General features: G+C 53.3%; 1 protein-coding gene across 4 annotated transcripts; it reads right to left on the reverse strand.

Annotated features, from left to right (window-relative positions):
* Positions 1–18,752: 18,752 nt before the first annotated feature.
* Positions 18,753–116,694, reverse strand: CARD11 (caspase recruitment domain family member 11). Of its 4 annotated transcripts, XM_032459943.1 has the most exons (26): positions 116,467–116,694; positions 115,529–115,671; positions 57,876–58,009; positions 49,072–49,284; positions 47,337–47,474; positions 45,907–46,232; positions 42,908–43,087; positions 41,861–42,013; positions 41,256–41,381; positions 40,422–40,619; positions 38,499–38,675; positions 37,577–37,628; positions 35,718–35,800; positions 34,596–34,696; positions 33,598–33,650; positions 31,536–31,668; positions 30,877–31,078; positions 30,286–30,412; positions 28,009–28,249; positions 27,283–27,379; positions 26,813–26,908; positions 25,192–25,327; positions 24,223–24,402; positions 23,759–23,883; positions 22,425–22,540; positions 18,753–20,594 (listed from the first exon to the last, which is right to left on the reverse strand). In XM_032459943.1, exons 3-26 carry the CDS (start codon positions 57,880–57,882, stop codon positions 20,390–20,392), a joined length of 3,465 nt encoding a protein of 1,154 aa, XP_032315834.1. In that variant the 5' UTR covers positions 57,883–58,009; positions 115,529–115,671; positions 116,467–116,694; the 3' UTR covers positions 18,753–20,389. The 4 variants fall into 4 exon arrangements, with proteins under 4 accessions (XP_032315834.1, XP_032315836.1, XP_032315833.1 ...); XM_032459945.1 differs by lacking the exon at positions 116,467–116,694 and having other exon boundaries at positions 34,596–34,693; positions 115,529–115,829; XM_032459942.1 differs by lacking the exon at positions 116,467–116,694 and having other exon boundaries at positions 115,529–115,828.
* Positions 116,695–142,066: the final 25,372 nt, after the last annotated feature.

The following is a 142,066-nucleotide window of genomic DNA, read 5'->3' on the forward strand; positions in this document are numbered from 1 at the left end:
TCAGAAGCCGTGTGCCCGGCCCAGTTGCAGTTGGCAACATCTTACGAGTCTTGGGCATTTGCCGTGTGTGAAGTGCGTCACGCACATCGGCTGAACTTCTGCAGACTGTCGCAAGGCCGGCACCGTTATCGCCCTCATTTCGCAGGTGAAGACGGGGAGGCACGGGCTGTGTGGGACCAGCCCAGGCCCACTCGCCTTAGTGGCAGTGGCGCCCCAGGTCCTGGGGCGGGGGCTCCATGCCCCTGCCCTCGGATGCCGACGGCAGTTCTTGAGCGTGTGTGAAACTCAGCCCCAGACGCTGAGGATTCAGGGACAATTCAGAAAGGTGCAGTCTTGCCCTCACGGGGCTTGCAGTCCATCGAGGGGCACAGATTTGGGGGAACTCGTCACAGGTGTAACTGTTTGGTTATAGGTGTCAGTGTCAGAGGCTGTGAGGACAGGTAGGGGACCCCTGTGGACCACGAGGCAGGCCTGATGCCTGTGAAAGGGGGTGGGGGAGGAGGGGGGCTGGGGAGGAAGAGCCTCAGATGCAATCAGCTGTGACGACGTCTCGACCAGGCCAGCGGGGAGCTCTGAGCAGTCCCGGGTGGGACAGGAGGGGTCCCCTCCGTGCCCCAGGTGCTGCTGCAGGCGGTCACCTCGCTGCACTGTCTTGGCAGGTGTCTCTGGGAGGCAGAGCAGAGTGGTGCCCAGCCAGGGCCACCACAGCACCACAGCGTCCCTGTCACAGGGAGAGGGACAGGTTCCCGCATCAGGGTCCTGACCCAGGCCAGGGGTCAGGAAGGCTTCTTCAGGGAAGTGACCAGCAGCCGAGATATTAACCAGGGAAAAGAGCGGTCAGAGGTCAGGGCCAGAACCTCCCCGAGGGACTGGACCAAGGACGGCAACTTGGGAGCAAACTGAGGGCGGAACCATGGTAGGAGGTGGGGCTGTGGAGGTGGCCGGGGCCAGTCTTGTGGAGCCTGGGGGCCACGTTTAGGGTCCTGGTGCCGGCCACTGACTTGCTTCCATTCCCACGGCCGGTCCAGCTCAGACCCAACCTCCCCCGCTGGCTTGGCGCAGGCCTTGGCTCCAGCCCCACGAGGCAGCCTTGAGGATGCTGCCGAGCACCGACACCGAGCCCTCCGCTGGGTGTGGCCGGGCTGACGCCCTGGGGTGAGGCTTAACGACCTTGTCTTCGGTGCGGGGTTTGGAGAAGGTCCAGGCGGGAGCGGGGCAGGCTGGAGCCGGCCCCCCCTTGAACGCCACCCGCCGTGCAGCAGTCAGCGCCCCCCCGGAGAGCTCAGGGCGCATGCGGCACCTCAGGCCCCACCCCAGACCCCAGGCAGGATTCTGGACGCGGGCCCAGGGATCAGCAGTTTTCCAGCTTTGCCGGTGGTTGTTACCGACTCGAGCTTGAGAAACAGCACTGGTCTGGGGCCGCCTGCATCTCACAGCTGTGGGGACTGAGTCCGGAGGCTCGGTCTTGGGCCCCCACCTGGAGGGTAGCTGGGTGGGGCCGGAAAGCACATCGGGCCTCGAGGCTGTGCAGAATGTATCCATCTGGGGGACCCACGTTGTGGCTTGTCAAAAACCACCTGGCTGGTTGTCATCATGAAATAGAGCTCAGAGGCTCATTCTTCTGGAAAAGAAATCCATCCATCTGTCCACAGTCAGGGCAGGGTGTTCAGGCAATGCCAGGCCAGATGCAGTTTGGAATGCCGTGGTGATGGCATGCTTTGGTCAAGACCATCCTGCCCTGTGTACAATCTTGGAAACAAGCTAAATAGTTGCCATGAAAGTTACCCGCACTTCCAGCCCTGCTCCTGCTGTCCCGGGAAGGTGCCCTTGCGTCCCCTCCTCTTCCGTCTGCCAGGCTCCTACTCACCCTTTAACACCCAGCCCAAATGTCCCCTCCCTCTCCCTTGAGCCCGCTGACTTCCTTGCGCCACCCCCAGGCATCTGCAACAGGTGGCCTGTGGTTTGTCTCTGAGCTGACTGTCCTCCACCTCCACCACCTCCCCCTCCGCCTCCTTCTTTTGCTGTTGTCACAAATTACCACAAACCAGGGGACTTTAAACAACAGAAATGTGTTCTCTCACAGTTCTGCGGGCCACAAGTCTGAATCGAGGTGTCTGCAGGGCCGCACTCTCTCTGAAGGGGCCAGGGTAGGATCCTTCCTGCCTCCTCCAGGTCCTGGTGGCCCCGGCGATCCTCTGTGTTCCTTGGCTAGTGGGCGCATCACTCCGGTCTCTGCATCCACCTTCACATGTGGCCGCCTTCCCTGCGAGTGGATGTGTCTCCGTGTCTTTACCTGGCATTCTCCTCTGTGCGCCCCCAAGCCCCTCCGTTGGGTTGGAGCCCTCCCCACCCCAGCAGGGCCGCATATTAACTCGTTACATCTGCAAACGCCCTCTTTCCAAATAAGCTCATGTGCCCGGGTTCTAAGGGTTAGGATGCCCGCCTATCTTCCTGGGGGGACGTAAGTCAACCCACAGCACAGAGGTGCTACAGCTGGGCGCTGCTGGGGCTCAGTCCTCCTGGCCCTCCTTCAGGAGCCTGTGTGGAAGGTGCCTCAGAGCCATCCCCCCAGCGGTGAGGGGACGGGGTGGCCCCCCCCCACCGCCCAGCAGAGCCAGCTCAGCCCCGCCTGGGGGCTCGGTGGACTTCTCTCAGTTTCGCATTCATCAGCCTGTGGTGCTAGCTGGACCTTGGCCACGGGGAGGAGTACTTACAGCACAGACATTGGGGAACCTTACGAATCAGGGTCTTTACTTTTTCCTTCCATTTACCAGCTCATCACTCTGCTCCTGCCCCTCCTTGGCTGGGGGGGCAGCGGTCGCTGTGGGCAAGCTAACTCCGGCCCCTGGCCTGCCCTCGAGTTGGCTGTGCATGCTCCCGGCAGAGCACTGGAGGGGCTGGGTGCAAAGTGCCCACAGGGGGATCTCTGGGCGGGGCCGTGGGGCCAGGTTGGGGGACACCTGGCCTCCCAGGGGAACAGCCAGCCCGGGCCTCCCTCCCCGAGGCCTGATTTGCCCACAGGTGTGAGCACCCCGCTGCTGCTCACAGAGCCCAAGCCATGCTGGCAGGTGTGGCCAAAGGGCAGAGGGCATTATTAGAAAAGAGAGACCATGTGATTGACAGCAGCGGCGGCCAGGGCAGCGGGGCTTGTGGGCAGCAGGAAGATGGAAGTGTGCTGGCAGGATGCTAACAGCATGAGGGATCGGCATTTCATTGAGACAGTGCGCTGGAGTCCACGCTGGCTGGGATGGAATAGCCTGCCCCTGCACGCAGAAAGGCAGAAATAAATCAGGCTTTACTGCACACACGGTGGCAGGGAGTTAATTAGGGATGGGAAAAATACATTTCAACTCACAAAGAAGCCCAGCGAAGAACGTCTCGTCCCCACCAGGAGTTGTCACTCAGGGGAGAGCCTGCAGTCCGCCCCTCCCACTGAAGGACACTCAGGACCCTGAAGGATGTCAGAGCCCTGGTAGGAGAGGGTGGGATTGCCCTGCACCCAGCCTGGCTCGTCCTGGCCATTCCCCTGCCAGAGGGTTCTCGGGGTTCTGAGCCTCCAGGCTGGGGACCAGGTCTCCAGGATTATCTAGCGGAGGAGCCGGTACTGTGAGTCACACTCTGTGCTCAGTGACGTTCATGGAGGGGAGTCTGCCCTGAATCTCCCACGTCCCCCTTGCTGCTCCCCCACCAGCCTGCTGGCCTCTCAGTGTCCCCCCGTGCACCGCCCCCACCCCAGGCCTGTTCTGCACCCTGCCTTTGCTCGTGCAGTATCCCCCACCACACTGGGAATGCCCTCCTCACTGTCTCTAACGCCTGCCCATAGTTCAGAGCCTAGCTCATTTCCAGCTTGTCATTTACCAAACCCCTGCTCTGTGCTGGGCCCCTGCAGGAGGATCTAGAATCCAAGCCCCTGACCTCAGGAAGCTCACAGCTTAGAGCCGTCTGGATCAGGTGGCGCCCATAGGACAGGCTGAGCGTGGAAGGGAGAAAGTTCAGGGGCTGTGGGCACCAGAGGAAGGCATCCAGCCTGCTTTGTGGTGGGGGATGAAGGCATGGGGAGCAGGGAGCCTCTGGGGGCAAAAACACCTGATGGATGTGTGTGATAGTCAGCTTCAGCCACAGCTATGCTGCAGTAACAAACATGCTCAGATCTCTCCTGGTCACACTGGTTGGCCAAGGGTCCACGTGTCTCTCGGGCAGGTGCCTTTCGGGTACTGACTGGGCAGCTGCCATGTCTACCAGCCCCCTGCCCTGTCCCCTCCCCCAGCAGGAGCTGGTCTGCGAAGGGGAAGGGCTGGGGGAGCCCCAGAGGGCTCTGTGCTGGACAGGGATGTGCATACAGAGACCCCTCAGGCTGCAGAGAGGACAGTAGGCCCGGGGGGAGCCAGACTGGGCAGGAGGAGACCCTTGCTGTGTCTCGCAGGAGGTGGTGGTGGACTCGGCTCAGGGTGGGAGCCATGGTGGAGAAAGAGGGGCTGTGCGTGGCACCCCCACCTCGAGCCTTCCTCTCAGCACGCCTGCGCTGTGGGCCCTTGTGGCTGGACCGCCGCCCAGGCTGGCACGGGCTCACCCTGGGTCCCTGACTTGGCTCTGCTTCTCTTCTGAGCCGTGAGTCCCTAGAGGGCAGAGATCCTGTCTGGAAACTGCAGTGCTCAGGAACGCAAAAGAGGCTTTCATAAATACAGGCTTTCAAAACAGAAAGATGTGAAACGGGGAAGGACCCCCGCCCCACCAAGAGGGCCTGCCGTGCTCCAGGGCCTCCCTGAAGCGGTAGGAATCACTGGCCCAGTTCACAGAGGCTGGGGGCAGAAGCGGAAGCCTGGCTGGGACAGCCGGAGCAGGAACGATGACTCGGGACCCATAGCACCTCTGAACAAGGTTGGGAGAGGCTGCCTCAGGGCTGCGCTTTGCATGAGTTCCGCTTCTCGTTTCTCCCTGCCTGGTGCTTCCAGCTCTGCTCCAGCCCCACATCCGTCCCCAGGTCAGCACCCCCTCCCCCAAGGCCAGCCAAGGAGGTCAGAGGACAGGGAGGCTGGCTGGGCACCCGAGTCCTTGTGGGAGGTGCCCATGGGGTCCCAGCAGGGCGGCATGGGGGGGGGCACTAACTCTGAGCCCTCCTCCTATGGACCCACATGAACTTCTGATGCCCAGATGGGGGTGTGGAAACTTCAGGTCCAGCCAGATGTTCTGCAGGTGGGAACGTGGGTCTGGAGAGAAGCTTTGTGGGTTCACCTTCACGGAAGCGTTCTGTGCTCGTCGCAGCACTCAGTCCTGTGCCAGGCGGGAAGTGAGCCATACTCTGCCAATCCCTAAGCCCGGAGGTTAGCCCTGTCGGCTTGTGGAGTCTCCACCCCCGGCCTTCTCCGTGCACGCGCGAGCCTGCACACTCAGATGTGCACCGTACGTGCTTGGCACATGCATTACACACAGTTTTAGTTTGCTGCTTCCACGTGCCAGTATATCTTGGACATCATTGCCCGTCAGGACCCACGGGGCTGCCTTGTTCATTTCATGGGCCTGGATTTCGTGGGTCTCCTCACTTTGCTCTGTGGCCTACTGAATTGTTCTTTTTTCTCTGACTTTGGGCGATTACAAGTCACGCTACAGTGGGCACCCTGGACACGATCAGTGTGCCTCAGGCGAGTATTTTGATGGCGCAGAGGCTGAGTCGGTTGGCTGGGCTGTGGCTCAGCAGTGAGCTCTGCTGTTAGCCATCCCGGGGCTGGGGCCCCAGTCTCCCTGGCAGGTCACGTAACTCTGTGCCTCGGCTTGCTGATCTGAGAAATGGGATTCCAAGCCCTCCTGTACGGGATGAGAGGGGTGAGTGTCCGGCAGGATGTCAGCGCCCACGTGGGTTGGGCTCCCTGATTCTGGGTCTCTGCCTGGGCGTGGGTGGCCCGGGCCAGGGTCCAGGCTCCCGGCCCCAACCCAGGCCTGGCCGGCTGGAGGACAATGCCCAGCTCCGAGAGAGCAGCGGGCCCTTCCCTGGCTGTCAGGGCGTGAGGATTAGATGCAGAATAATGCAGTCCCCGATCAAACCTGCAGCTGTAACTCAGGCCCCAGACGCTGCCAGCGCCATAAATTTGGGCGGAAAGTGCAGCTCTAGCAGTTTGTGAACAAGAGCGGGGGAGGCCGAGTGAATTACAGCCGAGGAGGAAGCGAGGCCCCCTGCCCAGCATTGTTAGCCAGAGCCAGGGATTGATTGCTCACTGGCTTAATGAAATTGAATTTTAATTTATATCCCAGCCCCCGGTGGGGTGTGGAGGGCGTGCCTGCTCAGAAGTGGGCTCAGCCCCAGGATGGGGGCTCCTTTGTGGAGGGGGGGCTGCCCCAAATCCTACAGGAGGCAATGATGGGTGTCCCAGGGTGGGATCTGCTCCCCAAAGTTTCAAAGTCCTGCCAGCAGGGGGCTTTGGACAAGTTGTGGGACCTCCCTGAGCCTCGTCACCTCCCCTAAATCGGGCCATCGTGGAAACCTCCAGCAGTGAACAGAGGGGCCCTATCCCGCCCCCGCGTAGGCACCAGAAGCCCCGCCAGGTGCTGGGACCAGGTTGGGATGAGAAGTTGGAGGAGGGGAGGGTCAGTGATTCCGGGGGCTCTCTGGGAGTCCCCAGCTCACCTGCCAGATGTCCAGAAGTGATGCTTTCAGACCTGCTGCTGCTGATTGCCACACCAATGCGGTGTTTTCGAAGTCCTGCCAAGGGCAGGGGCACTCTCCCCGGGGGATCCGTGTGGCACTGACCCCTCTGCTGTGCACACACGTCACACATGTGCTCTCGGGGCTGCATCGCGGAGCCAGCACTTCAGGTGGGACCGGCCTGGTGGCAGCTCCCAGCAGCAAGCTTCCTGCCCTGGGAAAGCGTCTCCCACCTGAGCCTCAGTTCCCCTCCATCCGCTGGAGGTGGTGAGAGTCCCTTCAGCCCAGGGTGTCTGGGGGTTGGGGAGGTGTGTTTCTAAGCATCTGGCCCACAGCGGAGGCCACGTTTTCAATGGCGAGTCCTCAGACGCTGCTCCTGTCTCACTGGACGCCATGGTGGGTGGTAGGGTCGAGCGCCACCAGCACCCACCCTTGTGGCCAAGGTAGAACGAGGGTCTTTTTGGGGCGTGGTGAGAAGGGACTTCACAGAGCATCATCCCGGGAGACTGGGTCATCCCTGCTGGGGGCAGGGCCAAAGGGCCAGCCCCTTTGCTGAGGCCAGACAGAGGGGCAGAGCTGGGGGAGCTAGGAGGGGCTAGGCCTCACCCTGACCGGCCTGGGAGGCCAGAGCAATGTGCACACCTTTCTCTGCCTCTCCCACTCTGTGCCCCTCCCTCCCTTGTGCCCTGCTGGGGGCCCACTGCGGCACCCACGGGGCCAGTCCTGCTTGCAGCGCCCCCTGCAGGCCTCAGGGCCAGTGGAGGGGCCTGGAGGCAGTGCTGCCTTCCTCAGTGAGCTGGGACGGGCTGGTGAGGCTGCGGCTGATGAGCGAGGCATAAATCACTGGCTTCAGGTAGAAACTGTTTTCTGCTGGCTGGATCTGTCAAGTTTAGATTCATTGGTCCCTTGGTTTAAATGCAGGTGTGCGCACGGCGGGGGCGGTGGGGGGAATCCCCAGACTGTGTTACGGCACCTTTAAAAACCAGTAGAAACCAGATCCTACCTTTGATTTTACAGATGGCGACATACAGGCCCAGAGGGGGACAGGCACTTGCCTGAGGTCACACAGCAAGTGAGTGGGAGAGTTGGGGCCAGCCCGGGCCACCGGGACTGGGCCTGGGTGTGGCACCATCAGGCCTGTGGGTCCCATGGAGTGACAGGGACGGGAGAGAGGCAGGCTGCTCCCACGCCAGCAGGCAGAAAGGCGGCCGGGCGTCCTAAACTTCCTTTCCTCTCCCAGACTTCAAATTCCACCCTCGCAATCTCTGGTGCCTGGATGGATCCTTAGGATGCAGAACAAGACACGCATCCTCTGCGCGGCCACAGCCAGTGGGGAGCAGCCGCACGGAGAGCGTCAGCCCCACTCGGGCCCCGGAAGGGCCCAAAGGGCATGGATCAGCACTGTTGCACCATCCCGAACCCTGGCTGCATCTTTTTTGAAGTTGTTACCTTTTTTTCTCAATATACACAAACTGAGGGTAAAAGGAAACTTTGCATTGCTGTGATTTGTGGGAAACCAGCATTGTTTGCCAAAAAAAGACAGTAACATAAAACAAATGTCTCCAACATATCTTACAGTATTTTTTTTAAATGGAAGTAAAGGGGATGGAACCTAGGACCTTGTGCATGCTAAGCACGTGCTCTACCACTGAGCTATATCCTCCCCCATCTTGTAGGGTTACATTATAATATGTATCACATATACAATATATGTACATGTGTATATTTATTATTTGTATAAGTCACCTATATATGCCATGTATTTTATACTATTAAAAAAAGTCCACATACCTCCTCAAGTCACTTGCCTATTACACGCTGGAAACTCCCTGGTCTGGCCTGTGGCTCGGTTCTCTGGGGTTAAGGTCTTGTCGCGGCCCAGGATGTTGCTAGGACATGCACAGCTCAAATGCAGGCAAATCTGCTCACACAAGGACCAACTGAGCAGCTGGCTCTGCTGGGGTTGGGGCGGGAGGGAGGACACTGAGTTTGGAAGGGGACAGTCTGGCCCAGGTCAGGGCTGGCGGGTGCTGTGGGGTGGGATGCTGGCTGAAGGCGAGGGGGACGGCGGGGGCTGGGCGTGGCACGAGCACCGGGTTCTGGGCTGGGTGCCTTGCCTCCATCCTCCCAGCAGCTCTCGGAGGGGTTTTAATGTCCCCACTTCATTTTAGTATCTTCTCCTGAAATAAATCAAACATACAGAAAGCTGTGTGCCCGCGTTCCAGCTTCCTGGGGTTTGAGGGTTCCCTATGCAGGTGGTTTCCTGGGATCTTATGAAAGAACTAGACTGTGACAGACACGGCTGAGGCTCCCCAGGTACCTGACCCCATCCTTTCCCCTCTCTCCCTCCTGAGAAGGAGTTGCATTCCCCATTGATTATCTACCTCTCAGTTGCACGAAAGTATATTGTTGCTGCAAACGTATGTAGCCATAAATGATAGATGTGGTGTGGCTTTCCAATTTCATACAGACCCATGTCCCTTTTCGGTTGGAAACACGGGGACAGCTGTACAAGTTCAAGTTCACACCAACGTGAGGGGTCAGCCAGGCTCAAATGCTGTTCCTGGGCCTTCAGGAATCACAGGGGGGCCCTGGAGACAAGTTTCTCCTCCACACGGGCCACCGTGGGCCAGCGATGGGGGGCGCTGGATTTGCAGGGGTGACATTTAGGATCTGGGACCTCTGGGGCTGAAGCAGCCACGAAGAGCCTGCCCTTTGGGCTCTGTTTCCCAGAAGAGAGCCCTGCTCCAGGAGCCAGTGCTGGCAGCCTGCAGCCCTGGGGGTGACTGGAGGAGGCCCCTTCTCTGCAGGTCCAGGGAAAGCTTAGAGGTTTACGTCACCAAAGGTTGCGGGGGTCTAGGTTGGGGGAACGGGGTCCAGGTTGGGGGAACGGGGTCCCAATCACCCCTCCTTGTCCCTCTGATGGAAAGGTGGGTCAGCGGGCCTGAGGGAGAGGGTCTGTTGGGGGCAGTGCTGGGCTTGCCAAGTTGGCAGCATCCTGTTTGGGAGAATTTGAAGAAGGTGGGCTGCATTTGGAGCAGATGGCAGTCACAGCCTGGAGAAAATTGAGCCACCAGTGGGGCTGGGGTGATGGAGCTAAGTCGGGGTGGGGTCTCCAAGCACCTGTGTGACCTATGACTGAGGGCCCAGCACCCAAGTGTGCTCCACCACAGACCTGACACCCCACACCCCACACCCCAGCATGAGCAGACACGTGTGTGCACACACCTACATGCATGTGGGCACACCCACCCCAAACACACGTGCACGTGTGTACGCGAGCACAGAAACACACAGGGCTCACATGCGCAACCCAAACACGCAAACACGGACGCATACCCAACACACATGCATTCGCATGCACATAGCATGTGCACACACGCACACCCGCACACGTGCACACGCAGGCACAGCGCACTAGGGGGTGCTAGAGGTCTTCCCACCCTGAAGCTCATTTGCTGAAATTGATGCAGGCTCGCGCTTGTGCGCGCGCGCGCACCCACAATCCAAAAAAAAAAAAAAAAGAGAGAAAGAAAAAAAGAAAAGAAAAAAAAGAAAATCTCTAAAAAAATAGAGCAGTTGACGGTAATTCAAGCGGACGACGGCTGTAAATCCTGGGGGCTGATGATAATGAAGTCAGAACGGAGCTGTGCCAGATTAACGGGGATACTTGGCGCAGCAGGCCGCCCCGGGATCTCTCCCGGAGGGGACCCCGCTCCCCGCCGGCCCCGCCTCCGGGTGTGGGCAGCCGGGCTCCTCCTTCCCTGCCCCCTCCCAGCGTCTCTCGGGACCTCTGAGAGCTGGTGGGAGGGGTGCGCTGGGGGATCGGGAATCGCATTTCCCACCGCAGTGTCCCCTGGGTCGCAGCTGGCGTCCTTCTTCCCACAGGTGACCCGAAACGCAGCAGGAAACTGGACCCGCGGTGTCGCCGCCCGCGAGTCGGGATTCCCGGCTGACGTCCCCGGCCCGGCCCGGCCCAGGGCGATACAGCGCAGGCCGCGCCCAGCCCCTCGTCCTCCTCAGGAAGCGCTCTTACCTGACCCTTGCCTGGTGCAGGGGCCACGGCGAGTGTCCGGGTAGCTGTTTATGTAACGCTGTCAGGGCTCCCAGGTTAGGGGAAGGTGGGCTTTCTGAGATGAGTTGGGCCAGGCCTCCTAGACTTAAAATTTGTCTGAAGTTCTGCCTTTCTTCCAGCTGAGGGGGCCCGGCTGGGAGCCCCCAGCCACACTCAAGGTCAGACACACCCTCTTGTAAGGAGGCTTGTGGGGCCTCTGGCGCGGCACCTTGGAGACCGAGCATCCAGGGTGGGCCCTGGTCCCGGCCTCAGCTCTTCCCCGCACGCCGGACCTTGTCTCTCCTCCCTGGCCCTGTCTCAGCAACACTTCCTGCCTGATCCAAGCTTTGCGAGGTTTGGGGACCCAAGGGTGAACGGGACTCGGGAGGGGCTCTTGCGGGGTGGGGAGCAGCCGAGCCAACCCTGACTGCAAACCCAGCGGGGAGGTGGCCCGAGGGCCAGGTGGTGGTCAGCCCCGAGACCCAGGGACGGAGATGGACATCTCTGAGAACATGTTTAGTGAGCACTGACTGTGTGCAGGCACGTGACTAAGTGACTGAGAAAGCAGGCCCTGCTCTGCTGGACTTCGCTCTCCATGTCTGAGCTTCCTGTGGCCATTGTCACAAATCCCCTCCCACCGCGTGGCTTAAAGACAACAGAAATGTGTTCTCTTATGGTGCTGGGGGCCGGAAGTCTGGATCGAGCTGTCGGCAGGCCACGCTCTCTGCAGAGGCTTTAGGGGAGGAACCTTGCTGCCTCTTCTGGCTCTGGTGGTCCCCAGGTTCCCCCTGCGGCTGCATCACTCCACCCCTGCCTCTGTCTTCACAAGGCCGTCTTCTGTCTGTCTCTGCATCCAAATCTCCCTCTCTTTTTTAAAGACACCAGTCATCGGACTAGAGCCCAACCTAACCCAGCACGACCTCACCTTCCGTTTTTTTATATTCAGGGAAATTCTCAGATGTATAAAAATTGTAGTTATGGGAGTCGGACAACTTGGTGTTTTGATAGATGCTCATGAAAAGATTGCCACGATCAAGTTAAATAACTGATCCATCACCTTGCATGGCCACTGGTGTGTGTGTGTGTGTTGTGGGGACACTTAATTTAAGACCTGTCTTCTTAGTAAACTCACATACACAACACAGCATGGTTAACCCCCATCACTGTGCCCGACGCGAATTCCCAGAACTCATACATCTTGCAAGACTGAAACTTTGTACCTCATCTTAACCCGATTACACCCGCAAAGACCCTATTTCCAAATAAGGTCAGCTTCACCGGTGCTGGGGGTAAGGTCTTCAACCTGTTTGGGGGGGGGTTGTGGGCGGTGCAGCCCCAGCAGAGGGAGCAGCAGCTGTGCAGGCCTCAGACAGGAAGAGTTTGGGGGACCCAGGGGGGCAGGTCCAGCATGGCTGGGTGTGGGGAGCAGGAGGAAGAAGGTGCCGGCAGGGCCGGATGGGGCCAAGGTCAGTCACTGTCATCGGCATCCGCATCTCGCAGTGGGAGGGTCTAAAGGGTGCGAGGGATGTGATCCAGTCGTGTCCCAGGAAGACCCCCCCAGCCCCCTGTCGGGGGTTCTGCACTTGGGTCCGAGCACAGAAGCCCGGGGACCTGTGAGTCTTGACTGGAAGAATGACGTCTTCATTTTCTCCAGCCTCTAACTGAAAGTCAGCGTTGCCTTCTGTGGGCTGTGGGCGCGGCCCTGGGGAGCTGATCACCCGCGGAAGCCCGGCCGTCGCTGTGTCTCCTGCCGCGGTTCCGGGTGACTCGAAATACCAGCACGCTCTTCACAACTCTGGAAGGGTGACAGCGGCTGGCCCCGCCCCGGCTCTCCTGCTGAATTTCATTATTTAGCGCGTTCGCAGCGAAGCATGTAAATGACCAGATTACGGGCTCGCTCTTTAAATATTTTGATAACTGTATTTCAGCAGTTTCCTTTTGCAATCCTGTTATATTTTATGCATTTAAAAATGCTATTTTGAGAAGGAAGGAGTCTCTGGGCTTTCAGAGGCCCAAGGGGTTCATGGCACAAAAATGGATGAGGATCGCTGCTGGCCGGCCCGTCGGGGCCGATCCAGTCAGGGGTGCTGGCCGGGGCGGGGGGCGGAGGCTGGAGAGAGCGGAGGGATTTGGGGTGCTCGCTGGGCTAAGCTGTGAGTTGAGGCTGTCAGGTGTCCGGCTTGAGTGACTGGTGGGGTGATGCCATGTACAGATGGGGGAAGAGGAAGAGCTTTCAGGGGAAAAATGACACACTTGTTTGAACATTTAATTTGGGCAAATCCCACTGGAGAAGCCAAGGGGTCCTGCCCTCACCAGATGTGCAGTTAACAACAGCCACGCTGGAGGTGCCAGTTGCAGGTTTCCCTGCATGAGCTTGTTTGGTCCTCAGCGGCCCCCTGTGGCACGTCGCCCAGGTTTATAGCCTCACTTTGCAGATGACCTTTGGAGGGGGCGGGGCAGTTACAGAAAGTTGCCTTAGAATTCAGATGTCCCCGTCCTGTCCCGGGGATCCCGAACCTCCAGCCCTCAGGTGCCCAACGACCCCTCGCTGTGCAGCCACAGCTGAGCACAGCTGTCACCAAGATGCCTGGTGTCCGACGGCTGCCAGGCCTTGGGCTGGGGTCACAGAAGCGTGCGAGTGGGTGTGGTTCTGGAAGAGCTGGGGGTGGTCTGTCAGTCTTGGTCTCCGTCTCTCTCCGTGTGTCTGTCTCTTTCTCTCCTCTCTGTCTCTCCCCAGCCCCCAACCCCGGGGCAAACGCAAGTGCACAGCCTCACGCCCACACGCAAGTCCAGTCAGAGACACGAGCACCGGGGGAGACACGCAGCATCGATCAAAACAAGGTCAGCAGCGAGCGTGACATGTGATAGGAAAGAAAGAGATTCCTGTAGCAGACTCATTTCCAGTTCCCCCAACAGGTTCGGAAACTTTCAATACAATTTTTAGCTGAGCACCTGGGGTTTCGAAGCGGCTGGTGCCAGGAGGAGTGTGTGAGCCCCCGGCCCCCTCATTCACAAACGGCTAATTTTAGCATCCAAACAAACCAGAAAGCCCAAACCTCCCCTCTTTCTCCTCCACGCCCCCTCCTTGCCCGCCCCTTCCCGGGCAGCTGTGGCTCTGCCCACATCCGAGAGCCCAGACTTCCTGTTGCTGGTGGGGCAGCCTCCCCGTGGCCCCACCAGGGGACCGAGGGACCTAGGGACCCAGGCCCAGGTGCTCTGTTCACACCAGGGCTAGTGCAGGGAGTCGGGGGGGGGGGCGCTGGGTCAGCTCAGATGAGTGGCAGGTGAGAGGACAGGGAGGGACGGAGGCAAGGCCCACCTGCATCTCGGCCCCTGTGGTCTCTCCGCCTCAGCATGGGGTGCCCATCCCTCTCCGTCTCCAACACTCCCTCCTGAGCTCTCCAGTCCTTCTGAGCCCTGCTCCTATATTGCAGTCTGATGAGCTCCAGGTGCGCCCACACCAGGGCCGCCCCTGGCAGCTGTGACAAGCTTCCTGAAGTTTCCCTTTGCAAATCTCAGCTCTGCCCCTTCCTGGCAGTGAGGCCCCTCTGAGACTCAGTTTACCCATCTATTAAATGGGGGTGATATTTGCCACAGGCACAAACGGATGCCAGGTTTGGAAATGACACAGGTGAACATGCCCAGCTTATAGTAGGTTCAATTGTCTGCTGGAGGGGCCTGCACTTTTCAACTAGTTCGGAGGGTCTTTTCTGAGGTCAGAGGTCCAGGGCCCCCAAAGCGGAGGGAGAGGGCGATGGCTGCTTTGCTCACCGGAAGCCATGCTCAGAGGCAGGCACGGGCAAATAACTCGTGGGAGGTGATGGGGAATCCGTGTGTGTGCAGGAAGGCCCGCCGACGTGGGCTGAGGGGCCCCAGACCCGCAGGTGCTGCTACGCATCATCACAGCTCTGCTAGCAAGAGGCCCGGACTGGCCACCCGCATCTGCCGCCCAGGCCTGTGAGGGCAGGACTTTGGCTCCTGGGGAGGGGCCCAGCTGGGCCCACTCCCCAGAGACCCACGGAAGCCCCAGGGGTGAGGGGTGAATGACCCAGACATGCATTCCACCCTTGGGAAGTTCACAGTTAAGAGGTCAAGACAGACAACCAAGAAAGTCATTCCAACATGGGAAGATGAGGGTTGTGACAGAGTGTGGCCCTCAGCCTAGGTCAGGGAAGGCGCACCTCTCCCAGAAGTGACAGTTCAGCTGACACCTGATGGATGAGTAAGAGTTAATCAGGCAGTGAAGGGAACAGTGTTTCAGAGAAGAGGAACAGTGTGTGTGAAGCCCCAGCAGCCAGAGGAAAAGTGAGACAGCTGATGTAGTTGAGGGTGGGATGTGTGGTATGGGAGGATGTCCTAGGCATCCTGTGAGGGACAAGGTCAACCTGGACCAGGGTGGTGGCCGTGGGGTGAGGGAGCAGTGAAGGGATTCAGTAGGGAGTTAAGAGTTTAATCAACAAGACGAGGTGACTGAGGATGTGGTGATGTATGTGTGTGTGTGAGAGAGAGAGAAATGGAGACAGAAAGACAGAGAGATTGGAAGCCAGGTTCCTGGCTGAGTGACTGAGTTGGGGCGGGTGGGCACACAGGTTTGTGGAGTAAATTTGGTTTTAGGCCTGTGTGGATGAGTGTCTCTCAGAGGATGGGAGGAGGGGCTGGTCTGTATCTCATGGATGTGGAGTGGGGTCCCAGCACCAAACTCCCCACCGAGCCCTGGGAAGGACCACAGTTCACAGACCACATGCCCCGCTTTACAGCGAAGAGCAGTGCCACATGTCAGGGTCTTGGAACTGCCAAGTGCAACCGAGGCAGGAGGGTGGCAGTGAGCAGCCCCTCCAGACACCAGTGGCCGCTGCAGGTAGGACAGGCCTGAATGGAAGAGTCCCAGACCAGAGCACCAGGCCCACCCTGTCCACCCGCGGGAGCCCCAGGCCGCGGGAGCCCCAGGCCGTGAGAGCTGGCCCCGCCCTGGTGGACGGCAGTGTGGCCCAGGCCAGGGAGCAGCTTGGGGGAGCGTGTCCTGCAGGGACTCCGGGTAAAGTGACGCAGAGGAACTGCTCTTCCCTGGGAGGAGCCCTGGTGGCCATCGGCACGGGCTGGTCGGGGAAATGATGGGGTCCAGACAGGGGATACTAGACGGCTGTCAGAAGAAGAAAGGAAAGGGCCTGAGACGCACGATTCAGGTCAAAATAGACAAGCAAGCAGAGGACAGTGTGAATAATGTGCTCTCAGTCGTCCAGCGAAGGGGGCCTAGGAGTGCGCACTTCTCTATGCGTGAAAACGGGACAGGAACACAGACCTGAGAAAGGTAGTTTCCTGTGTGTTGGAGGGGGGTCATGGGGATGGAGGGGTGAGAATTTTAAATGCATGGCCTTTTACAGCATGTAGCTTTTGAACTTTGAATGTTTTATCAATTAAAGTTGGATAAAAAATGTTCCAGATTAAAAATGAAGGTGAACCACATCTTGCTCGAAGCCTCTCCCCACCCCGAGGCTCCCAGTTCTGCAGCTGGTCTGGGAGGTGATGGGTGGATGCCCCAGGTCCCTGTGTCGTCCACAGCTGCTTGGGGACAGGCCTGGCAGGTGTTCTGTGCTGCAGACTCCGTCAATTTGGTCACAGACCCATGAGGACAGGGCTGTTCACAGGGTCTCTCTTCTTTTCCTCCCAGTGACCTGCAGCCTGGTGGCCCCGGAGGTCACAGTGGGCCTAGGGGGTGGGGGCTGGGAGCCAGGACGGGGAGGTGGGGGAGAGCGGGGCACTTCCTGTTGCTTTTGGTTTGGGTTCCTGGGCTTTGAAACTGAAACCAAAGGCCAAGGCTGGGAGCCTCGGTTCAGATCTCAGCCGGAGCGGCCCCTCAGCTTCTGGAGATTTCTCTGGTGCCAGGCCCTCAGAGCACAGAGGCAAGGCTTTCTGGATGTTGTTGGAGCCCCTGCAGAACACTTTGGGTAATAAAGGGGGCTGGAGCAGGTGCTGGAGGCCAGGCCTCCCCGTGAAGTAGCCACAGCATCCTGGTGGACCTTGGCGAGACCGCCACAGACAAGCCTCGGAGAGCAAAGCAGGGCTGGGTGAGGGACGCCAACCCAGGTGGACAACTTGTAGGAGAATGAGGCCTTTTGGGAGCAGCATGACGGCATGAGGCCGGAGCTCAAAGACGTTCCCCTCCCGCACCCTCGCCCCTCGCAATCTGATCACTGGGCGACCTGGCCTCAAACCAGACAGTGCCCTGGACCCAGGACACCAACCACGGCCCCAGTCCCTAGAGGAGCAGAGGAGAGGCACAACAGATGCCACCAGGGCCCCAAACAGCTCCTTTGAATTGGAAGATCTAGCCGAGAGCCTGCAGGTAGCAAACCAGCCAGGCCTGGGTGGGGTTCCAGCTCATCGGCTGTGTGGTCTTGGTCAACTTACTTAACCTCTCTGAGCCTCAGTCGTCTCCTGAATGAAGACAAACCTCGGAGGAGACTTGAAGAGTTTTGGGATCAGGAATCAGGGACCAGGAAATAAAAGAACATTTATAAAGGTCTCGGTCCAGAGCAGGGGCTCAAACAATAATTAACATTTGCCTAACCTGGTGAGGGAGGGAAATAGCTCAGTGGTAGAGCGCGTGCTTAGCATGCACAAGGGCCTCCATTTAAAAAAAAAAAGGAAACTGTAGGGAGAGGGCAAGTGACATGGGTCAAAAACACATATTCACGTAAGAAAAGACAGATGTCAGAAAAAGGGTAAATAAAAAGTAAAATATTAAAAGAAATTTACCAACCCAAGAGCAATTTCCTTCATCTTTTGGGGGACAACAGGACCCCTGAGGCACCTGGACTTGCTCCCTGGAACAGTGTAGGTCTGTGCACACAATGTGCTTTCCAGGTCTCTGGGCTGCGTGGCTGGTGTCCCTGGAGGCAGACCGAGTGTCTGTCACTGGTGTTGTCAGCCTGGCCCAGGGGCCTTCCCAGAGCCTGGGGCCTGGGTTTGCTGTGCGGGTGGTGGGCCCCACTGTGCAGCCTCCCTGAGTCCTGGGCTGGCTCCAAAGGAAACCCTCAGCTTGTAGGCCCTGGTGCGATCATTCGAGCTGCAGCCTTTGCAGGCAGCTCTGCACAGCGACCCCGCCGCCCAGCCCCTCGGGCCCCCCTCTCCTGCCCATTGCTGGGCTGTTGGCAGCTGAGGGCCCGGAGCGTGAGCAGATGATGTCGGGGTCCCCTTTGAAATCTTCAAGTGGACCGACTTCCCCGGGGCGCCAAGCCCCAGCCTCCCACCGGCAGCATCCAATTTTCATCCAGGGAGTGACCCAGAACATGGAACTCATGTCTCCCTCCTTCCCCTTCTCCCTCCCCCACCACCCCCAGCCCTGCATCCTGGAGAAAATTACTTGGGAAAAAACCCAAGGCAAATTCACAAATTCTTTTAAGATGTATTTCTCCGAGGGTGGCCTGTTTTTAACCATCCTTGTCCACCACTCACCCTCCAAACTGGGCAAGCTGTGGGTTTGGTTATCCCACACAATGCCTGAGAATTCTGCAGTTAAGTAAGTGGATACAAACAAGTCAGCCAGCCTTTTACGCTGGGGCTCTGGTCCAGTCACGTCTGCCCCCGTGGCTCCAAGTGCATCACGAGGAAGCGATGGTCTCCAAGCCTGGGGAAGGCAGACTGTTCACCTTACAGCTCTAGCAGGGCGGGGGCAGAAGCCCTCCTAGCTCTCCCGTCTCTGCGTGTGGTGGCTTGTCCGGCCCTGAATAGCCACGGCTGGACCCCGGAATCACGGCCTCTCCAGACCCAGTGCATCCAGCTTGTTCTGGAGAAAAGCATCGCTAACTGGTTTTTGGATTTCTTTTTCTTAAAGGTGTCACCCTCACTGACAAACTCAGACCTGGTGGTGTAGAGCTAGACCAGGCGGAGTGGGGAGAGGAGTGGCCCCTGCCCCAGGACCCTCACCTCCCACCCCGTCCCACACTTCCCAGGGTTCCGTGGTGCTGATGTGGCTTCTAAGGGGTGTAACGCTAGACGATGCTATAGGACACACGGCATTGTTTTTTAGGATGAGGTCTTTACTAAGAGTTCTTTTATTCATAATTCACATCTTCAATATGTGGCAAAAACGTACCAGACGGTCAACTCACATCCATGGTATCTGAAACTATAAAGGAAAGTGTTGCTCCTATGTCATTAAGAATTGCTCTAGGCTGCAAGTAACTGAGAACCCAAATAATGGCCATTTAACACAAAATAAAGATTTATTTCAGTTTCATGTGAAAGAAACCTACGCAGCAGTCCTGGGCTCCAAACTGTCATCAGTGACTCTGGCTTCTCCTATCTTTTTGTTCCACCAGCCTCTGCAGGGTTTCTATCTTCAAAGTCACCTCAAGATCCCATATGGCTGCTGGAGCTCCAGCCATCACGTCTGTGTTCTACACGGGAAACTGAAGGAGGGGCTGTTTTGTCTCTACCCCAAACTTGCCTTACAGTTCCTTGATTATTCTGGCTGCAAGGGAGGCTGGGAGCTATAGTCTTTAAGCTGTGCACAGTTTCTCAGGATAAAATCAAGATGCTGTTAATGAGGAAACAAGTGTGGATATTGGATTGTCAACTAGTGGTTGCTCCCACAGCTCCCAGGAACACACAGACCTAGGTCTGAACCCCAGCCGGCCACCCACCAGCTGCTGGATACTTGGCATGGTGCCAGGCGGGAGCTGGCCTGGTCTGGCTGTGCCTGGTGGTCCATACTTGGAAAGTCTGCACTGACGGGGGTCAAGGAGAACAATGGCCCAAGGACCCACAGGGCCCTTGCTGTCTTCCGTGGAGGGAGTGTTTGCTCCTCCTCGCGGGGAGCAAACCCGCCAGAGGGCCTTACCCACGTGCTCCCTCCGGCAGGACAGTGCGAGGCTGCACCACGCAGGAGCAGTACCCGCACAGACACACGGAGGATGCGTGCAGGGAGGGCGCGGGGCCTGGCCTCGGGCTCGAGTCAGGGATGCAGGCGTGTAGACAGGGGGCCCTTCCCAGGGTCATGATATAATTAATCGTCCACATCAGGACACATCTTAGTCAAACCGGAGTAGTTAGTCCCAACCCCCAGGGTTAATCAGGCCTGTCCTGAGAAAACTGGGCCATACGGTCATCCTACCTCCACCCTGCACATGGCACAGGGCCTGAACTGAGCTCGCTGAAGGCCGTTTGAGTTTAGGATGGTGGCAAGAGCTGAAAACCCCTGCAAACTATTACATTAAAAAAAATGGCTGAAAACAAGGAAATAGAGAAATTTTAATGCAAGAAAAATAGTAGCATGGCACATGTCCCCTTCTGCGTGTGAATGTGCATTGCGTCCCGCGGGCGGGCAGACCCCTGGCTTTCAGGGTCCCCGCCCCACGGGCAGCACACCTGTCCCATGCGTTACATTCAATTGCTGCCCCAGGTTCCTGGGGCCGCTGACCTCAGACCTGGCTCTGTGTCCTTCATGGGGTCCTGCCTCCCTCCTCCCGCCGGCCGGGCTGGCCTGCTCAGCAGGTCAGCCCCCGGTGGCGAAGACCACTCCCTGCTCCTTGCCGAGCTGCACGTGCCCCCAGCGCTTCCTGGGTGGGGGCTCCGTCACCAGGGAGGACGGAGCCCCTCGGCCGTCTACGCAGCAGGGTACCCCGGCTCGCCACAGCATCGCCCGGTGGGGTCTGGACACCCCGGCCGAGTCCCGCTCAGACTCAGCGGTGCCCGCCTCACAGCTGGTCCTCGTCCACCCACACGGTCTTGCGCTGCTCCTCGCAGATCTTGTCCTTGAGGACGCGCAGCAGCTCCTCCACGTTGCCCCACATGTCCACCTCCACCGTGGCGTATAGGCATGGCAGGGCCTCCAGCTCCCTCTCCTTCAGCCGGCACAGGCGCAGGAACTCCTCCTCCGTCTCGGGCCGCGTCAGCATCTTCCTGCGGGCGGAGGGCGAGGGACACATCCGGGCGGGCGTCACGGGGGAGGCTGCCCGGCCGAGGCTGGGCTGGGCGGACCTGGTGCTGGGGACTGTTGTCTGCCCCCCTGGGAGAGCCCGGCCACGCCACTGTGCCTACCCCATGACCGCCCCACTGACGCTACCTTCCCGCTTTGTTTTTCCACAGCGTCTACCCCTGCGCATCCCGTGTGCGGTGCCTTTTTACTTTGTTCGTTATGGAAATCCCGAGAGGCGGGATTTAAAAAAAAAAAGTCTTTTTAAATTTTAATTGTGGTTAAGGACGTGACGTATAAACTAACATTTACCATCCTGACGATGTGTAAGGGTATAGTTCAGTCCTGTTAAGTTATTCACACTGTTGTGCCTCTGTCTCCATAACTTTTCACCCTGCAAAACCGAAACTCTACCCACTAAGCAGTAACTCCCCCAGCCCCCGACACCCGCCCTCTGCTTTCTGTCTCTGTGAGTCTGACTCCTCCAGGGATCTTGTATAAGTGGAATCACACAGTATTTGCCCTTTTGTGTCTGGCTCATTTCAGTAGTATAATGCCCTCAAGGTCCATCCATGTTGTAGCAGGTATCAGAATTCCCTTCCTTTTCAAGGCTGTATCATATTCCACTGCATGGACGGACCCATGTTTTGTTTATCCATCATCTGTCAACGGACACTTGAGTTGCTTCCACCCTCTGGCTGCTGTGAGTGGGGGTGTGCAGATCTCTCCAAGACCCTGCTTTCAATTCTCCTGGGTGTAGCCCCAGAAGTGGGGTTGCTGGATCCCATGGTCATTCTATGCTTAATTTTTGAGGAGCCTCTGCACTACTTTCTGTGGCAGCTGCACCCTTCTACATTCCCACCAGCTGGGCACAAGGGCTCCAACTTCTCCCTGTCTGGGCCAACATGTGTTAGCTTCTGTGTTTTGAACACAGCTGCCCTAAGGCATGTGAGGTGGGATCCTGGTCTCATATGCTTGCTCATGGGTCCCCAGGCTGGGCCCTTCATGAGCACTGGGTAAATATTTGGGGAAAGAATGGAGGGGCCTGACGTCTCTTAGCCTCAACTGCAGGTTGTGCGAGCAGACATGGCATTCAGAGACGATGCCACATATCAGGCAGGCTCCCAACCTCAGCATCATCCTGATCTCCTCTATTAAATCCCACAGCTCAGCCTTCAACATATCACACAGGCTTGACCTTGAACCTGAGCCCAGAATCAGACCTTTCCTTGTTACCTGCCAGACAGGATCTGGTTCCAGCATCACAACCCCCTGCTTAGCTATCATGAAGCTGTGTCTCAACACAGAAGCCAGTGGGGGCTTTCCATCCCACGTTAGAGTCAGTCTGTCACTCCTCAAAACCGTCAGTAGCTCCCGTCCCACTTGGAAAGAAGTGTCACCTCCTTCCATGGCCGACATGGCCTGGTGTGGTCTGGACACCCCCTTGGCCACGAAGTCACCTTGCACCACCATGCCCAAGCACCAGCCTCCTCCGGGCCGTCCCCGCCTCGGGGCCTCGGCGCCCGCTGTGCCCTCTGCACCTGCCTGGCCTGGCCTCCCCACGGCACGCCTGTTTCAGCGTCCACTTCCCGGGCCACCTGGGTCCCGTGATGCCCGCCCATCCCTCCCAGCATCTTTCCTCCTGGACATGCTCCACGTGTGTGTGTGTGTTACTGTCTCCATTGCTGGAGGTCAGTGCTGTGTGACCCTGGGTGAGCGGGGGAGGGGACCAACGCAGCAACCGGCTGTTCTTGGTTGGTGGGGTGGGGGGAGCAGGGCCGGACACTGGGGGCCCCTGGGGAGTCTCAGGGCCCCACCTGAACTTCTTGATGTTCTTCTCTGACACCCGGATGAAGAGCACGATGGGGTAGATCTGGGACTTGATCAGGTCTCTGGTGCAGCTGATCCCGGCTTCCAGCAGACAGTGCTTGTTCTGCAAGCACAGTGGCCAGCGGTCAGCAGGGGCCCACCACCTCCTCCCGCCAGGGTGGGTGCCTGGGGAGGGGTCCGGGACCCAGAGTCAGGCTCCCCAGGACGGAGCTGGGGACGAGAGCAGCGAGAGCTTGGAGCATCCCTGGCTGAACCAGAAAACGACCTGGGAGGAACCTGACCTCCGAGAGACAAGGCCCTGCCCGTCTGGACACCCGGCCCCCCTGCCGCGCACAGGGATGGGTGCTGGCAGAGCCCCGGCCCCTGGCCCAGGGTGAATCAGGGAAACTTAGTAAGACTCAGAGTCAGCATGGAGCACACATGCTACTCTCTTTGGCCTATGGAGGCACCAGGGGTGCCAGGTGAGGGGTGGACACCACTTGGAAGGTCCAGAGGCAGAGATAACCGCCCAGCCCCCTGCGCTCTTTCCAGTCGCTGCTCCCATCTCGCCAGCGTGGCTACTTTTGACTCCTAACAGCGCAGATTCTCGGAGGGCATCACCTTCGCAGCTAAAACTATCTCAGCTCCAACCCTGCCCACGCGCCCCCTCCACTCCAGCTGTCAGAACTCTAACCTTCACACCCAATAAACTGTTCAAGGCTGGCTGACAGCTCTGCCCGTGATTTGATCCATGTGACAACTTGGGAGGGCGTGGGAGTGACCGATGGCTGGACAGCAAATTCGGAGTTCCTGGCTGGACACCTGCTCCTGCCGCCCCCAGGTCACCGCCCACCGGGGAGCCAAGGCCCGGGCTCTGGAGGCTGAGAGCCCCCCTTCACCCGGCGCTGGAGCAAGGTTAGAACTCCACACGTAGGACCAGTCAGGGTCGCAAAGCCTGGCTCTAGAAGATTCTGGACTGTGTGCAGACGCCTTTCCTGCATCGCAGCCAAAACCCTCCTGATGCCCCACTTCCCGTTTGGCCTGCTCGCTCGCATCCCTGGCCCTTGTCACAGCCGGGCACACACATCCCTGAACAACGCAAACCAGAGCGCCAGCACCAGGAAGCTCTCAGAAAGAGGAGGAGGTTCTGAAGCACACGTGCACGTCAGAGCCTGGAGAGCAGGGCTTGGAGACGCCCGCTCGCAGCAGAGAGAGAGAGGGAGAAGCAGGCGGTCCACCTGCGAGGAGCGGGGGCGGGTCTGCGTCCCGCCCTGGCCCGTGGCCCAGGCGGCTCGCAGCAAGACCAGGAGGCGTCAGCCCCGCCGGCCCCGGCCTGCCTCACCTTGTCCGCCACGGCCTTGATGTGGGCAGGGACGACGCACTCAAAGGCGTTGGGGTTCTTCTCCCGGGAGAAGATGATGGTCTCTGTCTTCTGCTTTCTGAGGAACTCGTCTTTCGTGACGACATCTGTGGAGAGGGGGCCAGTCCTGAGGGCAGCACAGGTGGTCCTGGGCCAACCGTCCCGTCCAGGGACAGAGCTCCACAGAGCTGCGTGTCCGATCCCTTTCTGGCCACGTTTAAATGAACCTTGACTCCTCCACTAGACCCAGAGGCTTCTCGATGGGGGGCAAGGTTGGGGTCCCATTTTAAGCTCCCCATGGCAGCCCGTAGAAGATCTGGTTAATAAACACTCAGGATGTGGCTTCTCAGCAATCAGTTTCACTGGACAAAGGAAGGGGAGGACAAGGGGGAGGAGGGGGAGGTAGAGGAGGAGGAGGGGGTGGGTACCGCATGCAGGGTGCTCACCTGGCTTGCACATGGTGAACTCCATCGCGCCCCCCGAGTTGAGCAGCTTCTGGACCAGCGCCTTGGCCAGCATGGTGGGCGTGAAGAGGACAGGCCGGCGGCGCTCGCAGTAGAAGGCGCGCACCAGGCTGTAGGGGATCAGGCTGAGGTTCCTGCCGAGCTCGCTCTCCGGGTCCAGCTCTGGGAGGGTGGACAGGGAAGGGGTGGCTGGGGCTAGGGACACCCTGGGTGCCCTGCTGGAAAGCTGCTTGGGGGCTGGAGGACACTGGGGGTGTAGTCCTCAAAAACCACTGCGCAGTGCAACGTGAGCCCATAGCCCGGGCCGCCCTCGGGCCGCCCAAGAGAGTTTGCGGAGTGAGCTGTGGGCTGTGTTCTGGGAGCCGGGGCGACAGCACCAAGCCAGGCAGACAGCCCTGCTCACGTGCCAGGAGGGGCGGTAGTGCGGGTGGGGGAGGATGAGGAGGGGAAAGTGGGGAAGGAGGGGAGGTGGTGGAGGAGGAGGCAGTGGCGGCGGGAGGCCCACAAGAAGCGCGTGACACCCTTGGGACACAATTGAGAAGGTGCTAAGCCGTCCAGGGAGGGGCCTGGCCCTGGGAGGCAGGCTGGGGGGCGGGCCTCCCACGGGGGACCATGCACTGGGTGGCCCCTGGCCCACTTTATGATACACAGTGAGCAGCACTCAGCGGGGAGAGGAGTCGGTAAGTACACGCTCACAGCAAACAGCTGCAGTTAACGTGGGTATCTGAGCCAAGCACAGCGAGCGGCAGCTGGGGACGCGAGTGGCGGGGTGCCGCCCCGGAGGCCGTGAGGGCCTCGCGGCCTGGGCCGGCCGGCTCCTCCCAGGGCAGCAGCCCCCCACGGGAGAGCAGCCGTTCCAGCGCTGCTCTCGGGGACCCTCGTGGCCCACCCACACCCCCCGAGGCCGCCGGACGTGGGGAGTGGGGAGGGGCCGGGCGGCTGGCACCACACCTTCCTGCTTCTCGGTCAGGAGCTTGGAGGTGTCCAGCGAGGACCGGGCCAGGCTCCCCAGCGGGCCCCCCGAGACGATGCGCACGCGCTCGTGGCTGTTCATCCGCTTGTACTTGTTCTCAGACCTGCTGACGAACTGGAGGCAGAGGGGGCTGCGGGAGGCTCCCGACCCTCGCTGGGGCAGACCTCTGTTCAGGTCTCAGCTCTGCCCTGGGGACCTGGGTCAGTCACCTCCCCTCTAACGACAGCGGAACCCTAGCAGGTGGCACAAGTTCTTCAAGTTTGGGATGCTGGTAGCAGGTAAGTAAGTGAATAAACACCCACTCTCTCCTCCCTAGGTGGGCATGACTTGCCATGGCGGCGGGAGGAGGGGGTTGGTCGCAAACAGGCCCTCCAAGGAGCGCCCTCTGCAATCCCACCCATGTCTGGGGGAACTGCTGGCACCATGGGGCCTGGAGCGCCCCAGCTGCAGAAGACCCCTGGCTGGGAGCCTCCACTGGCCGACCGCCGACAAACTGCCCACCTGGTGGGTGGGAGCAGGTGACTTCACCTCTGGCCTCAGCATCCCCGAGTGGTCTAGGGGAGTGCCTGCATCCCTCTATAACTCAGAGTTGAGTCCCGGAGGGTGGAGGGGTGGGCACCATACTGCCTGGGCTACTCTGAGTCTCTCCCTGCCCTCCTTCTGCAGGGAGGAGACTCCAGGGAGCCGGGATGTTGGCCTCACTCTGTTGTTAACTGGCCTTTGGCTTAGTCACCCGGAAGCTCAGGGCTTTGGATTCATGTGTGATGTGTAGACACAACAATGTGTGGTCTCACGTGGTCCTGCCTTCGGGATGGCCTCAGACTTCACAAGGGCTCCCTTCCACCTCCGTGAGTGTCTTCCTGCTGACTGTTCCCCTCTCCCTGGGTTTTAGGGTCACATCATGAACCATGCCTATGGGTTCCCTACGTTCCACCATTAGGATGGAGCAGTGGAATGACACACCAGCTCCACTGGGGCCTAATTAGCACGGTGCCAACACAGGAACATCCTTGAAAGGCTACATCTTAATAGTACTCCCTCAGCTTTTGTTGGCTGGTGATAGAAAGGCTGTACAGAATACTTTTGCGTTTATGTGAAATCACTCCTGAATACATCACCAACTAGGCTATTCAACGTTCCTCACGTAATGATCTATGCCAAAAAGGAAAAAAAAAATCCTTCCTTTTAGGATTAAGTACAAGGAAAAGATTCTTTCTGGTCCCAAACAGCTAAAACATTTCTGTGTCAGATAAGATTTAAATAATCTGTGGGTTTCCCTTTTCCCCTTGGCTGCTGGGATGCTCAGAGAGAAACTGAATGCTCAATCTAAGGGACTAAACTGACCTGGGTCTCTGGAATGCTTGTTTTCCTCTCCTAATTCACTGTTTCTGATTTTTCTACTAATATTTGAACACCTAATGTGTTTAAATTTCTTTTAGCCCTAAGTTTCCTCAAATCTTTCATGAAAGTGAGGTTTGCTTCCAACAGGTGCAGAGACTGTGTAGCGACCAGTCACTGTGAGGATAAAATGGGATGGGAGAGGGCAGGGCCACAGCAAAATGTGATCAAAAAGTCAGTGGTCACGCGGGGGAGCTGTACCTGCAGGAGCTGGCCGAAAAGGAAGCTTGCTCGCGACAGGCGGGGACTGACTCTGGGGTCCGTGGTGGGAAGCGGGTCTTCTGGCTGCAGGGTGTTCTGAAATCAGTTTGTCATCCCATCAGACCTGCTGGGCTTGGTCGGCCACATGAGCACATTAATGCTGCTGAGAACGGGACGTCCCCCAGCCCGCCTCGGTGCTGAAGGCGGAATGCACTCCAGGCAGGAGTTAAGCTCAGCGGGAGGAAGGGCCGCGGGACCTGTTCCAACAGAGACCAGAGAGCAAAGAGGAGGCCGCAGCGCAGTTGGGGGAGGACGCAGAGGGCAGAGTCCCTTCTGGAAGAGTGGCATGTTCCTAAGGAACCCAGTCCCCAGCAACCCACCATCCCGAGATCGATGCCTCCCACTTGGCACCCTCTCCGAAGAAGGCCCCAGGGGGTGGTGCGCCGCCAGCGGGGTGCTGGCTGACCTACCCGGAGGGTCCTCAGGGTGTGGTGGGCCGTGTCTGCCTCCTCCCGGCTGCCCCTGTGCATCAGGCGCTGCAGTTTGACCAGGAGGAGCTGCTGGGCTCTGGGGAGGCGAGGAGGCGGGTTGGAGCCTCGGGCTGGAGCAGACCCCAGGGCTGAGGCCGGGGAAGCTGATGGGGGCCTGGCCTGGGCAGGGTCCCTATTTAGGGTGTGGGCTCTGAACCCCGGGCTACTCCAGAGAGGACTCAACGTTGACTCACTGTGGCACTGGGGCAAAGTCACTTAACTTCCCTGAGCCTCAGTTTCCTCATCTGTAACTCAGGTCTACTGACCTGGCAGGGCTGTCCTGGGCAATGGTGTTAGAGGCTCTGGGAGCCTTATAGCTGCCTGGGGCATCTGGCCAGGCGGGGGGTGGGGGCGGACACTCAGCCCTTGGCAGCGCTGCTGTTTACTCACAGAACGATACTGGGGGCGGGGGGTGGGGGCACTACGGGGGAGATGACTGGCGGACACAAGAGAACGTAAAATCAAGCGCCAAGCTGACCAGTAAGATGGAAATAGGGCACGCCGAGATTTACTGAAGCAACGGGATTTAAGAGAGCAACACCCCAGGCAGGCAGGGAGGGCCTCGTGGAGGAAGAGGGAACGGGGAGAGGCTCGCTCTTCTGCAGGCCACAGCTCCCCGCGAGCCCCTGTGCACGGCCCCCTCGGCCGCGCCGGCTGTGGCCTCACCGGCTGTAGCTGGGGATGGTGCCCACGTCCAGGTCGTGGTCGGAGAAGGGGTCGACCCGCGCGCACAGCCACTCGGGCCGGTCCTGGTACATGGTGTCACGGACGTGCACGACGTCATCACACTTCAGGGACATGGAGCAGGCGTCCAGCTGGCTGGAGATGTTCAGGTTCAGCCGGATGTAGAAGGAGTCCCCCGACGTGATCAGGCCCTCCTCCATGTCCTTCAGCAGCTTCTGGTACCCTGCAGGCAGGCAGGAGGTCAGAGCAGCACCAGCTAGCTGTCAGGGAAGGGCCTCCCGCCACTGGACCACTCTGATGATGCCACTCCTCCCTGGGTCAGTGGTTAGGGAAACAGCTATCCTCCAGTGAATAAGGAGCTGGGCCCCTGATGGGTTCCCCTCTTCATCCTAGCTGCCAGGAAGCTCAGAGCGAAATTTTGTGCCAAGTTGCAGCAAGTCTAGGATCTCCGCTACGATCCCCATGTCCTTCCCCACTTAAACGGTGCTTGTGTTTTCTCATTTTTTTCCTTTACTCAATGCATAACTTACGCATAGTAAACCCCATTATCCTTAAGTATCCAGAGCTACGAATTTTCCTAAATGTGTACACCTGGGTAATTACCACTCAGAACCCTCTCTCCTGCCCCCTCGGCCAGGACCCCTCACGGGGAACCGCCAGGCTGACTGCTGGCAGCACAGGTAAGCTCGCCTCACTTCACGAAAACGAAAGCAGATGGTACGTGCTCTCTGTGCCTGGCTTCTCCTGCTCAGCCTCACGCCTGTGAGGTCGCCCGAGATGCTGCAACGTAGCATCGTGCGCCCTTCCTCATCACGTGCAGTCCTGCACGAGGTGTGGACTCACCCCTTCCAGGGGTGCACACCTGTGCCGCCCCCAGCTCTGGCTATTGTGGGTAACTCTGCCGTGAACATTCTTACCCCCACCTTTGTGCACGTGTGTACCCACTTCTCCTGGGGACACGCACAGAATTACTAGGTCACTGATTATGTGCACGAGTAGCTTTGCAGACGCTGTCAAACAGGTTTCCCGAAGTGCTGGGAGCACGGCACACACGTTTCAACCTTAGTTAACACAATTGTCCTTCAGTGTACATTTTTATAACCCCCTTCAGAAGGAAGCAGGGCATAAAACCACGAATGCAATAAATGCCGTGAACTTTCTGCAGACGTCCGTGACGTAAAGCCGTAAGTAAATTCCGAAATCAGCCCCACGTGTGGAGAGCTACATAACACAGTGGAAGCTGAAACAGTCCCAACAGCCGGCCCATGAATAGCTTGTCAAGTGGCCACACCACACGTGCCAGGGAGACTGCAGCCCGTAGGCTCTGATCCCTTCCACGGAGAGACCAGGTAGGCCCAGCCAGGCCCCTCCACCCACCTGGCTGGAGGCAACGCCCATCACCACCACCCGGGACCCTGCCAGAGGGACCCCCTCCTTCGTCTCATTCCAGACGCAGGGCTCTGCTGCTGCACAGACCCAGGGGGCGCCGCCCACACCGCATTCTACAACTCCGTGGGTGCGCAGGGCGGGGCCCCGAGACTGACTGCGGGGGGGGGGGCCCGGGACGCCAGGCCTGGCAGCGGGGAGGAGCGCGTCCGCGGGAGGCGGTGGCCGCGTCCTGTGTTTGGGTCGGGGCCTCCTGATTATCTTCCGCACCGACCAGGCGCTGCCGGGAAGGAGTGCGGGCAAGCAGACGGCAGCGGGGGGACGGCGAGGGAGAGAGTGGCTATTTATGCTCTGCTGAAACATTCATGAGCCCGGGTGGTTAAAAATAAGACCCAGCTGCAGACATAATCGTGCAGGAAAAAACCCAGAGGTGAGAAAGAGAGCTCAGGCTTTGGAAGAGGAAAGACACTGCCCAGGAGTCTCGGCCGAGAAAGAGGAGGCTCCGTGAAAAAGCTGCCAGAGGCCAGAAGAGAAGGAGGTGCGGCCTGGCTGTCCTGGTGCCGGGGCCCTGGAACCAACCGCCTGGCTGCCTTGTGGCCCAGTGGACCCGCTGGCGTCGGAGGGGCCACCCCGGAGCTGCCCAAGAGAGGAAGCCAACCTCAGCCCGGCAGGGACGCGGCCCCGGGCTGGTAGCCTGCTTGTGTGGCGCGCGGGGCAGGTGTGTTCACGCCGTCTGCCTGTCCCTGCCTGCTGTCCCACACCTGCCCCCCAGCCCTCCTGGCAGGGCCAAGACTGCCGCTTCTCCCCAAGTAGGTGTGCAGTGGAGGGCGCCAATGCAAGGTCCCACCCCGTCTGGTGTCCTGCCGGCCTCACCTTCCTGGTTGACCTTGTAGTGCAGGGTGACGGGGCCACTGCATCTCTGGATGGTCCAGTGCGCCTCCTCCTTCGTGCACGTATCCAAGGGGATGCTCTGCCTCTCGCCTCTGATGCAGCCTTCTAGCTAGATACCAGAGACACGCTGTTCTGCTGGGCTCTGCGGCCAGCGGAGCTGCGGGGTGAGACGTTCCCCCCGGGAGTAAAAGCGCCTGCCCCCAGTGAGGACCAGCGCAGCACCCCGCGGGATGAGAGCACCCCTCCAAGCGGGGTCCACATGCCTCCTGTCCGCCGCCTGGAGCACGCGTGTGCAGGGCATGTGTGTGTGTGTGCTGGGCGTGTACGCGTGTGCTGCACGTGTGCGGATGCACAGGCTCTAGAAACATGAACGAGGAGTTTCGGAGAAGGAACTGGAGAGGCACAGCTGACCACCTGCCCCTTGCGGCTCCCGCCTCCTGCCCAGGATCCGCAGCTTACTGCGAGGCCTGCGGTGGGGGTCCACGCGCTGTCAGCAGCCAACTTGCAGGGGGGATGGAGGGGAAGCCCCGGGCACTCTGGCTGTGCTGCCAACCCCCTGCCCCAGCCCCTTACCAGCAGCAGCTGGTGGCCCTCGTGGAGGCCGGCCTTCTCGGCCAGGGAGCCCGGCTTGACAGAGTGGACGAAGGTGCCGCTCGCGTTGCCCCCGAGCAGGGTGAGCTGGGAGATGAGGCTGTCACCGCTCAGCGTGGTGTGCTGCACCGAGGGCCCCGGGCCCCGCACGTGCCCCACGGATGTGACCGACGGCCGGAAGGGTCTGGGTCGGGAGAGAAGACGGCTGTTAGGCAGCCGTCGTCGGGACCCCTGCCAGGACACCAGAGGGCGGGGCGCGGGGTGCAGCTTCCTTGGGAGAGAGCTGGCAACAGGCTCCCACTGTGACGCCAGACAGGAAGCAGGGGCCATGGGCGATGCTGCTGTGAGCCTGAGGTCACGCTCGCTGGACCGCTCGGGCCAGGTGCAGTGGAGGCCTGTCCCTTCTTGCACACCACGAGCGCTGCATGGCACAGCCCACACCAACGGGGCCGGGGGCTGGTCAGATGTCGGACTCCAGCCCCTTCCTCTCTGGGCCTGCTCAGGGCTCAGGGGAAGTGATTGCTGACTCTGGGGCTGTGATTACCGGACTCTGATTCTTGGGCGATGGGACGATCTCCTTCGCAGGGGATACCCCCTCCCTGCCGCCCACCCCAGCCTGCCCTTTGCCACGACCCTGGTACCTTTCCAGAGAGAACTTTCTAAACATGAGGTTGACCTGCTCCAGGTCATAGGCGTCCAGGCTCTCGGACTGGTGAGAGGAGGAGGAGGAGTGGATGGAGGGGGGTCCGAAGGAGCACCGCTCATGACTGTCATCTGCAAGAGAGTGATGGGCCCATCAGGAACAGGGGGTGGCTGGCGGAGCAGGGAGGGCAGCCCACGGACTTGCGGGGACGTCCGAGGGAGGTCAGCCTGGGCCCACCAGCCCCTGCTCCTCCCTGCCTGCCTCCCGGGAAATGTTGCCCGACCCCCCAGACGAGGGAGCCTGGGGAAGGGCAGCCTCGGTTAGCCTGTCCCCGGTCCCTGAGACCCTGGGGGCAGGGGCTTCAGTCCTTGCATCTTCTCCAACAGAGCCATTCTCCTGCCTCCAAACAAGAGTCCCCTCTCGGTAGAATGCCTCGCCAGCCATCTGTTTTTTAAGACTTTTTCTTTTTGTATCTGGAAAAGGGGTCTCCACCAGCAGGCGCTCATTCTGCTTTTAAACTGGTGTCCGTGTTTTCATCTCGGAACCTTAGGTCTCACGACCACCTACCGGCTTCTTTGAGATGGGGGTGTGGCTAGAAGAACGGGGTCTGGACCGAGTGCAGAAGCCCCTCTCCTTCCAACGCAGTGAAACCCTGAGGACCCCGGGGGAGAGACGCCAGGCCCACACAGCGAAGGCTGCTGGGATGGCAGATCAGCAAGCCCTGCTCCGGGCTGATAACAAAGGCTTCTCTGCAAAGGGAATTTGTCCCCACACTGCAAAACACTTTGGACCGCTGCCCAGAATTCTCTTCCCAGCCCTCCCTCCCCACACTCCTTTAGTTCCTCCCACGGCCCAGCATCTATGAGGTGCCGACCTCTCTTTAACACTTGATAGCTTCTGATGGTCCCCAATTAAGGAGGGCCGCTCACCTCCCGCTTTATCTGCTGGCAGCCTGAGCTGGCGAGGGGTGGAGGCCAGGTGTGGGGAGCCAAGGGGGCTGGCAGGCCACGCCCGGAGGATTCTGAGCCAGTCTCCATGCTGCCAGCTCCGGAGAGGCCCGGGGACGCTGCCACACCCCAAGGCGCCAGGCCAACTCCGGAGAGGCCTGAACACGCCCTGCTCCTGCCTCGGTCAGAAGCTCAGCTTTGCAAACCTGCGCTGGCCTCCTCCACTGGCTCACAGCTCCACCACCACAGTCTGCAGCGAGGACCTGGGGGCACGAGTCTCTGTGTCCCATGCACCTGGAAGGCCTGGAGAGGCGCTGGGGCTCACCGTGCCCTGGGCTGAACCGGACCTCCCGGCTGTAAGGGGTGGTGGCTATGTGCGTACTCCCTGCACACAGAGCCCTGGTTCCCTGCCCTGCGTGGCATGTTCTGGGACAAGGGACTGTCTTCCCTCCTCATACCAGCTCTGCCCTTGGGGCTGGCTTGGGGCTACCACGCACCCCCAGCCTCCCCAGTGCTTGCCTGCCCCACACCTCCAGTTCTGGGGGATGAGCACCAGCCTTGATCACCCCATCTCCATGCCTGGGTCCCCGCCCCCTTCCCACCACTTGTCTTGTTGAGATTGGTTAATACCTTAATTAACATCCGGATTCTTAAGAGGGCTCCCTGCTCCGAGGCCACCCCTACCACACTGCTCCCGTCTCCCTAGGAGCCTGCTTCCTCGTCTGACAGTGGGGCCAGTAAGGGGCTTCTGCGGACAGTTGTCGAGAGTCCATGAACCTGAGGGGCCCAGGGTGAGCACTGCCACGCTGCTCGGCGACAATCACAAGAGCCACTCTTTCTTAGACACTCAGACCTAACTCGGACTCCGGGTTCAGCATCAGGGCGGGCCCCACCCCTGTGAAACAAAGGACAGACTCCCCGGGCGCTTCCCGGCCCAGGACGGAGGCCTGACCCCACGTGCACAGACGGCTCTCCCGGAGTCCGTCCCACACGCGTGTCCCAGGGCCCTGCTGTGTGCAAGTCTTTGCCCCCGGCGGACCCCGCTGGAGGCTCGGGACGTGGTCGATGTGGCTGCCACACCGGCAATGCCTCTCAGGTCTGCTGGGCACCTACCGTCAAGGTCTAAGGCGTCGAACCCACCGCTGTCGTTGTCTTCTTCAACTGTGCTGCAAGATGCAAGGGGACAAGGAGTTCTCCTAACTGTGTGCAGGAAGCTTCTGGAATGTTCCGGCTGCCCGAGAAGCTTTGGTTCCGAGAGGGTGGGACAGGTGGGCGAGGAAGGTGGGTGGAGGGCTGTGGGCCAAGGAAGGGCTGCCCGAGGCTGGATGCTCTGCGGGGAGGGCACGGCAGCCCCGGCAGCCCGCAGAGGCCACACTAGCCGGGGTGAGGAGTCCCTGCCGGCCTGCCCGCTATCTCCCACTCACTCCTCTTCTTTGACACAGAGAACACAGTATCATTTGTGCTCAGACGGGCTGCATCATGCGATGGCCCTGAAACAGCTGGGCCCGCCTCACACAGGGCTGGGAGGGAGTGAGGCATGAGCGTGTCCCCTGAGCTTTGAGCTGTTTCCGTGTGGTTCCTGCGGTGGAGTGAAGAGGCCCGGACCAGGCTGCTGGCAGGGCCAGAGGTGTCGATCTGGCCCCACCGGCCACTCCTCGTGCTCGGCCCTTCCAGAGACACCAGCAAGCTCTGACTTTGAATGTGGCATGCTCAACACCCAGCTGACTGGGAGCACCTGGCTGCCCAGGTGTATCTCTAGTGTGTCCTCGTTGGGGACACAGATGGCTTCCAAAAGGCAGGAGGGAGTAGGAACATGGGGGACATTCAAAGGGTCTCTCTTTGGCAGAAAAAGCCAAGCCTGGAACCACGGGATGGAGAAACCTGCTTTCCGGGTGGCATGGGGCAGAGTGACGCAGGTTTCATCGTTGGCTAGCTGGCAGGTGACCCTGGGAAAGCCACATCCCTTCTCTGAGCCCCAGCCTCCCCAACTCTACAACGGACACCATCTTGCCCCCCGTGTTTCCAGGTCCCTGAGGATGGCTCAGTTAGTGTCGAGTGGCATGGCAGGCACCGGGAAGGTATCCTGCCTCCTCCCTCCACCTGTCACCCACCTCCGATGCGGCGCATCTTCCTTATAGCGTCTGACGATGGAGTCGTTCCCTGGGGGCTCGGCGGTGATTGACATGATACTGGAACGGCTCCTGTGCGGCTGCTTTAGACACACACGGTGTGTTACGGGGGCCGGGTGTCTACGCGCTGCGCCTCCGCAGGCATCAGTGTTACACACGCTGGGGCTACATTTAATGTAGATGTGTCCCTGCCTCCTACATAGGCAGTGCGGGCCGGCCCTCTGGTCCCGAGCGGTGACCTTGGCCAGAGAAGGCTCGCGCTCAGCCTGGGGCGGCCGCAGCCGACGAGCCTGGTGCACATCTGCTCGAACAACTGCTCGTCTTGGGAGCGGGCAGGGGAAGGCGGATGGAAACCCTCAAGGTGGTGCCTTGTCTGTGCCCAGCACAGGCTGAGCTCCCTGTCCCCAGGGCCGCCCGGCCTCGGGCACCTGCAGGCTGGTGGGGGTGGGGGTGGGGGCAACGGATGCCCACGCAGAGAACTCAGCTGCTGGAGGGCCACCATTTGAAACCAGGCCCGCTGGCTCCTGGCAAGGGCTGCCTTAAATAAGAACCTTGGATGTTACCTCCCAGAGCCGCACTCAGTCAGGAGTCATTCCTTATCAAATCTCTGCCTCCCCCAGGGCCTGATTTTCTGAGCTGAGCTGACAGGCTTCCCAGGGCTTCCCCTCAGGGTTAGAATTTCTAATCCCACGCCTTCTGCTGCCTCCCTGGAGGGGTCGTGGGGACCATGCCTGGTCCTGCCCAGGTGGGCCTGACTGAGGCAGGCCTTGCTCTGGTATGTGCATGTGTGTGTGTCTCCAGCTGCTCGGGCCCTGCCAGCCACCCGCGTCTCCGGCTGCTGGAGTTGCCCGGGGCTGGGGAACTGTGGCAGGCATTTCAGCCGTCTGTGCCATTCGCGGCAGCCCCACCAGGGCCCATCTCTTCCTCCCACCAAGTGTTAAATTGGGAAAGGAGGTGGCAAGAAGGTGTAAATACATCGGGAGGCCCTGGAAACATCTTTAAATAAACATAAGGAGGGCCTGGGCTGCAGCCCTGGGAGAGGAAAGCAAAGGGGCCAGGCCTGTGGCAGGAGGGACACGAAGCCAGGGAGTGGACCCCACTCACCATCTTGGAGAAGGAGTTGGTGACAGGCAGGGACCTGGAGGAACCGGGGCTGACGTCCATGCCGTCCTCTTCATGTCCCCTCCCTGTCCTCAGTGAGACGGGCAGGAGGTACGGGGGGAGGCGGGGTTGAGAGAGAAAAGAGAGGGGGTAGAGAGGGGAGGGAAAGGTCACTGGGAGCCCCTGGAGCACTATGCCTGTGGGGACGTCCTGTCTGGGGTCGCGTCCTCCTAGGGAGGGTGGGAGGCAGCCTCCTCTCCTGTCTCCTTGGAGGAAGAGCTCTCGAAACCTTCTCCTCTCACCTGCCCGCCCAGCTGTAGGCTCCTGGAGGGCAGCCTGGTCTTTCCCCAAACACGTCCCGCCCCCAGCCAGGCCCACGGGGCTCCGTCAGGGCTGCACGATGCCCTGTGTCTGGAGGACTGAGGCGGGCGTCCCCAGTCGGCCCTCTGTGGAACAGGGGGACTGGGAGGATGTGTCTCTTGTGGGGCAGGGACATCCCTGCCCAGCTACCCCAACGTCGGATGGGACCCCACCAGCCCCATAAACAGGCTGACTGGGGTCGGCCGTGGGAACAGGGTGTGGCGCCCCTCCCACTCCTGCGGCGCTGCCCGGGGGGCCCCTACGTACTCTCTTGGCCCTCTTCCTGCTGCAGGAGAGCGGTCAGCTTTCCCAGGCCCTACGCTTTGCAGCACGTGCACATGTGTCAGGCCCACACAAGCGCCCCAGGCTGTGCCCCCCCCCCAGAGCGGGTGAACCACGTTCCCTCCCTGGCCCAGCACCCATGTCAGGCAGCCAGTAAGGCTCCGGCCCTACCGCACCCCTTCCTCCCTTCTGGGCACAAATGCCCTCTCTACTTCTATAGGCCCCAGGACCCTCGCACCACCTGATCTGGTCACTAAGGAAGTGGCCAAGCCCCCAGCTCAGGGCGCCCTTTCCCCGGTGCCCCTCCTCTGCTCACACCAGGTCAAGCCCAAACTGGAACCCTGGTGCCCCTGTCTCCTCACAGCCCCTTGGAGGGGTGAAGTCCATGAACTTGGGCCTGGCCATCACCCTCCACAGGCTTGTTTCCAGTGCTGTCAGGCTCCAAGCCCCAGAAGGCACCACACTTCTCTGCACCGTGCGCTTTGCAGGCTCCTCGTCCCCGCCTCTGCTTCCTGCTCCATCCTGGTGGGCCCTTCCAGCAGCCCGGCCCAGCGGCCTCAATTCTCCCTTTTCCGGGCACAGGCTACACGTCCCCCTCTTGGCAGATCCTTCTCCAATCTTCCTCCGACTGCTCCCGACTGCTCTCTTGGGTTCCAGAGCCACTTTCTACCTCCTCACCAGTGGCCCTGCCCGAGTGCGGGGGCTGTGCGAGTGTCTACGTGGACCTGCCAGCACCTGGAAGCCAGCAGGTGCTCGGTCACCTGGGCAACCCTTGCTAGCTAATCGTCACTCCAGCGTCGCGCTGAGGAGGAGCGAGAGGACTTCAGAAGACAGCGTCTCTTGGAGAACCAGGGGCTCACCGCTGAACCGGCGGCCTCAACGCGCCGGGGGCGGCCCAGCCGTAAGGCTGGGAGGGAGACCAAGTGGTCCTCCGGCCAACAGCCCAGGAGCAGAAATGCAAGTTCAGCTGAAGCATCAGGCGGCTCTGGACAGACCCACGGCGAGGAGACCATAAACATGACATTTCCGTGGTCGGGGGCCCTGCCCTCTCCCGTGACAGCGAATGTCAATGACCATCTGGACGGCCCGCCGCACTGGAGCCCCAGGGCCCCCGAGACCCATCCTGGCTTAACCTCACAGGACTGATGCTGTGACAGGAGAAACAGATGGACTGAGCGTCAGAGAGAGAGACTGGGGAGGGATCCGGGTGGCTCACTAACCTTGAAAATCTGATGCTCGCTTCAGGCTGATGGGGGATTTGGCTCTCTGCAGCTGGAAGAGGGGGGCGGGGAAGGAAAGAGACAGAGGACACAAATCAAACAAGGCCTGAGACACATGTCACTGGAGCTAAGGAGAGAAATAAACTGAGGCAAGCCCACAGCCCGCGGCCACCGGAATCACGGGGTGCATGCTGCCCATCCCTGTGGCCCGGCGGCCCCTGACAGGCAGCGGCTGGTGAGGGCAGGCTCGGCCTGAGGGCGGCAGCGGCACGGGGCTTGGAGGGTACAAGAGCCCAGAGGGGCAGAGGCGGCGGGAGCATGAAGCCGGGCAGAACCAGGATGCGACATGGGGTGACTTTGGGGGAAGGACAGGGGCTGGTGGGTCCCGGGCTGGCCTCCCCGCTCCATGTGTGTGAGTGTGGGGAGGTCAGAGGCGATGTAGGGGCCCTTGTGGGAGACTGTCTCATTCATTCATTCCTCAGCAGATGGGCTGCACGAGACACCGAGCATGGACGACAGATGAGAACTGTCACCCAGCTCCTCGCAGGCCGTTCACACTAACGAACACGGGATAGGCACTCAGGACCCATTTGTTGAACAAATGAACAAAACTGAGAATAATGCTTATTTCATTCTCTCTTCCTCTCTCTCTCAACTTCCACTACATTCACGAGATAAGAGAATTGGTTAAAAAAAAACAAACAGGAAAAAAGCATGACCTGGCATGATTTCCGTTCATAGGGCCGAAACATGTCCAGTCGCATCTGGGGTCTGAGTCCCGCCCCAGAACCACGAGCCACGTCCTCACCGGCCTGCAGGGCCCCCGGCTCCCCGCCCGACCCCGCGGCAGCATGCCCCCCTCCGCCGCCCTGCCTCACCGCAGCGGGCTCCCACCCCCACCCCCACTCAAGCGAGCAGGCACCTGGATGCCTTTCAGGTTCATTCTGCGCTTGGGGGGGTGGTAGGGCAGGAAGTATCGGCTGTCCTCCGGTGACTCCTCTGAGGTTGAAGAATCGTCAGCCTCCTGACCGTTGGTCCTGGGGCTGCTGTCCCCAAAGTTCTGAGAGATGATGGTCACTGGTAGGTTCCTGGGCAGACTCTGGCGGCAAGGAGAAGCCGCGTCAGTGATGGGGAGTGAGGAGCAGCCTCCGGACGGGCAAACGGCTCTGCTGCCGGTGCTGCTGATCCCTGGGGCACCCACGCCTGAAACTCAGGACGGCCTGTTCTTCTCTCCTGACCCCTGCGTCCACCAGGACGCCAACATCGTTCTAAATTATGATCGATTCATCAATGAAAATAAATGAACTACTACATGGTAAGATCTTACAAACATAACATTGAGCAAAAGAAGCCAGGCTCAAGAGACCACCTACTGCAGGATCCCACTTATAAAAAACTCTGAAAGAGGCAATAAAACTGACCTACATCATAACCAGGATAACGGCTATATTTGAGGTGAGGGAGTAGTAACGCGTAGGAGGCACAGGGGTTGCTTCTAGAGTTCTAGTAATGTTCTATGTCTTGATCTGGGTGGAGGTTACATTAGTGTGTTCACAATGAAAATGTATTGAGTTGTTCATGACAACATATGCTCTTTTTTATATACATGTTATTCTCAATAAACCAGTAAAAATACCTTAAAGAAAAAAGAACTTATCATCCGAGCTCCAGTGTCCTCCTCACAAGCCTTCCAACCCCATCTCCCTTCCACCAGGGGCCTGGAATAGGCCCTGTGTCCTTTGTAATAGTAAAGAGATTGCCTCCTGGCTGGACTTGGCCCCTTAACTGGTACGCCACCATCAGATCGCCAATTTCTAGCCTTGTGCCTAAGCTACAAATATAAAAGATATTACCCGGGGATAGGGGGATAGCTCAGTGCCAGAGCGCATGCTTAGCACACACAAGGCCATGGGTTCAATCCCCAGCACCTCCACTACGTTGTTGTTTAAAAAAACAAAACCCAAGAAACTTTACTTTGGGGTGGGGAGGGTATAGCTCAGTGCTTAGCATGCGTGAGGTCCTGGGTTCAATCCTCAGCACCTCCATTTAAAAATAAAAACCAAAACCTAATTATCTCCCTTGTCCAAAAAAAAAATATTGCTGAATGACTGAACAACCATGAAAACAGTGCCAGGTACCGTCCTGAGTGATTCACCCTGTTGTCTGAAGCTGAGGCTCAGGCCCGTTATGTAAATTCTCGATGACCCCCGCAAAGCCACATAGCACCCTCATGCCACACTCGCTCTAGGCTCCAAGCTTTGGGCCTCACTCTGCCGCACAAAATCCTTCATGGTCCGAGAATAACTGACAACCAAACTCCTCAGCCTGCAGGCCCACCCTGCCCCTGCTGCTGCCCGTGCCAGCCACACCTCCCGCCTGTCCCTGCCTGCCACGACACACGACAGAGCTGCCTACCATGGCCTGTTGACCGTACACCCAGACCCACAGCTGTGAAGGGGATACCATCTGCCTTGACGGCAGCGTCTTTCACGTCTGAGGGCCTGGGGCCTCGCCGTGACATGTTCTCTGAACCTCCTATCGCCCGGACACGGCTGTGTCCTCCTAGGCACCAGTGACTTTAACGGGAGCGGGCATCTTAAAGCCCGTGACCATCCAGGTGGGTCTCAGGAAACCCAGTGGGGGGCTGACGGCCGTCAGGGGTCAGCTGTGAGGGAGCTGAGATGGCCTAGCCAGCAGGCGGCCAAGCCAGGGACCTGCCCCGCACCTTCCAGCTTCAAATGAGCGGCTGGTACTCATCACTACCCAGACGCGCGGCCCAGGGCGGACTGCGCAGGCGCGGCGGGGAGGCGGGGCCCCGCCCAGCCCCCGCCCAGCCCCCGCCCACCTGGTCCAGGCTGCCGCTGTCCCTGGAGAGGCGCCGCAGCTTGCTTTCCAGGTTCACGATGCAGGCCTCCCGCCGGACCATCTCAATCCTCATCTCGTCGTTCTTCTCCTCCAGCTCGCGGATCTGCTTCCTGTACTTGTCCTTCTCGATCAGGCACTGCGAGTACTGGGTCTGGGCTTCGTCCCGGGAATGGAAGGCCTGTGGGAGACGGGGAGGGAACAAGGCAGCCGCTTGGCTTGCTCGCCGGACACACCCACATCGGCTCAGGACGCGCGCTCCCCAGCCACGTGCCGGCCACGCTGTCCGCGGCCCTTCTCTTGACCCTGACTCTCGGGCATTTCAATCTCTGCCTTCCTCAGTAACACGTGTCACAACCCCCGTCTGTCCAGCCCTGGCTGTGGGCCAGGCTCCGTGCCAAGGGCAGAGCCCACTCTTCTGCCCTACAAAGTCGTGCTGTTAGTACTATTCCCACGGCACAGATGAGGACAGTGAGGCTTCCGGGGAGTAGAAGCCTGTCTGCCGTCACACATCTGAAGAGTGACAGGGCCTGGACCTGGTCATCTTACTCTAAAGACCAGGCGTGTGAGGACCATTCTCTGTCCTATGAGCTGCTGGAGCCGAGCGCAGGCCCCCAAGCTACTCAAGTGCCTGTGAATTCCAAAAGCCTTTTGGGATACGATTCATTTTTGGAAGAGAAGCAGGAAAGATGGATTCATGAGTAGTCCCCGCAGAGTTAATGCCACTCCACTGGACAGAACACCCTGACGGACCCCAGTGGCTTGAGCCCACGGCCCCGTGTGCAGCAGCAGCAGCAGCAGCCAGGCAGGCCTGTACCTGGTCGCGCTCCCGCTCCACCTCCTCCAGTTGCAGCATGACCGTGTTCATGCGGTGCTTGTACATCTCGCAGTCCTTCCCGAGGGTCGAGCACTTCAGCTCCAGGTCCTCCTTCTCCTCCAGGTACTGCGAGCAACAGTGGGAAATCTATACTCGCCTCAAGCAGTCAGCAAGTCAGGGCTGACAGCTGTTTTCCACTTGTGTCTTTCTGCTGCCTGGCCAGAGCTGGACTGTCCCTCCCTACAATGCCTGACCTTCTCAGAGTCAGCTATCTGATCAGAAGGGACCACGGCAGTAGGCTAGTCAATCAACTGAGATTTGCTGCAGACCTACTATGTGCCAGGGTGTACAGCAAGGAACAGGGCATGCACTGCGCAGGCCCTCCTGTGGCCATCGGTCAGGAGGGGAGACAGGGCCGCACTGACACTGACAATAATTCCCAAGTAACTGCCAGGTTCTGTGCTGATGCACAGGGAATTCACACCAGGGGTCAGACCTAGTCCCTGGAAGAGAGCGTGGGTCTGGAGGTCCCACCAACACACATCAGTGCACAGGGGCCCTCAGCCCAGGGCGCCGGCTGGGCGGATGCCACCCGAGTGATCCACCTTATCTCGCAGCTCCTCTGCCTGGCGGGCCTCCTCCTGCAGGTTGTAGATCTTGTTGACCAGCTCCTGTCGGTCCTCCAGGGCCTCCTTGCGGTCATGCTCCAGGATGTCCAGGATGGCCTTGTCAGAGTCCGGCAGGCTGCGCTTCCCAGCCTGGACGGGCGGGTGGGGACGTTTAATGATGCTGGGGTGGAGGTGGGGCAGGGAGCAAGGTGGCAGACGGAGGGGCCCGTAACACACACTGAGAGAGCAGAAGGTTTTGTGCCAGGGACGCAGGGTCCTTAAGCAGCTTATTACTTATGACTTTTATCACCTGGAAAGAAGCATCAAACCCACTTCCGCTCAGAAACGTCCCAATGCCTGTTGTGCTGCCCCTGTTCTTGTCAGAGCCGAGAGCAGCAGTAGCTGCTCCTCCAGACACTTTGCAGGTGACAACCAAGAATGGTTCATCTGCTTTCCAGATGCTTCCCCTGAAATAGCAATGCGTCTGCTCTGATCAAACCGGGACCCAACCCCTGCTCTGAACCAGACCCTGGCACACCAGGAGCCAATCCTGGCGGGCGGGGGTCGTTCTGGGGGAAGGGCGGGGCGCCTTTTCTCCCTGCTGCAGATAAATTCTGGGATGTTCTCCCTCCACACCCACAGATGACTCGCTGATAACAAAGGTGAGGAGGTGCTTGAAGTTTTAACATGTCACATGGGGCTGAGAGGTGAGTTTCTTGGAATCTGTAAGGGCAAGAATGTCTCCTAGATGTACTTTGCCCACAGCACCTGGGGCACTGATTTGGTGTGAATGGTGATTTTTCACCGAGTGCTTCAAGGAAGGGAACAGTGTCACAAGTGTTACGTCACAGAAGGCAGTCTGAGAAGTGTGGGGGGGGGGGGTCACCCCGGTGACAGAGAAGTAAAGTAAGACCCCTAAGGATGACATGAATTATCTGTTGTCCTGCAGTCAGCACGGGTCTGTGCCGCGCACACGCAGGCAGGCTGTTGGTCCCCGCCCCGCCCCCTCCTCCAAGCCCCGCCCCCGCCCCGCCCCTCCCTCACCTGGATGATGGACTGAAGCTCCTGGATTTTGGTCTTCAGCATCTCGTTCTCCCGCTCCAGTTCCAGAACCTGCTCCTTCTTGGGCCGATTCTCGATGTCATTCTTCAGTTTCAGCGACTGATTCCTCTCAAGCTTGCATTCCTCCTCCATCTTATTCAACCGATGCTTGAGCTGGTCGATCTGGAACACCCCCCAGGGTGCCAAGGGGAGAATGCAGCAGGCAGGAGACACTCAGAAAAGGCATTGCCTCCCCAGATCCCGCTCAACTTCCCAGCATGACCTCTGTCAGGTCCCCCTCTCCCCTTCCTCTAGTCGGTGACCGAGAAGGGCTCAAAGAAACCTTTTGCAGTGAAACAAACCACCATCTCCTTGCCGAGGAAGAGAATAGTTCTAAAGCAGTCATGTCCCTTAAAAAGCCCCCTCAGGCAATTTCTGTGTGTGTGTGGGGGAACAGGTTACAGATTAGGATAAAAGATACCCAAGCTGGGTATGAGTTTCAAACTCTGATCCTCAAAGTTAAGGTTTCCCAGTAGAACCCTGGTGTCATCAAAGTGAGTAAATAGATGGGGGAAGGGCGTCTGGGCCCCACCCTGACTTCACGTCCCAGAGAAGCTCTGCCTGCACGTGTTTTGGCCTCTTGGGTTTCACACAAAATTTTATTTGAACCAATGGCACTGCTGCTAAAAGAACAGCCTGGGATCTACTGGACTGTAGGTCGACAGGATCTCTGGCTTAAAGGACCTGCCCAGACTTAGTGCTGAAGGAGTGGCTTCCTGGAGGAGGCAGTTACTATCCCTGGAAATGGGACAACTGGAGATGTGCTGAGTGTCACCCTCAAGAGGTATCAGAATTGGGACCAGAAGAAGACCTCTTAAACTTCCATGACTAATCATGTCTGCTTCCCCAAACTGATCAGTCTTGGCAAAACACTCAAAACAAGAAGATTGTTTTCAAGGGCTGCAAGCAAAGGGGCACCAAAGTGGTGAGTGTCCTATTTCAAGTCTAGGCTTATGGGGAGAATATCTCAAGAAATCTGGCAGGTAGAGGGTGGTGGCTTTAGCAAGGAAGGGACTGTGGCTGTGCCTCCGTGGCCTGAGGGAGGGAAGAAAGAAAGAGGAAGGCAGGGAAGTAGCCTGGAGCTGAGGACTGATCCAGGACTCAGCTGGCCAGATGTTCTTTCAAGTTCTAGACATGTTTTCTCACTACTGACATACGTCCAGGAAAACAAAAAACAGGCGAAAGTCCTAGGAGGGAAAGTTCTAAGTCTCTGCCACAGGTTAATTTCCCCAAATCCTAGATAAAACAGCACAGAAACCTTTCCTCCTAATCATGCAAAAACGAACAAAGCAAAACCACAAACAAACAAAAAAACCCTCTTCAGCATCTTGGAAGATGAACCCAAGTGCCTTGTTCTGGGTCCAGATCCCCAGTCCCATCCAAGTGGACATGAAGCAGGTGCTTCCTGGGTCAGCTGTTTTGCCAAAGACTTCTATTTCAGTATCTCAGCAATCCTAAGGCACAGGAATTATTCCCATTTTCACATCATTGCCATTTACAAAGAAGGGAACTGAGGCCAAGAACCAACTAAGCGCTAAAGCCAGAAGCCAGATTTGAACTCAAATCCAAAGAATTTAAAAGCCAATGTTCTTTATAGAAACACTCTGACTCAATTCACCTGAATTCCACTGGATTGTTCACTAATCTGTCTGCTTCAACTAAATTGAAAGTGACCTGAGCAGAAATCAGGTTATTTATCCCCGTGTCCCCCACAGTGCTTAGCACTGTGCCTTACACATGGCAGGTGCTTCATAAATATTCTGAGAGTCTGTTTTCCACCCAGCAGCCAGAGTGGTCCTTCCAGACATAAATCAGTTGTCACTCGCAGCTCTCAGTCCTTCAGTGGCTTCCATCACAACTGGAATGAATTCCAAATTCTTACCATGCCCCCATGATCTGGACCCTGGCCAGCTCTCCATGCGGCTTGCTCATTTGGCTCCAGCCCCACTGGTTCTCTTGCCGTTTCTCAAAAACACCGAGCATGACCCCTACCTGGGGCCCTTGCATTTGCTCTCTGTGCTTCCCCTGAGACTTGCTTGGCTGGCTCCTTCCCTTTCTGCAGATCTCCGCTCTTGTGTCCCCTTCTCGGGAACCTTTCCCGACCATCCGATTTAAAACAGCATTCCTCATGCACCATCCGCACTCTTCTCTCTCTTCCTCATAGCACTTATGACTACCAGGTATTGATGTATTTGTTTTCTGATTAGAATGTGAGCTCCATGTCAGCAGGGCTTTGGTCTTGAGTTATGCACCCCTGGGAAAGTGCCTGGTGCAAGGCGGTGCACAACAAATAAAAGGAATGAACGAGTTAAGCCAATTCCCTTCTCTCCCTTTTGGAGGTAAACTCGTTAATGATGTCCATCATTTGGCTACTGGACTATTCAGTGATAACTGTATTGACGATTCCATTGTGTCATGCTGGGCTTTGTGGATACAGCTGTGAAGGGCCCAGTCCTGGCCTCAAGGACCTCGTGACTCCACGGGACAGGTGCTGCACCCATCTCCTCGGTGATTTTCCTGACAACCACCACTGTCTGCGACCCTGGGTCCTCCGTCTCCCCTCTCAACCGGCGCGGTGCAAGGCCCGTGTGCCGCGTGTCTGGTGGATACAGGTTCCGGAGCAAGAGGGAAACCCCACTGGGTCCAGGTGCGCATGTCTGCACATGCGCACGTGGCTCCACGGGCTCCCCCAGTGGGAAGTCCAGCCCACCGGGACCGTGTGCGCACGTGCAGACATGCACACGGGGGAATCGGGGAGCCCTGCTGGGTCGGCGCGCGCACGCGCAGAGCGGATCGCGGGCCCCAGCCCCCCCGCGCCCTCCAGTCTCCTCCACCCGGCCAGGTGTGACGCTCTCGCTTGCCCGCCTGCTGGTCTTGGCCCCAGCGGCCGCCGCCAACCCCCGCGCGCTCTGGCCCGGCAGGCCCGGCCGCGTGCCCCTCACCTCGAGCTGGAGGTCCCGGCTCCGCATGACCGCCATGTTTTTCTCCTCGCTGAGCTGGGCGTAGCGCATGGCCAGGTTGTAGTTGTCGTCCTTCACCTTGACCAGCTCGTCGTTGTAGCTGTCCCGCTCCTCCTTCATCTTGTAGTACCGCTCCTGGAAGGTCAGCAGCTCCACCCGCATCAGCGTCAGCTGCTTCTTCTCGTCCTCCAGCTGCCGCGACTTGGCCAGCAGCTCGCACCGCTGCATGTCCTTGGCCTTCATCTGCTGCTGCAGCTTGATGACCTCGTTCATCAGGAAGTGCGTGAGGCCCTCGTGGCCCTCCTCCACTGCGGAGAGGGGGCGCCCAGTCAGGCCCGGGGACTGGGAGGGGGAGAAGGGGGTTCCAGACGTGGGGCGGGGGTATTCGTTCACTCATCACTCACCAGCCTTTTACTGAGCTTTTACTACCCATTAGGCACTGGGGATTCAGCGCGAGTAAGACAGTCTTGCTCCCCAGAGAGCTTACGGTCCGGTAAGGGAGACAGACATTAAAAAAGCAGACGATCACACACAAGCCCAAGTACAGATGGAGAGGATTTCACCAAGTAAAGGTAGGGGGGCCATGAGCCTGTGTGACAGGGGAACCGGATCCAGCCCAGTGGACAGAGGCACTAGAGGACTCCCGATGGTTGAGCTGAAGCGCTGAGGAGAGAAAACGCATTCTAAGAAGGCGGAACAACGTTGCCAAGGCCTTATGGGGAGGAAGGAGGAACCTGGCACATTTCAGAGACGGAAGGAGCCTAGAGAGAGGGAGAGGTAGAAAGGTGAGGCTGGGAGTGTCCTCAGGAGCTTGGCCATGTGGGGTCCTGGTGGGCTGCACCTGGGTCTTTGGATGGAAACAAGGGGAAGCCACTGAAAGGTTTTAAGTAGTGGGGCGGGTAACACGAGGCGCTGAGAAATCCCTGGTGCTGAGCAGGAATGGATGTAGAGGGTTGAGGAGGTTGTAGGGTCTCCGCCAGGGGAGTGGTGTAGATGGAGAGAAGACTGATTCAGGAATACTTAGGAAGGAAGATTAAGATACGATGACCATGGGCTCTGGTTCATGGGATACTGGCAAGAGAGAAGGCAAGGCAAGGACAAGATCCAGGGGGCAGTTTGAATTTCTGTTCCACCCCACCAGCATTCATGGGGGATGTCCAATGAAAACCCGCTTCTCCTGGCTCTTGCTTCAGTTTGCTCCTCTATCACCTACCTTTCATCAATGGGCAGAAATAAGTGGTTGACAGTTCACAAGTGCCACCAGGGCACTGTCCTGATGTCACAGATTCATAGCCTTAGAACTGTCCCACCACTGGACAGACACACACACACACACCCACACACACACACACACACCCACACACACACCCCTCCTACCACAGTCCAAATGCTCCTGATGACAAACCACTTACCCACAATGGTGGAGAACCTCCGAGTGGGCTCCTTCCCGGTCACCAGCTTGTACAGTTCTGGGTAGTAAAACTCCAGGCTCTCCAGGAAGACCACATAGCCCCTTTGCCCCTTGGTGTGCAGGATGTCCAAGAGTCGGCCTAGAGCAAAGTCCAAACCACTCAGTGAGAAGAAGAGTGCGTGTCTGATTGGATGCAAGTCTCCAAGTCCAGTCTTAGCCTGGCTAACATCCCTCAGTACACTCTTAAGAAGACAGTCTTACCGCGTCCTGTCACTCCTGAGTTATATCTTGGAGGCCAGATGATGTAAATCAAAGTGCCAGGCCCTCAGCAGGGATTCAGTGAGTGTTAGTTTCCTTTCTCCAAGAAATTGGTAGAACCAGAATAAATGGAATTGCAGCCATAATAGGAAACCACTGGCTTTAAAGCGTGTCCCAAGTGACCACAGCACAAATTAACCGTACAAGCGTCAGCTCATCTGTGATTGAGGGAGGGTGGGAGTGCAGCAGCAGTTACAGAATAACATACGGTTCTCTGGGATTCAGACCAGGAAGACAAATATTTGGGTGGGGAGCTAGGAAAAGTCACAGGAAGCAAGGACAGCTCCATGTTCTTCTATGGGGTCATCACATGGTCTGGAAGCATCTAATCTAACTGTAATTTGCCTGGCAGTTTTCAATTTTTATCCTACTGGTTCAATTTATTGTTTACTTTTCTTGCTCCTTCCTTGAACATTTTATTTTCAGCTGTTTCTCCCCTCGAGGTCTTAAAACTCTACCTTTCCCACAGGATAGACATAATAAATAAATTTCATCTTGTGTCAACTGACTGTCAGAGCTGCCTCGAGCACTGTGCTGAGAAGGGTCCTAAGGCTACACCCGTGCTCGGCAGGAAAGCACGCTGTGCTTAGTGATGTCTGTCGTGTGTGCAAAAGACGGCCACAGCATTATGAGCTGCTTATCTCCAGTCATGCTGTGGGCAAGTGACTTTCAGACCTTTAAAACTGTGAGCCACAGAAGGAAATGTATTTAACACTGTGACCTCATGCCTACACACAAAGAAAAATGTACAAACCTGTATGTGTACACACACTCACAGACGTATATGAAACCAAAACAATGTTCACAAACCACACTTACTACCTTTAATGAATGTGATAAAGTGTCGTGGACCCCTAGGCAGTCTGGAAGAGCCTACAGACCCTTTATCAGAATAATACTTCCAACCATCTGTTCAAATGCATAGGATTACAAAGGGAACCAATTATAATAAGGTACAGTTATCAAGTATTAAATTTGTGATTCAGTACGAAATGGGCTTCCTTATTAATGCATCAGACCCCAATCTCTTGGCAGGTCTAATAACCGCTATAATTTCAAGGGGAGATGAGTATAAAAGTATTCTGGAAGGTCTGTGACAGCTGTAACGTGACAAGAAGAGATCTGTAATGTTCACTGTTGACAAAGACACAGGTACCGCTGATCACCATCGTTCGTAACTGAAGGGGACGCTCAGTCTCAGTGAAGGACGGTAAAATAAAGACGTAGCCCTCCGCCCCCTTCCAATTTCATGGACTCTCTCTACACATGGACAGCTAGGTGGGGGAGCAGGGGTGGGCGGAGGTCTACAGACCCCAGTTACAAAACCCGTGACTGAGAGAAACTTCATTCTGCTACAGCAACTGAAGCTGCTGCAAGAGGTAGCCCACCCTTTCTGCCAGCGCGGCCCCTACGGTTACCTGCCCGGTTGATCTTGGACGGCAGCATGGGAGCATTAAGCACTTCATCTTCATCTTGCTCATCGATGACCTTGCACTGGCGCAGGTAGGGGGTGAGCTTGGCTGGGTTGATGTAGCGACTCAGCATGTGGCGGTTACACTCCACATTCTCCCACAAGGCGTCCTCCTCATCCTTCAGCGTCTCCGTGTAGTCGTCCATCTCTGGCGCTCCTCCTTTTAGACATAAACCCCAACAAGATTAACCAAAGAGCCCCACTGGACCAGCTCTGTAAACTTTAGAGAGGTCTCCAGTATATACTGTTCAGTTTAAAAAAGTAGAGAAAAGGATAGTCTTTTGTCTTTTATTTAAGAAAGGAAAGGATATGAACGTAGGCATATATTTCTTTATGGACTAAACATAAATGATGGAGAAAGCCATAAAATAAAAACAAAACCTTTATGGAGAGAGGGAACATTTTGCAGTTGGGGTGTATTCTTGCATCTAAGGTTTTATATCTTATTGAGGACTTGTCTTTCCAAAAACAATATATGCTATTACTTTTTGTTTTACAGTTTCACATAAATGTTGTCAGGCTGTATGCATTCCTGCTTCCTTTTCCAACTTGTTCTACCTGCATTTGTTGAGATTTATCTAGGTTGATACATACAAACCTATTTCATTCATTTTTAAAAACAGCTTGTTGAGATATAATTCGTGTACCATACAATTCACCTTTTAAAGGTGTATAATTCAGTGGTTTCCAGTATATTCAGAGTCATGCAACCAGCAACACAATTAATTTTACATTTTCATCAGCCCCCAAAGGAACTTTATGCCCCTTAGTAGGCGCTCCCCATTTCCCTCCAGCACCTGCCCCTCCAGCCTTGGGCAACCACTAATCTACTTTCTGTTTCTATAGATTTGCCTATTCTGGACATTTCACATAAATGGGATCACACAACCGGTGGTCCTTCGTGACTGGCTTCTTTCACTTCTCACTGTGACTGCACGTTTTCAAGGCTCATCCATGCTGTAGCATGTTTCGGCCCTTCTTTTCACTGACAGATACTTTTTCATCGTGTGGATATGTCACATCTCGTTGACCCATCCGTTGATGAGCACTTGGGCTGCTTGGCTGTTATGAATGATGCTACTATGAATTCATGTCCAAGTTCTTGTGTAGACACGTTTTTATTCTGCAGATATGCAGAAGTGGAATTGACGAGCCATCTGGTGACTCCCTGTGTCACATTCTGAGGAAGTGCTAAATGGTTTCTCAAAGTGGCCACACCATTTTGCATTCTAGCTAGCTTATCCACTAACTTATCCTAACTCAGTCACATTATTCTAACTTACCCACATTCTTGTACACTTATTATTGTCTATCTTTTTTTATTATAGTCAACTGAATGGGTGGGCAGTGGTATCTCACTGTGGTTTTGATCTGTATTTCCCTAATGACTCACAATGTTGAGCATCTTTTCATGTGCATATTGGCCACTTGTGCATTCAGAAATGTCTATTCAAATCCTCTGCCCATTTTAAAATTGGATTGTTTGTCTTTATTACTAAGCTTTGGAGTTTTTTATGTGCTCTGGATACAAGTCAGATGTATGATTTTAAAAAAAATTTATTGGAGTATAGTCAGTTACAATGTGTCAATTTCTGGTGTGCAGCATAATGTTTGTCACACATATACATATATTAATTTTCGTAATAGGTTACTACAAGATGTTGAGTATAGTTCCTTGTGCTATACAGAAGAAATTTGTTTTTTTTAATCTATTTTATATATAGTAGCTAATATGAGCAATTCTCGAGCTCCCAGTGTCCCCCTTCCCATCCCCTGCCCCTCCCCCGGCCATAACCAGAGCTTTGTTTACTAGCTGTATGATTTTCTCCTATTGTGTTGGTTATCTTTTGATTTTCTTAAAGGAATTTTCGGTAGCACAAGAGTTTTTAATTTTGATATAGTCCAATGAATTTTTTCTTTTTTCACTTGTGCTTTTGGTGTGTATCTAAAGAACCATTGCTTAATTGAAGGTTATAAAGACTTACATCTATTCATTTTTCTAAAAATTTTGTACTTTTAACTCTCATATTTAAGCCGATGGTGTATTTTGAATTAATTCTGATATATGGTGTGAGGTAAGGGCCCAGCTGTGTTTTTCACATGTGGATATTCAGCTGTCCCAGCGCAATTTGTTGAAAAGATTATTCTTTCCTCATTGAATGGTCTTGGCACCTTGGTCAGAAGTCAACTGACCGTAAACGTAAGTGTTGGTTTCTGAACTCTCAGTTCTATCCCACTAGTCCCTCTGTCTGTCCTTGTGCCTGGACCGCACTGTCGTCATTGCTGTAGATGTGTAGTTAAGTTTTGACATTGGGAAGGATGAGTCTTCCAACCTTGTTCTTCCCTTTGCAGATTGTTTTGGCCATTCAGTGCCCTTTGCAATGCCATATGAATTTTAGGGATCAGCTGGCCAATACCTGCAAAGGAAAAGTAGCTGGGATTTTGATAGTGAATCCACTGAATACGTAGATCAGTTTGGAGAACCTTACTAATTAACAATTGCTATGCACAACATGAATGAGGGATGTGTTTCTATTAACTTAGATCTTTAATTTCTTTCAGCAATGGTTTATGGTTTTCAGTGTACAAGTCTCACACTTCTTTTGCTAAATTTGTTCTTAAGAATTTGATTCTTTTTGATGACAGTGTAAATCTGAACTGTATTCTTAATTTCATTTGCTGATTGTTCATTGCTAACATACAGGTATATAGCTGAGTTTTGCATATTGATTTTCCATCCTGCAGCCTTACTGAAACCATTTATTAGTTCTAAAATTTGTTAGTAGAATTCCTTATGATAGGATTTTTCTATATGTAAGATAATGTCATCTGCACTTAGAGGCAGTTTTACTTCTATCTTTTCACCCTGGATGCCTTTTCTTTTCTTTTCTCTAATTTTCCAGGCTGGAACCTCTAGCACGATGTTACATGGAAGTGACAAGAGAGGACGTTCTTATCTTGTTCTTGACGTTAGGGGAAAGCATCACTTTCACCATTAAGTATGCCGTTACTCAGGTAAGTGTATGTATGTTTCCCTGAGTATTTTTGTCATGAAAGGATGTCTGATTTTGTCGATGACTTTTCTGCACCCATTGGGATTACCATGTCGTTTTTGGGTTTGATTCTGTTAATATGGTATATTACATTACTTGATTTTCAGGTATTCAACACATCTTGCATCCTTGCTATAAATCTCTGTGAGTTACGGACTTGCTGGATTTGGTTTGCTAGTATATTTTTGAGCACTTTGGCGTCCATATTTATAAGAGATACTAGTCAGTGGTTTTCCTTCCGTGTGATGTCTGAATGGCTTTGCTATCAGGGTGATGTCTGCCTCGTTAGAATAAGCCGGGATGTGTTCCTTCCTCTTCTGCCTTTCGGGAGGGCTTCTGGAGAACTGGCGCACTTCTGTGTTTTGTCTGGTAGAGGCTGCGTCTGGGCCTCGGCGCTCCTTCCTGGGTAGGGTTTTAATTGCTCCTTCCTCGCTTGTTGTAGGCTTGCTCATATTTCCTGTCTTCTTGAGTCGGTTTCTGTAGTTTGTGTCTTTTTAGGAATTTGTCCCTTTCATGTAAGTTCTAATTTATGGGAGACAGCTGTTCCTATTATTCCTTTATTTTTGTTTTGCTTTTTATTTCTGTAAGGCTGGTAGTAATGTCCCTTCTTTTATTTCTCATTCTGGTAATTTGAGTCTTATCTCTCTTTTTCTCCTGGTCAGCCTGACTAAGGGTTTGTCAATTTTGTTGATATTTCAAAGAACCAACTTTTGGTCCCATTGATTTTCTCTGTTGCTCTTCTGTTCTCTAATTCACTGATTTTTGTCCTAATATTTGTTATTTCTTTCCTTCTACTTGCTTCAGGGTTAGTTTGCTCTTCTTTTTCTAGTTTCATAAGGTAGAAGGTTAGGTTATTGATCTGAGATCTTTTTAAATATTAACATTTATAGCTATAAGTTTCCCTCTGAGCCCTGCTTTAGTGACACCACTTAAGTTTCTGTATGTTGCATTTTCGTTTTCATTCATCTCGAAGTAAGTTTTCTATTTTTTTTGTGTGACTTCTTTGACCCACTGGTTATTTCGAAGTGCAATGTTTAATTTCCCCATGTTTGTGAATTCCCCAAGTTATTTTGTTACTGATTTTTAATTCCATTGTGCTTGGAAAACATGCCTTGTATCACTTCAACCCTTTCATATTTATTGAAGCTTGTTTCATGGACTCGCCCGTGGAGGCCGTCCCAGCGTGGGCTTGAGAAGAGCACGTGTTCTGCTGCCATGTGCGGCGTGTGCGCAGCATAGACATGTCTGTTAGGTCGCTTGTTTATCGAGTTGTTTAAGCCGAGTATTTCCTTGTTGATCTTCTGTCTGTTGTTCTATCCATTATTGAAAGGAGGGGGGTAAAATCTCCATCCGTGATGGTTGAATTTTATACTTCTCCCTTCAATTATGTCAGTTTTTGCTTCAAGTGTTTTGGGGCTGTGTTGTTTGGGTGAGGGTTATAATGTTTATAACTGTTACAACTTCCTAGTGGATCGACACCTCAGTCATTATGAAACGGCTTCTTTATTTCCAGTAACATTTTTGTTTTAAAGTCTGTTTAGTCTGATGTTAGCCACTCCAGCTCCTTTATGATTCTTGTTAGCACAGTGTATCTTTCCAGCCTTTTACATTCAGCCTCTTCGTCCCTTTGGGTGTAAGCTTTTTCTCCTGTAGACGGTATACAGGTGATCTTGCTGTTTTAATCTAATCTGACAACCACTTAATTTGTATTGGTTTATTCATTTTAAACTGTTGTATATATTATTCCATTGCAAAAATATGCGATAATTTACTAAAATTCCTGGAATCTGCAGATTGATGAGTGTGAATGTATTTTGCATGATGACTCTTGGGTAAGGGGCCTCTAGGAGCTTCAGAATGGGGGCTGGTAGCCAGAAAAACCAAGCAGGTGACTATAAACTTCAGCCCCGCAGTCCAACCTCTGGGGAGGGGAGAGAGGCTAGAGACTGAGTCCAGTCACCAACAGCGGATGATTTAATCAATCATGCTTACGTGATAAAGCCTTGATAAAATTCCCAAACCAGTGGGGCTCAAAGAGCATCCAAACCTCTGAATGCATGCACATGGCGGGGGGAGGCACTCCTCAGCTCCCTGGGGACAGGCTCCTGTGCTCGGGACCCTTCAAGACCTCCTCACGTGTGTTTTCATTTGGATCCTTTAAAATAAACTGCTATACTAAGTACACTGTTTTCCTGAGTTCTGCGAATCATCCCAGCAAATTACTGAACCTGGCGAGGAGGCTGTGAGAGACACTGTTTACAGCTGCCGACTGTGACAGTGCAGGTGGCCCTGGGACTGGAGCTGGTGTCTGGAGTGGGGGCTGGAGCCTGTAACCCGTGGCATCTTTCTAACTCTGGGCAGTTAGTGCCAGAATTGAATTGTTGGACACCCAGTTGGTGTCAGAGAATTGGTTGATGCATGAAAAAATAACACGTATTTGGTGTCAGAAAAACACTGCACATTTGGTGTTGGAAAAATATCACAATACAGTATAAAATCATCTCTGTAATCCAACACCTATAATTATGTAGGGGTGTGTGTGTGCGCGTGTGAAAAGGAGAGAAATAGTGAGGGGGAGGGGAGGGGAGGGAGAGGCAGGAGGGGAAAAGTTTGAGAGGATGTGATCACCCTGATTACATCTAAGAAGAGGAATGAATTGCGATCCGAGGCTAGCGGTCAAGGAGGACTTGGACATTACACGTTTCAGTGTTCACAGCAAACACGCATCAATGTATTGTATAGTTTGAAAACAGAAAAAAAGAAAAGTGAACAAACATTAGAAGCCAGGCCTAGGGCAACAGATACACCAGCATGCAACGTTTGCCTTCCGACTCACACCCTCTCCGATGGCCGCAGCCCTGGTATCTCGGTCGCATCGAGTAAGCGCTCCGGCCACGGCTGACCGCCCCGCCCCGGGGGGGGGGGCCAGCCCCGGCAGGTCGCACTGGTCAGGCCCCCTGGCCTGGGAATTTCATACGGGCCAGAGCGACAGTGGGGCGGGCGAGTGTGCTGGGGGGAAGGGAGCTAGCGGGTGGCGTCTGGGTGGCCGTGGAGGCTAGGACTTGGCCACTGTAAAGCAGAGACCAGGGCAGAGAAGGTGCCAGGGGGCAGAGCAAGCTGGCTTGCTGGGTGCAGCTGCAGTGAGAGACCCCAGGGGCCACGCGAAGTGGAAGAAATCATCTCTCTGGGTGGGTAGCTCAGCTTCCCAGCCATGGAAGCCTTGGCCACAGGTGACGTCCGGTCCTTGCTGAGGCCTTCAGTCACCTCGCCGTTAGTCTGGGCTGGCCTGAGTGGGCTTGGGCTATGTGCAACTCAAGGGCCTTGAGTAAAAATACACACTTGCTGTATGAGCAACAACTGATGTGAAGAGGTTAAAAATGAGGACGCTCCCTCCGACGAACTGTGCACGGACAGCAGCGACTTTGCAGCCAGGAGTCCTGAACTCTACAAGCCCCTTTGCTCACGCAGAGCACCGGCCACCTGGGTCACCTGGGGAGAGACTGTGGCTCAGTGCAACATGACGATGCCCCGACAATCACTCTGACATCGCGTCAGAACAGTCATTTCCGTAGAGGAAAACACATTTACCTTTAAAACGCCAACATCCCGAGACCTTGATTGCACAAGTGATTTACTGAACGTGTGGCTGGCACTGCGTTGTTTATACAAGTCACCACCTGCCCTTCCTGCTTGTGCAGTCCCTGTTTTCTTCAGGAATCAGGTGGCCTCGTGCTTTTTGGGAGGTTGGGCAGCTTCTAAGCTGCCAGGAGCGGATCTTGTTTGGTCTCTACCAGCGGTGTCAGAATAAGCATGTGAAGTGCTTTAGGGCCAGCAGAACCGTCAGGAAAGTCTGCTGGGGGCAATTCTGGTGCTTTCCTTGACCTTTGACAGGAACACAAAGAAAGGATAAGGTCATCGAGCATTGGGATGTTAGGATGTGAAGGTATGTGTGATGCTGGGGGTTGCTGCAGCCATCCTGTGACCTGAGGACAAAAGCTAACAGCCCCAGATGACAGAGCAAAGAGATGGAAACAACCTGGGTCTTTGATGATGTCACCTCCTGGGCACTGAACTAACCAGCGCTGGATCCCTACCACCGCTGGAGAACTTCACATGTAAGATGACATGCCCTTTGCCCTACCTAAGCCGTTTAGAATCGGGTCTCCTGTTACTTGCAGCACAACGCCTCCCGACTGGTAGACGCAGCTTCTTAGTACAGAGACTTGCTAAGCACAGTGAGTGCACAGGAGAACTGAGAGTCAGGTGTTAGCATGCTTCTGCTTTGGGGGAGTGGCAAAGCCCTTTTTCCAAAACAGAGATCGAAGGGACCCTCCTACCTTATCCACAAGGAAATCACGGGACTCGATCTAGTTCAAGTCCGCCCCATCAATAACACCCCTGTGCATCTCAGCCGCGAGCGATGCTGGCGACGCAGAACTTCTGGAGCTGACTGCTTGAGTCAGTGCTCCGGCAGCGGGGCCTACTCTTCCCGGAGGCGTGAACGCCCACCCCGCGCCGAGTGCTGTGCTGGGGGCAGGGAATGCAGAGAAGTGGCCAACGTGGCCCCTGCCCTGTGGGGCACTAGAGTTTGACGGTAAGAGTGGGTGCCTGCGCCGCACCTGCGGAAGGGGCAGCGGCGAACCCTGCCAGCGGGATGAAGCGCCCTCAGGGTTGGACAGCTACTGTGTGCCAGCCGCCGTATCAGTCACCTCCTGAATATCCATCCCCTCCCGTCAGTCTCCTTGTGGACTGAACTGTGTCCCCCCAAATCCAGATGTTCAGGCCCTAACCCTCCACGTGGGTATCTGGGGACGAGGCCTCTGGGGCGCGTCAGACTGAGATGAGGTCTCGAGGATGGGGCCCACGACGGGATTAGCACCCTGGAGAGCGTGCTCCCTGTCCGCCAGGGGAGCACATGGCGAGGAGGCAGATGTCGGCCAGTCAGTGAGCTCTCACCAGGACCCAGATCGGCTGGCACTTTGATTTTGGATTTCCAGCCTCCAGAAGAGTGAGAAATAAAGGTCTGCTGTTTAAGCCTTTCAGTCTCTGGTATCTTGTTCTGGTGGCCAGGGCCGACAAAGACAAGGAAACAGCCCAAAGAACTTGCTCGAGGCCACACGGCGCGTACAAAGCTGGGTTCCCACCTGCACCTCCCTGGTGCCAAGGCTCTGCTCTGAGGTTCCTCTCCTTACACGGCAGCTGGCATTTTGAGGGGGAGTTTGCTCTGCAAGTGGAGGTAAATCAGAGCAGCCGAGTGAAGGATTAGCGTTCACACTGCGCAGAAGCTGAGCTGGGAGGAACATGGCTGGGCCACCTGCTCCCACTGGGGGACCGAAGACTAAGGGGTTCAGTGACTCACACACAGGCACCTGTCAGTGGTTGACAGCAGCTCTCGGATTGGACCACACGCTGACCTGACCTAGTAGGAGTGAGCATGCACGTCACACACCACAGCCTTCCCGCCTTGCTGTGATGCCTAGAGAAACCAGCCCGTCCATCAGGCAGACGCGTGCCTTCAGCAGTGGCGTCATGTATCCAAGACACCTGGACACCACACGGACGTCCTGACGGTAGAGAAGATAAATAACGTGGAGCGCCTCCCTATGCCTGGAACCCTCCTCTCGCTGCTCCCCCAGCGAGCCTCAGGTCGCCCTCACTTTATACTGATTTCACACAAAGGAGTTGATGTGTGGCATACCTGGCATGTGGTCGGTGCTCAGCAGACAGCAGCTGCCCTCCTGCTCCTGAGCTCTGACTTCTACTCCTTCTGGCTGGGGCTGGTCCTTCCCTGAGCCAGTCTCCTTCTGGATGTGGAGTCGTGATGGCCAGGGTCTGTAAGAGGAAAGATAATCTGACTTGGCACAAGGGCAGGGGCTGGGAAAAGAGAACCATTCAAGGCCCAAAGGGGCGCCCTGCTTCAGAAGAGGAGGCCAGACAGTTTGGGGACCTGCATCTCTCCAGGGAACACTGCTGCAGTGGACCACGGCCTGCAACTGCTGGGGGAGAAGGGCTTTTGTTCCCACCCCCGGAGGGCCTGGAAACCATGGCCCCAGGTCCCAGGACTCTGGGGCTGGAGAGGAGGCCAGGTGGTGACTTTGGGGTTGCTCATGGCCGGGTGGAGGCACTTTAGGGGTCTTGGGTATCAGACTGGCAAAGTGGAAATGTTCTGATCAGCGATGAGCTCATCAGGTCGAAAGCATCCAACCACACTCCTGGGCCCAGAAGAGTCCCTTTGTGATAGGAAGGAAGGGGACAGGGCACAAGCACTGAAGGAAGGACACAGCCACTGAGGACAGGACACACTGGTTAGAGCCAGGATGGTGGAAGATGCCGCTCCCAGTGGACCTGGGGCCTCTTGTACGCTCACTGCAATACAGTAGCTGCCAAGTGACACACCCACAGGCACCGTGACAGTTCCCAGGCTGATGGTGAGAGGCCCCAAAGTGCGCGGGGCTCCAAGTCCTGGAAAATCCCCGACCCTTCCCCAAAACAGTTGGAATCATCCTCCCATTGGTTAGCATATGCAATTACCCAGCCATAAAAACTAACCACGCCCACACCTCGGGGCCCCTCCCCTCCTGAGCCACACCCCGTTCAGTCTACGGAGTGTCTATCTCCACGGCCGCCTCTCTTGCCTTCTGAGACGGCCCCCCTCCGCCTATGGAGTGTGTATCTCCCTGAATAAACCTGCTTTCAGTCTGTCATGACTCGCTCTTGAACCCTTCTTGCACGAGACAAGCCCCTGTCTCCAGCCACACCTTCGCTGTGAGTTACGTCTCAGCCCCACTTGCCGTGGGTCTGGGCAGGAACACGCCGTAACCTCCCCAGGGCGGCGTCCTTAGGGTCACGGCCGGCCACGGCCCAGGCGGCCTCTCCAGGAGCCCAGCCGTGGCTGCGAGTTTTGGGGGAAGGGCTGGTCCTCCTTCTGGAGAAAGGAAGGCTGGGGAGGGGGAGGGGTGAGGCGCACACCCTGAGGAGGTGAGGAGAGGCCAGCACCTGTCCTGACAGCTGCCAGGGTCCCTTGGTGGGGGATGGCACCACTCAGGGGTGACGGGGAACCCGGGACGCCATCATTTAATCAGGAACTTGCTTGGTTTTGGCTTTGAGGATTAACCGCAGGTGACACCGGACCTCCCGGGGCCGACAGAAGCTCTTCTTGTAGGGTGTCAGCTTGGAGCGGAGCGAGCTGTCACAGACCCTCGCCCTGGGGGGTGGCGGCGACGTGCTTCTCTGGAGGACACCGCCTCCTCGGCCTCCTCACGGCCTCCCTGCTCCGCGGCTGGGCAGGCGAGGGCTGGGGGGCAGGGGATGTGCAGGGCCGGCCGAAGGCCCCAGCCTGGATCAGCCCGAGGAACAGAGGCACAGGGAGAAGATGGGTCTCTGCATTTGCATTTTTCTTCTTTTAGAATTGGAAGGAAAAGCTTTAAGAAAATTAATTGTCAGAGAGGTTTTTATTGCAGGAAAGGGAAAGCAGGTTTGTACAACGACCTGACATGCCACAGAGGCTGGGAAAAACCAAGGCACAAGGCACCCAGTAATGAGGCAGGACTTTCTACTTCTGCCCCTGGAATTTTGAGAAGTTGGTCCTAAGGTCGAGGAAAATGTAGAGACTGACTCACAGGTACAACATTCAACTGGGGGAGACGTCACCTCCGCCTTGCAGTCTGTTTCCTGTGCCAGGCACGTTGCCAAGCCTGACTGCTCAAGAACTCTTTGAGAAGGGCGGTATCACCACCACCATCAGCACCATCATCGTTGAGAAAATCAACCCTGGGAGACGCCCAAAGTCACGCAATTACTATGGGAGGCAGGATTTGGACCTCCTCTTAATCACTGCTATACGGCTCCTAGGATTGCCTTTTAAAAAAAAAGTTTATCTTCTAAATGACTGAAATATCACATTGACACACAAGCCTGAGACAGAAGTGAAAGAAAGCTCCAAGATGGCACTCTGGGTAAAAAGAGAAGAGTCGGCTGTTTCGTGAGAGACGAGCTCCCCATCACAGGTGCTGTTCAAGCACCATCAGCCAGCGATCCTTCACCCTGCGGTGAGGCCCATTAGCGAACAAGCAGAGCTCGGACACCGTCTTTGTTGTCCTCCACAGAAGAATAAACAGACACGCAGGGATCATTCGATGTTTGAGGAAAGTCTCCACGGGAAAGGAAGAGATCAAAAGAGACAAACTGATGCCAGGAACCTGCAGGAGGCAGACAATGCACAGAATAGGAGAAAACTGAAAAAAACACCATCCGAGAATTAAAATCCATGAAGAGATTAGATGTTGCAGCATAGTTGGGTGCTTTGACAAGGGAACAATCAAAGAACAAGAAAGAGTTCTTAGTGATTAAAGTAGCAGAAGTTGATAATCAATAGAAAGTCTTGAAGCTAGATGTGAGGATATCTACCCAAAAGTTAATAAAAAGTTTAAAGAGAAGAAAGATAAGAAAAGGGGGGGGGGGATGGGAAGTAAGTTCAATTTAGAAGGTCTAATATCCAATAAATAGAAATCTTAGAAAGAGATGACAGAAGTTATGCTTCTTTTCTTATATATCTTTTGGGGATATGATACCAGTTATGGGATGAAATTATCAGAGAAAATAGTATTAGAAGATTCTCCAAACGTAAAAACGAGAGTCTTCAGGTTTGAAGGGCCTTTGGGTGCTCAGTGTCGGTACAATCAATGGAGAAGAACCTTCTCAGGCTGTCATTCTGAAATTTCAGGGCGCCAGGGAGTAAGAGAACCTTGAGAGAGACCCTCAAGGCTTCCTGGGAGAAAACGTCAGGTCACATGCAAAGGACCAGGAGTAAGTTTGGCTCCAGATCTTTCAGGAGTAACACTGGAAGCTGGGAGGCAATGAGGTGATGCCTTCACATTTCTGATGGAAAATACTTCTAAACCTAGGATTCTGTACCGACCCAAACTACTACTTGTGAAAAGAGAACGATGTTATTTTCAGAAAAGTGAAGACTCTATAAACATTAAGCTCCCGTGCACCTTTTCTAAGAAGCTACTGGAGGATGTGCTCCAGTAAAATGAGGGGATAAAACAATAAAGAGGGAGGTACAGAGGCCAGGAGATAGAGCAGCAAGGACAGTTCCAAGATGAGAGGGATGCAGCAAGAAGGAGCTGGCCACGATTACGGTGGGATCACAGCGGGACCACTAGAGGGGAGAGTGCCCGGGGAAAACGCTGAATGGTTATCTGACGTATTTGGTAATTTAAGAAATAATATTATTAGGGAAATGATGGGTCTGAGAGTCAGAAAAAAATTGAGGTCAGAGATGTTAAAAAAAACTCAGCAAACAAACAAACAAAAAAGAGAGACAATACTAACTTTGGGAAAAACCAAAGAGATAAGAAAGGAAACATAATCACAACATACAACTTGCCTCAACATGGACAGTATTTACGCAGTCATGATAATGTAACACATAAAACTGACCTAAATGTGCAGAGAGAATGGAGGGAGGGAAGTTCATGGAGTGGGTACTAGTAAAATGGAGCTAAATTATCATCTACCTAATGGTATGCCAATAAATAATGTCTTTAAGCTGACATATCAATAAACAGCAATGTAAGTACAGTATTTAGAAATGAAGAGGTAGAGTGAGCAGTGGCTGCCTCTGGGGGTCGGGACTGGGGACGGTGCCGGCCAAGTCGGAAATGGATGTTTTTCATTACAAGCCTACTTTACTTTTTAACTCTGTATGCGTGACATATGTATTATCCTGTTAAAAAAATAAAAATAACATACACCAATAGTTGGAAATCTGGACAACGCATTTAAGTATAAAGAACCGATCGGCGGGAGGCTATAGCTCAAGTGGCAGAGCGCACGCTTAGCACGCACAACGTCCTGGGTTCAATCCCCACTACCTCCTCTAGAGATAAATAAATAAGCAAACCTAATTACCTCCCCCACTGAAAAAAAAAAAAAAAAACAACCAACCAACCAGTTACCTCCATCCCGTGCACATGTGCTGTATTCTATCTTCGGTTAATGCTAGTGAGACAGCTCAGCCCTTTGTAAACCAGAAGCGCTGACTGTGTGCTGGGCACTTTACAGATGCCATCTTGCCTAAACTTCACAGGAGCTTGATAAAGTAGGTTTTATTATTCCCATTTTAGGATGAGGAGGTCAGACGAGAGAGTTAATAATGGGGGGAGATCCCACAGCCACTAAGTGGCAGAGCAGGGATTCCAACTCAACCCTCACTGACTCATCTAATCTTAATTGAACTAGCAATCATCACAGCTAACACTTAACTTATTAAGCACAGCATCCAATCTAACCAACCAGATACCCTGCTTCCTGGCTCCATATCTTCCTCTTTTTTGCTTTATTCCCTCATTTTGCTGGAGCATGTCCTCTAACAGCTGTCGAGGAAGAGGCAGGTGCTACAGGCAGACACTGTGCTAAATGCTCCATGTGGACCATCTCAGTTAACACAACAAGCCTATGAGGTGGAAACTATGACTACCCCCATTTTATAGAAGAGGAAACAGGACGAGAGCGGTCCGGCTGCCTGCCACCTGTCTGCCTCAGCTCCGCTTCCTCCTGCCCACCCTCCCCTGCCAAGCAGAGCTCAGCACAGGGCCTTACTCATAGTAGGTGTGCAATATATATTTGTTGGGTGAATAAATGAAAATCAGATGCTGATTAAAATAAACCACGAGGCTGCTATCACTCCAAGTCAGAGACTGCCAAGCCCTTTGGAAACGAGCTGTCTTTGTGGGACACACGCCTCTTCCCTCCGAGAGCCTCCCCAGCATAGAAGCTCTGGAATGAGAGGGGGGTCAATGGTCAGTGAGATAAATGCGTCTCTGGTTAATTGATCTGCCTGGGTGATTGCAGTGAGAGGCTTGAGATGGAGGGTTTAATTATTCCAATGAAAGCTCCATTTAATTGAAAGGACTTCTGGCAAAAAAAAGGGGAAAAAGATGATTGCACAGGATGATCTACTGCCTGCGAGGAAGGGCTGAGGAGACCCTGGGATGCGCCAGCGCTCAGCCGTCTCCGAGAGCTCTGTGGAAGAGAACCGCCGGTCCTTCCTCGGCAGTCTCTTTCATTCCTCCAAAAAGGGCTCTTAGAGAAGCAGCTAGAAAACCCCCCTGCACAGTTCTTCCCTGGCAGCCCAGCCGACTGTCCAACCTCTGTCTCAGCTCATCCAACAGAAATATCGAGATGGTAATATTCCGCGTGAATGAACACGGGGAGAGCAGTCAGCAGGGCATCACTGATACATATTTTGAAAGCAGCAATTATCATTTTAAACGCGCGGTGGAGTGGCAGACACGGCCAGGTGCTGACCCAACACCCCTTCTCCCTCACTTAGCAGCAGAACCCCAGTTTTGTCTGCAGTGTTACTGTGCCCATCTCTGAATGCCGCATTTCCAGCCTCCCTTGCAGCTAGAAGTGTGCCTGTGTGACACAGTTCTGGCCAGCGAGTTTCTGGGCGAGGCATCTAGGAAGGCACCGTAGAGGGGGCATCAGATGAGAGGCGCCCTTTACTTGTCCCGTTCTTCCTACCTGGAATGTGGATGCAATGCTTGGAAGCAGAACAGCTACCTTGTGAGCACAAAGACAAAGGCTACACTCTCGGTAAGACTGCACGGGGCACTATAAGGACGCTGGGTCGCACCGAATCTTCGCGGTCCTGGGTCCGAGAAGAATAAAGTCCCTCGCATGCATAAAACTTTGATTCTGTTTCTATTTCTTGTAGCCAAAAATTATCCTAGCAGATATACATGCCAAATAAGAGCTACGCCTCCCGAGAAAATCACACGGATCCCAGCCACAGACTTCCGAGACCTCCAGTCGGAGCGATTCCTCATCTGTTGGTTGCTGCTGCTTTTTTCTAGATACAAAGCCAGAGTGAGCAAGCAGTCAGCCAGGACTGAGTACAGCCCGCGAACAAAGTCCCGCGGGGGCAGAAACAAACGGTGCGATTCCAGGAGGCGCACAGGAGGTGGGCAATCCCCGGCCTGCCGCGCTACGTCCTGCCTCGGATCCTCGGCGCTGCCCCTCTCCCTTCAGCCCACCCCTGGTCACGGCTCCAGCCTCTGCCACATCCACCGGAGCCTGTCTCTTCTCTTTAGCCCTCATTATCCCATATGCACCCCCGACCCCATCTCGAGTGACAGCCAAACTTCCCAGTCATCATCCCAGGAACGTCCTGCCCTCAGCGCAGGGCACTGCCCACCATCCCCGGGCGTCTCCTCGGGCACCAGGCCACCTGCAGTACTTCTCGAGGTGCTCCCTCCATCCCCTGCAGGTGGCCTGGGCAAAGGGCCAGTGGCTTCCCTGGGATGAAAATGTCTCACCCTGACAGCTTTCAGCAGAGGAGGAAGCGGCAGCAGGCAGTCAGGATTTGGGTGGGCGGGGGCGCGGCACGCTTACTGAACCCAGGAACCAAGCACAAGGCGAACGCTCCCCCTCCCCAGCCCCTGCCGCAAGTCCACGCTTCCAGCTTGCACCCCCCAGGGCAGGGAGCCTAGGGAGGGCAGACCCCTCCTGCATTGCCAACAGATACTGCTTTCCTCCCCGCCCTCTGCAGCTCTCACGTCCCCGCCACTACTGCAGGGGAGCTTCGTGAAAAGCACAGCTAGGAACGACAGATTTCAATCGTTCTGAAATGTGTATCAATTTATCACACTGGCTCTTTATATGAGCATTTGCTCCGTCTGGATTCCAGAGCCATGCACACAGCAGACTGACAGCTCCGATGGTCTCTGTGAACCGTGGCCGGACCCCCTCTGCCAAACCCAAATCCCGGAGTGCAGCCGCCCTCTCTCCTCTCGGGAACTGCCGCCTTGCTGTGGCCGGCCCTGACGGTAACGAAATACTCTTTTCCCTGCAGTTGCCTTCGGAGCCTGGTCAGCAAGCCCGCCTTCACTCCAGGGGATGTCAAGTCACCGAGCCCACAGCTCGTTCAAATTCTGGACCCCTCTGTGCTTTCAGGGAGAGACCCTTGGCTTCATCTGTGGGCTTGATAAATTCTCCACCTTTGACATATTCCTCACCATCTTGGTTATCGTTTTATTACCTGGCTTCAGTATCTGGGTGGGGAGAACTTGGAGGGTCCCCGGTCCCTGTCTGAGATCTCCAGGTTGGTCTGAAGACTCAGGTCACAGCCATGCCACCTAACGTGTGGTGGGTTTTCAATACATGTTTGCTGAGTTGACTGCTCTGACTATCTGAGGCTTTATGATGCAAACATTCCATTGGTGCAGAACTGTTTTCAGGAGTCACTCAGTCTGGAGGGACTGAGCGAGCGCCAGCGGTGTGACCAGCCCGGGCCGGCCGCTCTGTGTGCCGCGCCCCGCCCTGGGCAGCGCGGCCGCCCGTTCACGCCGCCAGCAGGCTGTGCACGGACCCCCGTGCTTTCCACCCTGGTTCGTCCTTACTTCTGTGTCTGCTGCAAGTTCCTTGAGAGGAGGACTGTCACTCTCACTTGTGAATCTCCATCCGATGCCTGGCACGCGGGGACCTCCCCATACACCTGCTGAACGCGGCCACCATCTCCTTCCAGAGTCCAGCCTGGAGACAGACGCAGTTCCATCACGCAGAAGCAGCCCCGAAGCGGGACACAGAGTGTATGTTTTGGTGCAGAAACCCTGGAGAAGTTAAATTCTGGCACAGGAGAGGTGGGCACAGGAGACCGCAAGTTCCCTCTGGTGTGGGGTCTGAGGGAGGCAGTTTGGAAGGGACAGAACAGGACACGGGGAAGGCACAGCCCTAAACGCGAGCACTTACAAGCAGCGTCCACTCCTGGGAGCCTCTGGGGACGGCGTGTGAGTGCGGGGTGAGCCCAGCGGCCCTGAGAATCTTCTAAGTGAAAAGGTTGGGTCCTTGCATTTTGAAGGAAAGGTCACCAGCGTCATCAAATAAGAGTGCCCTCGGGAAGCGGCCGAGAACGACAATTGGAAGGGTCTGTGGGAGCCACGTGCAGACTTACATCTTCCGTCTCGCTTGGCTGGCACCGGCATCCCACAGGAGCCTGAGACAAGGTTACACGGTGGGCTGCGCGGCGGCCGAGGCCTCTGGACGCCGGCGACGGGGGGTGTCTGTGGAGTTGGGTAACGAGGGCACTTCAGAGCAGACTTGAAGCAGGAGGGTAGGAAGCCCATTCACTCACTCACTCATTCATTCATCCACTGGACTAAGAAGGTCCAGGAGGGAGAAAGACAGGTGAGGATGAGACACTGGGATGTTCACACACACTGAGGGGTGATCAGAGCAGAGCAAAGGACACAGAGAGAGGAACTTGAAGGAACAAAGGTAAGAAAGTCTCGCAGGTTCATGGAAGAAGAGGCGGGAGGGAGATGGAGGGAGAGGCGTCAGGCGGAGTCTGGCAGGCAGCCCAGCCTGGCCCTGATCTTAAAGGTGAGCAGCAGCTCCGAGGATGCAAATCAGAGGCAGGGCACAGCGAGGCGGGGATGGGGACGCGGGCCTCTGGGCACCTCCTGCAGCTCAGACGGAGTTATCTCCAGGGCCCAGAGCCAGCCTCCTTTGAGGCCTCAGAGGGAGCTGCACACACAGCAGACACGCGTCTCTTCCCTCTGTACATGTGAGACACACTGAAGGTCCATTTAGGATGGACGTGGCGATCGATTTAAATGCATTTCGAGTTGGGGGCCGTCTGCTTTACGCAACGCCACAGGGACAGTTAAACGCCGTCACACTTCTAAACACATTTCCACGTGTTTGAAAATAACCGCCAGCGACTTCAACCAGCTAGGAGGCTGGTATCGAGAAAAACGCACATTCCAGGTTTCCTTCTGCGGCATGCGGTGCTGGCGTCGGCGCGCGAGGGGGCTTCTGTCCCCAGCTTCCGAATCCTCCCGTCACTGTCCAGGCGAAGAGCAACAGCTGAAGTCAGGGAGGTGACCCCGGCCACAGCAGGGGAGCGGGGCTCCGGCCTCCCTGCACACGGGGCCCCCAGCGCCTCTCTCTCGGGAGGCCTTCGGGCTGGCGCAGGAATCAGCAGGCCAGGCTTTTACGCAGACCTCAGACATCCGTGCACAGCCCGAGGTGTTCAAGGCTCGAGGACAGAACTGTACTTTCTCATGCCGCGTCCCTGGGCGGATTTCCAGGCAGCAGAAGAAAGCAAAGTGGGAGCTGGTTTGAAAGTTGGGGGAGAGGGGCTTCGAGAAGACGGGCAGTCTCTGCAGACTTCCTCCACCATCCCCTTAGAGGTGGAGGGCTGGGGTTCCACACGCAGGGCCCACCAACAAGCAAGAGGTAGCCCCTTCCCTCGAGAGTTTAAAATACATTGCACTTGTTGCTGTGAAGTGACACCATTTCCCGAAGAAAGACAGGGGCTGTGGTGGTGGTGTGTGTGTGGGGGGGGATTGCAGGAATTCTGCTCTTGTCAAACAAAGAGAGTCAAATCAAAAAATCTTTCCATAAAGAGACAAAACCAGCAGCTTCTGCTTCCCTGTGTTTTGGTGGAAAGGGTGGTCTTGAAGTGGGGGAGTCCTGGGCTCTGCCATCTTTGGCTGTGTGGCCTTGGGCATGTTGCTCAACCTCTCTGAGCCCCCATTTACTGTCCTGTAGAATTGGACACGCAGCACCCAGCTCTTAAGGTTGCTGCGGCGCACGTGGCAGGCACTTAACCGCTAGCACTTAGTCGACCCCTTCGGAAGCCGGTGGCAAACTCGCGATGGGGGAGAAGCCTCTGCCTCGGCATCCTGCATAGTTACCTCCACACGAAACAGATTTTCGAGAACAGCTTTAAAGATCTATGCTCAATCCTTTTTTTCTGGGCTTCTGATTTGCAGCTCACCCCACTGGTGCTGTTAGCATCTGTCCACCACGTTGCTCACTATCCCCTGGGCAGGACCATCTCCTCTTTCCTTGTCCGCCCGGTGGCCTAGTAAGCGTCCTTCACAAACGGGCGTTTAATATTTATAAAGTGATTGATTTCCAATGGTAAGTACTGGCTCTCTTTTCCTTGTTACAGTTTCCTCTCTTTAGCGTCTAAGACCTTCATCTCCGTGTGTGGGGAGGGACTTCACTGTGACAGCCGCTGACAGGATCACATGCCCTTCATTCGTACCCAGCATGTTTTGCTGCGCCTGCAATTCAGATCTGAGCACCCATCCATCCGGTACCCTCGATCAGTCATGGACTGGAAGTTTAGAATACCCTTCTCTCCAGCTTCGGATCTGCAGGGACAGAGCCATCTTGTCACAAATTACCTCTACTGGGTGAAACGTGGAAAAGCCAGCAGGCCCTCCGAGCTGCTGGGGAGAAGCCTTCCCTTGCCAGGGCTGCCAAACATCGCATCTGTGTGCAACTGGATTTTTGCAACGTGCTCCTTCCCTGGGGCACTCTCGGAGTCTGAAGGACCTGCTGCATCTTCAAGGAGAGCCCAGCCTAACTGCTGGCGTGCTGGAGTTCAGTTTCATTTGTGGAATCCTAATCCTTTGAGGATGGATAACCCACCACCAGCCAGCATCTTTGGGAGTCTGTCTAACGCGTCACTCCATCATCGTGGAAGGTAACGGAGGTTTACATACACCTCCGCACCAGCTGCCCCTCGGAAGGCTTGAGGCCAGACCACGCCTGGGGCGCTGTGGGTGTCCGACGCCCAGCGGGCACTCGCTCCAGATCAGAGGAGGGGCCCCGAACGACTCAGTCCCCAAACCCACAGCAGACGGCGAGGGTGGAGGCAGGCGGGGTCTCAGAGGAGACTGCTGGAGTGCAAAGAGCCGGAAAACCTGCCCTCCACGAGTTCCGTGCTGTGGGCTGCCGCCTGATGCAGGGCTGCTCTAGACCGCGGCCCTCTTCCTGGCAGAAGAGGAACCACCAAGACGCGGTGGGTGGGACACTGCAGGGTCCAGCAGCGAGTTTTCGTTTTTAACTGGCCAGGAGAGGAAGACAGGCGCCTGGCTCGCTGGGCGGCACATGTGCTCGTTCTGGAAGAGGATTCACGCACAGCCAAGTGGGGAACAGCGCCAACAGCAACCTCCCGGTCCTTCCGGGACCGATGGCCGGGCCTGTGGAGGTTCCCGGCACCGGCTTGTCCCACCCCCGCTCTTCTGCGTCTCGTGGCAACATCGCCATTCACTGGAGACATTTTCAGATGCGTACAGCGCGACGCCTCCACCCAGCACTCTTACTGCCCCTGCTCTTAACAACAGTGAGCGCTTCCATGGGAGCGGAGTGAAATTCCACCAGAATTCCTCTCCTGAGATGCTCTGCCAAAGAGATGGCAGGGGAGCAAATGAGCTGAAGTGCGTTTGTTCAGCATCCGCCATGTTGGAGAAGAACAGGCTTGTGTGTTCAGTTAAACGTCAGGCTTCACGTTCGGGGAGGGAGGAGGAGGAAGAGAGACTCAGAAGGGTCTCTCGACTCAAAATTAACCCCGAAGTAAACAGCTCTCTGGTGGAACGGGCCCCTCCCACCCTCCCACCCCCGCAGCCCACGTTTCAATTAGCTCTGTGTTATTCTGGCTCCCTATTACTTTGGATAACCTAGCCCTGCCTGTAACTAGTTGTTAGAATGCACCAACTATTGGCAGCTGGAGAAGGCTGCCCGGCGCTGCAGTCTGGGGTCGCTCAGAGTTATCTGCACAAGATGGAGCTGCCCCAGGGGTGGGTGAGGGCCACTGGCCAAGTTCCCGTGTCTCCCACCTCCCTCTGCCCAGCTCCCCTGTGAACCCTCAGTGCCAGGGACCCTTAAAACAAAGACATCCCACACGCACAATGGAATACTGTTTGGTTGTGAAAAAGGAACGAAGTACGGATCCACGCTACAACCCGGACGAAACACTGAGAGCATTAGCTGAGTGAAAGAGAGTAGACGCCAAAGGCCACGCATTGTGTGATTCCACTGAGGCGAAGTATGCAGAGCAGGCAATTCCAAACGGGCAGAAAGCTGGCCAGCGGTGGCCGGGAGCTGGGGTGGGGGATGGCGAGGGTGACCACTGCTGGGCACAGGGCTTTATTCGGGGGTGACGAGCACGTTTTGGGACTAGATAGAGGTGGTGGTTGCGTGACACTGTGAACGTGTTAAATACCAGGGAATTGCTCACTTTAAACTGGTGAGTTTTGTTACGCAGATTTCACCTCAATCAAATCAAATCAAATCAAATCAACAAAAACAGCTCCAACTTCTTGGGCACGGGGGATGTGCCAGGCCACCCACCAAGACTAACCCCCCCCTCCCCAGCCTTCAACAGCCAGGCTGGAAGGCACTGTGAACTCTGGGGAAGAAATAAGGAGACTGCAGCCGGGGAGGGGCGCCGTGGGGAGGGGAGCGGAGGGGTCCTGCGGTCTCGTGCCGCTGGCTCGTCCAACCTCAGGCTCCGGGAGACTTGGGAATCAGGAGAGGTCCCTGTGTCCAGGAAATGGCCAGAGAGAGGCAGAGGCAGCCGAGGAAGGTGGGGTGAAGCTTTGAAGAGAGGATGGGGATGGAGAAAAGGGAACAGGAACTCAGCATTTTGTTTGATACCGACAGGTGTGTGGCCGAGAAAGGGACGGAGAAATGAAGCAAGACACAGTACAGGGAGGAGAGCGGGTGGCAGGAGCCTGGGCGCGGGAGGTGCGGGGGCGGGGGGCTGCTCTGGTCAATCATGTCCCTTCTCTGACGGTCCCGAGCCCGTAAACACCGCACAGGAACCTGAGTCACTTCCCGCCATCCGGCCCACCTGCTTTAAAGCCACGCGCCACGTCGAAACATGTAAACACTGAGACTCACATTTTCCACGTGTCTGGGCGAGCTCAGGAGGGCAGGGAAGGCTATGCGCGGAGCACCTTCGCACGCGCTGACTCCCCTCCGCAGGAGCGTGAGCCACGCGCCTCTGAACGGGTGGCCGTGCCCCAGTGCCTCTGCCCGAGCCCGCTGGTGGGCGCTGCCTTCCACTTTCCCTGCCACCAGGCGCCGGCGGGCACCAGCCGTGCTCTCCTGCTGTTTTACGCCTCCTGCACAGCTGTGACGGAGTCACACGCCCGAGTCCCCACAGAACGTAACTGACGGGAATCCGGGAATCTGGATAGCTTCTTGCCACGTAAGCAAAAGCTTATAAGTCAGATGCAAACCAGAGAGACTTTTTCTGCATGTGCCAATTGATACAGTCACCAATAATTAAGTAAGGCACCCATTAGAACTGCACCCAGACCCTGTGGATGGTTTTGGACTTAAGGTCGTTAGGGACGACTTCGGTTAGCAGTGGAGTGGGGGGACCCCACTGCTTTCACGATCACTGAACGAGTCCACGCAGGAAGTCAGGCTTGTGGGTGGCTGGGGCTGCAACCTTCTGCATCAAGGGATGTTGTCTGCTGTGTGAACGAGAGGCTATGAGTTTATCCATTTCTCATTGTAAAGGACACCTCCATGACCAAGCCGACTTTTTCAGACCAGTGATGTCAGTTTGAACACCGCCCCCCCACCCCAAAGTAGTCTCCAGGCTATAATAAACAAAAGACCCTGCAGGGGCTGTAAGTTTGCAGAAGTTCCTTCAACCCCCAGGACTCAGTGGATTCCTGAAGCATTTCATTAGGAAATGAGGAACCTTCTCAGACGCCTCTGAGAGATGCTACAGGGGAGGAGGAGCCTCCTCCGGGGGGCCTGGTCCTTCTGCCTGCTCAGGAGCTGGTCACCTCACACGGCGCTGCTCCTCCCGGGGCTCTGGGTCAGAGGTCTCCCACCTGGTTCGGCCCGCAGTCTGTCTCTCATTGCATTTTGCTGGCGTCAGAGGCTGGGCCTGCGGTTAGCTGTCGGAGGACGGTTTAGCAACAGGCTCATTTCTTTGCAAACGGAATCTTAATAAACCTCGGAGGAGCTGATTGAAAGGCGCTCCCCGGGGAGGGCAGGACCCCCAGAGAGCACACAGCGGTGCGGCTGTGAGCTCCGGGGGAAGGCGAGCGCCCTGGCTTTCGGGGACAGATGCTCACACACCTCCTCTGCGCCCAGCTGGAGCCGTGGGCCTCTCTCTCCTTCCGCGGGAACGCCCCGCCCCCACGCCTCGGCCCTCTGCAGCGTCCTCTCTCGGAAGAAAGTTAAAAAACCCAGCACGTAGAAATGAGCGCGTTCTGGTCCAAGTCGATCATCAGGCATTTATTGAAGGGCTTCTCTGGGCCCAATTCCACGCTCTGCGCAGTCAAAGCTGCTGCATAAAATAGCTGCCCCAGCCCCGCTGTCCAGGGTCTCCCGTGTCGTTCAGGAAATTAAGACAGGAAAGGAGCACCGTGAAGCCGTGAGCACACGGCGCGGCCGAAGGCACGACTGCCGGGCGAGCGGGCAGGGGGCGCAGGCCACCCCCCGAGCTCCGCAGAAGATCCTCCCTGACCCAGGCTGCGGACTCCCCAGCTCGGCACCCGTGTGTCAGAGTCAGAGGGCCGGCCAGTCGGAAAGTATACTCACGTGTTTGCAAACTAGCTGGCTCCAGGCCCGGCTGGGGGTCTCTCCGCCGTCCTCTCAGATTCCCTCTCCTCCAGCGCGCTGGCTGCCGGGCCCCCAGAAAGTGCTGATGCTGCAGGGAGCCTGGCCAGCCACCCCCCCCCGGAAGCCCGCACAACACCCCACTCAGAGGCTGCCTCTATTTTTAGCAGGGGCAGAGGTGGGGGCTGGGGTGGGCGCAGTACTTCCCTTTTTATTTTTGTTCTGAGCAGAGGCTGTGGGTGACTTTGTGCAGAAGGTGGGGCTAGGAGGAGAGGAGGGGCTGTGCCCTCTCTGGCAGGCGGGGCGCTGCAGAGAACGGGGTCCTGTCTGCCCTGGGGGGCGGCGAGGATGGGGGGCGGGGGGGACGGGGAACAGGCAGGGCTCAGCCTCGACCCAGCGCCACACTTCCTGCTGACCCCTGCTGCAGTGCCGGACCTCACCGGGGACACCAGGTCCTGACTAGGAGAGGTGTTGAGGAAGGCCGGCTGGGGGGAAATGCGGGGCCTAGAACGTTCCAGGGAAGGTGCTTCCATAAGCCTCGCACTGGGCTGCCCACAGCCACACCCACCGTCACTCTTTTCTCCTCTCGACATCTCGGACTCCCCTGTCCACACCCTCCGTGGACAGTGACCCAGCTCCTCTGACAATGGTGTCTCCTATCTGACCAGCCCACCTGGACCTCACTGCAGCACGGCCGGGACCACCCGATTCCCTGGGGAGGCCCTGTGGTATAGACGCCTGGAGGTGGACTGGTTAACACAACGCTCTGAGAGCGAGCTAGCAAGGGAGTGGGTGGGGGACCGGGGAGACGTGCGAAGGTGGCCGGTCCCGGCACCCAGCGGTGACCCTAAAGGCCGGCCCCGCCCCCTTTCCTAGAAGCCGGCGATGCCCCTCCATCCCACAGGGCCAGTTTCTCACCCTTAGCCCCTCGGCCCTGCATAGCAGAGCCCAGATCTACCATTTCAGCCTAATTCCTCTCTATTTTTCAGCCTGTAAGCCTTTCCACTCCCTTTCTTTTCCAAAAAAAAAAAAAAAAAAAAAAAAAAAAAAATCAGTGTGATCAGTAAGCTACCTGCATCTTAAGTATCCAGTTTAATGAGTTTTGAAAAGAAGACATCCCGTCACCAAAACCCAAATCAAAAAACGGAGCGGTCCTTTCCCTCCTGCCCACCCCCCCCCCCCCCCAGCAGGCGCGCCTGTGCTTGCTATCAGCCTGGCCGCCTCCTGGATCGCAGGACAGCCGAGCAGCACCGCTAGCGCTCTCTGGGGCCTGGCTTGTGTCGCCGGGCACTTGGAGGTGCGTCCGCAGCGCCTTGTCCCTGTCCGTCCCCTGACGTTGGACCTTGGATTATCCATTCACCTGCTGACGGACAGCTGGGCTGTTGCCCCAACCTGACTACTGGGACACCCTTGTATGAATCTCTGGAGGAGGCGGGGTGTACGTCGTCCTGTCTTTTGAGTGAAGGATTGCTGGGTCACACGGCAGGTGCATGCTTTGTAGGAAACGGCCACTCCCTTTCCCAGAGTGGCGCTACCATCCTGCCTTCCTGCCAGCAGTGGACAGTTCAGCCCTCGTCAGCGCTTGGCGGTCAGGTTTTCTACCTCAGGCTGACTCGCCGACTAGTGACACTGTTCCCCTACTCGGCACACCCGTGACTTCCCGCCTCCCACCCACCCCTCCCTCCCATGGGACCCCCATCCCTTTACACGCCCCACGTGTCCTGGGCTGAATAACATCCCTCAAAAGCCTGTCTGTCCAGAACTTCAGGGTGGACCACTTTTTGGAAAGAAAGTCTTTGCAGATGTAGGTAAGATGAAGTCTTCCTGGATTAGGGCAGGCCCTAAATCCAACAACATACAGAGACGAGGAAAGACAGCCCCGTGATGATGGAGGCAGAGACGGAGACACGGACCCCTGGAGCCACCAGAAATGGGGAGCGGCAGGGAAGGGTCCCAGAGCCTCTGGAGGCAGCACAGCCCTGCCTTGACTTCACCTTGATTTCAGACCTCTGGCCCGACTGTGAGGGAACACGTTTGTTTTAACCCATCCAGCTCATGGGAATTTGTTATAGCAGCTTCAGGAAACAAACACACCCACTAACATCTCCCAGTCAAACTCCTATCCAGCCTCAAAGGCCCCCCTCAGCAAAGCCTCCTCCTCTGAGAAGCCCTCCCTGACTGCCCTCATCTCATGTGTCTCCTCCCCACTAGGCACCTGCAGACAGGACCCCCAGTGGCTATGGGCAGGACTCTGTGGCCACCACTGATCAACTGCATCACCCTGGGCAAGTCAGGGGCTGGCAGGACACAGATGTTCTAAAGCTGGGTCTGGGGAGAGTGTGATAAAGGGCCAACCTGCAAAGATGTGGTGGTGGTGCTGTCCCCTGGGGCTGCCACCACTGGAGTTCCCGCTGGACTGAAGGGCCGGAGGAAGGCAGGAGTGGGCACTGCAACCCCCAGTCACCCCCAGGGAGGGCCCAGGGGACTAACTGCCCAACCTCCGTCCTCCCTGTGCTGTCCATCGGCCAAACCCGACTAGAAGCCAAAGTCAGGGAACCACGGACGGGGTCACTGAGCTCAGCCTCTGGGCACAGCAGGTGGGGGTGTGTCTGCAGGGCACAGGGAGGCCTTCAGCACATTCCGAGTGCTGGGTTTCTCCTCTGTCGCGTGGAGACAATGACAGTGCCAACCTTGCAGGGGAGCGTGAGGACGAGGAGCTGCTGCTTGGAGACGACAGGCCAGCAGCTGCCCCTGGAGCGCGTGGGGCCCAGTGGCTGTGTGCTCTCCGTCACGGACGCCCGCCCGGCTCTGCTCAGCCTCCCAGCCTCCTCCCCAGGGGCAGAGCTTCCCGCTTCTCCTGGTCATCCTCCCACGTTCTAGGTGCTTTAGAGCACAACTGCTGCCCTGAACTGAAATGAGGAAGCAGCAGTGAGCCGCATCCTCGCTGGGCAGGGGCCAGCCTCAGCAGGATCTCTTGGAGGTGATGGGTCTTCCTTTTTCTCAGCCTCTGATTCTGAGAGCCGTCCCCCACGGAGAGGAGCCCTGCTGAGACGCACCTCCTGTGATTCTCCTGGACGTCCCGAAAACAAGGCTCCGAGAAGTTGCAGGAGTTCTTCGAGGTCACACGGTGGCTTAGTCCCCGGGGATTATACATGAAACCACCACCGAAGCGGCGGCTTAAACAGCCCAGGGCTAACTTCCCCCAGTCCTGGAGATGGTGAGGTGGGAAGCCCCATAAAAAGACTGGCAGGACCCCCAAGCAGGGTCACTACTCTCCTGCCAGCACCATCTGGTTCCCTGGCTCAGAGGCTCTCTCTCACTTTTTGCCTCTGAAACGGCTTACCCCTAAAATTCTATTGGTTCCCTGAGCTCACTTCTGATTGGTTATTTCCTTCACTCCTGATTGGTTATTACTCTCACTCCTGATTGGCCCATTCCCCTCACTCCTGATTGGTTATTTGTCTCACTCCTGACCGGTCTATTTCTACAAAGCTTGTTCCTGGTTGGTCAACTTCTGTTATACTTTATTTGCATATGATGTTGCAAAGTGTAAAACTGGCAGCCTATAAAGGCCTGTGTAAACTTACAGGTGGGGTCCCAAGCTTGGAATGTTAACTCTTCTGTGCGCATTTGTGTAATAAACCTGAGTTCTCCAATCCTACAAGTGCTGCTTGGTCTCTTGCACGAATCCAGGTTGCTGTCACAACTGAGCTGCAACACTGAGCTGAAACACACTTTTCTGCAATAGTGGGGCGTCCATGATCAGGGTGCTGGCGATGGGGGGACGTCTGGTGAGGCCGCTTCCAGCTCTGTCCTCGCGCCGAGTGCTTGTGGAAGGAGGGAGTACTCTGGCATCTCTTGTTCTCGGACACTGTCTACCCCTCCTCGGAGAGGCCCACCTCTGCCTCCCAACCCATCATGGGTTTGGGCTTACACACGTTAATTCTGGGGGCACAGCGTTCAGCCCACAACACACACGTGGTGGGAGGTGCTTAGGGTCTGGCTGTGCAAGGATGAAAGGGGCACACACCGCTCCCCCCACAGGGTCAGGGCCCCCTGTGACCCACTGTGCTGTCAGCGTCACTCAGATGTTATTGGCAAGTGACGGCTCTCGGAGCCAGTTGATGGGAGGGAAGCCCGGCTTGAAGATTCGGTCTCGTGTGATCAGAGCACAAGGTTACGGAGTTTCAGAGCTGGGAGGGGTCCCGGGTGCAGTTTCAGCACCAACACGTCACAGCTGAGGGACTGGAGAGACCCGAGGGGAAGCAGAGGGCTCGCTGAATTACAACCATCCGTGGATGGCCCAGGGCCTGCAGGGCCCTCCGCTTGCGTCCTCTCCAGTTGCTTCACAGCAGTCGCCCTGGGGAACAGGACCCTTTGCACTCCGCGTGGCAGAATAGGGTCTGGAGATGGCAGCACTGAACGCAGGGAGTGCGGGGAGGAGCAGGGACCGACCCTGGTCTTCACACAGCCCTGCAAGATGACCCCTCCATCAACTGCACCTTCCTTTCCTTCCCTGGAAGAAAGTGACTCTTCTGAGCTCAGGTAGGACAGACGGCGGTGATGACATAGGGAAGCTTAAATCTGCCAAAAGCAAGCAGAGGGCAGCTGCCTAGTCCGGGGGGGATTTCAAGGAGAATGATGTCCAGCCATGTCCCAGGGTGGGGCCAGGCACCCTCAAAGTCCCTTCTGATGCTGCAACACCTATTGTCAGAGGGACCAAGCATAGACAGCAGACTTTTCCATGAGCAGAAGGAGCCGAATTCTCCCGGACAGCTGCCAAGAAGAGGCCACGGTGGAAAGGGTGCCCCGAAAGCCCTCGGAGAAGCAGTAGTGACTGAGTCACATGTCAAAGGAAGTAGCATCTGAGAGCTTCCTGCACACACACCCAGCGAGGTTTGAGTCTGAGATTGTGGGCGAAGGTTTCTCTAGTGCAGCAAGAAGGGAAAGAGAACAAAACAGCGGCCCTGCAATAAAGCTGGCCCTGCGGGAGCTCGGTGACCCTGGCGACGAGACACCGCGGACGTGGACAGGAGGCTTTGGTGCACGAAGCCCGTCCCAGAGCCCCGACTGTCCGGCTGAGGACTTCAGTTCAACCTCCTCCCAGTGCTGTTTTATTTACCTCCGCCTTGAAACCGTGGTTCTAAACATTGCAGGCCCTTCACTGCTGACTCAGCTGCCGGAGCCAAAACTCATAAAATACTATTTCCAAAAGGTCCAGTGATTTTATTTTCTGATCATAAATATGAAATTTAATTAGCAGCTTGCAGCTAATGAAGTGGCCATGGCGCTGGAGATGTGGAGAGGGGACAAGAACGTCCCCGTAAAGCAGAACCCACCACCTGCTCACCCTCCCCCGCCCTCTGCCCCTCACACCGCGAGGCCTGGGGAGGGGCAGCCTCCGGCTGGGGAGGGTCAGGGCCAGGCGTTCACGCAGGCAGAGAGTCGAATGTGGCTCTGGCTCAGATGTCCCCTCCCTGGGCTGGTGGGAAGTTCCCAGGCACGCTGGCCCCGTGGCCCCGTCAGAGGCCCGGCTCTGTCTCCACAGCAGAAGGAATGGGGTGGGAAGAAAAAAAGTCTCTGCCAAGAAGCCGAGAAGAACCACTAGAGCTTAGAAAGACCCCAGTTACCCTCCTTGGTGCTGGGCATCCCTGGTGAGCGGCTTATTGATAGCCACACTTTACAGAACACACCAGACCTACATCCACCCTGTCCCTCCAACTACCCCTGCCCTGGTACCCAGAAATGATCCATAAACAGTTTATCTGTAAACTGGAAATAATCATGCCCACAGCTGGCAGAATTTTAGTGATGACTAAACACATTTCTAGACACTTGCCTGGAATACAGTAGGTGCTCAATAAATGAGAGCTTTCATTAACATCATCCTCGGGTGAGTTCATTAGTTAAACCCAAAGCCCAGAACTCACTAAGGATTGAAGTCCTACGGAGAAGAAATGCGCTGATCCAAGTGCTCTAATCAGGGAGCTGAAGTTAAAACACAACGGTTAATTTCCTAAACGTGGTGGGGAAGAAACCCAGTCCACGGGGTTGGAGGTGAAATAACGCTAACATCAGAGTGTGTTCCGTGTGCAGTGTCTGAAGTCCAAGTACGTGTGGGTGCTGTGACACGTGTCCTTTACACCCGCAGAGGTCGCAGCCATGCACGCACCCCACACGCGAACAGGGGAGCGGGTGCACGGACTCCCCGAACATGAATACCCGTCAGACATGAGAAAGGGCCACACTCCCTCCCGACGGGATCTGCAGCGTCCAACTCCAGGCTCAGTTTGCACTCAAGGCATGGGGGACTACAGTCCAGAAAAAAGGTTACGGCAGAAGGCAACAGAGTTTGAGGGTGGTTTTTCTTGCTTATTGTTTTTAAACTGAAGATTGTTGCCATTCTGCTGGCGTGTGGGCTCCTGAACAAGCAGGAAGAACGGGTGTTTTGGCCCCTGGGGGCTCCACGGGGAATTCCCCTGGGTCAGGGGCGAGCTGTCTGAGATGCTGGAGGCTGACCCCTCTCAGGTGCACCTGTCAGTCCCAGCGGGTGCGGCCAGCTTCGAGAACGGAACGTTCCAGGTAAACGAAGCTTGGGAAAATCAAGCCCGCTTCTCTTCACCGACTGGGTTTGGCGCTGTGGTCTCCCCCGTGCCACCAGCACCCGCGGGTTCCCCAGCGAGGGGCTCCCCTTGGATCGGGGAAGGACAAGCCTGACGCCACATGAGATCTGCTCCTTTGGCTCTAACCCCGTGCTCTGTTTCCTGCTCTTCTCCACGGAGGGATTAACGTTTAGCGGGAGGAAAAACTGATCCTCGGCTGGGGAACCCCGTGCGGGCCTGGCTGCAGAGCCGGTTCTCAGTAAGTCTGCCCTGACTCACCCGACACCCGCTTCCGTTTCCAGGCAGGAGGGCCCCGCTCTCTCCACCAAGTGCTGGAGAGTCCTTATGCCTCTTTAACCCGGTCGCATCATGCGCCTCTCCCAGGAAAGGCACGGGGAGGGGAACTGAGAGCCACCGCCGCCTTCTCAGAACCGCCCCCCGCCCCCGGGATGCAGAGATTCCCGGCCCTAGTGACCCGCGGGGACTGGCCGGGCCCCACGCCCGCTCAGGCCCGTCTAGCTCCAGGTCGCGGTCTCGGCTCTGGCCGCGTGTAACGGGTCACCTCTTCTACGAACACCTGCTTGGGAAGAGTGAGAACAGCTCTTCCTGACTGAGGACTTTCAGACGCCAGGGACCCGCGCGCGCGCGCCGGCGGGGAGGCGGGGAGGCGGGCAGAGCTGGCCTGGGGAAGCGGGGCCTCGAGGACGCGGGGAGGGGCGGGCTGTGCGCGGGGCGCCCCGCGGGCGGGGCTCGGAGGCCCGCAGAAGCGCGCACAGGTGCCCCGTCAGAAGTGCCGAGCGCCCTGCGGCAACTGCGCCGCTCAGCTCGGGCTGCCGTCGCAGAGCACCCGGCACGGGCAGCAGAGACCCAGACGCAGCCTCTCCCACGGCTCTGGAGGCCGGACGGCCGAGGGCAAGGTGCCGGCAGGCTCCTTCCTCGTGGGGCCTCCTGCGCTTGCAGACGGCCGGGGTCCCGCAGCGTCCGCACGGCCGTGTCCGCACGTGGCCACTCCTCCGTGTGTGTGCCTTCCTGCTGACTCCTCCTCTTGTCCTTAGGACGGTAGTCCTACTGGACCAGGGCCCCACCCTTAGCACCTCATTTAATCCTAATTACATCCTTAAAGGCCCCGTCTCCAAATACAGTCATACTGAGGCTGTAAGGCACGGACGTGTGAATTCAGTCCATAACGGTAATTAAGCATCACGCCTCTCCTCTGCACACGACAAGATGTATGAACCAAGACAGACTTTTTTAAACACAGGAGACTTCACTGATAACACCCAAATGAACACAATCCTTTAAGACAGTCTTTTCAACAATGCCACGACCGCTCAGCACAGTAGGTGGAACTTTCTCTGAAATGCTCTCAGTGATTTTAGAAGCCACGGTCCAGAGCTTGGAAGACAATCGCAAAGAGCAAGCCCTCCAGTCATTGTGTGTGTGTGACCCTGGAAAAGGTACAGGACCCACACGATAGCCCTGCCTGGGCGCTTCAGCCATGCCCCTGCATTGGCCTGCGCTGCTCCCTGGGTCTGGAGCGTCTGTCCTAGCTGTCTGTCTGGCACACTCCTACACACCCGTCAGGGCCCGGTGCCGCCACTGTCTGAACCCCCTCGCAGCAGTGTCCCCCAAACCCTGACTTTCAGAGCAGCGCTTGCCACCACCGGGTTGTGCTTGGCCCATGTGTCTCCTCCATTCAAGCATTTGTCCTCGAGACAGGAGATCCGCCTTTTCACCAGTGGAACCAAGGCCTTCATCGATCAATTGCCCTCCCTTCCCTGCTCTGTGATCCCTACTAAATCCTTGTCTCAGGGACTGCTCTGGGGGAACCCAGATGGAGCCATGATCTGGAACAGCAGACAGAGCTGAGCTCAAATCTCAGCTCCGATGAAGGCTCGCTGGAGCTTGCTGGATTCAAACCAAACAACACACACAAGGCCCTACCCCCAGTCCTTAAACCAGCACCTCCGGGAGACGGACACACACCATTTCTCAGCGAGAAGAAAGCCTTGTGGCCCAGCCCACGTGGGAAGGTGGTGCCAGGCCCTGGGCTGGTGCAGGGTGGGACCACGACTTACTGTAGGCTTGTGTCAACTCAGATACAGTCTTGAGACCAGGAGGCCCACAGCAGGGAAGACCCCTCCCTGCGCTGTGAGAAACAAGCTTCCCGGAGCCGTGACCCACACACACAACAGCTCCTGGGGGCTGCGAACAGGACGGCGGTCTAGGTCCGGGCTCTCAGCTCACGCCGTACAGTGAAAAGACGGGGTTATTTTTGTTTCTATGCAGAATCAAGCTGACACGGTCCAATTTTACCCAAGAAAGATCAAAAGGGAAGTTGTACCGCACAGGGAACTATATTCAACCTCTTGCAATAACTTTTAATGAAAAAGAATACAAAAACGAACATATGAATGTATATGCATGTATATGCGTGCCTGGGACATGGTTCTGCACACCAGAAATGGACACACTGAAACCGACTACACTTCAATATAGAAAGTAAATAAATAATAAAAATTAAAATTAAAATAAAAAAAAAGAAGTTGGAACTTGGAGCTGTAGTAAGGGCTCTGTGTTGGCTGCTAGTTCTCTGAAAGGGAACCTGTGGCAGTTTTAAAATACGACCCCAATTCTCTGCCACACCTCCCACCTCTGGGCAGGGCCTACATCCCCTCCCTGGGGTCGGGGCTGTGCAGTGACTTCATCCACAAGAAGAAGCAGGGTGACGCAAGCCCGTGCCGGGACGCAGGCAGCGAGAAACTGGCAGCTTCCACGGCCTGTCACCCTTCACACCCAGCCACCATGCTGGGAGGGTGCAGAGTCCGCTGTCCAGAGGCCCGTGTGGAGAGGAATGGAGGTTCCCGGTCCTCAGGCCCAGCTTCCAGCCGACAGCCTTGCGAGTGTGCCCTCTTGGAGGAGCGGATTCCAGCCAAGCTCAGCCCAGACTGCACATTCATGGGCCAAACAAATGATCGCTGTTGTTTAAAGTCACTACACTTTGGAGTACGCAAACACACTTAACCTGGACACCAGCTCTGTGGCATCAGGCAGACGCTGAACTTCTCCAGGTCTCAGTGTCCTCAACGGTAAAGAGAGTAGGATTCAAAGATTTCCAGCATAGCTTTCAGCTCAAATGTTACACTGCATTCTTTTAACATGAATAATCTTTTTCCTGGTTTTATCAGACGCCCTTTCTCCAGTTTACTAAAAAATTCCTTGTACATACAAGAACACTGTCAGTGCTTCGCAGACACCCACGTCTCCCTGTCTGTCCCAGGGGTCTTGTTTGACGCCGCCTCTAATGCAGGCGGCCAGAGGCAGGGCCTGGGAACCCGCATATAAATGCTAATGCTGCACTGCCGACAGCGTTTTGAGTGGCAAGGCCTTTGTCCCTTTGTCGGTCACCAACAGCAGCCACTAGCCACGGAACTGAACAAGGAAAGGCAATATCTCATTTAATCCTTATGACAGCTCTATGAGGAAGGCTTTAGAATTATATGCATTTGACAGATTGGAGACTCAGCACATACATAAGTCAGGCGACCTGTCCGAGGTCACAGTGAGTGAGTCTGAATCTAGGTCAGCTCACAGATGCACATTGCCCGGTCATCCTCTTTTAAACACCAGGTGACGTGAGATTAACTGTTTTGGGGGTTTTTTTGGGGGGGGTTTAATCACCCCTTTCGTGCCTGCAGCTAGCCAGCTGGGGTGACAGTCCATCACGGAAGGACAGAAGGGGGGACGCGAGAACACATCAAGAATAACAAAACAGAGTTACCAAAGATAGAGGTGACTTTTTCAGGTTTCCTATCCCCAGCCGTGATTAATTCACAGCTTTTTACATGCTAATGTTTCCCTGCCTTCTGCCAGTAATAAATAACCAATATGCCTTAATACCTAGTTATTACTCATCCCTTTCAGATATTTGGATTTTGATTCTTCGCTGCAGTTCAATCACATTGAATTTCTTTAACCAGGACAGCTCCATTAAGAGTCCCCTCCAAGGACATCCCGGGAGGGCAGAGACAGTAATGGATAGCGGGTGACAAGGGAGAGAGGGGAGCGGAGACACGAAATATTAGCAGCCATGGGGAAAAGAAGGGGAGACAGTAATAAAAACACCACCAAACCACATGTAAGTAACGTTAAGGTCATGACACAGACCAATAAAACCAAGAAACTTACATTTGCAGCTGACGCGCCGTTTGTAATGCGCCTCCCTTCGCCCGTTTCCTCACAGAAACGTGGGTCGCTTCCCCACTGTCCCCACGTGGAGCTCCCCTCTTACTCTGGAAGGAACTGACGATGGCCCACCAGCCCTGACTGTGCATTCTAGAAGGTTCCCTGGAGCTTCCTTCATCTTCTCTTCCTCAAACTGGTGTTTTTTTTTTTTTTAATTATAGTCAGTTACAGTGTGTCAATTTCTGGTGTACAGCATAATGTCTCAGTCATGCATATGTGTACATGTATTCATTTTCATATTTTTTTCCATTAAAGGTTATTACAAAATATTGAATATAGTTCCCTGTGCTCTACAGAAGAAATTTGTTTTTTAATCTATTTTTGTATATAATGGTTAATATTGGCAACTCTCAAATGTATCCCTTCCCATCCTCTTTCCTCTGGTACCATAAGATTGTTTATTATGTCTGTGAGTGTTTCTGTTTTGTAGATGAGTTCATTAGTGTCCTCTTTCTTCTTCTTTTTTTTCTTTTCTTTTTTAGATTCTACATATGAGTGATATTGTATGGTATTTCTTTTTCTCTTTCTGGCTCACTTCACTTAGAATGACAATCTCCAGATCCATCCATGTTGCTGCAAATGGCATTATTTTATTCTTTTTTATGGCTGAGTAGTATTCCATTGTATGAATAGACCACAGCTTCCTTATCCAGTCATCTGTCAATGGACATCTCAAAGTGGTGTTCAAGCAACAGAGGCCCAACCCTCCAAGCCAAGGCTGGTTAGAACAATCATTTCCTTCTGAAGAAGTTATCCTTCGTTCTAGGACCCCAGAACTCTCTGGCCATCTTGTCCGCCACTCAACACATGGAAACTCACATCATCCTTTTGGGCTCGCTGAGGACCAGACATGACAAGCTCTCTCCATTCTCCCCTGTGGCCACTTTAAGAACGCAAGCCTCACTCCTATGGTCCCTGGTGCTGCACCCTCCCTGGTGGCCCCCAGGGCCTCCCTTGTCAGTCCTCTGCCTCTTTTCAGGGTCACCTACTCTCTTCACTGCAGGTATCACCTGGGATGCTTCCAGCGCAAGGAGACCTTCCCTGGGGGGCAGTGCTTCTTAACTCTCTGGAGTCCCTTTGGTATCTGGAACCACTTCCGGGATAATGGTTTTAAACACATGAAATAACACACAGTGGATTACAAACTATACTGAAATAGAGTTACCAAATATTTTTAAAATTGTGACTTTCTAATATGTATGCCTTCTTATTAATGCATCAAATAACCTCTAACACGTGGTTTTGAAAGGAGAGGCCAACAACATTCCGAGGTATCTGCAAGAACCACGTGGGAGGTGAAAATACTTGTGATTTCTGTTGGCAACAAATTAAAAGTGTTTCCGACACTACGATGGCCTGTCACCTGAATTCATAATTGAAGGAAATGGCAACTTTTCATGAGGGTTAGTGAAAATAAAGACGTAATTTCTTCCCTCCAAGCTCACGGGGCCCCTGAAGTCTGTCCATAGATCCCTGGCAGGGCCAGGCGTCGGGCCCTGGGCTCCGGGTGAGGAACCCCTGCCCCAGGGTCACACTCCACCCGTTTCCTTGGAAGCACCTGCAGAACCACCTGTCTTCCCTGCAGGCCCCCAGAGGCCAGGAACCCCGCCTGCCCCATTCATAGCAGCCGCACGATGCCTGGCAAAGTGCCCGGCAAGTGCAGACGCGTGAGAGCCATGTGCTGAATACACGACCCGGTGCAAGTTCACTTTGCGCACAGCATTTCTGGACGGCTCCTTGAGAAAGGTGGCGAACCCTGGGCTCCCCCCTTTGCCTCTGAGAGCACTCATTCGATCAACGCAGTACTTACATGTTTGTTTATTTTAATTGAGCTCTAATCCACATGTCATAAAACTTACCATTTCAAGTGTACAAGTCAGTGCCTTTTAGTGCAGTCAGTCCCAAGGCTGTGTCACCATCCCTGCCATCTCATTCCAGAACATTTTCATCACGCCTCAAAGGAAACCGCACACCCAGCAGCAGACACTCCGCACCCCTTCTGTCCCCCAGCCCCTGGCAACTGCTAATCTGCTTTGTGTCTCTGTGGATGTCCGCTCTGGGCATTACTTCTTTTATTCAGTTAACGTTTTCCAGGTCCATCCACGCTGTAGCAATGCGTTTCTTGTCATGGCTGAGTAGTATTTTCCGTTGTAGGGACAGACCACATTTTGCACCCACCCGTCTGTCGATGGACATTTGCATCGTTAGCAAATACTTATTTGGCACAAATACAACTCGAGGCAAGCAGGGTCCCTGTCCTCACTGGGCCGGAACAGCAGGCTCTGGGGCCAAATCCATAGACCTGGGACCCTCAGTCTCCCCGCCTATAAAATGGGGGCATATCTTCCTCTTAGGGTGGTAGCGAGGCTTTAGAAAGTGAGTACAAAAATTATACAATAAAAAAATTTAAATTAAAAAAAGTACTTTAAATTGATAAAAACATAGCAGACACTGACTGCTGTACATAAAATGGATAAACAACAAGTTTCTCTTGTATAGCCTGGGGACTATATTCAGTATCTTGTCATCACCTAGAATGAGAAAGAATATGGAAAGGAAGACGTGTGTATGTATGTACGACTGAAACGTGATGCTGTGCACCAGGAACTGACACAACACAGGAGACTGACTATTATGCTTCAATAAAAAAGAATGCAAAAAAGAAAGTGAACACAAAAAAAGAGCGAATACACGTGAAAGACTTAGAAAAGCGCTTGCCACAGAGTGTGTTCGGGGAGTAGAGACAGTAAGTTGCAACGGTTATGCTGTGCGATTGACGCCAGGAAAGAAACAGGTGCTGACAGAGAGCTGCACAGAGGGGTAGACACTGAGAGGAGGCGGTCAGGGAGCCCAGCATCGGTGTTTATTCAAGACCCAAATGACGAGGAGGAGCCAACTAAGTGAAGCATCAGGGCACCAAGGGTCCTGGCATAAAGGTATGGGAAAAAAGTGGTCCAGGGCAACGATGTCCAATGGGAAGATGTCAGGCGTGGATGTGGGCCACAGATGCCACCTTAAATTTTCAAACAGCCACATTAAAGAAAGTCAAAAGAAATAGGTAAAATCAATTTTAACAATGTATTGTATTTCATCTAACAGATCCAAAATATGATCATTTGGACATGCAATCAGTATAAAAAACGTTGATGAGATTGTGTCCTTTTTTTTCTCATTCTCAGACTAAGAAGCTGTTGGAGGGTTTCGGGTCTGAGAGTGACATGATGTGATCCGCATCTGAAACAGACTGAGGAGGCTCAGAGTGGGACAGACTCTGGGGAGACAAGTGCAGAGACGGGGGGACAACCTGGGAGGCAAGGGATGTTGGTGACCTTGGACATCGGATGCTGACCGTGGACGCGGAAGGGCTGACCGTTGTCACGGAGCAAGACGACCTTGTCAGGTACCAGATGGCGGGTGCACGCAAGGCATTATTGTTGTTACCACCCTGAAGGTGTCTTGATACTGGGGACCACGTCTGTTTTGTCCACCCCTCTATCCCCACTGCCTGGCCCAGAGCTCGGCCAACGATGCCCGCCTGCTGATAGAGTCCTACCTGGCTCTAGTCCCCGGGCGTTTGGAGGCCACGTGCTTCGAAGCAGATTGCATGAGCTTCCCTGTGTGGTCTGCTGTTCTCCTGTCTACCTAGTCATCACAGCCTGGCCTATTAATAATGGATCTTTGCCGGAAGGGCCTCTCATTAGCCTTAATCCACTGTCACATCAGCTCAGTGATGCGTTTTTGGTTAAGAGCCCAAAGTCAGGAAGGCACAGGAATGGGTGCCCCACCTACAATCTGCCCCAGAAAGCACTGGGACCTCCTCTCTTCCACTTCTCCAATTACGTCTCCACCCCGGGTCCCTGTGGGGAGAGGCCACATCCCAGGACTCTAGGTCCCAGGCCACCACGAGCTTTCTGCAGAAAGCATGTGCCACGCAGAGACCTGGGCATGGAGTCAGCCAGTCCAGCAAACTCTGCCGTCAGCAGCTGCGTAACTTAGGCGAGGTGCTCCCCATCTATAAAATCGAAATTATGACGTCTGCTCCCCGGTGGCGTGGGGAACTAGCACTTATGAAGCCTTGACTGCGATAGCTTCCATGTCACAATGAGCGTATGTGCGTAACTGCTTCCCCCCTCCCCGGGAAGTGGTATCAATCCCCTCCCCCAAGAAACCCGTCCTCTAGGCGGGGGGACAAACCAAGGTACAGAGCAGCCGGGAAACGGGGGGGACAATCACAGGCTAACTGGCTGGGACTAACAACCAGGCCATCCTGATGGCCACTTCTGATTTTTCATGACAACCTTGAGGGTAAGACGACAGACCCTGGGTTGGCTCTTTCCTGCCACGGGGACTCAAAAGCTGGTGGACAGCGTCGCCTACAGGGTGCCGACTGCAGCTCCGTCTTCATGAGCGTTCGCTGAGGGGATGTATAAACCTCGGGCAAGGTCTCAAGTCGGGAAACCCAAGAGCTCATTTCCAGGCCCCGCCGTGTTCGACATGTTTGGCAAAGATGAGAGTGGAGGCATCAAGGAGGATCTCGTCGGACCCGCCGGCCGCGCGGAGCGGGGAGCCGTGGGTCCTGCGGCAAACGCACGCGTCAGCCCGCGGAGGGCCTCGACAGGCGCGCGCAGGCGGCCCGGGCCACGCCGCGGAGCTCAGCGGAGCTGGACGTGGCGCGCGGGCTCCGCCTTACGGCGTGTGCCAGGACAGGCGCGGGCCACCGGCACGGCAGGGGCTGGCGGGGGAAAGGAAACGGAAGCAAAAAACACGGCGGGCTTCTCCGATTAACTTCGTGTTCGAAGTGACACAGCAATGTGACGCGGGTACTTAACAAACATGAAGAAGGGAACCTGTACGTGGTGCCGCTTCTCCCCTTCTGCCCGTCCCCAGCCTGCTGGAGGAGAAATTAGGGAGAGTTTTTTGGTAACCAGAACACTGCAGAGGAAACCTACGTCCAAATGGCAGCAGAAAAGGCCACTTCCAAGCTGGAAAGTGCCAGACACAGGGGTGGCCCCAGGGTGGTGATCTAGCACCCTGCCCGGGACAGGAGCAGCCGGGCTGGCTGACCCGCCGCGAGCCCCTCCACCGGGCAGCAAACCGCGGGGAGACCTTCCTGCAGGTAGGAGCTGTGACTGGGGACCTGGTGTCAGGGAGACAGGGCAGTACCTGGGGTACAGGAGGGGGTGTGCGGGCAAGACCCAGGAGGAACAGGGTCCTCAGAGCCGAGGAAAGGAGCTCTTGGAGCACCTTTCCCCACAATGCACCTGGGATCCCCTTGCCCTCACTGAAGGCTGCCATGAACAGAAGCAGCCGAGGCACGCAGGTTATGGAGAACGGATGTCCAACGGGAACAGTCCCCTCACCAGGAAGCACTAGACATCTGGGGAAAAGTCAACACCACAACAGGGTAACAACCATGCACAACAAACAGCACCTGCACAGTCAGCAGAACAGACCACTGGACCATGCAGACTCAAAGTCCCGCGAGCGGTATCGGCTCAGCTGACGGAGATTTCAAAGATCACTGAATCAGAAGGCAGCAGGTGGCCTGAATTCACAGCCTAGACGCAGGCCACGCCTGAGTTACTGGGCTGGGAGACTGAAGGGAGGGAGTCTCCCAGGATCCAGGAGAACGAAGGCTGGACAGAATGCAAGAAAAGTCAAGAGAACGGAAGACAGGTCCAGACGTTCCAACTTTCTCTCGGACGTGAGCCAGAAGGGGAAAATGAAAAGAATGAGGAGGAAGACAATCTCAGAGACATTCTAAGAAATACATTTCCAGAACTGAAAAAGGACACGAGTCCTCAGCTCAAAAGGACACACAGAAAGCCAGGAAGACGCAAGAGAAAAGACCACATCTGTTCACGTTGTGACGAAGTGTCAGGATACGAGACTCACGAGGGAAAAACCCCGGAAGAGACACATTAGCTGCAAAGAAATAGAGTTAGATTGACTAACTGGCAGCACCAGATGGAAGGAGACAATGGGCCATTGTCTTCAAAGCGTCAAGGAGGAGTGATTGTTAAACTAGAACTCTGTATTCAGGTAAACAATGACTCGTGTAAAAAAGGGAAAAAAAAACATATATCACACATGCAAAGACTCAAAATCTTTACCAATCCACAGACCTTAATGAAATAGTCACCAAATGAGGCACATCAGTAAGGAAGAAAGAAATTCTAAGGGGAAGAAACAGGAGCTAAGAAACAATGGTTCCTCCTACACTGCTGGTGGGAATGTAAAAGGTGCAGCCACGATGGAGAAGTCTGGAGAGTCCTTAAAAAACTAAAAATAGATTTACCATGATCCAGCAATCCCACTCCTGGCCATATATCCAGAGGGAACTCTAACTGGAAAAGATACACGCACCCCCATGTTCACAGCAGCACCATTTACAGTAGCCAAGACACGGAAGCAACCTGAATGTCCATCGACAGATGAGTGGATAAAGAAGATGTGGTATATATTCACTATCGAATGTTACTCAGCCATAAAAGGGAATGAAATAATGCCATCTGCAGCAAAATAGGTGGATCTAGAGATTATCATATTAAGTGAAGTAAGTCAGAGAAAGACAAATACCATATGATACCACCTATATATGGAATCTAAAAAGAAAAAAAGATAGAAATAAACTTGCTTACAAAACAGAAATAGACTCACAGACATAGAAAACAAACTTACAGTTACCAAAGGGGAAAGGGGGAGGGAGGGTAAATGAGGAGTTTGGGACTAGCAGCACACACTACCACACATAAAGCAGACAAATCACAAAGACCCACTGTGCAGCACAGGGAACTGGACTCAGTATCTTGTGATAACATACGATGGAAAAGAATCTGAAAAAAAAGTGCGTCTAAATCACTTTTCTGTATACCTGAAACTAACACAACATGGTACATCAACTACACTTTAATAAAAGAAGAAAAAATCTCCCTCAAGCAGCCCCTCTGCCGGTCGGCCACAGAAGGCGCGTTCCACAACAGGAGGAGCCTGCCTGCATCACCGCCCAGGGGGCAGCTGCCAAGACAGCATCTGATAGAGAACACCCACACTGAACTCTGAGTTTAAGAAATGTATTATTTTTAAGTCACTAAGATTTGTGGTATTTGTTACATGTGGTAGCTAGCATTAATCATTCAGGTTAATACAGTTGTTTTAAAAATATGCAAAGGTTAGAATGAAAAATAAGAATAAAATAAAATTATGTAAGAGTGAAAAAAAGAAGTAATGGTTCTTGCCTGCTATGATAGGAATTTTGTCCCGCAAATTCATATATTGACAGCCCAACCCCCCTGTACCTCAGAATGTAAGTATCCTTGAAGATAAGGTCTTTAAAGAGGTGATTAAGTTAAAATGAGGCTGTTAGGATGGGGTCCTAATAAGGATGGCAAAAGATGTTCCATGCAAATAGTGACCAAAGAGAGCCGGGGGGGCTACAGTGTTATCAGACAAAATAGAGTCTAAGTGAAAAATGTTACAAGAGACAAAGGAGGGTGTTATATATTGACAAAAGGGTCAATCAATCAACTAAATGTAAGTTATAACTATATATGCATCTGATAACAGTCCCCAAAGCATATGGAGCAAAAATTGACAGACTAAAGGGAGGGACAGAAGCGCTACAATGATAGGTGGAGACTTCAATAATAGACTTCTAAAAACGAACAGAACAACTAGACAGGTGATCAGTAAAAAACAGTGATGAGCAAAGCATTACAAGAAAAAAACAGAACAAAGAAAATGTGATTAATTCTGCAAAGGGCAAGAAGCTTAAAAAATCATGAGAAATTTAAAAAAAAACACAAGACAAGGTATTAAGAATAAGTCCAATGTATCATAAATTACAACAAACATAAAAGGGTTAACAAAAAAAATAGAATTTGAGGGGGAAAATATTAAAAGGAGAGTTTATGTTATTAAGAGGAACTATCGCCTACCATGAGTGTTCAGGTATCTCCCAACACGGCTTTGAAGCACATAAAGCAAAACCAAGAGAAATACAAGAAGAAGTGGGCGAAGATGCTGTCATAGTAAGAGGCTTCATAAAGCCCCTAAGAAGCGGACAAATAAATACGGTTACAGAGGATTAAAAACAATTAACATGTTTGCGCTAATGGATCCACAGAGCTAGCTCTATACTCAGCAAACAGGGAAGAGATATTTTCTCAAAGACACAAGGAAACTTTACAAAAATTCACCATGTATTAGCCACAAAAGAAATTTCAAGCAATAATGAAAAGCAGAAATACCATGTGGCATATTTACTGATGAAATATAAAATTTTATAAAAAATTGCAGAAGAATACCATCCCTAATCTACAGACCAAAGAAATATAAAAATACAAATTAAAAGTTACTTTTAAAGGAACAATAATGAGATCACAAATGGCTAGTACTAATAAGAGAGTTCAGCAAGGTGGCTAAACATGAGATCAACTTACATCTCTCCAGATATTAAAACATATTGAGAAGCAACAGGCCATCAGGGTACAGAAACAGATAATTAGATTAGATCCATGAATAAAAGCCTGGTAAACAACTCACTCATGTGTAGAAATTTAGTGCAGGATTAGGGTGATGTTTCAAATCAACACAGAGAATAAAAGGAGTATTCAAAAAGCTGGGATAATTTGCCAACAATTTGGAGAAGATTATATTCCTACCCTGCCCCTTGGCAGAAATAATCTGCAGATAGATCAATGACTTAAAAATGAAATTATGAATTTCAAAAGTTTTAGAGGAAACAAAATTTAAAATATGCTTATAACCTTGGGATAAGGAAAGCCTTCCTAAGCAAGGCATATATGCTCATGTCATCTGGGAGAAGATGGATGAATTTGAGCGCGTCATAATTTAAACCTTTTGTGTGATGGAAGCCAGTGCAACAAAGTTAAAGTGTACGCTACGTTCCAGGAAAACATCTGTAATATACGAAATAAAGATTAATGTGCAGAACAGCAGTAAGAAAAAGACAAGGAATGTGGTAGCAAAGGAAATTAGGAAAATGAGCCAGCAAGGCAGGGGATTTTATATGGTCAGTAAACATGAAGCAACACTCGGGCTCAGTAATAATCAAGGAAAAAGCTGGAACAGTAAGATTGCATCCTGCACCTGAGTTTCATCAGCTATAAAAGAGGAATGATAGAGGCCCCACCTCACAGGATTGTTTCGGGATTAAATGAGCCAGTATATACAAGAACGCTCTTGGGGCAGTGCCTGGAACACACCCAACCATCTAGAAGCATGAGTTATTATTATCTTTAGCACAGTGCCGCAATCTGGGCGGCTGCAATTGTCAAGCTTGGTTAATATAAGGTTTTTGGCAAGGGTGTGAGGGAAAAAATACTCTCACACCTTCTTGGTGAGAATGTAAATTGGTCCAGCCGATTTTACTGGGCAATTTGGCAATATCCATTAACACATACAATGCATGTACCCTATGCCTGGCAATTCCATGTTAGTACCTAACCTAGAGGCACATTCATGTCTCTGCACAGGAGGCGTGTGCAAATAAGAAGAGCAAAGGTGGGAAAGAATCCTAAATGCCCAGCAATAGTCGACTGACTACATCAAACAGGGTGCTTTTGTGCCATGGAAGACCTTCTAGGTGTTGATAAGAATGAGGTGGATGTATGTATGCATATGTATGCCTGAAACTTCGTGCTGTACACCAGAAATTGACACAACGTTGTAAACTGACTGTGCTTCAATTAAAGAAAAAAGAATGAGGTGGAGCTTATGCTAACATGGAAAGATCCCTGAGACTTTTTAAAATATATATAATATCGTAGTGTAGTCAGTTTACAATGTTGTGTCAATTTCTGGTATGCAGCACAATGCTTCAGTTCCTATAGGAACACACATGCATTTGTTTTCATATTCTTTTTCATTATAGGTTACTACAAGATATTGAATATAATTCCCTGTGCTGTAACAGTAGAAACTTGTTGTTGATAGATTTTATATACAGTAGTTAGTATCTGCAAATCTTGAACTCCCAGTTTAACCTGTCTCACCCCCTTTCTCCCACCCAGGTAACCATAAGTTTGTTTTCTATGTCTGTGAGTCTGTTTCCGTTTTGTAAGTAAGTTCATTTGTCTTTTTTTCTTTTTAGACTCCACATATAAATGATGTCATATGGCATTTTTCTTTCTCTTTCTTACTTCACTTAGAATGACATCCTTCAGTGGAGAAAGCAAGTTGCAGAACAGTAAGTGCTGTTTGATGCCACTTAGGAAAACAACCACCCCAAAACTAAAATGTGTATTCTGGTAGCTACATACACATGCCTAGAAAGAGGTCCGGAAGGTGGCACACCGCACTGGCAGCCCTGGCTTCCTCAGGGGAGTGTACCAGCACCTCGACGACATGCTTGTAAGGAGAGACTTAACAGCTTTGTCTACATTACTTGAAAAATTTAAAAGAATGCTTTCACATACGAATTTTTTAGAAATAAAATATAAAATATAAAACAACATAAAACAAACCCAAACACCAGTGTAGTCTTGGCTAATTCATAACAGTGGGAGCACAGTGTCTAGGTTTTAAGATGTAACAGCCCCACTGTGTGTCAGTGAACATACTGTCTGTGGAATTGTGTGTCCAATCTGAGCATCACGCTCTATTAGGATACCTCCCAGTTTGCCCAGGACAGCCTTGGTTTATGCCTGTTGCCCTGGTGTAATTATTAACAGTGCCCCTTCTTGCTCTGAAGAATTTCATGGTTTGATTTAAAGAAGCCCCAACCCCCTGAAAACAACAACAACAAAACAACCAAAACCCAAAACAAAAGACTTAGGTAAAAATCTCCCCAGACAGGATCTATATATGGAACAAACATCAATGAAAGAAATCAAAGAAAACCTAAATAAAGGAGGAGACATACCATGTTCATGGATTTAAAAAATCAATATGGTCAAGATGTGAATTCTTGCCAAACTGGTCTTTAGATTTAATCCAATTTCAATAAAAGTCACAGCAGGCCTTTTTTTTTTTTTAAATATATATAGACAAGCTGATTCTAAAAGTTATATGAAAAGGCAAAGAAACTAGAATAATCAAAACGATTTTGAAAACCTGATTTTGAAACTACTATAAAGCCAGTCATCAACAGAGTATGGTATTGGTGAAGGGGTAGACACACAGATCAAAGGAGCAGAAAAGAGTTCAGAAATAAACCCACAGAAATATGGCCAGATGATTTTTGACAAAAGTTCAAAAGCTACTCAATAGAGGAAAGACAGTCTTTTCAATAAATGGAAATGGAATAATTGACATTCCTAGGCAAAAAAAATGAACTTCAACAAATACATATGCATAAAAGTTAACTCAAAATCGATCATATATTTAAACATAAAGCATATAACTATAAAACTTTAAGAAAAAAAAAATTTGTGACAATGGGTTAGACAAGTTCTTAGACAAGACACCAACAGCACAGTCCATGAAAGGAAAAAATGGACAAATTGGACTTCTTGAAAATTAAAAACTCTGCTCCGCAAAAGGTACTATTAAAAAAAATGAAAAGATGAGCTACTGAGTGGGAGGAAATTTTTGCATATCACCTGTCTGACCAAGAACTTGTATCCAGAATATTAATGGAACTCTCGAAAGTTAGCACTAAGAAAACAAAAAACCCAATTTAAAAATGGACAAAAGACTTGAACACTTTATCAAAAGGGATCTATGGATGCTAAAAAAGCATATGAAAAACATTCAGTGTTGTTAACCACTAGGGAAATGTGGAAGTAAAGCCATGACGAAATACCATGACGCCCCCATGAGCATCCTTGAAATAAAAATCACTGGGGAGCGTGCCGGGCACTGGGGGAGACGTGTGAGCCACTGGGACTCTCACACGTTGCTGATGGGGCTGAGAGATGGCACACACAAGCCACTCTGGAAACAGTCTTGGCAGTTTCTGATAAAGCTAAGTGTAAACGTACCCAGCAAGCCCACTCTTAGGTATTCACCCTAGAAAAACGAGAACTTCTGTTCCCCAAACATAAAGCCCGTACACGGATGTTTAGAATAGCTCTCCATCACTGCCCAAACGGAAGCAACCCCAGCGTCCACCGACGGGTGAACAGTCACACCCAGCACACCCACACCGCGGAGCACTGCTGAGCAATAAAAGGCACAAATCGCCGACACTCACAAAAACACGGGTGAATCTCCAAGGTGTTATGCTGAATGGATGAAGCTAGTCTCAAAAGGCTACAAGCTGAATGACTCCATTTACACGATATTCTTATAAAAGAAGAAATTCCAGTGTCAGAACGCGTCGTGGTTGCCAGGGTTGGGGTGAGGGGAGGGTGTCCTACAAAGGGGCAGCTTGAGAGAACTGTTTGGGACGATGGAGCTGTTCCACATCTGAATGGTGGTGGTGGTGGTCACCTGGATCCATACATGGGCCAAAATTCATAGAACTACACACTGAAGGGAGTCTGTTCTCTATATGTTAATTAAGACCAAAAAAAGTGTCCTGGTTTGGACAAGAAGTTATATGGTCACCCTGACTATCCAGGGAGAAGGCGGAGCTGGGGGCTAACATGCAGACCCAAACCAGGACAGTGGAAGACCTGAGATCACAGACACCGACAAGCATGAGCCTTGCTGTCGGTGAGCCCTGGGCCAGGCGTGGCCCGGAGCCCCTCACAGCTGATGGCTTACTTCAGCTTGTCCGCGAGACACCAGAGTCATCCCCACTGCACAGAAGAGAGGACCCAGAGTTGGGAACCTGGCCCCGTCACAGAGCTCCTGTCGGCAGAGGCCAGACATAAACCCAAGCTGCCCAGCCCCAAAGTCAACAAATGTACTCGCTGAGCCCTGCTGCTCCTTCACCTGCCGCTGCCGGGAAACCAAAGGTGAAAGGAAGCGCTGGTGCCTTCGCGCACAACTGCCGGGCAAGAGAGGGACGGAGGGAAGACGGGGCAGGGCAGGAGGAGGGGCCGCCCCCACCCTGAGCATCGGTCCTGCAGGAGCAGACGCGCCTGCCCGGGCCCCTTCTCGTCAGGTGGCGCCTCTCCTGCAGCGGGGGTCACTAGGCAGTGAGTCTGTCGGGGACACCCTGCAGGGGATTCCCGCTTCACATACAAGGCTGGACTGGACGAAATTTCCTTCTGGCTCTAAGAGTCCATGGTTGCTTCCTTTTTATTGAGGTGAAATTCACATAACATAAAATGAACCATTTTAAGTGTACAATTTAGTGGCATTTAATATATTCACAAGATTGTGCAATCATCACCTTTACCTAATTCCGAGCATTTTCATCACCCTTAAAGGAGACCCCAAATCCATTCAGCAGTCAGGTCCTCCCCCTCAAGCCGCTGGCAAACACTAGCCTGCTTTCTGTCTCATGGAGTTGCCGCTCCTAGACTCCTCGTGTGAGTGTAGTCCTACACCACGTGGTCTTGTGTGCTGGGATACAGTGAAAGTATCCATCACGGCTTCTCCTCACTGTAGCACGCCAGCACTGTACCCTTTTTATGGCTGAGTAACAGTCCGTCGTGTGGAGCCACCACGCTTCGTTTATCCATTCATCCGCTAACGTGTGTGTGCGCTGTTCCCACCTTTTGGCAGTTGTGAATAGTGCTGCTGTGAACATCCGTGTCAGGATTTGTATGAACACCTGGTTCCCGTTCTCTCGGGTACACGCCTGCGAGTGGAATTGCTGGGTCATACGGTAGTCCTCGTTTAACCTTCTGAGGACTCACCTGCCTGTCTTCCTCAGTGGCACACCGTTTTACATGCCCACCACGATTTCTTTTTAACCACAGAATGCAGTGGGAACTCAGAGAAGGCAGGCAGCAGTGCTGAGGAGAAGCCAGGACAGGTTTCTTGGGGCATGAGTGGGATGCCGGACGGGCGGGCTCTGCACAGGTGGTTTAAAAATAATGGAACTAAAGTACTGGACAACAGGGCATGAACTGGCCTGCTCAGGATTTGTTAAGGTTTATTAAATATGAATGTTAAATGTGTCTAGAGTATTCACTAATTGAATGAAAAATAGAGTGTAACTTTCAAACCAGAAGTTGGTGGGTAGGCGGGGGATAGAATTAGGAGGGAAACAAAACAGAAATCCCAATCAATTCTGAAGAAATGAGAAAAAAAAGAAAACCTTAATGGGGACTAGAGAAAGCATAAAATGAGTTTAAACAGAAAGATTGTCCAACTAGAAAAAACAATCCAGCCACAAAAAATAAAATCACGACCAAGTGGGTTTGTCCCAGAAGTACGAGGTTGGTTTCCCTTTAGAAAACGCTGCTACTCATTAACAGGGTAAGGAAAAGCGCCGTGCACAGGCGTGCCTTGTTTCACTGCGCTTCACAGACACTGCGTGTTTCACAAACTGAAGGTCTGTGGCAACAGTGGTCCAGCAAGTTTATTGGCGCCATTTTCCCAACAGCTTTTGCTCACTTCATGTCTCTGTGTCACATTTTGGTAATTCTCATAATATTTCAAACTTTTTCATAACTATTACATTTGTGATAATCTGTGATCAGTGGTCTCTGATGTTACCACTGTGAATTGCAGAAGGCTCAGATGATAGTTAACATTTTTAGCAAGAAAGTGTTTTTAACTTATGGTATGTACTTTTTTTTTTTAAAAGACATAATGCTGTTACACACCACAGGCTACGGCATAGTGTGAGCGTAACTGGGACATGCACTGGGAAACCAATAATTTTGTATGACTTGCTTTACTAAGGTGGGCTGGAGCCAAACCTGCAGTATCTCCCAGCTCTGCCTGTATAGTTATTTCAGTAAGTGTAGAAAAAAGCATTTGATAAAATTTGACATGCATTTGCAATTAAATATAGTGGCAAACTAAGAATGGAAAGGAAATAAATGTTCTTAATCTAATTAAATAAATCCATAAAAATCCTTTAGCGAATGTAACAGTTAAAGGTGAAACTTTGAAAGCTTTTCCTTCAAGATTGAGGCCAAAACATAGATGCTCACTATTCCTGCTATTGTTCAGCGTTTTGTTGGAGATGCTAGTGAGCACAGTAAAAAGTAAATGAAGAAAAGAATAAGAAATGGAAAAGAAGAAAAAAGGCACTGTCATAATTCACAAATGATACTATCTACACAGAAAAATTAAAAAAACATAGGGACAAATTATTAGAATTTAAAAAAGAGTTCAGCATAGTTATGAATACAAGGTTAAATATAAAAAAGATCCACTGTGTTTCTCTACACTAGTAACAAACATAAATGCAAAAATTTAAAAGACATTCTTTATAATAGCAGTAAAAACCATAAAAGACATTTGGAATAAGCTGAACAAAAACGAAGCAGATCGTTATGGAGAAGATTTTACAACTTTATTGAAAGACATTATAGAAGACCTTTATAAATGGGAAGCTAAACCAAGTTCATAGATGAAAAAACGTATTATCATAAAGATGCCAGTTCCCCGCAAATTGATCTACAGATTCAATACAACGGAAATCCCAACAGAATGTTTACTAGAACATGAGAAGCTGGATCTAAAGTAGATAAGAAGAAGCAAAGGACCAAAAGAGGGGAGACACACCTGATAAATAAGGCCAGGTGGACTGGTCCCACCAGGCATTAAGATCTAATGTAAGGCAGTAAGTGGTGAGGATGGCTCCTGTTCCTGCAGGCCATTCTCTTTTCCTCTGGGTGCATGGGCTGAGTTCTTCTCAATGCAATGTGAACAAAAGCACTGTGCTCTGCTTCTGGGCCAGGTCCACAATATGCCTCCCATGTGTGCACCTTTCTGCCCTTCTCCTTCTGCTACCTGGATGCAAACAACTCCGTAGCCTGGGTAGAGTGGGGCACACAATGGAAAGGGCCTGGGTCCCTGAGTGACTGCATGGAGGACAGCTGTGCTGCTGGCTGGCTGGCTGGATCTAAAGTAGATAAGAAGAAGCAAAGGACCAAAAGAGGGGAGACACACCTGATAAATAAGGCCAGGTGGACTGGTCCCACCAGGCATTAAGATCTAATGTAAGGCAGTAAGTGGTGAGGATGGCTCCTGTTCCTGCAGGCCATTCTCTTTTCCTCTGGGTGCATGGGCTGAGTTCTTCTCAATGCAATGTGAACAAAAGCACTGTGCTCTGCTTCTGGGCCAGGTCCACAATATGCCTCCCATGTGTGCACCTTTCTGCCCTTCTCCTTCTGCTACCTGGATGCAAACAACTCCGTAGCCTGGGTAGAGTGGGGCACACAATGGAAAGGGCCTGGGTCCCTGAGTGACTGCATGGAGGACAGCTGTGCTGCTGGCTGGAAACCCATCATGATTTTACATGAGAAAAAATATGTACCTCCTGTTGTTTAAGACCTTGATAGCTGGGGGGGTCTATTTGTTACACAGTATAGCCTACCCTAACTAGTACACTACAGCGATGAAAGAGCTTGGAAGTTGTCACACTCATCTTTACAAAAAAATAAAGCTGGACAAACTGAAAATCAGTTATTTTCCTGGAATCATCAGAGAACAAAGGTCACTGGCCAAACAGCCACCCTGAAAGCCTGAGAGACAGGGACATGTAGAGGGACACAGCAACTGAGATCGCTTATAGGGAGAAGAGCCCGCGGGAGCTATGAACTGGGAGGAACGCTTAGGTGGTGATTCTGATGACTTGCTGGGGGCTGAGTGAGGACTAGTGTGACAGTGAAAAAGTGGGGACCACAGCTTAGGAGGCCACCACACTTTTCTAGGCTTTCCCCCAGGAACTCCCCCAGGTTTTCACAGCGAGGACCCCAGAAAGGCCCTCTGGTGTCTCTGGCAGAGGGAGGGGAAGAAGACCACTGTGAGACAGACCCAGAGCCATCATCAGGACAGGGGCTTCTTCTCTGGGGGAGAGGACTTGGCCAGATGCAGCTCAGAAACCTTATCCCACCCGGGGGAGGAGCTCCTCGCCTCTCTGGCCCCCTCTGGCCCTCCCGTCTCACCAGAGGCGGGGGGGGGGGGGGAGGCCAGACTCAACAGGATCAGGCTTCATGGAGACAGACTGGGAATGCCACAGCTGGGGAGGGAGTAGGGGGAAAAGCTTCGTCACTGGGGAACCGCTCGTGGGTGTCACAGCCCTGGAACACAGCCCAGGAAGAGACTGGCCCCATCGCAAAGGAGACCGGCCCCCTCCCCGGGACTTGACGCCGCAGCACAGGCCCCCGGCACCGCCGGGGGGCGCAGTGCAAAGCACTGTAGACAGCAGGCTCTCCTTAAGGCGGGGCACACAGGGAAGCCCAGAGTCAAGACGGGAGACGCAGACAAGGCGCTCGAGGAACCGACGCTTTGAGCAGCTACAGCCACAGCAGTGAGCAGAGCCTGAAGCCTGGCCAGATTAACACGCACCCTCACACTCACACTGCCCTGTTTGCCCCGGTGCCTGTGCAGTGCAGCAGGTGCGTCTCTCAACAAAGAAGCACAAGGCGTGCCAGAAGGCAAGGAAAACACATTTCAAAGTGACAAAATGATGATCAGAACCAGACTCAGATATGACACAGGTGCTGGAACGATCAGAAAGGGAATTTAAAATAACTCTGATGAGTATGTTGAGGGCTGTAATGGGAAAACTGGACGCCCTGCCGATGGGTATCGTACGCAGAGAGAAGGAAGTGCTAAACGAGAACCAAAAACATGGCATCAGAAGTAAAGCACTTTTGACAAGCTCAGTAGACTGGACGTGGCCAAGGAAAGAATCAGTGAGCCTGAGGATAGGTCAATAGAACTTTCAAACTGAAATGTAATGAAAAGAAAAAGGGAAATGTAATGAAAAGAACTTTCAAACTGAAATGTAATGAAAAGAATTACTGGGAGGAATCAAAAGTGTAGTATATGCAATGAAATACTACTCAGCAATAAAAAAGAATAAAATAATGCCATCTGCAGCAACATGGATGGAACTGAGGTTGTCATTCTAACTGAAGAAAGCCAGAAAAAGAAAGAAAAATACCATATGATATCACTTACATGTGGAATCTGAAAAAGAAAAAAGAAAAAACGAGGACACTAATGAACTCACCTACAAAACAGAAATAGACTTGTGGACATAGTAAACAATCTTACGGTTATAGAGGAAAGAGGGTGGGAAGAGATAAATTTGGGAGTTTGAGATTTGCAGATGTTAAACACTATATATAAAAATACATGAAGAACGAATTTCTTCTGTATAGCACAGAACTACATTCAATATCTTCTAGTAACCTTTAATGAAAAGGAATATGAAAACAAATATATACATATTTGCATATGTATATACACACACACACGTGTATGACTGGGACAGTGTGCTGCACACCAGAAATTGATGCACTGTAACTGACTAGACTTCAATTAAAAAAAAGTGGAGTAAATGCGTAACTGGATGAGCAGAGGGAGAAGAAAGAGAAGAGAGCCGAAGACATGGTTGAACTAATTATGGCCATGAACTGTCCCAGGTTAATGACACCAACCACACAGACCCAGGAAGCTGAGAGACTAAGCAAGGTTAGCGACAGGAAAAACACACTTCAGGCACATTAGAGCCAAACCGCAGAGATCCACAGACAAGCGAAATCCCGAAAAAGTCAGAGTGGGGAGAAACACCTCTCCTACGCAGGACCAGGGATAAGACTGACAGTGAACTTCTTATCAGAAACCACTCAAGTAAGGAGGGAGGGGAGTGACACACTGCAAGTATTGAGAAAGGAAAAGCATCAACTCAGAAGTCCATATCCAGCGAAACTGTCCTCAAAAGTGAAGGAGCAATGAAGGCTTTCTCCGACAAAAACAAAGGAGATTTATGGCCAACAGACCAGCTCTGCAAAACATGTTAACACAGGATCTTCAGGCGGAAGAAAAGCAATATAAAGAAAGGAAGGGCCCAGGAGAAGGACTAAATAAAAGAAAATAAGACCTTTCGTTTTTCTGATTCTTAGTTGATCCACAAGCTAACTGCTTTGAAAGTAATTATAGAGACAGCGTACCACATCAGCAGAGCAGGTGGCTGAGTGAGATGTGGACAGTGATCGCAGGGCGTCGGGAGGGAGGGATTGGGAACATTCGGTCATGCGCTGCCTGCACTGCACGTGAAACCACAGAGCGTCATTTCAAGAGGGACTCAGATCAGGTTAAAAATGTATTTTCTAAACTGGAGGGCAGCCACTAAAAACACCCCCAAAACAAGCATAACTGAAACGCTGGGAGACGGCATAAAGGGAGACGACGAAAGGATCCTTCAAAACCCGAGGAGGCGGGAGACAAAGGGGGAAAGAGAGAGCCTGCATTTTTTTTTTTTTTTTTTTTGCTGCAAAGGACAAGCAGACCTAAAGAACAGAACAGTGAGCTTAGATTTAGAGGCAGGGAGTTAGCGGAAATTTAACATATGAGAAACTCAGCACGGCAGGTCAGAGGGGAAAGGATGGGGCTGGGATAGCTCTTTGGAAATTAATTTAATTTAATTGACCACATTTAACTGGATTTCAAACGACTCACAAGAATAAATTCCACTGACTGAAATATGAAGACTGTTGGTTAGTATTCTTTCTAATATATGTATATATTCTTTGTTTGATTTTTTAAAAAGGAATTTAACTTAAAATTTCAAAATGTTGAAAGAATGAGAGTAGAGAAGGATAAAACTCGAGTGTTTAACGGTACAAGAGCTGGAAGGAAAAAAGGCCATCTGAAAAGCAGGTGATTAACATGTCAGAGGGGTATGAGGGGGTGGGCTGGGGACGTTTGTTATTGTAAGCCACGTGGCGGTGTTCGACATTTTAAAGCAACACATACATTACTTAGATAAGGATAAAAATTAAACTACAAAAAAGAAGTGAAATCAACAACAAACCAAAAATCAAGGTCTCTCCGGACCTGGTCATGAGATGGCTTTCTCCATGCTGGTCCAGGGCACAGACCAGCAGGCGGCGGCCCTGAGAGCCCACCGCCTCCCGGGCAGCGAATCTCATCCCCAGCGTGGCAGGTCTCGGGCCCTGCCACAGCCCCAGGAGGGGCCAGCCTTCAGGAGAGGAAATGGTGCACAGAATAGACGGTGCTCCTGTAATGACTTCAAAATTTCTTCCCAACTTAGTCTCTCTCTTCTCTTTCATTTCCCTCCCCCAAACTCGATAATCCATCACTTCCCTCGCCTTGCTGCAGGCTGTGCCATTAATAACAATGGAAACAGCACTTTTTGCTTGTCACCTTCCTCAGAGGAACTCAGTCTCTAAACCCTCCATGTGCGTGCCAAGCACCTGGGAATTTTGTTAGAGTGCAGATTCTAATTCAGTCGGTCTGGGGTGGGGCCTGGGAGTCCGCACTCCTAACCAGCTCTCAGGTGAGGCTGACGCTGCCGTCCACGGACCACACTCTGGGACCTTAGGCCACTTTACAGGGTGACGGAAACCGTCTGTATCTTGATTGTGGCAAGGGTTACACGGGCATACATCTTTTATCAAAATTCTCTGGACTGTATACTTAAAATGGGTGCCTTTTACTGTACATAAATTACCCTTTAATAAAGTTGACTTTAAAGGAAAAATCCATTTTAGATGCATTATAGATCTAAATGTGAAAGATGAAACAGTAAACCTTTTAGGAGGAAGCACACACCTTGGGGTAGGCGTATCTTTCTTGAACAGGACCCAAAAAAGAGTGAAGCACGAGGAAAAATCTCACAGGAATTGGACTACATTAAAATTAAACACGTCTGCTCATCAGCAAACTCTAATAAGGGAGTGAGATGGCAAGCTACAAACTGAGGGGGTGTGTCTGTAACGCGTACATCTGACAAAGGGCTCCTACCTATCATATATAAAGAACTACTCCGATTCAATAAGAAAAAGACACGCCGACAGAAAAAAAGGCAAACACTCGGACAGACACTTCACCAAGGAGGGCAGCCAAAACGGTCGATAAACACACGAAAAGGCACTTGACTTAGTCACACGTGAAACACAAATTAAAACCGCAGAATCATTTGTTTTGACGGCACACCCAGCAGAGTAGCTAAAATGAAAAGAAGACGCTGCTGTGTGTGAGAAAAGACATGGAGAAACTGGAACCCTCCCCCGCTGCTGACGGGGGTGTGGTCTGCAACAGCGTTCCTGGGAAGCCGTTCAGCGGGATTTATTAGCGCCAGATACAAACCTCCTCTACGGTCCAGCAAATCCAGCCTTGGGTGGATACCTGGACACGTGTCTTTAAAGGTAAGTACAGGATGCTCATCGCGCCTTATTCACAATGGCCCCAAACTGGAACCAACCCAGCCTTCCATCAGTGGTAGTCTAGATAAAATGTGGAATATTCAAAAAACAGGCTCTTACTGGTAATAAAAATATGAAAGAATTAATGCTGCTTGCAACCACATGGATGGAGCCAAGGTTGTCAGATGAAACACAGGGCGCCCCGTTAGATCTGTATCTTGAATAAACAATCAGTAATGTTTCAGAACATGAATGTACCATGTACCCAGTTAATATTAATTAAATATTATTTTTCAGCCGGTCGTGTTCTGATTCTTCATCTGGGTGCTGGGGACGCAGTGTGTTCACTTTGTGAAAATCCGTCCTGCTGCACACTTAGGACGTGAGCACGTCTCCTGCATGAATGCTATGCTTCAATACAAAGTTTACTTAAAATCACAACACAGTGAGTCCTGGCCCACGTCCCGTCAGAGGAAGGCCCTCCCCGCTGCTGGCCCTGAGTTTCCCATCTGTTCTCCACACCGCTGTTGGTGATCTTTCGAACCTGCACATCCATCCTGGCAACCGGCCACGGCCCAGACGCCCCGGCAGCTGGCCCGTGCCCGCAGGACAGCATCTGGGGGGCGCTCAGTGGCCCCCCTCCCCTATCCCCACATCTTCACAGCTTTTTTCCAACACTGACACTCATCACACCTCCATGGCTTGGCACGTGCTGTTTTCTCTGCTGAGAGGCCACTCCCCCCACCTCAATTCTCTGCCTGGCAAAAGCCTCGTGATTTTCCAAGTCTCACTTCAGCTTCAGTCATCTCTGGAGGTCTCTCTGCCCCCTCGTGCCGCCCCAGGTGCCCCTCCATCTCACATCCGTCTCCAGTGTGCGCCTCCTTTACCGAAACTGCATCACCCTGCAACTGACTGTCTCCTCACCCGACTACAGGCTGCTCGGGATGGGGACCCCACCTCTGCATCATTTTACCCCTGGCACCTAACAGAGTGCCTGCAAATGGCAGACACTGGGTACTTGTTAAGCGATGGATGGGTAAGTGGATAAAGGCAGTAATGGCTATTAACCCATGGGGATCAGGCAAGGAACAGAAGCAAGTGTTCTGCAAATGGTCATGCTAGATTTGAGGTTTGGCGGGGGCCCCCCAGAACTTCCTCTGGGGCACCCTGCTAACGAGCACGACATCCCTGTGTCACTTGTCCCTCAACCGTGCCTCCCCAAATGTACCTGCTGCACGCGCTGGGCACGCAGTAGACGGTATCTCTCTAACTTCTTGTGGGACGCATGCTGCCCTTTTCACCAATGAGGAGGCGTTCAGGGACGTGTCCAAGGTCGCCTGCTGGTAGAGACAGAGCCCACGTTCACTGTGCCCATTATTCTGTGAATAACACCAGGCGCTGAATCACTAAAATGCCCCACGGAGCAGAAAAGGCAAGGGAGGAAGCGCCAGTGCCCACTAGCGCGGTGACTCAGGCAGCCTTTCTGGTCCCTCTCAAATCAGCCTCCGTGGGTGGCCACCCCCTCTCCCATGGAATGGCCCGTGGGGCAGGGACGGCACCCCAAAGCCCCAGACACAGCCTTCAGCTCTGTCCAGAGGCTCTCAACGCCTGCCTCAGATTTTCAGGTTTTAAGCAAAACAAAAATCTGATTCACTGTTTCCAGTCTTACAGGAAACTCAAGTCCTTTATTTTTCTGCCCCTTAAAAAAAAAAAAAAAGAAAAGAAATCAGACCTCTATGTCTTAGAAGAGTTTTGAACGCTTCTCATTTCACACCGCACCGAACACTGTTCATGACAAAAGCTGCAGAAGGAAGCCCAAAGTGAAAGACAGAAGGAAACAGAACGCATCACGATAAAACACGCTCGCCAATAGATAAGAGCCAGAGTGATGAATCTGACTCAGAACGTACCAATGGCAAGAAGAAATGCCCCAAAGCTTTGCTTAAACCAAATAGTGTAAGAACAGATGGCTCCCCTGGGTCCCTGGGAGAAGTTAATTCACGCAGGAAGCTGCACACAGAGACTCTGCTTGGGATTCTGGCAGAAAACACAGGGCGCTGACAACATTCAAGGTGAAAGAAGGGAGACTTGTAGATTTAGGGAAGGATGCTTTTCTTCATCAGGTAACAAAAATAGATCTATCTGGGCATCTCCACTGGACCCTCACAGGCCGCAGGGCGCATGCCCGCTCCGGAAATTAACCAGAGATGCGCTAGGCAGGGCTCCAGGGAGACCCACTGCTCCCAACTGCCCAACAGGAGAATTAATTTAACTCCAGAGATCTGAGTGATAAGGATGAGCCCTTGAGGGAGGCAAACGTTTACTTTGGGAAGATCTTCTTCCCCCGCCCGTTGTAGAGAAGCACACAAATTGGTGGGGTGCTGGTGGGAGGGGAAGGTGCAGGTGCCTTGGAGAAGGCTTCCCGGCCTTGCCCCGCCTGAGGGGCTGCGAAAGACACCGAGATCTTCCAAGCACAGAAAGATCACACCCCACACCCAACATCCTTTCTCATCATCGCCAGAGAAATACAAATGGCAAGTCTTGCCCGAGGTGGGGACCAACACGAAAGCAAAGGCCGTTGCCCCGCCCAAGAAGCTGGTTCCGAGGAAGGCATGACTAACCCAAGCACACGACCAGCGAGGCCAATTAATAACAATGAAACCTCGCATTTCTGTACCGTTCCGTTGTTTACAAAGCAATTTTTTTCACCCACTGGCTCATATATTGCTCCTCAAAGCAATTCTGTGTGGCAGGGAGGCAGGGGTTATTTCTCTCCATCTTGCCTGGGAAGAAACAAAATCTTGGGACAGTGAAGGGATTTGCTCAAGGTGGCGGCGCGATCACGGGCTTTTAAAGCTGGAGGGGTGCTGGGTCATGACACACACGGCAGGGCAGGGATGACTAAGGAGGGACACCTGGGCTTCAGCGTCAGTTTCACTCCTGCAGCAGACATGGCCAGTCGATCACAGAGCTCTCTTCCGCAGAGCTCGGGGCCTTCTCAAGCAAGCCACCACTGGTTGCCGGGAGCTGGTCCTCAAGATGAAACCCATTCCCCAACCTGGGCCACAACCACTGTCTCACTTCACCTAGGAGGAAACTGAGGCCAGAGCAGAGGAGGATTTGGCCAAAACAGCCCAATGGGTTAGTGGCCCAGAACCCAGATTCCACCCGCTTCTGAGCCCTGGGATCTCCCCAGCACACCACGCTGTGTCCCCCAAAAGATGCACCAGCGAGGCATGGGTGTGGCATTCTGTGCAACCCAGCCTGAGCAAATGGGTTTTCTGTGCTGAGCAAGTGGGATCAAAGACTATTCCAAGGTTCGAAGGCTGAGCACCTGGCAGGATGGAAGAGAGGACTTAGGCATGGAGAAATCAGAAGTTTGGTTTTGGATCAGTTCCATGGCCAAGTGGGCAAGTTAGAACAGTTGGCTATTGAAGTCCAGAATTCAAGGGAGGAGGCCGGGGAGGAGACATAACCTTGGGAGCCGTGAGCACAGAGGTGGTTTCTAAGCCTTGAGGCTGGATGAGACCAGCCAGGAAGGAGCGGAGGGAGAGGAATCTGGAGGCACTTGGACCTCAATGGTCAGGGGAGACAGAGGGATCAGAAAAGAGGGCCCAGGAAGGTGTGGCCAGGAAGGCGGGAGGGGGGACCAAGGCCACGTCCGATGGGGGAGAGAGGCAGCAACTATGTCAAATGCAGCTGAGAGGTCACAGCCCCCGAGGACTAAACACAGACCACTGGACTCGAGGACGTGGAGGCCGGGCCATCCATGGCCTTGTTAAGAGCTACTTAAATTGAGTGCTGGGGGCAAAAGCCTGACTGAAGCGGGTACAAGACAGAAGGGGAAGACAGGAAATGGGGACAGACAGTGCAGACAGCACTTCCAAAGGGGTCGTCTGTAAGGGTGTGACTGGCTGAGGTGCATCCCCCAAACTGATAGGTAGAAGCCCTGACCCCACAACCTGCAGGTGGAGATAAAACCTTCCAAGAGCGATGGCGTTAAAGCGAGGCCGTTGGGCTGAGCACTCGTCCAACAGGGCTGGTATCCTTGTAAGAAGAGGAGATGGGACAGACAGAGAGACACTGGGGCACACACACACAGAGGGACGGCCATGTGAGGCCGCAGCGGGAAGGTGGCCGTCCGCACGCCAAGGAGAGAGGCCCCGCCAACACCTTGCTCTCGGACCTCCAGCCTCCTAAACAGCCAGGGGGTAAACTGCTGATGCCCCCAGGTCTGTGGTGTGTCGTTATGGCAGCCCCCGCGGACTAACGCAAAAGGGGTGCGAAGCGGAGCGAGGCGGCAAGAGCCACGAGGGACATGACATCCAGGCAGGCCTGGTTTTCCTCTAAGGTCGGGTGGAGCTGCCGTGTGTCTATACTCTGATGGGAATGATCCTTGTCGTGATGGAAAAAGTTGATGACCAGGAGAGAAGGGAGACGGCGCCAGAGAAGCATCTCTGGGTGGACGAGGCCCCAGAGAGGCTGGAGGCAGCAGGAGGAAGGATGGTCGTCAGTTAGGACAGGAGGGGCCTCTTGGGCCCAGTTAGTCAGACAGAGATGGCTGGGTTTAAAAAGTGTATTTTAAAGTGAGTTAGGAAAGATACACCATTATATACAATTTCTGTACAAAATTAAGGGGGAAGAGATTGACCCAGCCCTTGGGAATAGCCCTCAGCTGTGGTCGGCTGGTGCCCCCAGCTTGGAGCAGTTAGAGAAAACCGCCCTTTCCTTCGCAAGTTGCCTTCCTTCACGGCCTGAACCTTCCTGACCTCCCCAAACCCAGAGCCTCCTCTAAGAGCACAGAAGACGCAGCTGTCGAGGACGGAGAACTCCCACGAGGAATGCGAATCTCCACGCGCCTCCCCCTGCCCACCAGCCAGCGGGGCTGGCCGTGGAGGTTAACAAGCTGGATTTGAAAAGCATCTGCGAACTGAAGACGGGAGCCGCGGAGAGAAACAGACGGTGTCACTGTGATTCAACTGAGCCTCTCCCCAAACCAACTATGCTCCAATTCCCTTTGAAAAAGGCCGTTTCAAATGAATGCATGTGTGTTCATGTAGGCCTGGAACATGATACTGGGCACCAGAAATTGACACGACATTGCAAACTGACTATATTTCGATAAAAAAGAGTGCAGTTTTTTTTTAAAAGGTCATTTCTTCCTTGAAAACTAAAGTGAATCACTGAACCCTGACTCAGAGGCAGGGAACGAAGCACCGACGTCGATAAAATGCAGTTTTACTTCAAATCAACATTCACCCACTGAAATAACCACTCACTAAACCTCCACTGATGCTGGCGCAGGGTTTCTGCTTGCCCTCAGCTAAAAAAAAAAAAAGTGGGTCACCACCAAGACTTCTAGAAGAACGTTCACAGCAGCTCCTCACAACAGCCCCAAGCTGCACACGCACACACGTTCGTCAACGGTAGAACGGACCGATACGTTGTGCTGAATTCTCACCACGCAACACTACGCAGCGGTGAAAAAAACCCCAGTGACTGCTACACACCGAGGAATCTGAAGTTGGAGACACGAGAGCACACGCGGGGCGATGCCGTTCCTGTGACGCTCAAGGGCCGGCAGAGGGGGCGGGGCTTGGCACTGGGGAGGGCAGGAGGCCCCGCCCCCAGGCCTGGAAAGGACCGTGTCCTGAGCTGGGTGACTGGCTACGTGAGTGTGGGTGAAACTCAGTCAACAGCCCACTTCACATGTGGGCCGTCTACTCTGTGTGCGCGACCCTAATTTAAAACAAACCTTTTTTTTTAAACCCATCAGTTTTGCCTTTCAGCAGGAGCGGGGAGGCCAGCTGACTGCGCTTACACAGCTGGGCTCGGAGGTCACCGCAGGCGGAACCCTCCTTCTGCAGCTCGGCAGGCGGGGAGCGCGGGCGGCTGTGGGCCGGGGCCGCCGTGCTAGTCTCTGCGGCCCCTGGCTTTTCCTTCTTGTGTTCTTAATTAGACTGGTAACAGTCGCTCAGGGTGGAAAAACAAGCGAAGGAAAAGGACATAAAAGAAATACTAGAAATTCTTCCCCCTTCGTGCACCAAGATCCTGTCCCCCAGGGGTCCTGTGAGCGCAGTTTCTTGCACGGACTAGTGTTTTCTTCCAGAAACTTCCTGTACGTCCCTGTTTTAATGGCCTCACAGAATTCCACTGTGTGGATAGACCTGGCTTTTGAGGAGCGTTTGTATGGTTTCAGGCTTTTTCCCATAAAAACAATACTACAGTTAACATCGGCATGCCAGAAAAAAAAAAAAAAAAAAGATGGCCAAGTCTGCCCGTGAAATAATTTCTTAGAAGCAGAATTCCTGGACCAGAGGGTTTATTCATTTAGCATGTTGCTAAATATTGTCAAATCTGCAGCACGTTAGACTGCTGGCTTCCCCCGTCCCCTGCAATATTAGATTTTATCAAACTTTCTGCTCTTTGCCAGTCTGACAGGGAAGTAAACGGCACCCCTCTGCTGGACCAGCTCGCATGCGCTCAGTATGGATGGAGCCTGGTGGTCGGTCTGTTCATATTCCGCTTGCGCACACCCTTTAAGCAGTCTTCTCTCGGATTTCTCCCCACATCTGGAGTCGGCAAACTGCAGTGGTGGCCCCAGCCCTGCAATGCCAGGTCTGCGCCCACTGGCCAAGTCCAGCCATGCTGCAAGGACAAAGCTGAGCTGTCTCCACAGTGACTGTCTCGCTCTCAAAGCCTAAAATATTTACCATCTGGACCTTTATGGGAAAAGTTTGCCGATTCCTGCATCTCACTGATTTCTTTTGAGATAGCGCTGTCCTGCAGATTCATCGCTCTGTTCTCTCTCCTATCCCTAACGGCCAAAACTACGCGAGTGTGGAGCACACCTGTTTTGGGGGCGGGGCAATTAGGCTTATTCATTTATATATTTTATTTGCTTATTTATTTTTTAATGGAGGGACCAGGGGTTGAGCCCAGGACGTCACGCACGCTAGGCACGCGCTCTACCTCCGAGCTGCAGCACCCCTCCTCCTCAAGAAGTACACCGTTGAAAGCAGAGTGCTCTCCTCTGGAAACACCTGTCTGTGCTAACTTAGGGGTGGTCTTTCATACCCATTTACCCACTTTACACACGTGGCAATTGAGGTTCAGAGCCATCGGTGACTTTCCTGAGGTCATACAGCTAGCACGTTGCAGTGCCAGGATGGACCCCCTTTCTGCCTGGCTCCAAGCACATAGATCTTTCCACTGGAAGATCCTGCCTCTTAAAGGACGAGACCAGCAGCGGAGGGTGGTGCCAACTGCACGAAGCGGGTCGGGCAGAGGTGGCTGCAGCACCAGCAGCATCCGTGCTGTGGGGGCAGAGCCTGGGCCCCGCCCCACCACTGCTGCACGTGACTATGAGGACTGCACCTTCCCGAGCCAGAGTGGAGGGTGGAAGGAAGGTTCCACAGAGACCACACGGGGAGGATGGAGCCCTCTGTTGGGGTACGGTGTTTGCAGACCGTCCCTCTGGCTCCGCCAGTGTGTGAGCAGCTGGAGGAACAGAGGACTGTGATGTGAGAGATGTGCTGGGGGAGCCTGGCTGCAGGGACGGATCGGGGAAGAGAGAGCGCTGGCCCGAGGAGGCGAGAAGGGGAGCCTGCATTACCCCTTGTGCCGGGCCATTTCACAAATTTGACAGCAACCATGATCATCTCAGAGCCCCGAACAAATCACAGCCAAAAAGGCTGCCCTGCTGAGAACAGTCACCCCGTCAAAACCCCTGACCCACAAGCAGGAGCAGCTCAAGGAGACCTCAGGGGGACGAGGCGCGGGTGTGACCTCTGCACATGGCGTGTCCCAGCCGTGCTCTCCCCGTGCACCGCGGCGCGGGTAAGCAGGCTGGCATCTAGGAAACTGAAGACTGAATTTTGCTTTAGTAGAAAAGCATTTTTAAGGGGCTTCCTTGATAACTGTCCTTTCCTTATCTTTCTGTTCCCATATTTAAGTCTATTTGAATTTTTCTAGATCTACTGGATAATGCAATAGATCGATAGGGTAGATTTCCTTTCATCTTCACAGTCACCCCAGAAGATTGGGACGTAGCCCAGGAGACTAGTTGTGGGGGGGGGGGTGTCCATCCAGCGGGGGAGGGGGAGAGCTGCACTCCAGCCCCAGGTCTGGACCTCAGCGTCCAGCCGTTTACAGCCCCACATCTCAGGAATAACAGCAAAGGTAATAGTACATCACAGCGTCTCCTGTTTTCTCATTTTGTGCTGGGTGTCACTGAGAAGCCGGAAAGTGATCAGTATTAATATCTAGATCTCACTGGGGAGAAGTGACTGTCGGAGAACTGAAGTGACCATGGGCCGGCACAGGTGAGCAGTTCTGACCGGAACCCAGGTCCGGGGCCACAGCCTGACACTCCTCCCCAGCCCCCACTCAGCCTTGAACCCAAAAGGTGGAATGTGGACCTTCCTCCCTTCGCCTGACCTCTTCTGAACACAAGTTTCACAGATCTGGTTTTGCAAGACAAGCAGCAACAGCAGTCACGCTCTGGGTTGGGGTGGTCATCTGGGAATTCTGGCCCACGTGGGACTTAACCACGGTCCCGATTCCCGGGAGGCACCGTCTGCAAGCCGAATGCGAGGCTAAGGCAAGAAAGAACGGAAGGCAGTTTTGAATTGATAGGAGGAGCTCCGTTTATCAGCAATTGGCGTTGCTTTTCATCATAACCATCTGAACATCGGGACTCGGTTTGGCCTTTCGTGCATGAAGCGCTGTAGTCATCAACCCAGACCCAGCCCTCTGGTCCCAGGAAGCAAGGCTTCTACATGAAGTGTGGAGAGACACGGTGTAGCAAAGTGCAGAAGGAGTCGGGACACGGCCCCACCAGCACCATCTCAGCCTGGAACCTTCCGTCCACCCCTGGGCCCTCTGAGTCCCAGCACCTTCCTCAGTCCTTCGCCCTCTAGTTTGAGTCTCTGCCTCCCGGCGGTCCTGGCAACAGACTCTGGGGCCCGGACTACTTACAGGAGGCCATCGGGGTCTCACGCTCCTTCTCCGTGCCCTCCCCCCTCCACGGCGCCCAGTACAGTGTCACCCAGTGCCACTGAGTGATTCAAACAAGATCGTCTCCTTCTTCTTGGAAGAGTTAGGTTTACAAGTCATTTTAAAAGATCACACAAAGCATGAATGTATAGACAAAATGTAGTCCATCCATGCCATGGAATACAATTCAAGCCTTTAAAAGGAAGGGAACTCTGACACCTGCTACAACAGGGATAGCCCCTGAGGACGTGAAGCTCAGTGAAATAAGCCAGACACAGAAGGACAAATGCTATACGACCCCACTGACACGGGGCCCCTAGAGGAGTCAAACTCACAGAGACAGAGAGCCGCGTGGTGGTCGCCAGGGGCTGGAGGAGGGGGGTGGGGGTTGCTTAGCGAGGACGGAGGCTCAGTTTAAGGCGGAAAGTTCCAGAGATGACTGTTGGTGATGGTTGTACAATGATGTGAATGTACTTAATGCCCCTGAACTGTGTGCTTAAAAGTGGTTAAGATGGTAAATTTTATGTTCTATATATTTTGACCACAATTTAAAAAAAAAAAAAAGAACATCAGTGCACAGATTCAAGACTGTCTGGGTTGGAGGCCTCCCAGCCTTCCTTTTTGATACGGGTGCTGATAAAATCCACAAACATCCAAACCATTTTGCTGGGATGTAACGAGGCTGAGTCCCAGGCCCCCTCTGTCCCCCACCTCCCACCCCGATCAGCCCTGGCCCTCGGGGGACCACCATCTCTACACAGCTGCCTTGCGGGTGGGGAGAAGCGGAGACTTAGGGCAAGGACAGAAGTGGAGAATTTCAGCTAAATTTCTGTCCTGGCATTAACCCATGGCGCTGGGGACCTCTGGTCACATGAACCACAGAGGAGGCGCCCAATAATCGTCCGGTGACAGACTGACGTTTCTTTCTTTCCTGGGAGGCTGGGCACCTTACACTTTCAGGAGAGGCTGTAAATGGCAGGAGGAATTTTTTCATACTACCAAAGACTTGGAGGGCAGGCTGGGCAGAGGTTAGTTTAGTCCGAGACCGGGTTTGTGCAGATGGCAGCTCTGCAGAGCGGGTGCTGGGATCCCAGACAAGCGTCCCTACCCAGCAAGGGGCCCTGCTCCCTGCAGCGTAACTGTCTCCCTGGGGCCCCTCCAACTGTGCTCTGAACTCTGAAGGGACGGAGAACCCCTCTCCCCTCCCTGTGCAGAGAGCTCAGGAGACCGTGGGAGGGGGCCCTTCCAGCCTGGGCAGTGTCCTGGGGGAGGTCACTGTCCCAGGGGAGGGGACTTCAGGTGCGAGCCCACTAGGACCTCATCCTGGCTTGCTGGGAACCTGGGCCCCTCCTGGTTCCACGCTCTCCCCATGGGAGGGGCTGTCCTTTCCCCTCCCCTCCCAGGAGCCCCACCTTCTCAGGAGCCTCCGAGTCAGGCCTGGCTGTGGTCTGGAAACTTCCTCTCCTTTCAGGTCTTAGAAAAAGTTCTTTTTCCTCTCTCTGGGGCAGGTGCACCACGGGGCGCCCTGCCTGGCCACTGCCCCCGACCTCCCCCCCCCCCCCCCCCCGCTTCATCCCTTTCTTCTCTGAGGGGCGTGGGGACTTTGCCAGGCAGAGCCACTGAGAGACTGACGGTCCGAGGGAAACACGGAGGCGAGACATAGGAAGAAAGGAAGGTGGAAAAAAGAAGGTTTGGAAGGCTGGGAGGGCGGAGAGGGAGATGGAGCTGGGGGGAAAGGGGAAAGAGATGGTGAGACAGGGATGGGGTCCAGTCCCGTCGGGCGAGCAGAGCGAGCCACTTCAGACCCCGGCCCGCCGCCCCCACTCGGTGCCGCTCGCCGCGGACTCCTGTCCCCCCGCGTCCCCTCGGCCGCAGCTGCGTCCCCCACCACGACGGCGCCGCCCCAGTCTGGCCCCCGCCGTCCCCCGTGTCCCCACCCCCGCGTCCGCCGCGCTTACCTGGGCCGCTCATGCTCCGCCAGCCGCGGGCGCCTCCTCCGCGCAGGCCGCCGGCTCCCGTCCGAAGCCCCAGCCCTCGGTCCCCGCCGCCCGGACCGTCCGAGGGGCGCCGCCCGCCCAGCGGCTGCAGGGCCGGGAGGGGGCTGCGCGCCACCCGGGCAGGAGTCCGGAGGCCAGAGGAGGCAAAAGAGAGAAAAAAGGAGAGAAAGTGTGTCATAGGCTGGAAGGGGGAGGGAAATGCAAAACCCGACAGGAAATGAGACTGAAAAAATGCAAAAGGTTAGAAAAAGTGATAAGGAAGAGGGGGAGGGGCGGGGCCTGGGCCCCGGCGGGCGCGGGGGGAGGGCGGCGATGAGGTGGGGCGGGGCCGGGCCCTGGGGTGGGGGCGCCGCGGGGACGCGGAGGGGTGGGCCCGGGCCGGGGGAGCCCGGCAGGCGCGGGGGCCGCGCCCTGCGGCGGGTGGCGCGAGGCTGGACCCCTCCCTGGGGCCTCGGCCCCCACCTGGTCCCCAGTCCGGCTCAAAGAGCCTGCCAGAGCCCAGAAGCGGCCTGGGGAACCGACGCCCCCTGTAGCTTCTTTGTGGGACATTGAGGCAGCCGACCTTTTAGAAGAACTGGCCCCATTTTGAAGAACTCCCAGAGGCATCGCTGCGATTTTCCGGGAGGCTTTTCCCACAAAGTAGTCTTGCAGGCTGGGCACCCCCAGGCCGCTTCCCTCCCCCTGCGGCTGTTCTGAAAGCTTCCTGGGGCTTGCCTGGCGGCCAGCACCCTTCCGATGACCTCACACACCCCTCCTGGACACTTGATAGTGACAGGTCTCCCTGAACCTCCTCGCCCCAGCCTCACGCCCTCCGCCACCCCCACCCCTGGCTGGCACTCTCAGACCCCACGCTGTAAGGGGACTTGTGACTTCAGGGTGTCATCGTTTTAATAACTCACCCCCCAAAGCTGTGACGTAGGCCCCTGGCTGGGCTGTTCGGGTGGGAAGGTCCCAAGGGCTTATCCGGATGGTGAACTTGAGGATCTGGACAAACTGGGCGCTTCTGGAGAACACTGGGTTCTAGTCTGCGGACTGAGGGTTACCGGTTTCCCCAGCCTCCACTCGGCTCCTGCTCTGCATTGGCTTACCACTCTCCCCTCCCCTCTTTGACCCCCCACCGCTGCAGATGAAGAACCCTCCCTGCCAGCACATTCTCAGTCTTCTGAGTAAAGTTCCTGGAGCCCCCGGAGGCAAAGGCATTCGATCAATTAAGCAACTAAGCACGAAGGTAAATAAATAATGGTGCTGTGGTCCGAGCACCAGAGAACCTGAAGTCTCGGCAGTTTCGAGGCGCGTGGGCCAGGCACTCAGGGAGACACGCGTTTGCTTTCTGCACAGCATGCTCAAAAACGCCACCAGGAACCGCAGAGAGAAAGTTCCTAAAATAAACGCCCGAGGCCCACAGCATCCAGGTCCCCAGCCCCCAGCGACCGGCCCGGCCGGGGACAGGGCTGGAGTCACTCCTGCATTTGGTGAGCCTCTTAAATCAGCTGTGTTGTTTAAAGGAGAACTTCCTTATGCAGGGGAGGGAGGGTAGACATGCCTTAAAACAACAACAAAAACTGACACAAATTCTGCAAAAAGCTTGATGAGTTTTCCCAGAGTGAACACGCCCCAGTGATCCACATGCCATTTATAAAGGTTTTGAACTTCAGAGGCAAGAGATCTGACAAGATCTGACCTATGCTGTTTGAGATCAGAATGTGACCTATTGTCGGTCGGGGGCGACTGGTAGGCGGGCGCAAGGGGGTTCTGGGGTGCAGACCAAGTTCTATGCTTTGCTGTGTGTGTGGATCACCCCTCCCTGTGTGACAGCTAGCAGAGTGGCCGCCTGCCTAGACCTCCTTCTGCCTGGGCCCCTAAAGCAGCACCCTCTGAATTATCTGTAGTAAAAGACACCTGCCACCCTCTACCTTTGAAAAATATTCTCATCTGTTACAGACTGATGCTTTTGTAAAATACAATAAAAATGAATCTAGACAGTCAAATTAAAAAAAAAAGATACTCAAGATTCAGGCCCGCTGACTGAGCTTGGTCATCGTGGCAATGCCGAAACGCTGTGAAGGTACGTAAGTGCTCAGTCTGGATTTCTGGGCTTATCCGGCTGGTCGAGGGCTGGCGCACGGGCCAGACTTTGTGTGTCACTGTCTTGGGGGAAAGGCAGCCTTGCTGGCGGACCACGTCCGCCCCGAGAGCCCGGCCAGCCTTTCGACGAGGCAGTTGGAAGACATCAGTCAACCGGGCCTTCGCAGACACGGACAGGAATCAGCAGCCGGAAAGAGAGGGACCCTCGATGAACAAATAGGGCAACTGTCTCCCTAGGGTAACACTGAGGAGAGAACAGAGCATAATGATCCAAAAAACCATCTAATGAGTATCCTCGGAGAGATGCAAGCGGAGATCACATCCATCAAATAAGAACAGATTGCTGCGAAACGGGCTGCCTGAAGAAAGGCCGGTTCGTGGAAATTAAAAACACAGTTGTCAAAATAATGGGATGAATAAATAAAACTCAATAGAAGGGCTGGACGAAGATGTCTGTCGAGCGTATCTCCTAGGCTGCAAAGCTGAAACAAATGAAACCCACCAAGACGTGCAAAGCACGAGAGGAAAGTTGAGACCCAAGTGATCAACTCGAAGAGACCCTTGTCCGCTCAGAAAGCGTCCCCAGCAGGGAAAGAGACACCTACTCGAGGGAGGGGTCAATTACAAAATGATCGTGACACTTGTCAGAGCTGAAGAGTGATGTAATTCTCCGCAACGAGAGCCTGTATAATGAATAAAAGGTCTGCCTCTAGACACATCCACAGACACTGCAAGGAAACAAAGGGAAAGATGGATAATGAGATGTTTCCAAAATCTGTTAGGGAAAAATAAAGCACACTGGTGCCAAGGATCAGGTGGGACTCAGGGTTCTCATTGGCTACACTGGGTTATCTTCCAGCAAGGAGATAATGAAGTGATGCTTCGGCGTTCTCAGGGAAATGGACTTTAAATGTAGAGTTCTGTATTCCGCCTAATCATCCATTGAGTGTGAGAGCAAAGTAAACACGTTCTTAGACATGCGGAGGCTTTGGAAATTTACCCTCCCTGCCGCCACTGCCCTGCCAGGCACTTTGTATGTTTCCACATCAGGTAATTCTGTTATAGTAAAAATAAATCAGTTCTACAAGAAACAGGGGTGGGGAAACCCCTGAATAATAAAACCCGGCGGGGAGGGACCGATTAGTTTAGTTCCCACATCTCCCTGCATTCGAGTCATCGTGGTCTGGGGACGTGCCGGGGCCCTAGGGTCGCTCACACCGCCTGACTGGTGTTCAGAGAGAACCTCTTGCATCTGGAAGTGATCTTGTCGTCCTTCTGGCCCTCCCCTCCATGTTACTTGGACAAATAAAGCTTCTAGCTCTATCTGCCTTCAAGTGTCGCCAAACCCAGTAAGTGCACAGTACTTCTAGGTATTCTGAATGGAAACGTTCAGTCTCTCCCGGCGGCCCCACCCTCTGTGATCCCCCCAAGATGGTGCCTGGGTGTGCTGGCGGAGCGCGGCCTGCAGGACCTGGAGGAAGACGTGGGGGTCCCTCTTTCTCGCCTGGTTGCCTCTCACCCTGCTGGAGCTCATCACTGACATCTCGCTCCTGTAGGATTCCTGGTCTGCTTCCCCTCGACTTGGGGGAGTACCTGCCAGTCTTACCCACCCTGGAAGGCCACCTGCAGCCTCGGCTGTGGGGTCACCTCGCCAGCTGGAGCCGGCTCTCCCTCGCCTGGAGCTTAGGATGAGCTTGGAAAGCCTCCCTCTGCGGGACAAGCTGTGGCAACCAGGTTTTGTGAGGGGCAGCCCCACACCCACGTCTGGTCCTTTCAGCGTCCTTTCTCTGCCTGCTCCATCCGAAGCTCCAGGAGACCCAGCCTCCTTAAATTTCCTGAGAACACCGAAGCATCACTTTATCATCTCGTCGCTGGAAGATAACTGGGTGTTGCTGATGAGAACCCTGAGTCCCATCTGATCCTGGGCGGCAGCGTGCTTTATTTTTCCCTCTCACAGGGCGGCTGAGGATGGGAAGGGGGTTCTCTCCCCAGTGCCAGCGGACGTCTATGTGCAGTTGTCTGCGTCTCCCCTTCCCATCTGAACAGAGGTGGCTGGGAGCCGCCTGAGATGGGGTTCATGTGTGAGTGATTTCAGGAGGCGATGGTTTGGGGAGAGGGAAGTGAGGAGAGGAGACAATAGGGGAAAAGCTGAACAGGAAGGTGATGCCACCCTGAGCCCAGTTGGTCCCACTGGGAGGCCTGGAGGGGGCTTTGCGCCCCAGAGGGAGCTCCAGGGGTTGGTTAACCCTTGCCTGTGGGCTGCCAGGGAAGGGTGTGCGTTACAGGGCTCCTCTCAACACAGGGTCACCCTGAACCGGCATCTTAGAAATGGAAAGGTCGTGAACGGCAGGGATCCATGTCATAGCTGCGCGATTCGAGGCAGTTTGCTGAGTGAGCCCCCTTCCCAGGATTGTCGGCTCTGCTTCTGCGCCCGTTTCTCACTCTCGTTCTCCAAGAGGTCTTGCTATGTCTGCCGATGCTCCCCACCTCTCATTCTCCTCCCCCCTTGGAAAGTTTTCACGGTGCCCAGCAGCTGAAGAGTTGGGAGATCAGACGGGGAAAAATGAGATGGATTTTACCTGGAGCCAAACCTCGGCTGCAGCCACAGTGCTGTGTTTTGAGACATTTCTGTGTTTCACTGAGAGCCAAAGGGAAAGAGCAGAAACCCAGGGCAAGGCGCCTTCTGCCTGTTCCACGCCCCTCCCTTGCCGCGCGCCCCCGGCCCTCTCCCCTCCCCTCCAGCGCGCACTCACCTCCTGAGAAGGCTGCCTTATCAGGGCAGCAGTCACACGCTCAGGACAGCAGAAAGGTATTTCACAAACGGTTGATCTGAGAATGAATATATTGCTTTCTTCCCAGAGGCCACACCTCACTGCCATTGTGTACAGTAATACCCACCTCCCGCCCCAAACTAGCACTGAGAGCGAGACAGACCCTCCCAGGGCTCTGACTTCACGTCCTTTATACTTTCACACAGTTACTGTTCTCACCACCCCGTCAAGCTCATTCCTCTTAATTTTGGATTTTTTTTATGCCATCTCCCTCTGCAGAGGTGATTCCAGAAAGGCATCAATCTATCTCCATTATCCCACACAAATACAAAACAACCCAGTGAAAGGTCCATTTACTTTCTCGTATGCTGAACACCTTAAATGACCCTTGACTTTTTTTTTAAATGCAGAAAACATGGCTTAAATCCAGGAGGAAAATGTTCCCGTCTGCAGGCTGGTAATGCACGTTCAGTAATTTTCAGTTGCTTGAGTCATGAAATATGATGAAAGCCATCCAGGTATCTCACGGGGGGAAAAGGCGCCTTGAACTTCCCTCTGCCACAGAGCTGGCGGGGAGACATTTCTACCCGAAATGTGCAAATCGGTGGTGGGCCCGTGACGGAACCGCTGCGGCCCGGAGCTTGGGGCTTTTTGGTCGGAGCCCAGGAGGGCGGCTTCGTGCTGGGCCGTGGGGGCGCCGCCTTGTGCAGCAGGCAGCCTCCCCCCGGGTCACGGCGCACCGCGGGGCCCTGCCTGTTCTTCCTCTCCAAGGGGCTGGATGACAGTCTCCAAAACTCGACCACCATTTTCTTTCTCAGTTAATCCGCGTTAGGCTAATGGGCACATTACATCCGTTTTGCAGTGGGTATATGTGCTGGCGGCTCTGGATAAATAATGAATACTCTCCGTATGCGCGTGAGCTAGCGCGGCCGGCACATAACGGATGCTTCGTTTGTCCACAGGGACTGTGTTACCAGCAGGGAACTGATCAGGCTCTAAAACGCTCTGGGTTACCTGAGGCCTGAAAGGTGCTCTGTCACGTTGGAGTCCGTTCCTCTCTGCACAGAACTTAGGAGTGGCCTGGCGTTTGCTTTAGGTCCCCCTGTTTGAAAATGGAAAATATTTATGCTCATCAATCACAGTGCCTGCCAACTGCTTCCCCCACCTCCTTGCTTTTAGAGAAAGCTACTAGAAACACCCAAGGCATGTAAATGGCTCTGAGTTATGTCTGTTTTTAGCACAGTGTTTGAGCAGGAAAGTCAGGGCTCATTAAAAATACGAATGTTGCAGCTTATGGAATTGGCTGCTTTAAACGCAGCCGCCCACACACCAGTGGTCCTCAGACTGTTCCACAGTGTTTATGCGGCAGCTCCCAGCATCTGTGGGTACATCCTGCGTCAGTGTGTGTCCCCAGGGGCCAGCTGGGCGCGGCATTCACACGCCCACGCCAGCCAGTGCGGAGGAGGCCAGCCCTCCACGATTGATGTGAAAGGCAGCTGTCACTTGATCGATGTCGACACCAGTGCTGACAGTTACGTGAGGACTGTTTGGAAGAATTGTATGCATTTCTGAGCGTGCTCTTATGCGATCCTTTCGCCCTTTAGTCTTCGAATAGTTTACATTCTCTAGAATTAAGTGCATTGTTATCTACTTGGAACTCAACCGTGCATAGAGCGTCTGGAAGATTTGTCTCTCTGACCTTTGATTTTCTTAATCAGAGAATTGTGTCCATTTGAAATGCTGGTACCGCAATGGATGAGTTTATTGCTTAAGATCGTGGAGGAATTGTGCCACTGCTAATAAAGGATTAGTTGAGAGAGCAAATGGGAGGGAAGGAAACATGACGAGGAACAAAGGAAAGAATGATTGGAAATGAGAGGAAGGACTCTCTCTAGGATTGATCAGACAGAAGCCAATGTTGGGAAGAAACAATAAGGGTCAAAACTATTCAGCCCAAAGTCCCGAGGCCAAGAGATAAACATGTGGAATAAATACACTGAGCACTGCTGAGGTGGGAGGGCTTCACGCGGTCTGAGCCACCCACCCTGAGAGCTTGTAAGAGGGGAAACACACAGCAAAATCAAAACGAAACAGAACGTGAGCAGCCAAACAACCACACACACCCATGCCAGTAATATATTGCATATATATGTGTGTGTGTGTGTGTGTGTGTGTGTGTGTGTGTGTGTATACACATATACATGCAGTTTTTTTTAGCACTGGATTTTGTATTTGGGGATGCTGAGATTAAATTATGATGTGGAAATGGTCCATGCAATGCTACAGTACTTGACTAGATACATGAAATATATCAGTATCTTATTAATAACTGCTAAGATCCATTGCACCTGCATGTATCACCCCGAGTATAGCTTGTTTCCTTAAAGTGCATCCTTCCACCTGTTTACGACGTGCCCGACCCCAGGAGCACCAGCATGTTTGTCACGTGGAGCAGATCACTTTTAACAGTCTCCTCTATATTTCAGAATTATTTTCAGCAGTAAGGATATCAGAATCAGTAACAATCATTATTTGTTTGTTTCTTGGTTTTAAAATAATGATCACTTATAGAAAGAATGGATTTCATTGTTAAAGTTATCATTCAAATTCAGGAAAATGTTGCACATATAAACTAAAAGGAAAAAAATATGACAGCTTGTGATCTGTTTCACTGTTTTAAGCATAAACAAAAACTCCAAGTGGTCGCTGGAATGGCAAAAATGAAGTAACTTGGGCTCCGTTTTGTTCTGTATAATCCCTGTGCTATTATCATTTATTTGGAATCTACTGTTTCAAGACCAGAGTGGGGCTGGAGTTGGGAACCAAACCAGTCTGAAATGAGCTCAGACAATTCCGAACCTTTAGGAACTTTTCCATTTTAAATAGCTTTATTGAGGTATAATTTACATATCATCAGGTTCACCTCTTCAAAGTGTGTGACTCAATGGGTTTTTTCAGTCAATCTGCAGAGTTGTGTGGTCACACCATAAGGTCACGTTAGAACGTTTTCATCCCTAAAACCTTGTGCCCGTGGGCAGTCATTCTCCACATTCCCAAAGGCAAGTTGGTCTGCCCCATGTACTGTGAGGCCAAAGGAACAGAAACGTGGGAGTTTGGAGCAGAGAAAGGTTGACTGTAGGGCCGGCGAGCAAGGAGGATGGGGTGGCTTATGCTCAAGAAAACCCCAAACTCCCCGAAGGGTTTCAGCAAAGTCTATTTAAAGGCCACATGGGGGGGGGGGGTCTCAGGGTCTGTGATCAGCTCGTGCACAATCCTCTGATTGGCTGATGTAGAGGTAACAGGGTGTCACACTGTCAACCCCTAGGCGCCAGAAGATCTGAGGCCACTTGCTCTCCATCATCAAGTAGTTAAGTTCTTCCCTTTGGCGGTGGTTTTTAGCATCTGAAAAACTCAGGAAATATACATAAGATACTATGATCTGGGTCCTTCAGAGAGGAGCTGCGGCAGAGGATACAGGGAGGGTCTGTCCCACCATGGGAAGCCCCACAGGGTCCCGCTCGGTTACACAACCCCCAAATCTCTCCCTATTTCTAGCCAACCACTAACCATTTTTTTTTAATTGAAGTACAGTTAGTTACAACGTGTCAATTTCTGGTGTTCAGTATAATGTCCCTGTCATGTATGTATGTATGTATATATGTATTTATATATATTCGTTTTCATATTCAAGAGAAGGACTGCAAATCAATTACAGCACATGCTTACTGAATCCTGTGCTATACAGAAGAAAATTGTTTTTTAATCTATTTTTATATATAGTAGTTAATATTTACAGATCTCAAACTCCCAGTTTATCCCTTCCCACTCCCTTTCCTCCCACCGGTAACCATAAGATTGTTTACTACTTCTGTGAGTCTGTTTCTGTTTTGTAGACGAGTTCATTAGTGTCTTCATCTTTTAGATTCCACATATCAGTGCTATCATATGGTATTTTTCTTTCTCTTTCTGGCTTACTTCACTTAGAATGATGATTTCCAGGTCCATCCATGTTGCTGCAAATGGCATTATTTCATTCTTTTTATGGCTGAGTAGTATTCCATTGTATAAATACACCACAGTTTCTTTGTCCAGTCATCTGTCGATGGACATTTAGCCAACCACTAATCTATTCTCTGTTTCTACAGATTTGCCTATTCGAAACATTTTCTATAAATAGAGTCATACACTATGTGGACTTTCGTGTCTGGCTTCTTTCACTTAGCAGATTGTTTCCAAGTCCCACCACGTTGCAGCAGCATGTATCAGTAGCTCATTCTTTTTATTGCCAAATATTATTCCTTTCTATAAACATGCCACATTTTATTTATCTGTTTATCTGTTGATGGACATTTGGGTTGTTTCTACTTTTTGGCTATTGTGAATAATGCCGTGAACACTTGTGTACAAGTTTTTGTATGGCTGTATGTTTTCATTAATCTTGGGAAGACACCTAAGAGTGGAATTGCTGGGTCACATGGAAGCTTCACGTTTAACATTTTGATGAACTAGCAGACTCTTTTCCGAAGCAGCTCCCCCATTTTGCATTCCCACAAGCACTGTGTGAGGGTTCCAATTTCTCCATTTCTTTGTCAACACTTGTTACTGTCTTTTTTATTGCAGCCGTTCTAATGGGGGCGGAGTGGTATCTCAGTGTGGTTTTAATTTGCCTTTCCTTGGTGACAGTTGGTTTTATGTCGATCTCGTATCTTTCCATCTCGCTGAAATTGATTATGAGTTCCAATTTTTTTTAAGGAAATTTTTTTTATTGACGTATAGTCAGTTTACAACGTTCTGTCAGTTTCTGGTGTGCAGCATAATGTTTCAGTCGTACATATACATATGTATATTCCTTTTTATATTCTTTTTCAATATAGTTTACTACATGATATTGAATATAGTTCCCCATGCTATACAGTAGGACCTTGTTGTGTATCTATTTTATATATAATACTTAATATTTGCACATCTTGAACTCCCACTATATCTCTTCCCACCCCCCTTTCCCCCTTGGTAACCATACAGACATAGTTTTAATATTTTTTTAGTGGATTCCTTGAGATTTTCCATGTACAAAATCAACGTAATCAGCAAATAGAAAAGTTTTACTCCCCTTTTCCCATTCTGGCTGCCTTTTATTTCTTTACTTCTTTTTCTTTTTGCCTAATTGCCTTGGCTGGTCCCCCTGGTAGAAGCGGCCAAGACAAGCATCTTTGTCTCGTTCCCACAGGAACTTACTTTTAAAATGAGCACGTTGTGTAGCTGGGTTGTTATGTGTCGGGGGCAGACTGCAGAACTAAATTAAACCCCTTGGAGAATACAATATTTGTTAATGTTCAAGTAAAAACAACGTGCTAATCTGAGGCTCCCATATATATTATTAAAACCCACCAGTAACCACCGCTATTGTTTAGAACTTAGAGCAACCAACGATGTTTTTCACAGAGGAGCAGTTTATCACCGGCATTGGGCAGAATTGCTGGTGGACTGTGATAATAGAAACAGACCGGTTTTTAGTTGGTTTTATTGTTGCTTTTAAATTCTCTGTGGCCACAATGGCATGAAACTAGAAATCAACCACAGAAAGAGAAACTAGAAAAAACGATTGCATGGGGGCTAAACAATGTGCTACTGAGAAACCAATGGGTCAACGATGAAATGAAGGAAGAAATTAAATTCTCTGTGCAGAGCATGCCCCCTGCCACGTGCCCTCAGGGCAGATGGTTCCCACTGCCCCACGCCGGTGTACCGATGCCCTCCCCGGCTCTTCCGGCAGTGTCTGAACCCTGCTTTTGACACAGTTCTGTGTCTGATGTGCACAGGCGTGGGGTCTGTCTCATCCACGTCTGCCTCCCTCCCCGTCCCGTGCACAGGAGACCCTTCACACTTGCCTGCCGAGTCTGTTGAGATGGTCTGGGGACCCACTCTCAAGGCTGCTCGTGGGGACCGGTGGCCAGAGGGCACCTGATGCCAGCCCCACAGGGGCTGCGGTGTCGAGTCTGCGCAGCCTTGGGCGGGGCAAGGGCGTGGGAGAACGCGCGGCTCTGCTGTGACTCATTGTGGGAGCCTGGGCCCCGGCTGCAGCTTTTTTGGTTTCTCTTCTGTAAAATGGGGACAAAGGTGCAGTCTCGACCTGCTGCCACCACCTCGCCCCGCCCCCTTCAATGCCCACCCCGGAGGGGAACGTTTGTCAGTTGGGGCTGGGTTACCGAACCTTTGAAAGGAGTGAGGTCTTATGACTAAAAAGGGGGAGAAACCACCTGCTTTTCTCCTTCCTGCCCTCTAGGGACTCACATTCTTGAGCTTGCCAAAATGGACCTCAAATTTTTTTTGCATAGATTAGGGGGAAATGGAGAGGGTATCATTTCCTTGCATGAGTCCCCTAACTGAGATCAGCTATCTCTAAGGGGGAAAAAGATTTTTTTTTTTTTTGCAAAGAAAATGCATGCTCTTGAACATGCTGTAAAGAGGAGGAGGCTGCTAGTGTCCCATTCAAGTCCCCTGGTATATCATGACTCTGGGTATGAAGGTCCTACCATTGTCAGCTGCAAACACACAGGGGGATGAGCCTCGTGGCTCAGCCTTTGCAGGGAGACAATATTTAAAAGCACAGGTCCACAGTCGTAAGAAATCTAAATGAATTTTATTCCTAAGTTGTGTTTCTGCAAATATATTACAGGGAGTCCAACCTAAAACCCTCGTGGGCTGGCCTTAAAGCCCAGGGGAGGCGTCTTTTCCCTCTTCCCAGCCTGTCCTATAGACCCGATTCCAGCAAGCAAGAATCCTTTCTCTTTAGGTTCTGGAAACTGACCCCATGACAAACAGATTTTCATCAGTTCAAGAGGAAAGAGAACACTTTCTTAATAAGGGCCCCATCAATTACATTGTGTCAATAAAATACTTAGGAATAAGCCTGAAGGTGAAAGACTTATACGCAGAAAACTACCAAACATTGCTTAAGGAAATTAAAAATGACTTAAAGAAATGGAAAGATATCCCATGCTCTTGGATTGGAAGAACTAATATTGTTAAAATGGCCAAACTATCCAAAACAATCTACACATTTAGTGTGATCCCTATCAAATTACCCAGGACATTTTTCACAGAACTAGAACAAATAATTCTAAAGTTTATGTGGAACCACAAAAGACTCAGAATTGCCAAGGCACTACAGGAGAAAAAGAATGAAGCTGGAGGAATAACCCTCCCAGGCTTCAGACAATACTACAGAGCTACAGTAATTAAAACAGCATGGTATTGGCACAAAAACAGACGTATGGATCGATGGGACAGAATAGAACCCAGAGACAAACCCACAGACCTATGGTCAATTAATCCTCTACAAGGAGGCAAGAATGTACAATGGAAAAAAGACAGTCTCTTCAGCAACTGCTGTTGGGAAAACTGGGTAGTTGCTTGTAAATCATTGAAGTTAGAACACTTCCTCACTCCAAACACAAAAATAAACTCAAAATGGCTCAAAGACTTAAATATAAGACAAGACACTATAAATCTCCTGGAAGAAAACATAGGCAAAACATTCTCTGACATAAGTCTTAGCGATGTTATCCTAGGGCAATCTACCTAAGCAATAGAAATAAAAGCAAAAATAAACAAATGTGGCCTAATTAAACCTGTAAGCTTTTGCATAGCAAAGGAAACCATAAGCAAAACAGCACGACAACCTACAGAACGGGAGAAAGTATTTGCAAGTGATGCGACTGACAAAGGTTTAATTTCTGGAATATATAAACGGCTCACATACAGCTTAACAACAACAACAACAACAACAACAACAACAACAAAGCAATCCAATCCAAAAATGGGCAGAAGACCTAAACAAGCAATTCTCCAAGGAAGACATACAAATGGCCAATAGGCACATGAAAAAATGCTCAATATCACTAATTATCAGAGAAATGCAAATCAAAACTACAATGAAGTATCACCTCCCACCAGTCAGAATGGCCATCATTCAAAAGTCCACAAATGACAAATGCTGGAGAGGGTGTGCAGCAAAGGGAACCCTCCTGCACTGCTGGTGGGAATGTAGTTTGGTGCAGCCACTATGGAGGATAGCATGAAGATTCCTCAAAAGACTAAAAATAGACTTAACAGATGATCCAGCAGTCCCACTCCTGGGCATGTATCTGGAGGGGACTCTAATTCAAAAAGATAAATGCACCCCAATGTTCATAGCAGCACTATTTACATAGCCAAGACAAGGAAACAACCTAAATGTCCATCGACAGATGACTGGACAAAGAAACTGTGGTGTATTTATACAATGGAATACTACTCAGCCATAAAAAGAATGAAATAATGCCATTTGCAGCAACATGGATGGACCTGGAAATCGTCATTCTAAGTGAAGTAAGCCAGAAAGAGAAAGAAAAATACCATATGATGTCACTCATATGTGGAATCTAAAAAAAAAAGGAAAAAGAAGATACTAATGAACTTATCTACAAAACAGAAACAGATTCGTAGACATAGTTAACAATCTTATGGTTACCAGGAGGAAAGAGGGTTTGAAGGGATAAATTGAGAGTTCAAAAGTTGCAAATACTAACAACTGTATATAAAATAGGTAAGCAACAGGTTTCCCCAGTAGGGCAAAGGGAACTGTACTCAGTATCTTGTAGTAACCTATAATGAAAAAGATAGGAAAAGGAATATATGTGCGTACATGTGTGACTGAAACGTGCTGTACACCAGAAATTGACGCAACATTCTAAACTGACTGTACTTCAATAACAAAAATGTGCTGTGTTGTATAAGAACAAATTTGGTTGACCCGTGTCTCTGCTTCCTGGGAAGTGGCTTCTAAACCCTTCGAATCTCCCAAGTGAGGGGAGCGTCTGTTGTTCGTGGTGGGCACCTCAGACCACACCTGAGTCAGTGCTGACAAGACGGTGCAGGATGGGGGCCAGCCACCCCAGGAAGACTAGTCATGTGATTAGAGGGCTGGGGCCCTGAGCCAGGTGACATCAGCCTGACCTCCTGGAAGAGGAGGGAGCTGGAGACTGAGTTAAGTCATGTGACCAGTGATTCAAACAATAACGCCTGTGTAATGAAACCTCAGTAAAAACCCTGGCCACTGGAGCTCACTGCCCTGGTGTTTGGTGGTCAGGCCCCTCTGTTCAGGGAGACTGAAGTATCTGAGGACATGGACGCTTGCCTTTGGGGTTTTCCCAGCCCTCACTCTGTGGGTCTCTCCTCTTGGCTGGTCCTAATTTCTGTCCTTTATTTAAAAAAAACAGTAATAGCCTGAACAGCATGTTCCTGAGTAATCAGCAGCATTCCAGTGAATTCTCAAACCTGACGGACCAGTGTGGGGCCCTGAATCTGCAGCCAGATGGTCAGAAGTGCAGGCGTCCTGGGGACTTCTGAGCTTGCAGTGTCTGAAGTGAGGATGGCCTTCACTTGTGAAATCTGACCCAGCGCTGGGCAGCTGGCGTCAGAATTGCGTCATAACGTGTCTCCTCCTCGTACCGTGGCTAAGAGGATACAAATTGGATGAGAACTTTCCATTTTCAGGTGGAGAAATCACTTTTTAAGGTGTGACTAATTCATTACTCAGGGACCCAGCTCTTCCCCTTCGAAAATCTTCTGCCCTTGTGTTTTGTTTTCTGGTTTTGACTAAAGATGAGGTTACGGCTGGAAAATTGTTGTCTGGGGATTGAAGACCAGGCTCCAGTGAACAGAGAGCCCCAGACCTGAAAGTCCTGTCTGTGTTTCTCTCTTAAGAGGAGACGGGCAGTCAGGTCAGAGGCCACGTTCATAAAGAATCCCAACCTCTCTCCACACTTTGTGCTACTTAATGGCTCTGCTTAAACACTTCCACAGGAGCCAACAAATTAATGGCTCGTGGGACCCTCTAAAGCCTTGTAAGTAGCAAAGAAATGGAAAAGAAGACCCAGTTTGTTTTGTTCAGAGTTACTGGGATCAAGCTGGATTTGGTTTCTTTCGTTTACTCATTTGTTTCCAAAAATAAATTTCAGAAGGACAGACCATTAAGGAGAAAAGATACCCCAGTGTGCTGGAGACCATCTGAGAGCCAGGTGAGCAGGCAATAAGACATAGAACTGATTGTGGTGGAGGGTTCTTCTAACGCCAAGGACAATCGCAGTAGACAGAAGCGCAAACTGTGGGCCAGTGATCACGCCTCACCCCCAGCCCACCTCAGTTCTCCAGGGCGGAAGTCCCCATCAGGTAGACATGGAAGAGAAGTGCACTCCCTGTGTTTGGAACCTGGAAGTCAGGGTCCTTTTGGAATATTCTTTTCAGTTATGTGACAAATATGTATTGAGCTTGAATTGTGCCAAAACTCTGAATCAGTTTTGCTAGAAGCCTTTTCTCGGGGCCTCAGATAGCCCACAGCCTCGAAGCAGAAGGGCCAGTGAGGGCCCGAGCACTTTGAGGTCCTACAAACCTGGACCAGAGTCATCCGTCTTCACACACGCCGATCCTGTGACCTTAGACAACCTCGTTCGTAAAAATACAAAAGCTAGTAAGTACTTGTAGTGGGTTAAATGGTGTCTGCCCTAAACTCATGTCTGCTGGAGCCTCAGAATGTGGACTTTTGGGAAATAGATTCTTTGCAGATGTAGTAGTCGAGCATCTTGAGATTATCCTGGGTTTAGGGTGGGCCTTCAGTCCAGTGATAGGCGTCCTTATGCAGAGAGACCCACGCCGGGCAAGGCCACGTGGAGATGGAGGCAGAGACTGGAGCGATGTGCCTACAAGCCAGGAATGCCGAGGGCTGCCGGCAACCACTGGGAGCTGGGGAGGGGCACGGAGCAGACTCTCCCTCGGAGCCTCCAGAAGCAACCAGCCCTGCCCATTGCCTTGACCAGAAATGTGAGAGACAGTATTTCTGTTGTTTGAAGCCATTCGGTTTGTGGTCATTTGATACAGCCTCCCGGGAAACTGGCACAGCGCTCTAGAGAGAGTTACGGCGCAGTAAGTTGAAAGATGGGTGCAGGTGTCTGATCAACGCACACACCCGAACAGTGCTAGTTCTTCTCGCCACTCTAGGCGGTTCCAGTCGGTGGCGCTGGCTCTGTGGCTTGGCATTCAGCTTCGCCTGTCAGCTTCCTGATTATTCATTGAAACGGGCCCTAGTGCAGCTTTAACGCAGCGCCCTGGTCTGGGTTTCCACTTTGGAGTCTTTTGCTTAGTTTCGTATGTGTGGCAGACATTGTGCGTGTCCCGCCCACATGCCCTTGGCATTCCTCGTTCCTGCACACGCTGACCCACTGCTGGCTTGGAACTGCAGGAGCTACAGCTCTCTCTGGCCACTGGCACCTGCTTGGTTCATACGTGGGACAGAGAGTGGAAGCTCCTAGGAGTACCCTTCACCCATGACGGGTGAGACTGGGGTAAACCCCTCAGTTTTGCTTCCACCAGCTGGGACGGTGCTGGAGTGGGGTCCACACCGTGTCCCACTGTCCCTGCAGGACTGAGCCCCAGTTGCCCACAGTAGCAAGCTGCTGGGCGCCATGCATGGTGTTGGCTTTTTTCCTGTATTGGTTTCCTGTGGTTTCCATAATGAATGACCATAGACTTGGTGACTTCAAACAACAGACACTGTCCTATCATAGTTCTGGAGGCCAGAAGCCTGAAATCTGTGTGATGGGGCTGAAATCAAGTGTCAGTGGGGCTGCAGTCCGTCCACAGGCTCTAAAGGAGAGTCACTCCTTGCCGCTTCTGGTCTCTGGTGGCTGTCAGAAATCCTTGGCATTTTCTGGCTTATGGCCTCATCACCCCAATCTCCGCCTCCGTCTCCTCGGGGCCTCCTCTTCCACAGTCAGCTCTCGCTCTGCCTCCCTCGTATAAGGGTACATGTGATTATATTCAGGGCCCACCCAGATGATCCAGGACAGTCTCCTTACTTCAAGACCCTTCACTTAACCACATCTGCCACGTCTCTTTCCGCTGTATAAGGTCACAGCCCCAGGTTGCAGGGCTTAGGACTTGCAGATCTTGTCGGGGGCAAAGGCGTTATTCAGCCTCCCACCTACCCCCTCCCCTTCCGGGAATCACCTTCCCAGCAAATTAGTCACACTCACCTCCTTGTCTCAGGGTGAGGGCCTCACTTCTGACAGTGTCATTTCACAAGGAATGAGATTCATTCTTTTAAGGAATCATCTACTAATGTTGTCCTCACATCTCACTAACAATTATACTGACTGAGTCTGAGCACGGCTGTTCCATTCTTTGAGGGCTGTTTATTAACTCACAGCCGTCATTCCAAGGTGGAAGGAGTGACTGACTGGAATCGGTTTTTGGACAATAATAATTTAAGAAAAAATCCGGGAGAAGTCTAATGGGGGACTCTCAGCTCCACCTGAAACCTTCCTCAGCCTCACTCTCCGTGGTTTACATTTCTAATTTCACATATCCAGTGGGAGAGAAGTTTGGGTGGGAGGGCCACTGGCCAGAGAGCGCCCAAGCTCTTGCAGCTGAGGCTTGCCACTGGCAGGGGGCTGTGGCGGGTCAGCTTGCCACTGGCAGGGGGCTGTGGAGGGCAAGAAGCGGGAGAGCTGAGCTCTTCCTGGCAGGTCCCTTTGGGTGGGGAGAGTGAACACCCCTGGTTCCCCAAGACTGCCTCCTCTGCACCAGTGTGAGAGGGAAGAGCAAATCTGACTCCATATTGGACCTGCTCCTCTGGCTCTAACCCCGGGCTCTGTCTGCTGTGCTGAGTCCTGCTGGTTCTGCACCTTTTGTAAAAGAATGTTGCCTGGAGCCTGAAATAGACAGGACAGCCCATTCTCAAGGCTCTCACCTTGAGGGTATAAACTTTTCCATTTAAAAAGAGATTAAAAATTGCAGAACAGAGAATACCATTGTCTTGGAGGTTTACAGGAACATCGTGGCTTGACCTATGTGGACGGCTGCAAGAACAAAGGATTCTGACACCAAGAAGTTTGCAACCACACCCCTCCCCCTTTTTAGTATAAAAGGAGCCTGAATGCTGACTTGGGGAAGGTGGTTCTCTAGGACATTGTTCCCCCATCTTGTCAGTCTGCCGGCTTTCTGAATAAAGTCATTATCCCTTGCCCCAACACCTCGTCTCCTGATTTATTGGCCTGTTGTACGGCGAGCAGGAGTTTGGACTCGGCTACACCAAGGCTGAGACCGTGACCCTATGGTTGATGTTGTCAACTTGACTGGAGGGGTTGAAAGTCACTGCACTGTTCGGAGATCTTTGATTGTTCACTCAGTTGCTCCATTCGTCCTTTCTTTCCTTCATCTCCTCTTCTGTGAGCAAGAATCTATCAAGTGCCACGCCAGGCCAGGCAGGGGAAGGGCTCCTTTCAACCAGGAGGAGGGAGGTTCAGGGAAGGCTCTCCGGTGGAAGCGATGGAGCTCCAGGAAGAGACACGGCGACGGGGCGTCAGAGATGGAGAGTTAGGCAGGGGCCCGCTGGCCCCCTGCTGGAGAGTCCGTACTGATTCAACACACAGTGGAAAGCCACCAAAGCCTGGGGGAATGTCACCACCTGATAGGTGTTTTAAGAACATTGCTCACTCTGGCTGCCATGTGCAGAAAGCACCAGAAAGGGGGAGGCCAGGTTTAGCTCCCTGGACATCTGGACGAGACAAGACGGTGGCTGGATGGAGAGCTTTGGGCTTCACGCTTCTTTATGGTCCGAACTGTGTCCCCTGCAAATTCACGTTGAAGTCCTAACCCCATAGGACCTCAGCACGTGACTCTACTTGGAGAATGGGTCTGTAAAGAGGTAACTGAGGTAAAATGAGGGTGTAAGGGTGGGCCCTAATCTATGACTGTATCCTGATAGGAAGAGGTGATTAGGACCCAGACGTGCCCAGAGGGCTGACCACGTGAAGACACACGGGTAAGACAGTTGTCTGTAAGCCGAGGAGTGAGGCTCCAAGAGAAATCAACCCTGTGGACAACTTTATCTTGGACTTTCAGGCTCCAGAACCGTGAGAAAATGAATTTGTCGCTTAGCTGCCCAGCCTGTGGGGCTTTGCTGCCCGGCCTAAGGGGCTTTGCCAAGGCCACCCCCGCAAATAATGCACCGTGCCAGCTGAAGCTGGCCAGCCCACATGGTGCGGGCCCTCTGCTCTCCCCACAAGCCCTGCCTTCTCTCTTTGCATTGCTGTCCCTCGGGTCTAAGGGCCGTATTTCCCCTGGCTCACCTACTTGGCAGCAGACAAATGCCGTCCTCTGCAAAGCCTGCTGGCCTCCTGTCCTCCGCAGCCTGTATCCCAGAGTTCCTACGCACGGTCATTTATTTTCAGATAACTCACTCAGAAATTCTGAGCTGGCCCTTCCGTGGCCCCAAGTCCTCCATGCACTTACAGCAATTCCCCAGCAAACGAATGTCACTTCTGCACGATCGAGACAGACCAAATTAGCGTTTAGCAGAGAAAGGGGCTGCTGCTGCTTTTTCTTTTTTTTTTTTTTTCTTTTTGCAAATCATATAACTCTAAACTACCTCCAATTTCCTAAATGGAATCTGGCTCGAGATTCACTCTGGGATGGAGCAGTCTGTAATGAGATTACATTATGTTTGGGGGAAAACATTCAAATGACCAAGAGAATTAATTTTGCATCCCAACCGATAGCAAGATCCAAAGCCGTAAGTCAGAGCCTGTAACCTGCCGGTGCCCCTGGGGATGATAACGTTTCTTTCAGAATACAGCGACACGGACAGTTCCGGGGGCCCATGAAATGCGGAGGTTTTAAAGCTGGAGCCGTTGGGTTCTTTCCGTTCCGGCGACAATGCTCATCTTTTCTCAGTAGCTGTCATTTACTGTGGCTCTCTCCCAGGCTTGGGAAGATGAAAGAAATCCCCAGACCCAAAGGAGCTTCCTGGATGGGTTTCGCTGGGAGGAATCTTTTGAGAATCAATTTAAAGCATTTAAAATGTTTGGTGCTGTTGTGAAGGCTCAGCTTATGGTAGCATGGAGTGTGTGCATGTGTGTGTGTGTGTGTGTGTGCATGCACACATGCAATCTCATCTTTTAAAAGGAAAGAATAAGATTAAACTCTCTTTGGTTCTTTGAATCCTCTTCGCCAGGTGGCTTTATTTGTATGATATTAGACTTGTCTGAACATCTGGGAAGGATCCGAGTTGGCAGCAATTTTCTGATTCTGATTCATTGTTAAAATCAGCTCAGAAATAGCCAGGAGCTGGCAGGCTGCCCACCTCCATCCTTGTATGTGTTGGCTGCATCTAATTCGAACAAGGTCTAAGGACGTGTGTGAGGTGGGAGCCAGAGAACCTCCATTTTGGGGATGGAAGAGCTGCTCCTCACTGCCTGCATGGTCTCAAAAGTGAACTCCTGTACTTGTTTGTCAATGTTCACAGCCACACTGTTCACAAGAGCCAAGACATGGGAACAACCGAAATGTCCATCAGTGGATGAGCAGATATGCAAATTGTGGTATATCCATACAGCGGAATATTACTCAGCCAAAAAAGGAAGGAGATGTTGAAAATATGACGCTGAGAGAAGCCAGACACAAACAGTCACATGTCTTACGGTTCCTTTTATATGAAATGTTCGGGGTAAGTAAATCCACAGAGACAGAAAGCAGATTGGTGGTTGCCTGGGGCTGGGGAGAGAGAGAAGTGGGGAGTGACAGCCTAATGGGTCTGAGGTTTCTTCTGGGGTGATGCAAATGTCTTGGAACTAGACAGAGGTGATGGTTGCACAATATTGTGAATGTGTTAAATGCCAATGAATCATTCATTTTTAAATGATTAAGTTATGTGAATTTCACCTTGATTTTAAAAAACGTTCCTTCCGTCTCTATATCCCACCAGATCTTGGGGGCTTCCTCTGGGAAAATTAGGGTGTTGGACCAGAAACAGAGATTTCAAACTTGCAGGTGGTAGACCACATTTGGCGAGTTGGTGATTAACTGGGCAGACACAATGGTTTACAAAATTCCAAACCTGACTTTTCTTCATGGTAGTTGCTTTCCAAGGGTGAGCCTCCCTCCTCCCTGCAGTGAGCCATGCCTTCTGGGCTTCGTGTTCTGCGAAGCCCCCCCTCGCGCCAAATCCGGGCTGGCCCCGTGATTGGCTCTGACTAGCAGATGCCACAGACGGGACATGATGTAGCCTCCACGTCTGGACCTTGAGAAACCTGCAGTTTCCACGGGTGGGATATGCCCTCTCAGAACCCAGACGCCACGTCGTGAGAAAGCCTGAGCTGCGTGAGGAGGCACACCGAGTGCGGGGAGCAGCGGCCGCCAGCCACGTGCGCGAGCGGTCCTGGCACTGCAGCCCCAGCGGGCCCTGGGGGACGGCTCTAGCTGGCCTCCTGTGGAGCTTTTGGAAAGGCATAGCTATAGATATAGTGTTTATATTACATGTCTCTGTATCTATGTCTGAATCTGTATCTGTCTACATAAACATGTAGATATAATCATCTGTCTGTCTGCCCATCTAATGATTCATTAATTGGCTTACACAAGTCCAGAATCTGCAGGGCAGGCCGTCAGGCTTGAGTCCCAGGAAGAGTAGATGACGCCCTCAAGCCCTGAGGCAGTCGGCTGGCAGAATTTCTTCTTTCTTCCAGGATGTCCATCTTTTCTCTTATGGCCTTCAGCTGATTGAATGAGGCCCACCGACATTATGGAGGATAATCTGCTTTATTTAAAGTCTACTGATTTAAATATTAATCTCATCTAGAAAAATACCCTGTCAACATCTGGACTGGTGTTTGACCACATGTGTGGGTAACGTGGCCCAGCGAGGTTGACAAGTACAGTTAACCCTCACAGGGGCAGTGAACTGACCGTGAGTGACCCCTACTGACAGGCAGTCTCCCAAATTACAGTCCTGTCCGTGCTCCGCCCAGATGCCCTTGGATCTGTTTCCTGTTTCCAGGCAGCTCTGCCTGCTGCGGCCCCTGCCCTCAGAGCTGCCCTGCCTGACCTGGGGTTTCTGTTCCCTGGAGTGGCCCTTGGCCAGGACCCAAGGGGATAAGAGCCAGAAGCCCAGCCCCCTCTCAGGCTGAGGCATCTTGGAGGCCTGACTCACTCTCTGCGATCCTCGTGGGGTCAGGCATAGGCCACCCTCCATGGTCTGGAGCTTCCCCCAAGCCCCGGCCTTGCTGGATTCCTTCGCCTTCTCCCTGCCGGCTCCCCACTCACCCTACTCCCTCCCTCCCCAGTTTCTCCTGCAAGCACTCAAATCCTCATCTCCGGATGGGCTTCTGGTAAGCCCAACCTGAGACAGACTCAGCTGCGCGAGGGGGGCCGGGCGTGTTGCAGTCACCTGCAATCACTGGAAGAAACGCCGAGCACCTGCTGGGTGCAGAGCATCATTTCTCGGCCTTGGAGATGGGGCGCCGGCGCTGGCAGGCAGCACCCTCTGCTTGTGGGCTGGCACCCTCACGTTCGGCCCAGCAGGGAGGCACTCCGAGGCCGGGTGGACCGTGCGTGTCTGTACCGCTCATCTGGTCCGTGCCTGGTCATTGTCAGTCCAGCAGCACCCCACGAGGCCTTGGCAGGCACCCGAGAAGGCGGCCCCGGGCTTCTGTTTGGTTTGTGCTGTTTCCCCGCGGCCTCTGGTTTCTTGCTCTTACAAGCAGAAATCAAGTGCACGTTCCATGCAGCTGCCAGCGCCAGGCGGGTCTCATCCCTTATGCCACCTCACCGAGCCACAGGTGCTGTGCCCCCCCCCCCCCCGCGGAGCGCCCCACCCTCGGCCTCCGCGCTCGCCCACGGCTCTCCTCTCCTCCTCACCCCTGCTTCCCGCAGCCCCCACCCCAATCATGCCAATCAAACAGCGAATAAACTCCCCGACGTGAGCCAGGCGTTCCTCCCCCATCAGAGGCCCCGCGCGCCCCAGACCACCTCGCGCTGTGATCACCGCAGACGCACGTGAAGGTGCGCTGGTGTTCGGTGGTGGATATGGAAATTCAATAAAAGGCAAGTTAATTAAAACAGAACATGCTGTTGCCTGGGGCAGCAAAATGTAACTGCTTCTTACGTGACTGAATGTTAAGAAACAACGGGGAGGGTAATGTTTTCTCTCTCCCCGCTTCGGTCTTGGAGTCCGTTTGGCAAAGGCTGGGTGTGAGTCTGCCGGCCGGGGATGGATGGCTCCAGACTGGGGTGCGCGTGTGGTCGTGTATGTGGTTGGCCCTGGGCGCGGGGCGACTGAGGAAGAAAACCCACAGGCTGTGAGCTGCTGGGTGGGGCGCGCGTCCTGCCCTGTGCTGGCCTGGGATCCCAGTGCAGACGCGGCCCCTGGCCCTGACCGAGGGCGTCTGCTACCCACTGCTGTCATACTGCCGCGAGACAAAGCATCCTGTGACGCGCTGAATTATGTCCCCCACATCCATATATTGGAGTCCTAACCCCCAGGACCTCCAAATATATTTGGAGATGGGGTCTTTAAAGAGGTGGTTAAGGTAAAATGAACCATGGGGGGACCCTCATTCCACAGGACCAGTGTCTTTAGAAGGAGAGGAGATTAGGACAGGGCGCGCACGCAGGAAAGACCCTGTGAGGACCCCAGGAGAAGACGGCCGCCTGCAATCCAAGGAGGGAGGCCTCGGAGGAAACCAACCCTGCGGACACCTTGATGTTGGATTCTCAGCCTCTGGAATTGTGGGAAAGTAAACTTCTGTTGTCTAAGGCGCCCAGTCTGACCATTTATTATTGCTCGGGGCTTGCAGGTGGGCTGGGTGGTTCTGCTGAGCCTAGCTGAGCTCACCTGTGTCAGGGCTGGCTGGCTGTGGGTCCTCCGTGGCTCATTTGGGAGCGGCAGTGTGGCTGTGCCACATGGTGGTCTCTGGGGCTCCAGCAGGGAGACTGGGCTGGTAGTCATGGTGATGGCAGTGGGGAGGGAGGGGGGAGAGAGGGCAGAGAGGGGGAGGGGAAGGGAGGAGGAGGGGAAACGGGGAGGAGGGGCGGGGCAGAGGGGGGGAGAGAGAGCGCAGGAGGGAGGGGGAGGGGGGAGAGAGATAGGGAAGGAGAGAGGGGGGAGGGAGGGGGAGGGGAGAGGGGGGGAGGGAGAGAACTAGCCTGCAGGCAGGTCACTTGAGGCCCGGACTCCTGACTCGCACTCCTGACTCGCACTCGACCACTTCTGCCACATCCCATTGGCCAGAGCAAATCACGTGACCAGCCCTGCTTCCGGGGGTGGGAACTAGACCCCACTTCTTGATGGGAGATGCCATGGAGCTGAGGGGCAAAGCGGGTGGGTTTCGGGGTGGGGGGTGGAGAAGTGGGGTCATTTTTGCAATCAACCTGGAGGATTATTAAGCATTTTCGTTCTGAGTGTAAAAACCTGAACTTCAGGTCCGAGTGATTTGGAGGTGAAGAGGGATGGAAACTCAGAAATAAAGAGTTAGGGGGTCCTGCCAAGCAGCTCTCAGAGATGAAGATGAGGTTCCCTGACATCAAGTCCGATGGAAAAATCAGAATCTAGCCACAGCGTTTTGAGAGACGTGGTTTCCAAAGTTTATGCTGTTCCCCAGGAAATCTGCACATATTAGATGTCAAGCGGGTGGGACTCTCTGGTCTGAGTCTGACAGAAAAACCCTGATGTTGGCTGCGAGAGTCAGGATTTTTGTCCCCCGCTGAAATGTCACTTCCTCGGAAAGCCTCTGTCTGGATCCCCAGCCTAAGGCGGTGTCCCTGCTGTGGTTGCCCAGAGACTCCTGGCTTTTCCCCTTGCACTGCCCTCCCTGGGCACCGTGGGTGGCCCTGTAACCCCACGGGGGCAAGGACCTCGCCTGGCTTGCTTTCCCAGCTCGTGACAAGCCCACTGAAAAGATCTGCTGGGTGGCTCCCCGCCCCCCTCCCCACGGCACAGAGCTCTCCTGCTTTCTGGGAAGAAACGGCGAATAACCTTGTGGAGAAAGTACAAAGTCCTTCCTTGGCAGCCCCACCCCTTTCGGGCGGCTTTGGAAATAAGCGGAGATTTATTTACAAGGAAATAAAAAAGGTTTGCATTTCTAATGGGCTAGGAACCATTAAGTTGATGCCATCCCCAGCGTGCCTGCCAGGGATGTGAGGGAGACAGATGGTAGAACTGTGACCAGCGTTTGCTATGAAAACAAACGGCACCCCCACCAGGTCTGTCGTGGCACCAATGGACCTGCTCTCTGGGGCCTCCTAAAGTTAGCAATGGTTTGGTTTACAGCTCTGTTTGAACCTGGCTTTGTCCGGCAAGATGTTTCTCAACAGCTCAGAAATATGTGAGCACGTTCTTTGAACATGTGTAATTTAGTTCCAGTTGCCACGGGCAGGGGTGGCACACTGCGAGTGAAAATAAGCAAGGTTCATACTTATTTTCAAGCACGTTGCAATAGGAGCAAAATTAACTTTGGTAAATATGACCCTCTGAAAAGAGGATGGGGTTGGGAGAAGCTGCTCGGTCCCCTGAAGCCCCAGCAATCAAGACAGGAATAGCAACGTGCCGGGCAGAGGCGCTGCAGGCAGCGGGCGGGCGTGGGGAGCGCGGGGCTGGCTCAGGATCAGACACAGTGCGCCGCAATTTATTTCACTCTAGCATCTTTCACATGGAAGTTTAACAAAACAAGCCACAGCTAATTACCGACTTCCTATGCAAATACAAGCAGGGTACTCAAGGCGCAATTCATCAAATGGATGGAACCAGAAGACATCATAGGACAATCACCAACACGGGGAAGCCAGGCCAAGCTCCATTCGGGCCAAGGAGAGGGTTGATGACACCATTAACCAGGAGCTGACAGGCCACCAGGGGAAGGATGACAGGGCCAGAGGGGTCTGGGTGTCATGGGAGGCTGAGCACAGACAGGACAAGGTGCCCTGGGGAGGACAGGGAATCAGGCCTCTAACAGACACAGGAGACTGACCAGGAGGGAGGAAGCAGTGCCAGTCCTGTTTGGGGATGTGTGGCACGCTGGGGCAATTTAGGGGGAGGAGGTTCCGGTTGAAATTCTGACGTGGGTGGGAAGCCCTAAAGATCTGTGCTGGGCAGGTGGAACACTCGCATCTGGCTGAAGATGGAGAGGTGGATGGTTGCGGGTGTGCTAGGCTGGGGGACCAGCAGGGGAGTCATTACTGGGAGAGATGTGGGGGGCTGGGTGGAAGGATGCATCAGAGAGGCCCCTGGAGGTGGGGAGGTGGTGGATGGTCAGGGTTGGGGGACCCAGCTTTGTGAGAGGCAAGGAAGTCACACCCAGACCTGCTCCTTGTTTTCCAGAGATGAGAAGAGGGTTTAGGTGGGGGCACTGGAGTTGGCAACGTTTGAAGGACACATCAGGGGTGACACCACTTGGATCCTGAAGTCACCAAGTGCTGGATGAGGATAGCAAACGGAGCTTCACCGTTGAGGAAGGACTTTGAGTCTCTGGGAGGCAGACAGTTTGGGGCTCAGAATGGGGGACTTGTTGGAAAGACAATTACAAAGCTGTCCTGGGAATCCAGGTCTCTGATTCTAAACGCAGGGTTCTCAGGATGAAAACCGCTTCCAGCCTAAGCCTGGCACGTGGATCTGAAATGAACTCCCTGAAAGCAAAAAATAGAAATGAATGTATAAATTACGTTGTACCCTAGTGTGTCCAGAGCACTCTGGACATAACGGAGGATGTCAGTCAAATCAGCTGTCAGCATCTTATAGATCAAAAAATTAAAAAGAAAGAGAGAAAGAGAACAA

This window comes from Camelus ferus, chromosome 18 (assembly GCF_009834535.1).
Source record: "Camelus ferus isolate YT-003-E chromosome 18, BCGSAC_Cfer_1.0, whole genome shotgun sequence".
NCBI lineage: Eukaryota > Metazoa > Chordata > Mammalia > Artiodactyla > Camelidae > Camelus > Camelus ferus.

What these genes read in the sequence shown, in the direction of transcription:
- CARD11 (XM_032459943.1), bottom strand. An exon ending in AGCTTCAGTCCATCATCCAG is followed by an intron (nt 42,014 to 42,907) that starts GTGAGGGAGGGG and finishes CCGCCCGTCCAG; the next exon opens with GCTGGGAAGCGCAGCCTGCC. An exon ending in CAGAGGAGCTGCGAGATAAG is followed by an intron (nt 41,382 to 41,860) that starts GTGGATCACTCG and finishes TGTTGCTCGCAG; the next exon opens with TACCTGGAGGAGAAGGAGGA.